Source organism: Camponotus vicinus, unplaced genomic scaffold (assembly GCF_025532165.1).
Source record: "Camponotus vicinus isolate PSW18456_S1 unplaced genomic scaffold, iyCamVici1.0 SCAF_6, whole genome shotgun sequence".
NCBI classification, from domain to species: Eukaryota; Metazoa; Arthropoda; class Insecta; order Hymenoptera; family Formicidae; genus Camponotus; species Camponotus vicinus.
Genome location: NW_028141978.1, coordinates 17,069,426 through 17,213,604, shown reverse-complemented (window position 1 = coordinate 17,213,604; position 144,179 = coordinate 17,069,426). Strand labels below are relative to the sequence as shown.

At 35.1% G+C, this 144,179-nt stretch overlaps 5 protein-coding genes and 3 pseudogenes across 5 annotated transcripts; 3 read left to right on the top strand and 5 right to left on the bottom strand.

Annotated features, from left to right (window-relative positions):
• Positions 1–9,824: 9,824 nt before the first annotated feature.
• Positions 9,825–10,262, bottom strand: LOC145973749 (uncharacterized). Its single transcript, XM_083103324.1, has one exon. It carries the CDS (start codon positions 10,260–10,262, stop codon positions 9,825–9,827), a length of 438 nt encoding a protein of 145 aa, XP_082959450.1.
• A 15,573-nt stretch (positions 10,263–25,835) lies between these two features.
• On the top strand, positions 25,836–26,765 carry LOC145973748 (uncharacterized). Its single transcript, XM_083103323.1, has one exon. The coding sequence runs from the start codon at positions 25,836–25,838 to the stop codon at positions 26,763–26,765; it is 930 nt and encodes a 309-aa protein (XP_082959449.1).
• Positions 26,766–53,318: 26,553 nt separating this feature from the next.
• On the bottom strand, positions 53,319–56,170 carry LOC145973747 (uncharacterized). Its single transcript, XM_083103322.1, has 4 exons — positions 55,914–56,170; positions 55,571–55,862; positions 55,150–55,459; positions 53,319–53,566 (listed from the first exon to the last, which is right to left on the bottom strand). Exons 1-4 carry the CDS (start codon positions 56,168–56,170, stop codon positions 53,319–53,321), a joined length of 1,107 nt encoding a protein of 368 aa, XP_082959448.1.
• Positions 56,171–70,229: 14,059 nt separating this feature from the next.
• On the top strand, positions 70,230–75,519 carry LOC145973745 (uncharacterized). Its single transcript, XM_083103321.1, has 6 exons — positions 70,230–70,437; positions 70,558–70,749; positions 73,304–73,363; positions 73,441–73,485; positions 73,614–73,743; positions 75,495–75,519. Exons 1-6 carry the CDS (start codon positions 70,230–70,232, stop codon positions 75,517–75,519), a joined length of 660 nt encoding a protein of 219 aa, XP_082959447.1.
• Positions 75,520–75,586: 67 nt separating this feature from the next.
• LOC145973744 (histone-lysine N-methyltransferase SETMAR-like) lies at positions 75,587–96,932 on the top strand (annotated as a pseudogene).
• A 1,493-nt stretch (positions 96,933–98,425) lies between these two features.
• Positions 98,426–99,975, bottom strand: LOC145973743 (uncharacterized; annotated as a pseudogene).
• Positions 99,976–105,241: 5,266 nt separating this feature from the next.
• Positions 105,242–105,933, bottom strand: LOC145973742 (uncharacterized; annotated as a pseudogene).
• A 1,560-nt stretch (positions 105,934–107,493) lies between these two features.
• Positions 107,494–108,030, bottom strand: LOC145973740 (uncharacterized). The gene has a single exon (XM_083103319.1). It carries the CDS (start codon positions 108,028–108,030, stop codon positions 107,494–107,496), a length of 537 nt encoding a protein of 178 aa, XP_082959445.1.
• Positions 108,031–144,179: the final 36,149 nt, after the last annotated feature.

The following is a 144,179-nucleotide window of genomic DNA, read 5'->3' as shown; positions in this document are numbered from 1 at the left end:
ATTAAGACGGACTTATGTTCCGCGGTCCACTCTGCTTGGTGATTCTCCCGGGAAAAAGCCTGGAACGCTCTCTGCGCTCGCTCTTATAGTCTCCCCACTCTTCGGTGGGCGTGTCAATGCCAGCGCCATCTCTTAGCGGCGCTTTGCACTCGCTACCTAAATGCGTGGTGCACTTCTTGCGCTTTGTGCACCTTTTCTAAAATATTAATAAAATCAAACTAAAAACGCTTGGAATACATATAAAACGCTTCCTTACATATTTTAAACATAAAATAATTTTTTCGGGTATTTATTTTTATACCCGGTCTGTGCACTTTGTACACTTCGTGCACTTTCCTCTCTAATTCTCGCGGAATCGGTTCAAAACTAAAAAAGAACATAAATTTCCGTATTCCGGACGCAAAATAAACGATTTTGTCATTTGCACTTTTAAGTGCAATTTTGTGCACTTTACATCAGAACTTTTCGCAATTGATGCGGAATCGCTCGAGGAATGCATATCGGATATATTTGCATGCATTTCGACGAAAATATAATAATTTTTGTCATTTGCACTTTTGTGCACTTTTTACTTAAACTTTCTGCGATTGATGCGAAATCGCTCGCAATATACATATTGAATGTATTTACATATTTTTTAACGAAATATAATATTTGCACTTTAGAGTGCAGTTTAGTGCACTTTCTGTAATTTCGAGTGCTGAAGTTATTTTTACCGCAAGTAATTATCCAATGACTCGCACGCATATCATACATTTTAAAATATGCTTTTGTTTCATGTTTTACATAAAATATATATTTACATGCACGTTTACATTGGTTTACGCGTATTCGCAAAAAACTTATATTATAAAAGTCTTTTTCTTTTATTTTGAGACAATCCTGTCTATAATTCTTTCGGATTATCGTTGGCTTGGGCTGCCCTCCAGTCGCATCATCGGGTCCGTAGTGTCCTTCAACGGCAGAGACCGGGCGGTGCTTCCTCTCGGGCGTCTGGTCAGGCTGGTATAGCCTTCCGATTGCAAGGAACAACTAGAACAATCTATAGCGATAAAAAAAATGTTAGATTTTTGAAAAATGGGGGGCCAGCTAAAAAAAAATTTTTTCGTTTTCCGGGCTTTGAGTTCGATTTATGGAATTGTCCTTTTGGAACAATGTTAGGAACAACTAGAACAATCTATAGCGATAAGAAAATGATTAATTTTTGAAAAATGGGGGGCCAGCTAAAAAAAATTTTTTTCGTTTTCCGGGCTTTGAGTTCGATTTACGGAATTATCCTTTTGGAACAATGTTAGGAACAACTAGAACAATCTATAGCGATAAGAAAATGTTTAATTTTTGAAAAATGGGGGGCCAGGTAAAAAAATTATTTTTTTCGTTTTATTAGAGAACTGGTTTGAATAAAATAACAATACTCTGGAACAATGTGGTACAAGTCTAGAACAATCTAGAACAACTTTCAAAATTATAATTTTCAAAAAAAGGGGGGCCAACTTCACGCACTCCGGTCCACCGCCTGCCCGAAACATGTGACTGCTCGCGACGATGAATATCAGGTGGCAGAAAAAAACGAAGTAAAAATAATTCTTATAAACTTCTAAACACCATATCTAAAAATCTAAAAGTTCTTTTTTCGAATTCTTAACATTCTTTTAAATAGTTTTAGAGTTCTATGTAAACATTTAAAATAATTTTAATGATTAAGTACAAAAAAAATTCGAAAATATGGTACGTTAAAGTTCGCGCATCGCACCAAATCATGTAAAATCAATTATTCTTCGGAATTGTAGTTTATTTTACAATAGTTCTGCAGTTCTGGATCAAATATACCAATGGTTTTAGCAAATTAAAAGCAAAAAATTGATTTTTGATAACTCGAACTATAATTCGTATTAGAAAAGTGAGATCGGATCGTATTTTTGCGATATTTCTATGCGATTTTGTAAGAAATTTTAATCACTTCCTAGTCAAATAATTATTTTTCAAATAAAAACTATTTTCAACATTTAAAAATCAATATTTATTTAAAATATTATAATTATCTTACAGGGAAAAAGTTATAAGATTTGTAAAATTCAAGGAATATTGCGCAGAATTCTTATCACATCGACTAGAGTACGTAAAAAAAAAATTTTTTAAATAAATGATTGATTTAAATGGTTGATTTTATATGTTAAAAATGGTTTTCATTTAAAAAATAATTATTTGATTAAAAAGTAATTAAAATTTTTTACAATATCGCGTGGAAACATCGCAAAAATACGATCCCGGTCCATTACTTTTCTTATACGTTTGAGTTTCCAAAAATCGGTTTTTTGCTTTTAATTTGCTAAAATTATTGGTATATTTAGCACAAAACTGCAGAACTATTGTAAAATGAATTACAATTTCGACAATCATTGTATTTGTTACTGATTATCAATTATTTCTGTCTCTTTGTCCACGTTATGCATGTCTCACGTGCATGATTTAATATAGAATGAAGTTATCCAGTTAAACCATGGTCCAATTTACCGCAAGTGAATATGCTGATATGATTATCACGTATGGAATAGCGGGCGAAAACGCAAGAGCCGCGGAACGTTTATACGCAGAAAGATTCCCCAGACGCCGACGTCCGTCGTGGTCGACAATTTTGCAATGCATACAAAGATTGCGAGAAACAGGATCTGTCCTCCCAAATTATTTACGACCCGGCAGAGGTCTGCACCGACGCGTCCGGGATTCTGTCGCTCGTTGATCAAATGGGCGTAAAGACACGTCCGACCTCCTCCCACATACATCCCTATCTTTCTCTGGAAGAAGTTTTGACAGAATTTGAAAGAAACCCCGGAAATATTCGTCGTGTAGCTGATGTACTCGGAGTCTCACGATCCACAATACATCGTATATTAAAACAAAATGGATTGCATCCGTATCATTATCAACGGGTGCAGCAGCTTCTGCCCGGAGATACACAACAGCGCGTCTTCTTTTGTGAAGGTATTTCTATTGTTTTGAATATTTTCAGTATTTTTACATGTATTTATATTAATTATCTGTGAAATACATATAGGTTTTCTCGCGCAATGTCGACGGAATATTTCTTTCCCCGACCGCATCCTGTGGACGGACGAGGCCACCTTTACGCCGAACGGCGTGTTTAATTCACACAATTTCGTGCAATGGCACGAAGAAAACCCGCACGTCGTTCGGCAAGGCGCATTTCAATATCGTTGGGCGATTAATGTTTGGGCCGGAGTAATTGGGAACCGAGTAGTGAGACTCCTTTTATTTAAGCAATTTTTTTCTCCCGCAGTTATCTACTAACGTTTCTGATAATGATTTCAGATCGGTCCCTATTTTCTCCCGCCGCGAATAACCGGGCAAATATATAGAGCCTTCATTGAGGATCAACTTACGTTACTTCTTGAAGATGTTCCTCTTAATGAACGGGCGGAATTGATCTTCCAGCACGATGGAGCTCCTACGCATTTCCAGCGGCAAGTGCGAAATATTTTAGACGCGCATTTCCCCGAAAGGTGGATAGGTCGAGGTGGCCCAATCATCTGGCCGCCACGGTCGCCTGATCTAAATGTATTAGATTTTTTTGTATGGGGTCATATAAAAAATCTAATAGAGCACTGGCGTGATGGTACAGAACAAGAAGTCCATGAAGCTATTGTTGCGGCCTTCGATGCTATCACGCCGGACATGGCGCACCGTGCGACGCGCAATATCATTCGAAGAGCCGAAATTTGTGCACGAGAGGAAGGACGGCACATTGAACAATTTTTATAATAAATAATGAAAGTGGATTAGGCCTATTGGGGAAACCACTTAAAAAAAAACGCGCCTTGCTATCTACCGCTAGGTGGTGCGGAAAAGATAGCACCAAACATTCTTAAAGAATTTTTAGCAAGAGAAAAAAATGCACGATTTAGTTCAGCGATGCGTGCATTACGCGCCTGTGAAACGTCGAGAAATCGTTATCTGCGCGTCGCTCGCATTTTTAACATTCTTATGTATTTGCCACACCATATCTAAAAATCTAAAAGTTTTTCTAAAAGTCTGACATTTTTTTCAATAGTTTTAGATTTCTATGTAAACATTTTAAACAATTCTGATGATTAAATACAAAAAAAAATCAAATCCAAAAATATGGTACGTTAAAGTTTACGCACCGCACCATATCATGAAAATCAATTTTTTCTTCGAAATTGTAATTCATTTTACAATAGTTCTGCAGTTTTGTGCTAAATATACCAATAATTTTAGCAAATTAAAAACAAAAAACCGATTTTTGGAAACTCAAACGTATAAGAAAAGTAATGGACCGGGATCGTATTTTTGCGATGTTTCCACGCGATATTGTAAAAAATTTTAATTACTTTTTAATCAAATAATTATTTTTTAAATGAAAACCATTTTTAACATATAAAATCAACCATTTAAATCAATCATTTATTTAAAAAATTTTTTTTTTTACGGACTCTAGTCGATGTGATAAGAATTCTGCGCAATATTCCTTGAATTTTACAAATCATATAACTTTTTCCCTGTAAGATAATTATAATATTTTAAATAAATATTGATTTTTAAATGTTGAAAATAGTTTTTATTTGAAAAATAATTATTTGACTAGGAAGTGATTAAAATTTCTTACAAAATCGCATAGAAATATCGCAAAAATACGATCCGATCTCACTTTTCTAATACGAATTATAGTTCGAGTTATCAAAAATCAATTTTTTGCTTTTAATTTGCTAAAACCATTGGTATATTTGATCCAGAACTGCAGAACTATTGTAAAATAAACTACAATTCCGAAGAATAGTTGATTTTACATGATTTGGTGCGATGCGTGAACTTTAACGCACCATATTTTCGAATTTTTTTTTGTATTTAATCATTAAAATTATTTTAAATGTTTACATAGAACTCTAAAACTATTTAAAAGAATGTTAAGAATTCGAAAAAAACCTTTTAGATTTTTAGATGTGGTGTTTACAAGTTCATAAGAATCATTTTTACTTCGTTTTTTTCTGCCACCTGATATTCATCGTCGCGAGCAGTCGCATGTTTCGGGCAGGCGGTGGGCCGTCCTCGCTGGAATGGCCGACTGCCTAGCCACACGGATCGCGCAATTATTGGCGATCTTCTTTAATTAATACCTCGAAATTTTACGTGGTTTTGTGCAAAATGGTGCATGATTTTAATTCAGTTTAGCGAGCTTTACTTATAATTTTTTTTGGACAAAAGATACCTGGGACACCCTGTATATATATATATATATATATATATATATATATATATATATGTATATATATATTGTGACGTGACACTTGGCGGTCCGTCACAAGGATCGCGAGATCCGACCGAGAATGAATTTGGGCCCTCGTTCTCCCCTAATTTAGGGAGAGAGCGGCTATTGGAGGCGAGATTATACTCGCCTCCCGTGCATAGAAATTTATTTGTTAGCGTTAAGATTAGGCTTAAGAGCGGTCACGATGGGAGACGCTGACGGGATCTCATCCGGTGGCTCAAACTTGAGGAAGAAGTACAGGACACAAGGAAACGGGCGGGCGGAGGCGCCGAGTAAAAGGAACACGCCAAGCTAAGTATTATTATTATCTAATTTCGTCAATGGTAAAGTCCAGTAAGACTGTCGCTGCCGCCCCTGTGAACATTCATATGCCCAGCAGGTACGGAGAACAATTGCGGGGAAGGCCAACCAGCGGATAAATTAACACTGGGACCCCGAGTCGGAGCCACCTCGGCCGGAACAGCGCTAAAGAAGAACATTATAAATAACGGCGAGTGGCTGCCGAAAATATCCCTCCTGACGGGCCTCAACGAAAGGAATTATGAAAAATCTAAGAGAAAACGGGGTGCGACAGGCACATGTACGACCCTGAAGGCCGCAGGATTAAATGGGCCACACGACGATCCTGAGGGTTGCGGAAGCGCCACAGGTGGCCTAGTTACGCATTAATTCGCCGGCGTGATTCCGACGGGCCTTCCGCTCGCCACTGTTCGGCGGACCGGCGAAGAGAGCGACGGCCCAAAAGTATCGATCCGTAAAGTGGATGCCGAGAGCACGGAGAACCACAAGGAGTCGCCGGTGAGACAAGCGTCGACCCCATCTGGCCGTCTTTGTTAAATAATTCAGGTAGAATTAGCTCGAACAATGTCGATGCCGTATAGCTGCCGTCATTAAATTCATTGTGAAATTCTTTTCTGCGTTCTCGATATTTGCGTCTTAGAGTACGACGGCCGGCCGAAAGACTTTGTTCGAGCTTTCGTAAGATTAAGTGCCCTCTCTCCCAGTGCGCGCCGACAGTCACTGTAAATGTTTATTTGTACAATTATTATTGTTGGCCGTAAATTTTTGTCCGTTAAAAGTACGATAACCGAACTCATACACACAAGGCGATCTCGATATTCGATAGCTGGCAACTGCGTTGCGGCGTCGACTCGTATACGTCCGAGTCTCGCATTCCGTGTATTATATTCTAGTGAGTAATTGTTCGCGTTTGATTTAGCGTGTCTTTTATTAATTAATCGAGTCGTATCTAAATTCTTTTCGTTAACGTGTAACATACTGGTAATTGTTAATCGAAATCAATGTGTAAAGAATTCACTCATTCTGTATCCGGCTATTTATTCTGATCTTATAATCCGCTCTTTCCTTCCACGCAGGGTAAATAAAATTAACAGGGCGAGTAGCGCGGTAATCATTATTACAAATTTGTTTAAATTCCTAGCTGTCAAGACTCCGACAAGCCTCGCATAGCGCGGAATTCCAAAGACTCTTTCAGCGTTTTTTGTCAACGCTTGGCACGTGATACCACGGTGCTTGTGCCCGCACACCGGCCCGTTGCTGCCGGTGATAAAATAACTAAAATCGATTGTATAATTTTTCTTCTTCAACCGCCCGCGTCGATCTGCTATCAAATATTAATGCTTTTAACTATCCATGTGAAATATACTACTAATTTTGTCATCTTAATAACTTGTGTTATTTTCAGCGACCTTGCATTCTCGATCCTCCCTAATTAAATAAGAAATTAAACGGACCGCCCCTCTACCATTCTCGATACGGGGCTAGCCGAGTGTCCGTCGCGATAACTTCCGAATTCTTTTGTCTTCTTTCGAGTGCCGTGAATTATATAATTTATCGAAAGACTTTATTAGAGCGGTGCGTATTCCCGCACCTGGCGCCCATGCAAATTTAGAGTTGAAGTTTTGAAGAGAAATCGCGCCGAAGGTGTGCCATGGGCCAATATCACCGGCCACAATTATCATCAGCCCAACATAAAAAATAAACGGTCACAATATATATACACGTAGCGCTATCCTTCTCACACCACCGTCTTCTTTCCGCGGATCCCTCTCCTTCTCGCGGACCCCCTCGTCCATCACTCGCGCCGCGGATCCCCCTTTCCCGCGCGGACCCCTCGTCCATCGCTCGCACCGCGGATCCCCCTTCCCCGCGCGTGACGTCACTCTCCCGCGCCGCGGTTTCCCTCGCGCCTCATCCCCCCTGAGAGGACATGAGTTAGAACTCTCCTTGTATACCTACTCACACCTCTTATTAATATGAAAATGGTGCTTTTTTCACCTCATTTTATGTTATTTATATACAGGGTGACCCATTTTAACTTAGGCAGCCAAATAACTCGAAAAATAAGCAAGATAGAGAAAAATGTTTTAGACAAAAGTTGTATGGTTTCGAGGGGGCCATAAGATGGTATCATTGGTTTGACCTTGAAGAGTCATTTGAAGGTCACGTGAAGGTCACTTCAATTTTTTTAAATGGAATACCTTATATATTTTTGTACATTCTTGTAGCTTATTTCGAGAGCTTTCCAAAACACTATAATTAAGTACCTTTCCGTTAAGTACTTTTTGAGTTATGATGCTTGAAATAATTTCTTAATTTTACATAAACCGTAAAATATCTTGTAAAATATTCATTTTTCGATTATCTTACCTTAATACTTTTATGTACAAAATAATGAGAGGAATCAATTGGTGTAAAGAAAACACATAGTTGTTTTTAAGAAAAAATATGGAATTGTTAATTGCAAATTACATATTTTTTCTTCGAAACAACTATGTGTTTTCTTTACACCAATTGATTCCTCTCATTATTTTGTACATAAAACTATTAAGGTAAGGTAATCGAAAAATGAATATTTTACAAGATATTTTACGGTTTATGTAAAATTAAGAAATTATTTCAAGCCTCATAACTCAAAAAGTACTTAACGAAAATGTACTTAATTATAGTGTTTTGGAAAGCTCTCGAGATGAGCTACAAGAATGTACAAAAATATATAGGATGTTCCATTTAAAAAAGTTGAAGTGACCTTCACGTGACCTTCAAATGACTCTTCAAGGTCAAACCAATGATACCATCTTATGGCCCCCTCGAAACCATACAACTTTTGTCTAAAATATTTTTCTCTATCTTGCTTATTTTTCGAGTTATTTGGCTGCCTAAGTTAAAATGGGTCACCCTGTATATATACAGGGTGGCCCATTTTAATCCATCCAGTCGAATATCTCGAAAACCAAGCCCGGGAGAGAAAAATGTTTCAGACAAAAGTTGTTTGGTTTCGAGGCTGCCATAAGATGGTACCATTGGTTTGACTTTAAAGAGTCATTTGAAAGTCACGTGAAGGTCACTTCAATTTTTTAAAATGGAACACCCTATATATTTTTACACATTCTTGTAGCTTATCTCGAGAGCTTTCCAAAACACTATAATTAAGTACCATTTCATTAAGTACTTTTTGAGTTTATGAGGCTTGAAATAATTTCTTAATTTTACATAAACCGTAAAATATCTTGTAAAATATTCATTTTTCAATTATCTTACCTTAATACTTTTATGTACAAAATAATGAGAGGAATCAATTGGTGTAAAGAAAACACATAGTTGTTTTTAAGAAAAAATATGGAATTGTTAATTGCAAATTACATATTTTTTCTTAAAAACAACTATGTGTTTTCTTTACACCAATTGATTCCTCTCATTATTTTGTACGTAAAAGTATTAAGATAAGATAATCGAAAAATGAATATTATACAAGATATTTTACGGTTTATGTAAAATTAAGAAATTATTTCAAGCCTCATAACTCGAAAAGTACTTAACGAAAAGGTACTTAATTATAGTGTTTTGGAAAGCTCTCGAGATAAGCTACAATAATGTGTAAAAATATATAGGGTGTTCCAATTAAAAAAATTGAAGTGATCTTCACGTGACCTTCAAATGACTCTTCAAGGTCAAACTAATGGTACCATCTTATGGCACCCTCGAAACCATATAACTTTTGTCTGAAACATTTTTCTCTCCCGGGCTTGGTTTTCGAGATATTCGACTGGATGGATTAAAATGGGCCACCCTGTATATACAGGGTGATTCATATAAAGTGACCGATGTGAATATTAGCTAAAGTTGAAGAGCTATGAAAAAATTTTTATACCAAAATATGTTTAACACAGAGGGGGACATCGTATGGTACAAACGATATTTTTATGATGAAGGCATTAAGGAGATTTCAAGATCAACTTAATTTTTTTAAATGGATCGCCATATTTTTGATCTATTAGACTGATAGTCGATTTTAAGACGAATTCAACGCTATATGATTATAAGGTCATTTAAGGTCATTTAAGGTCATTTAAGGTCATTTAAGGTCATTAACATAAGAAGAAAAGTTCATAATTATAAATGTCATGTATTTTTATTTATAACAATAAATGCTCAAAATTTTGACCTTGAATTTGTTAACAAACATGAATTCTATGTGTTAAATGATTTACTGCTGCTCTTAGGACGTCCGTTGGAATATTTGAAGAGCTTCGGTAATTCGGACAATCATGTCGTCACGGGTTGTTGGTGATTGTTCATATACGATAGCTTTGACATGTCCCCATAAAAAATAATCCATCGGAGTTAAATCAGGTGAACGAGGTGACCATTTTATAGGTCCATTACGTCTGATCCATCGATTTGAATATTTCTGATTTAATAAAGTTGTCGATTCTCTTGTAGAATGAGGCGGTGCGCCATCTTGCTGGAACCACATTTGTCTTCGAGTGTATAAATCTATATCTTCTAATAACATTGGTAGATGATTCATGAGAAAATTTTGATACATTCTACCATTTAATGTTCCTTCGAAAAAGTAAGGTCCGATTATGTGGCCATTTAGAATGCCGCACCAAACATTTACACTCCAAATACGTTGATCATCAATTTGCCGCATCCAAAATTCTCTTGCGACCAGTAATGCATATTATGCCGATTTACACTACCATTACTTTTAAAAGTTGCTTCATCGGAAAAACATATGAAATGAAAGAATTGTGGATTTTGTTCTAGCATTTGGCAAGCCCAGTTACAAAAATTTATCCTATTTTCAAAATCTGTTCCATGAAATTCCTAAATAAGATTTATATGATATGCGTGATAGCGCCTGAAGCGTAAGATTCTTTGTATTAAGGAATATGGCAAATAATGTTTGGCTTGATATTCTGCGGATGCTGGTATGCGGATTCAAATTAATTGCTGTCAAAACGGCAACTACATTTGCTTCATTGTCTCGTTCATAATTTGGTCATCGATTTCTTCGTACTTGTAATGTACCAAATTGTCTTGCTCGTGATATAATGCGTAATATTGTACGGGCATTATGTGGATGTCTGTCTGGATATCGCTCATTTAATAATCTTGCAGTTGCAGCTGCATTTCTCTCACATTCACCGAAAGCTAACAAAATATCTACAACTTGCGAACTATTATAAGCAGCCATTGTATTCAGTAATACGAATTATCGCACACTACAGCAGTTTTACTAAAGCAATAAATACAAAACATTTAAATTGTAAACATAGCGACGCGCACCATGTCCGAGTGTGGAATGTAAACACATTTGCCATATTCTTTAATACAAAGAATCTTACGCTTTAAACGCTACCACGCATATCATAAATCTTACTCAAGAACTTTATGGAACAGATTTTGAAAATAAGATAAATTTTTGTAACTGTGTCAAAATTTTGAGCATTTATTGTTATAAATAAAAATACATGACATTTACAATTATGAACTTTTCTTCTTGTATTAATGACCTTAAATGACCTTATAATCATATATCGTTGAATTAAAATCGACTATCAGTCTAATAGATCAAAAATATGGCGATCCGTTTAAAAAAATTAAGTTGATCTTGAAATCTCCTTAATGCCTTCATCTATAAAAATATCGTTTGTACCATACGATGTCCCCCTCTGTGTCAAACATCTTTTGGTATAAAAATTTTTTCATAGCTCTTCAACTTTAGCTAATATTCACATCGGTCACTTTATATGAATCACCCTGTATATATATATATATATATATATATATATATATATATATACATATATATATACAGGGTGATTCATATAAAGTGACCGATGTGAATATTAGCTAAAGTTGAAGAGTATATATATATATATATACAGGGTGTCCCTGAGCACTATCTTCAACATCTTTTGGTATAAAAATTTTTTCATAGCTCTTCAACTTTAGCTAATATTCACATCGGTCACTTTATATGAATCACCGGACTATCTCACGCACTTGTGAGGAGGTAGAGCGTAGTAAATTAAATAAAGAAGTCTTACTCCATGTAACGATTTTTGCAATAATAATAGAAATATTAATTATTAAAATCGGACGAATGAGAGAAACGCTCGACCGCTCGAGCTATAGCGCGGCCCACCGTATCAGACATTGCCTGCCGGCGCGTGGCGAAACGTGAAAATGGCGATGGCGGTAACCACGGGTAGCGGCGCGCTGTCCCTCCCCTCACCGCACGCCGGTAGGCAATGTCTGACACGGTGGGCCGTGCTATAGCTCGAGCGGTCGAGCGCTTCTCTCATTCGTCCGATTTCAATAATTAATATTATTATTGCAAAAATCGTTACATGGAATAGGACTTCTTTATTTAATTTACTGCGCTCTACGTCCTCACAAGTGAGTGAGGTAGTGCTCAGGGACACTCTGTATATCCTTTAAATCAATTTATTTATTGAATTTATATAAATAATTTTATTTTATTAACATGAGCAGGAGCTCAAATTATTGAATACCCTTATATTATTATTAGACAATTATTATCTATTATATATTTTATTTATTTTTTACTTTCAATCTTATTATTAAAAATTTGGGATTTAATTTTATTTACTTAATTTTATATACAGGGTGTAACTGAAAAAGGGCCCACGGAGCAAATAGCGTTATTCCTGATTAAAAATCGAGTCGAAAAGTCCTGAACCATTTTTTTCTATAATACTTAATAAAGCGGTAATTATTGAGTAAAGTTGCAATAAGCACCGACCTTTAGCCTCCTTGTCGAAATTTTCTTCAAGGAAACGCTTTTGACGGACGAAATATGATTTTTAATGCAAAATAAAGTTCTTCGCATTATTACAACGCATAAGAATATTGCACGATAGCGGCATGACATAGCGTCGTAGCGACGGAGCGCTCACGCACACTACCAGGTGCGCGGCTCACTGACGTGCGCCCGTCTAAAGATCGGTGCTTATTGGCGCAACTTTACTCAATAATTACCGCTTTATTAAGCATTTTAGAAAAAAATGGTTTAGGACTTTTCGACTCGATTTTTAATCAGGAATAACGCTATTTGCTTCGTGGGCGCTTTTTCTGTTACACCCTGTATATACAGGGTGTCCCATTTTAAATAATACGCTCAAATATCTCCGAAACAATACGTTAAATAAAAAAATGTTTCAAACAAAAGTTGTATGGCTTGAAGGGGGCCATCAGATGGTGGCAATGATTTGACCTTGGAGAGTCATTTGAAGGTCACGTGAAGGTCACCGTCAATTTCTTAATTGGAACCCCCTATTTTTTATTGCATATTCTTGTAGCTTATCTCGAGGCCTTTCCAAAACACTATAATTAAGTTAGTTTCCATTAAGTACTTTCTTAGTTATGAGGCTTGAAATCATTTATTAATTTTACATAAACCGTAAAATATCTTGTAAAATATTCATTTCTCGATTATCTTACCTTAATACTTTTATGTACAAAATAATGAGAGGAATCAATTGGTGTAAAGAAAACACATAGTTATTTTTAAGGAAAAATATGTAATTGTTAACCCCTTCACAGTCCAGCGAAAAGAAACTTTCCGTGCCAAAAGTGTGTTGAAGAAAAAAGTTTTTAAAATTGCATGAATACATCAGTATAAATATTATTGAGGTCGCCGAATCCGAATCTGAAGCCAGAATTACAAATTCAAAATGGTGAATCCAATATGGCGGATCAAAATTCAAAATAATTTTGGATTTCAATAAAAATGTGTATCATTTTTGGGGTTGCAAGATCCAAACCTAATATTAGATTTTCCAAATTGAAAATGGCAAATCCAATATGGCGGGACAGAGTTCGAACAAATAGTTGACATACATAAAGGTTGTATATTTCTCTCTTCAATTATTGTTAAATCCTGCTCTCTGCCGAACTCAGAGTCACGAATCGAGGACGTGGCGGTTATTGACTCCGTTAAATTTGCAATTTTTAATTTGGAAAATCAGATATTAGATTCGAATTCGGCGACTCCAAAAACGATAAGAAACCTATTTTTATTCAAACCCAAAATTATTTTGAATTTTGATCCGCCATTTTGAAGTTCGAAATTCTGATTTCAGATTCGAATTCAGCGACCTCAGAAACCTTAAAATACTCAAGGACAATCAAATCGTAACAGTAATAACATGTTTTTTTCAAGATGCCCCTATAGGGGCCATGAAGCAAAAGTGGCATGAATTTTTTTGGCCCCTATAGGGGTCCCTGACAGTGAAGGGGTTAATTGGTTGAGCCCTTTGGCTCGAGACTTAACTCTATCCAGTAGAGAGTGGGAGTGAGCTGATTATCTTATCGTTTGATGATTTAACGATTCTGAAAACGCTTGAGGATGGCCTGTCGAACGAGCGCACGTGCACTATCAATTTTAAGAGTTTTGCCGTATGTTTAGATTTTGACAATTTTCCCAAAGACCAGCAGCTTTGTTTTAAAAATTCTTTAGATAGAGCGGCTTCGAGCATAAAGCCGTACCAATAGATGCAGGGTAGTTGAAATTTCTTATAACAACTTTTCGTCTCATAATTCACGAATTTATTTAGAGTTTCGTTAACGCTATCTCGACTGGCCATTCTCAGACATTTGTTCGGTTCAAATGTCGGTTATGTGCGCGAGTTAGGTTGCGTTCTTTATACGCTATCATTATTTTTAAGAAGGATCGCTTTGCGTTTCAAATGCAAGCCGATCCTTGGTTTCTTTCTTTCACGATATCGTTTCGAAGAAAGGAAAGAATCGTGGAGTCCACCGGACGTAACACTTGAATAACATAATACTTAAATTCTAATATTAAACTATATAATCTTATAGACTATTCAGATAAAATAAAAATAAACTCATGAAATCTCTCAAATATATAATTACAAAAACGTCACTAAACCAATTGGAAGTTTTGAAAGAGGAGAAATACCTGTATGGTGATCTTCATCAACAAATAATTGAAAATCTAAATCTGTTCTTCTTGAAGCTGAGACACTTTTATAGATAATTCTATTTTGAACATATTCTCCAGTTTCTACACATTTTTCACAAGATGAATAACTGCCATGTGATTTTATACATTTTATGTAGGCTTTAGCTGGTGCATCACAAATCAAACTATGAACTTTTACAGTATATCTTATTTTCAAATAAAAATCCTTCGTGTAATAATTGAAATAATTCATTTACAAAGTTTTCTAAGAAAATATCAATTGGTGAAGGTACAGAATCATCACAGTACATAGCAATGATAAAAGGATTTTCTTTAGGACAATTTTTTATCAAGCCTAAAATTGGCCATAATTGAATATTTTAACTTTTAAAAAGGGGAAGTCCATTTATATTGAAACTAATTTCTATTTCGTTGTTTAATAACTGTAATGACGTACATCGAGAAATAAATTGTTTCAGTGGCTGAGATAAGCCCATATAACATAATTTTCCTTTCTCTAACTGCCGACTTGGCATAGATAAATTTGTTTTCAATAAAGTATGACTATGTTACGTCCAGGCCCGGAGAAGGATGGGTCGAAGGAAGGACGTGACACAGATAGTTTTTTCCGAAGTCGCAGCAGGAGGTAAGCGACTCGGGTCGAGCGAATTTTGAGATTTGAAAACAGGTAAACGACTCTTGTTAGGTCGCTATTACTCCGCTTCGAGCGTTCGCTGAGTGGTCCCTTTTTCGGTAAGGGAATCTAATCCCTTTTACACGGGGCGGGACCAATGCGCGATCTTTAGTGATTAGGAATGAGAGCAGAGTAATCAATTAATTGAGAAATTTAGTTACAAAGTTAGATTTAACATTTATTTATATAAAAAAAATAATTGATAAATTTAGATATAAGAGAAGAATGATAAAGAAAAAATTATAATTAAATGCGCTATATTTTGTGTGTGTGAGTGTGTGAGTGGGTATGTGTGTGTTTTCTCGCGGGTGTTACATGAGTACGGAGGTCGTCAGTCGAGCAGATTAAGGGGGAATACTATTTTTTATCTCTATGCTCCACTGGAGATTACAATGATTTTGAGTTTTCTTTGCAAGTGATAATTAATTCTGTGTGAGTGTATATGTGTATTAACGAGACAAGGAAGGTTAATTAGATGTGGAAGAAATTAGATTGTGGAGGATATCTTTCCCATAAGAATTCTATGGGTATGGCTAAAGGATAATCGGTAACTGGAGTAAAGCGGGGGATAATGATATTAGGAGGAGCGACGTTCAAGAAGCTGCGCAATATGGGGAGGTATATGGGACCAGGTCCTAGGGTAAAACAACCTGGAAGGATTGGACCAGTGTATTCTGGGAAAAGGAGAGTAAGGAATCTCGCGATGCGGTGATCGCTAGGATCGATAAAGGAATAAATCGGAGGAGGAAGAGTAGGGAAAGAGGAGGTAAGTGAATTTGGTGGTGGTTCGTTACGGGGGGAAGGAGGAGGTGATTTGGTGATGGTTCGTTAAGGGGAGAAGGAGGAGGCTAATACAATTGAGGGTCAGGGGTCATATATAGGGGAGTAACTGGGAGGAAGGGTTCCTGGAGATAGGTAGGGAGTGTCTCGTGGATCTTCTTGAATACTATTCAAGAAGATTCTTGCAACGGGTAGGTTGGTGTTAATTTGGCTTAAGTCTAATATGAATGAGGGATCGTTCACAGCTCAAGCCAATAGATTCCGCGTTCTACGGTTCCGACGGTATCTATTCCGTTTGGCGCGACGCCTCTCAGAAATAGTGCGAGTGGAACGGGATTCCACTGAGAGCAAGATAATAACAAAATAAATAAAAATTAAAAAAAACAATGAGGTATAGGAAAATCGAGAAATTATACATCGCGATGAAGAATCAAATGGACTTACTATTTTATTGAGCTGGTTGCTGTTCGTCGAAGAGCTTGTGATCAAAGAACTGGTCGGTTGGTTGCTGATGCGAAAAGTTTTCCAGTAGATCGTGATGTTCCCGTGGATGAGGGAGTCGCTGAACACTTCGACGAAGTTGGACGATAATTACTCGAAACTTGTACAAAAATCTTTACTTGCACCGGGTATAGATTGGTCACGACTGAGAGGACTTGCACCGGGTATAGACTGGTCACAACTGAATAATGGTCTTCCTCGAGAGCTTCCTTTTTATACCCTGTCTTCGGTTACCTTTCGCATATCTTGTCCTTCGACAAGATTTGCTCAGGTGTTCGTTAGATTTCCCGGTTCCTTCGTAGGTACATATCTTGTCCTTCGATTAAGTTTTGGATTTACAAAATTTGTTCAAATGTCTAAAGTTTCGATTTTTGAGTTTATTAGATTGTCGATCCTTGATAATTTAGGTTTCGTTATTGATATTTATTCAGGTGTTTGTGATAAAATTTTATATCCTCGATTTCCTATCCCTCGAAATAGATTATAGGGTTTGGTCAGAGATATTTTCTAAATTTTCTCATGACGGATATTTGCGGATTATTAGGCCCGAGATAAAAATATATCGGTATTGACAAACCCTCGCGGAAGGAAGGAAACGTGGAGTCGGCTGGACGTAACAACTAATGGCAATTTTTTATGAAAAAGAATTAGAATTTTTAAAAGCTTATTAAGGGCAGTTTGAGAAATTTTGTACAGCCCAATTTCTTAATTGAAAAAACAAATTTTCTTCGACATTATCTTGAAATAAAACAAGTGTATCTTCAATTAAAGATTTGGGTAGCAAATTATTAAATGGTGTGATTTCATTAATAAAATCTTGACTTATACAGTCATAAGTTTCACTAATATTAATTAAATCATTTAAGTTGTGATTAAAATTAATAGCGGAACTAGCTTGGATTTTTGTTTTTTTAATTCCTATGTTATTTGTACTTAAATCATGAATTCTATCAATATTATCATCAATGTCACGTTCATCTCTTTTCTTATTTGTATCTTTTGACTGACTTTTTGTTCTGTTGTATCTCCTTCCAAGTATTTCGTATATCTACTGCACTTCGTCGATATAATTGGCGAGTACTTACAATATTCTTTTCTTTATATTCAATTTTTCCAGCCATTTTTTAATTTTTTTCCTTATCAGAATAAAAATTGTCTATTCTATTATTATTATTTTGGTCATCCTGCTTCTTTCTTTTCATTTGATTTTTCTGTCTGTCAGGAGCGTGCTTTAGCCAAATCTTAATACCATCCTCTATCTCCTTGTTAATCACTCCAGATGTACGATGGATTCTAGAAAAATCGTGTATGTGTGTGGATTAAATGTATTTATTAAATGTCTGTGATGTGGTGTACAGAAAAGTGTAAGCGTGCGTGCGTGCGTGCGTGTACGCGCGTATGCGAATCGATATATTCGCCGCGGGCCGAGGATCTACAGGATCCCGGCGCGAAGTATTCGTCGCGGTTATTAATCGGCGGAAGTTACGCTTATAAGTGCGTCCGTGTTACACAATTCGGTCGTGGACGTGTCACGGATCCTGCGCGAATTTTGATTCGCACAATTAGCAGCGCGGTTGAACGCAATCTTACAATGTGTGCAATATTCGATTGCACGGTTCTTCAATACGGCGCGCTCGTGTTTTTGCGGGTCGTCGGGCGCGTTTTTGCCCGCGTTTCTTGCCCGGTGTTGATGTCTCGTCCGTCAACTGTTCGGGCTTTAAATCCGGTTGTTCGTGCGGTTATTTAAATGCTATCGTTTTATTTCCCGATGGATGTAGGGTTTACGGAAGGCGTCGCGACGCTAGCAAGCGTCGGAGGCGGCTCAAGTTTCGCCTCGTGATAGGTGCGGCGTCTGATATTCGGATGTTGGTTCGGAGGCGATTTCTAAGGCGCCGATATCGATCGGTAGAGGCAGCGTTCTCACTACCTTCTGGCCTCTTAATTTCGCAAGGAGTTTTCTTTAATTCGCTTTGCTTGCCTTCTGACTAGCTCGGCGTTTCAAGAAGGATCGGAAGGATCTGTCTTTCTGTGCCGCCGAGAGCCCATTTTATATTCGGTTAATTACTCGCGCCGGCGTATTCGGTAATTACTCCCACCGAGCGGCGGTAAAAATATCGTGGGTTCTCAACTGCCGGTGTCGGCTCCCGACGGCAGTGTCGCGATAATCGATCTCTCGATTCCTACCCGTATTAAAAATGGGCGCATCGCGCCTCGGCCTGACCGGTGATCGTCGGGCGGCAGTTTCCGGCCAGTGTTCACCGGGAAACGATGCATTTGGGGGTGCATCGTTACACGTGTCATTAAAAAGCATTTCGTAGAAGAGTATTAGCATTTCAAATAGAAAAATATATTGATATGATATATAAATAAGTATCATATGAAATATACTCATCTACAATTACAGTCTTTAAGCATAAATCTGAAAAGGGTCGTTTATTTAATCTTTTCCCATAGAAACTGAATTCTGATGCTAATGCATCTGTAAAAAGGTATCTCAGAATTCTTGATACTTTTGTAGAGACATCTCGTCCATCACTTGTAGATAGAAAAGCAGTCTGAAAACATCGCAAAATTAAAATTTTATAACATGCACTTTTTAACATTGTAAGAAACAAATATAGTATAAGAATACATATACATATATATCCTTTATGTTATATTTGTTTCGTACAATGTTAAAAAGCAAAGTGTGAAAATTATATATTGTGACGTTGCCGTCCCGACGCGCGTCCATCCACCCCAAAAATCTTAAGGGGGCGCGAGCCAAGCGGGCGCGCCAGATACGATTGCGAGAGCCATATCGAGATCTCCGGAGAAACGAGCGATTATTATTTCGCGTTCTTAATTGTTATTTTTTTAAATATTCATTTTATACATTGGGCAACCTGTCGGAGCAAATCAGGAAAGGGACGAAGAGGAACCTTTCACGACAATCGAAACGGGGCTTCTATTCCAGTCACAGATTTGAATGTGGAGATAGCGCCCAAGGATCTTCGAGTCAGGACAGCGCAGAATCATGGGTGGCGTTCGCCGCAGCAAAAGAATGAAGAACATCCCTAAAAACGGCTGTCTAGGCCCGAGATTACAGGGCCCGTGTCGACGTTACCCTCCGAGGACGGAAACAAAAGATCAGCGGGAGAAAACCGTCGGTAACGGATCGACACAAAATTTGGAAGATTTAAATTATCGGGGCCGTTACGATCCCCGATACGGCATTGTCGCGAGACGCCGCGAAATCGTGTTCGCTTCGTGTAACGGCGCGATTGGCCGTGCATCCGCGCACCCCTGCGCGCAGGATTGACGCCGTTATCGGCCCTGGATCGCGAGATCTAAAGAGAATTAGATAGAGAGGAAGGTAAGCGTATACAACGATCAGTGCCATCTACCGAGTCTGATGCCCAATTACGTAGCCATATTTTTATTTAGAAATGGAGACGTGATATAACCCAATTTTTTGGTAAAGATCTTTCTTTTACCCAGATATCATATCTTCGTTTCTTTTTGAGAACTTGAAAAACGCAGACATTCTACCTGTCAGGTAAAATTTACCAAGAAATTGGAACAATCGGTCCTCAGTTACATGCACATATCTTTTGGCATTGCTTCTTTTTAAATTCTCTAATCTGCATATTAAATATATTTTCAGATACTGATTTTTATCTATCACAGCATATAAAAGCGATAATATTTTAAAATAAAATATAAATATATATCTCTTCTGTACACTATATTAACTTCAAAATGGTCGTAAGATGTTGTGTCAAGGAATGTAAAAGAAATAATAAGGATGATAAGAAATATTCTTTTTTTAGTTTTCCAAATGACCTTAAAATGTAAGTATAAATAAATAAAATATTTGACATTACTAATTATATGTAATATATCCTATAATATATGCTTAAAATTAATTTTTATATATTTAATATATTTGTTTTTCTTTATAATTACTTAGGCTAAGTTGCACTAACATTATTTTAGATTTATGCGATACTTAAATATGTGTCTGTCTTTACTTATTTAAAGAGAAAGATAAAGATTGATATATTTTTAAGTATTGCTTATATCCAAAGTAATGTTGGTGCCTGGCCTTATACATACATTATAAATAATAAAATAATAGAAAATATGTGTCCATTTAGAACTGAAAAATGGTTCGAGTTTCTTAATACAAAGAATGTTTGTAAGTATCAAAGAATATGTTCGGGCCATTTTGAAGAAAAATGTTTAAAAAAAAATATCCACGACGTCTTTTATGGAATGATGCTGTATCAACAATTAGAAATTTGTCGCCCCTTGACAATAAATTAGAAGAGGATATGATATGTAAAATTTGTAAGAAAAAAAATAAAATTTATAAAATATACATATATAATTATAATTATTTTTATTTTTTTATTAATTATAATTATTTATGATTCAAATTACAAGTAAGAATGTAATATCAGTTGCTATATAACATTGATATAAAATCTTTTATTTTATAAACTAAGTTATGTTGCTATTAATCGGATTTAATATCTTATTTTAATTACTAATATAAAATACCGTTTACACGGCATACGAAAATAAGATCGGATTTAATAATATCCTATTTTAATCACTAATATAAAATCCGATTGATAGAAACATAACCTATTTTATAAAATGAGAAATAGATTTAAATATTATAGGATATATTAACATATTTTATTTACAATACATGCATAGCTGGGCTGTATCCATCTGTAAAATTCGTGTATATATTCTTGATATATTTTAGAGATGAAAAAAAGATTATTTTTCTATATTTTAAATAAGTTATTTTCAAAAATAACTTATTTAAACTATATAAAAATAATCTTTCTTTCATCTCTAATATATACAGGATGTCTGACAAATAACTGACCAACCAAAAAGTGGAGATAGATTAGGTCTGAAAACTGAAAAGAAAAGTTCTGTACCATTTTACTAAATTCGCAATAATTATAGCGTTATTGCTAATTTAAAACTATCTTATATACCGATACTAGCCTACCGATTCCGGCCTATCGCTTTGCACGCGCTCATTAGCTCAGATATTTTAATTAATAATTATTGCGAATTTGACAAAATGATGCAGGACTTTTCTTTTCAATTTGACCTAATCTATTTCTACCCTTCGATCAATTATTTGTCAGACATCCTGTATAATCAATTGATATTACACTTGACCAATCAATCTTTATATATTATAAGATGAAACCCAGGAAAAAGTTAACACTTCGACAAGTACATCAACAAGCTACAATGTATCTGAATTTCCAAAGGTTTCTACAGCGACATTTTCAAGAAAAGATGATACACCAAACTGTTTTAAAGATTTAGACTCATGTCATACAAATAATAATATATGGATCATAAATATAATTCCCAATTAACATTAACTCTTAAAACATTAAGATTAAGGAAACAAAAAAGAATTATAGCAGCATTGAGAAGTAAAGTTAACAGATAATAGATTAAAGAAAATAAAGAGTAATAAAATTCAATGTAAAAAGAATAAAATAAAAATTGAAAAATTAATAAAAGAGAGTGCGGAATTTCTTCCTAAAGAAGCATATATTTCATTAAAATCGCAGCTATATTTATTGATACGTAATAAATATGGAAGGAGATATGATGATAATTTCAAAGATATTGCATTATCTATTTTATATCATTCTCCAAAAACAAATCGGTTTTTAAAAACAATTATGAGCTTACCATCAGAACGAACACTTCGAGAGTATCAAAAACGATTTCCTATCCGTATTGGCTTAAATGAAATAATATTATCAGAATTAAAATGTAAGTTTGAAAACGTTCCACTAAAAAACAAAGTTGTCTCACTCTTATTTGATGAAAGAATTTGATGGCAAGATTTGATGGCAGAAGTACATTATGATCCATATACTGATGAATTTATTGGCTTAGCTGACGATGGTATCGTGCGAACCAATAGAAGCAAAAAGTGCTTTAGTATGTATGGTTACATGGATTCATTTAAATATGAAACAAGTATTAGGATATTGCTTTTAGGTTCTAAAAATAATTCAAATAAAACACACAATATTATATTAACAACTGTAGAAACCATTATGAAAATAGGGTTAATAGTAAAATGTATTATCTCAGATCAAGGACCAAGAAATCAAGGTTTATTAAAAAAATTGTTAATTACTCCCGTGAAACCATATTTTGAAAGAAATGGGCATAAAATATATATTATTTGTGATCCACCTCATTTAATTACATCATTGAGAAATAATGTTAAAACGAAAAAGTTATTATACAAAAATGGTATAGTTGATTGGCAAGAAATTGTAAAAGTATATAAACTTAGTCAAGAAAATCCTTTAAATTTAATACCGAAAATTTCTGATAAACATTTTAATTTAACACATTTTTCGAAAATGAAAGTTAGTTTAGCAACACAATTTTTTTCAGAGTCTATGTATACTGCATATTTAGTATATAAAACTATGTTCTCTGATTATTTCCGCAAGGATAATGACACAAGTTTACAATTTATTATACAGGGTGAGCCATTTTAATTAACGCACGCAATTATTTCGGAAACAAAGCATTTTAGAGAAAAATATTTCAGACAAAAGTTTTATGGTTTCGAGGGGGCCATAAGATGGTATCATTGGTTTGACACTGAAGAGTCATTTGAAGGTCACGTGAAGGTCACTTCAATTTTTTTAAATGGAACACCCTATATATTTTTGCACACTCTTGTAGCTTATCTCGAGAGCTTTCCAAAACACTATAATTAAGTACCTTTTCGTTAAGTACTTTTTGAGTTATGAGGCTTGAAATAATTTCTTAATTTTACATAAACCGTAAAATATCTTGTAAAATATTCATTTTTCGATTATCTTACCTTAATACTTTTACGTACAAAATAATGAGAGGAATCAATTGGTGTAAATAAAACACATAGTTGTTTTTAAGAAAAAATATGGAATTGTTAATTGCAAATTACATATTTTTTCTTCAAAACAACTATGTGTTTTCTTTAGACCAATTGATTCCTCTCATTATTTTGTACGTAAAAGTATTAAGGTAAGATAATCGAAAAATGAATATTTTACAAGATATTTTACGGTTTATGTAAAATTAAGAAATTATTTCAAGCCTCATAACTCAAAAAGTACTTAACGAAAAGGTACTTAATTATAGTGTTTTGGAAAGCTCTCGAGATAAGCTACAAGAGTGTGTAAAAATATATAGGGTGTTCCATTTAAAAAAATTGAAGTGACCTTCACGTGACCTTCAAATGACTCTTCAGTGTCAAACCAATGATACCATCTTATGGCCCCCTCGAAACCATAAAACTTTTGTCTGAAACATTTTTCTCTAAAATGCTTTGTTTCCGAAATAATTGCGTGCGTTAATTAAAATGGCTCACCCTGTATATCCCAAAATTTACGTCCATGATATGTCCGAAATAAGACCGTTTTCGACCTATTTTGGATTTATTTTGGATCTCGTAATAAGTCCTAATATAATCCAAGATAAGTCCAAAATAAGTTCGACAACAGTCTTATTTCGGATGTTCTACGGATGTCCAAAGTTGTGTCAAACGTATGTGCTTTGGATGTCCATCAGACGTCCGACGGATTCTTTTTGGACCGAAAATGGATGTCCGATGTCCAAAAGTAGACGTTCAATGGACATTCACCGAATGTCTATGTGCTATCTGGGATCCGATGGGGCCAAGTCTGGAGAATAGGCTGGTGCAGAAGAACTTCGCATTCGAGCTCCAATAGTGTTTCTTTTACAATTCTTGCTGCATGAGGTCGCGCGTTGTCATGCAAAAGAATCACTTTACGTCGATTACTGGCCTTTTTCGAAATTAATTTATCATTCAATCGGTACCAACAACAATCGGTGTAATTGTTGTTGGTAGCGGTCAGCCGTGATTGTTTCAGAAATCAATCGATGAGCTTCAGCTGCAGTTTTATTTAAATCAAAGTAGTGAAGAAGTACATGTCGAAAAAGTAACTTATCACGTTTCATTTTAAATCGATTCAAAAAATATCTTTTTCATAAAAAATGAATCTTTGCGCACTCAATTTTATTGACAAATGCCTAACTTTACTACATTTGCAGCTAAAGCCATCTAATTATGAGCGGCGGGAACTTAGTTATACTCCTAATAATATGTAATTAAAATGATATATTTAAATTATAATGTGAATATTGAAAATAAAAATCTACAGAGATGTAAATACATGGTTATTTGAAAATTAGAGGTTACATATTACATTTTAACAATATTTACGTGAACCATTAAAACAAAGTTAAATACACGAATAAGATTATTAATTTATCAAATGACATACTTATAAGTCCCTTGTTTTATATAAAATGTTATATACTTACCTTATATATAATGATATTTCTAATCAGTTCTGATCATACACTTACTTTATGTTACGATTTTCTCTGCGTGTTGACTGAAGTTTAAGTTCATGTACAGAGTTAAGTTTACGATCAATACTTAACATAACGTAATGCATTACGGAACACCTTGTGTCCTAAGGCAGCCATATTAAAACGTAAAAAACGTAAGGCAGCGCACAAACATTGCCATAGCGCCTTACGCCACCTCAGAGAACCTTACGTTACGTGACACGTAAACCAATCCTACGACAACGCACAAGAAATCCTTACGTTACGTTAAGGGTCGGCTGGAGACCTCCCGCGGAGAGTCGGGAACTATCATTCGCAAAAGCGTTATTTTAGCCAAAATACAAAGAGAATTGTATTAAAATTATGATATTTGTAATCAGTAGGACCTCAAGCAGGTTGCTACAGAGCGATTTTTTGGATAAAAAGTCAAAATAAAATTGGTAATAAATGACAGATGCGCTCCTAGTAGCGGGTCAGGTGCAGCTAGGTACGAGAGTTCGCGTATTTTATTTATTATAAATTTTTAAGAGCCAAAATGCAAAATCTGGCTCTGTAGCGCCCGACTTCATTCTATAAGTAATTGTGGCGCTCTAGTCGCGCCGCAACGACGCAAGACAATTTTCCCCTAGTCAGTGTGCCTTCTTATATAAATTTAGTGTATGGCAGATAAAGAATAAAGACTTATTCAGTAAAAAACCGTTACGAAAGTATTCTTTGTAAAAAGCATAAAAAGTCCTTAGTAACCCGCTCAAGCGTTTATCCATCCTGCCTAAGTTCGATCTGGAAAAGGGAGGCGAGAAAGATAACCGCCACATAGCTGTTTTTGGTGATTAGCGAACGGAGAGGAGGTTAGGATAAAAACGTGGTCGAAGGTCGCAATGGCTGTGTCACGCACACCATCCAAGGGACCTGGCGGTCCTGGCAAGGAGACGGGCGACAGCAAGGAAAAAGAGGACGGAGTTTCAGATGGTGAACAGGACCGAAGCGCGGCCAGGGCTGGTTTATTCCAGAGGGAAATCCACGGAAACGAATTCCGCAATGTAAAACTGCCAATGTTTTGGCGTAATCGGCCTAAGCTATGGTTGGCACAATTGGAGTGTGAGTTCATCGCGTACCGCATACGTTCGGACGAGGTCCGATACAGCGCGATAGTACGACACCTGGATGAAGCGACAATGCTCGCTGTAGCCGATATCCTGGAACGACCACCAGATGCAGGCAAGTACGAAAATCTGAAAAATACGCTAATCACGCGATTTTCAGACTCGCTGGAGAAACAACTACGCACATTATTGAGCGAAATGGAATTGGGCGACAAGACCCCTTCGGCGTTATTGAGGGAGATGCGCGCACTGGCAGGAGCGAATGTGACGGATGACCTGTTAAAGACGCTATGGATACAGCGATTGCCGCAGCGAATACAGGAATTGCTAACGGTGCTAGAGGACGTTGACTTGAATAAACTCGCAGCTTGTGCCGATAAGGCATGGGAACGTACAGCAGGACTCGGGGTCGCAGCCATTGCCAGCACAGCTCAGGACGACCAGGTCAAGAAGCTGACAGAGCTAGTGGAGAAACTCGCTTTACAGGTCGCCGCAGTGCAAACACGAGCAAGCAGACCACGACAAAGATCGCGTTCTAGATCTAAGGGCCGAGGGCGATCGCGCACAAAAGAACCGTCCGATCATTGTTATTATCATCGCAAGTTCGGCGATAGGGCGTGGAAATGCGTAAAACCGTGCGGGGCAACGTATTCGTTGGCGAAGCAGCTTGATCTGCCGGAAAACTCCAAGGACCGTCAGACATAGGGGCCGTGGCTGACAGGTCGAGAGTACATCGTAGGCTCTATGTTACTGATAAAAATAACAAAATCCAGTTTCTTATTAATACGGGAGCGGATATCTCGCTGTTACCGAAAAAGTATGCGGGAAGGCGAGCCCAACCTACAACAATGCAGCTGTATGCAGCAAATAACATGAAAATCAAGACCTATGGAGAAAAGCTGCTAGTACTGGATTTGGGCCTACGGAGACAATTAAAGTGGACATTTTGTGTGGCAGACGTTACGACACCCATAATAGGCGCGGATTTCCTATACGACTTTGATTTAGCAGTCGACGTACGGCGAAGACGGCTACACGATAACCTAACGAAATTGGAAACGAAAGGACGCCTGACTTCTAAGTATCATGTGTCCATACTCACCGTGAAACAGGAATCGGTGTACCACGAGGCACTCAAAGAATTCCCTGGGTTGACTAAACGGGGTTGACTAAATCAGTTCCAGCCCGTGATAAACCTCATAGAGTTTTTCATCATATCGAGACACGCAGATATCCGGTGGCTCAGCCGTGCCGCCGATTAACGAAGGAAAAGTTAAAAATCGCAAAAGCAGAGTTTGCATACATGCTGGAAGCCGGAATCTGCAGACCATCGAGTAGCCCGTGGGCCACACCGTTGCATATGGTGCCGAAAAAGGAAGCCGGAGTTTGGAGACCATGCGGTGACTTTCGAAAACTGAACTCCGTCACCGTTCCAGATAAATATCCATCCCCACACATCTACGATTTTACAGCTGAACTTTACGGTAAAACTATCTTCTCTACACTGGACTTACTCAAAGCATACCATCAAATCCCGGTCGCTCCTGAGGATGTTCCAAAGATCGTTGTAATAACCCCGTTCGGGTTGTTCGAATTTCTGGCGATGCCATTCGGACTGAAGAACGCAGCACAAACATTTCAAAGACTGATGAACGACATTCTTTGAGACCTGGATTTTGCATTTTGCTACGTAGACGATATTCTGGTCGCCTCAAAATTACCGGAGGAACATCTAAAACACCTTCGGATAGTGTTCACCAGATTACAAGAAGCAGGAATCACCATCAATGCCTCAAAGTGTACCTTTGGCGCACCCCAGGTCGAATTTCTAGGTTGTCTGGTTACGTCGAAGGGGATCAAACCTTTACCAGAGAAGGTAAGAGCCATACTCGAATACACTAAACCTAAAACAATAGTCGAATTGCGTAGGTTCCTAGGGATGGCCAATTATTACCGGAGGTGCATGAGACAGGCAGCGAAGGACTAGGCCATTTCAAATGAATTCCTGAAACACAGCAAGAAAAACGATAAGAGACCAATCCCGTGGACACCGGAAGCAGACGAGGCATTCATGAAATGCAAACAATCACTCTCAAATGCGACGCTGTTAGCACACCCACTAGAGGCAGCCCCACTGATCCTAACAACGGACGCGTCTGCGTCAGCTATCGGAGCTTCATTGGAGCAAGTGGTAGAAGGTGAAACACAGCCGCTGGCATTCTTTTCTAAGAAGCTGAGTGCAGCTCAAAGAAATTACAGTACGTATGATCGCGAATTACTCGCCATCTATGTTGCTATCAAGAATATGAAAGACGTGCTGGAAGGAAGGCCCTTGATAATTCGAACGGACCATAAGCCATTAGTATATGCTTTCCAGCAAAAAGCAGATGAAGCATCACCACGTCAAGCCAGACATTTAGACTACATAGGGCAGTTCAGCACAAGCATAGTTCACATCGATGGAACATCAAACGTAGTAACAGACGCACTGTCGCGAATCAACGCAATAAATTGCCCTATCATCGTCACAACGGAAGAGCTAGCTCAAGAGCAACAGAAGGATGAAGAGTTAGCACAAACTTTAAACGGGACGAATGTAAAATTACGAGCCTTTACCCTAATTGGATCACAACACCCATTATACTGCGAAGGAACTGAAGACGCAATTAAGCCATACATTCCCAAAACGCTACGGAAGAGAGTATTTGACGCCGTACATGGACTCGCCCATCCGAGCGGGAGAGCAATCCGCCAGCAAATTCAACAAAAATTTGTCTGGCCGGGAATGAACAAGGACATCGCCGGCTGGGCCTGAACATGCCTTCCGTGCCAGAGGGCGAAGATTCACCGCCATGTGAGGTTAAAACCGGACAAGATAGCCATCCCAGATGAGCGGTTTCGACAAATCCACTTAGACCTAATCGGTCCGTTACCTATATGCAATGGTTTCAGGTATTGTCTTACCATGCTGAACCGATATACCCGGTGGCCCGAAGCAGTTCCGCTCAAGGACATATCAGCAGAGTCAATCGCCAAGGCGGTCTATGAAGGCTGGGTAGCGAGATTTGGCGCACCAAACATAATAACAACTGAACAGGGAACTCAGTTCGAGGCAGAATTATTCAAAATGCTGACAAACTTCCTAGGCTGCTCAAAAACGCGGACGTCACCATACCACACAGCGTCGAATGGGATAATAGAACGTTGGGATAATAGATCAAATCCTGAAGACCGCCCTTACTTGCCACCGCCAAGAAGATACAAACTGGGTCGCATTACTACCAACAGTAATGCTTGGCTTACGAACGGTATATAAAGAGGACATTAAGTGCTCGACAGCCGAACTGCTATACGGTACGACCCTCAAGGTGCCTGGAGAATTCTTCGAAGACGTTGATCATCCGGTGAAGCCTGAAATTTTCGTGCAAGAGTTGCGAGAACGAGTTAGGAGGATACGTGCCAAACCGACAACACATCATACCAAACAAGTACCCTTTGTTTTCAAGGACCTAGAACGAGCAACACACGTATTTATGAGGGACGATACAGCACGACGACCTCTACAACCCCCATACCTCGGGCCGTTCGAGTTATTAGCCAGGCCAAACGAAAGGCTGTACACAGTCCTAGTAAAAGACAAATCGTGCAATATTTCAACGGAAAGGTTAAAACCGGCATACATCCCAGCTGCGACAGTGGAAGAAGCTGCACAACAACCCGAACCTCCGCGACCGACGCCGCTGCGCACATATCCTGGAGCAGCGAAGAAACAAAATACGAAAAAGGTCACATTTCAGAAAAATCTGGAGAGGGAGTGATGTGGCGCTCTAGTCGCGCCGCAACGACGCAAGACAATTTTTCCCTAGTCAGTGTGCCTTCTTATATAAATTTAGTGTATGGCAGATAGAGAATAAAGACTTATTCAGTAAAAAACCGTTACGAAAGTATTCTTTGTAAAAAGCATAAAAAGTCCTTAGTAACCCGCTCAAGCGTTTATCCATCCTGCCTAAGTTCGATCTGGAAAAGGGAGGCGAGAAAGATAACCGCCACAGAATATATTGAAAAAAAAATTCAAGGAAAAATATAACTTTTTCAAGGAGAAATAACGCTTTAGCGGATATTACTAGATTTATATCTAACGCACATATGGGGAAATTTCCGTGGTAACATACTGGCGGCTTGACAAGGAGAGATTATTGCTCTGTCTTTGTCTCTCTTGCATTTCATATATATGTAATGTCTGTGTTGGTACAAATACCAATATATTGTATACACAGATGACTATTGAAAGATAATGGCAGATAAGAATTGACAAGAATCGGCTATTGTCCTTGTTCCTACTAGTAACCATAATCATAGTTTTATAAACCAATAATAATATTTTTTCAATTATATCGATATATAAACATATAAATATATATATACTGGTACATAAATATTAGTAATATAAAATATAAATATTAGTAAATGAGTAACATGTAATGGCGTAAAGTGAAGTGTTCAGTCTATCACCCTGTAAACTCAAGTTCGAGTCCGTGCACGTTAGCAATTTTTAATTATATATTTTATTTAAAAAAATATATTTTTTTTTATAAATTTAAGAATAATTTTGAAAAACATTGAAAATATTTTTACTTATTTATAATTGCATATATGTATAAGATATGAATAATAGTTATATAATTATAAAAACAGTTTAATCAGCATATAATTATTTTTCATAATAATACATTTGAATATATGAAATATATAAAAAAATATATAAAATATATTAAAAGGTATTCTCTCTGGAAAAACCATAAATTTAAAAAGAATATTTATAATATTAATATCTTTTTCGTTTTACAGTTGCTGTTAATTTATTACCTTAAAAAGATACATTAATAAAATTCAAAAAATAAAAAGTTTTATATACAGGGTGTCCTAGACCACCCGTACACCCCTTTTCTTTTAAAAACTAAGCATTTTAGAGAAAAACGTTTTCGACAAAAATTGTATGGTTTTGAGGGGAACATAAGATGGTGTCATTGGTTTGACCTTGGATGGCATCGTTAAGGTGAGGTCAAGGACACCTTTAATTTCTTAAATGGAACCACCTATTTTTTATTGCATATTCTTATAGCTTATGTCGAGAGCTTTCCAAAACACTATAATAAAGTATTTTTTCATCAAATACTTTTCGAGTTATAAGGCTTGAAATAATTTCTTAATTTTACATAAACCATAAAATATCTAGTAAAATATTCATTTTTCGATTATCTTACCTTAATACTTTTATGTACAAAATAATGAGAGGAATCGATTGGTGTAAAGAAAACACATAATTGTTTCGAAAAAAAAAATGTAATAGTTAATTGCAAATTACATATTTTTTTTTAAAAACAACTATGTTTATTCTTTACACCAATGGATTGCTCTCATTGTTTTGTATATAAAAGTATTAAGGTAAGATAATCGAAAAATGAATATTTTACTAGATATTTTATGGTTTATGTAAAATTAAGAAATTATTTCAAGCCTCATAACTCGAAAAGTACTCAATGAAGAAATACTTTATTATAGTGTTTTGGAAAGCTCTCGAGATAAGCTATAAGAATACATAATAAAAAATAGGGGGTTCCATTTAAAAAATAAAGGTAACCTTCATTTTTGCTTATTACTTAATAATTATTGCGAATTTTGCAAAAAGGTAGAGGACTTTTCTTCTTAGTTTGACCCAATCTATCATCACTTTTCGTTTGGTCCCTCACGAATCGGACACCCTGTATATATATACAGGGTGACCCATTTTAACTTAGGCAGCCAAATAACTCGAAAAATAAGCAAGATAGAGAAAAATGTTTTAGACAAAAGTTGTATGGTTTCGAGGGGGCCATAAGATGGTATCATTGGTTTGACCTTGAAGAGTCATTTGAAGGTCACGTGAAGGTCACTTCAATTTTTTTAAATGGAATACCCTATATATTTTTGTACATTCTTGTAGCTTATTTCGAGAGCTTTCCAAAACACTATAATTAAGTACCTTTCCGTTAAGTACTTTTTGAGTTATGATGCTTGAAATAATATCTTAATTTTACATAAACCGTAAAATATCTTGTAAAATATTCATTTTTCGATTATCTTACCTTAATACTTTTATGTACAAAATAATGAGAGGAATCAATTGGTGTAAAGAAAACACATAGTTGTTTTTAAGAAAAAATATGGAATTGTTAATTGCAAATTACATATTTTTTCTTCGAAACAACTATGTGTTTTCTTTACACCAATTGATTCCTCTCATTATTTTGTACATAAAACTATTAAGGTAAGGTAATCGAAAAATGAATATTTTACAAGATATTTTACGGTTTATGTAAAATTAAGAAATTATTTCAAGCCTCATAACTCAAAAAGTACTTAACGAAAATGTACTTAATTATAGTGTTTTGGAAAGCTCTCGAGATGAGCTACAAGAATGTACAAAAATATATAGGATGTTCTATTTAAAAAAATTGAAATGACCTTCACGTGACCTTCAAATGACTCTTCAAGGTCAAACCAATGATACCATCTTATGGCCCCCTCGAAACCATACAACTTTTGTCTAAAACATTTTTCTCTATCTTGCTTATTTTTCGAGTTATTTGGCTGCCTAAGTTAAAATGGGTCACCCTGTATATATATATATAAGTAAAAATACTTTCGATGTTTTAAAAATTATTCTTAAATTTACAAAAAATGTAATATTTTTTAAATGAAATATTACACAAAAAAACTGCTAACGTGCATGGACTCGAACTTGAGTCTACAGGATGATAGACTGAACATCTTGCACCTCGCCATTGTACGTGTTACTCACTTGCAATTTTATATTACTAATATTTTTATGTACCAGTATACATATATTAAATATTCTGTTAATACAACACAGTCACTATTAATCGATTAATTATATTTTTTTACACTCTTTTTCAATGGTTTTTCACAGTCTTCTTGTGACATTAACACCGTTCATTATACACTTTACATATTTGTTGATTTTTTATTTTGTGATCGATTAATTTTCTATGTGAGAAAAACTTGTAATAATTTTATAATTTATCATTATATATCATTTGATAATTTAATAATTTAGATATACATATCTCAAAATCATTAATATATACCACATAATGCATACATAATATACAATATAATACATAATAACTAATGAATATGTCATGCCGTTTTACTTTTTAATAACATAAAAAATATTCTATTCAATATAAAAGTTTCAAAAAATAATTATTTTAAGAAAATTGCGATTCTTATTAATAAATTAAAATTATGTCAGTACATAAAAATTCGGAATTATATTTATGTCCAGACATAATTTTAATTCATGGAATTATTATTATGTCACAACATAATTTTAATTCCTCGAATTAAAAATATGTCGTGACATAATTTTAATTTATCGTATTACTATGTGTTCCGACAATTTTAATTTATAGAATTATTATTATGTTGAAACATAATTTTAATTCATGAATTGTTTATATCGTGAAATAATAAAAATTCGATGAATTAAAATTGTCAGAACATAATAATAATACGATGAATTAAAATTATGTCATGGCAGAATAAAAATTCGAGGAATTAAAATTATGTCACGACATAATTTTAATTCGAGCTAGTAATTTTTAATTCTATAATATTGGCAGCAATGGATAGCGACAACGCGTAGAATCAATTAGTATATATATATATATATATATATATATATATATATATCTAACACCCGAGGAGGATTGTAAAAAAAATAATTAACGTCGCAATATATATATATATATATATATATATATATATATATATATATATATATGTATATATATATATATTGCGACGTTAATTATTTTTTTTACAATCCTCCTCGGGTGTTAGAGAGGAGGATATTAAGGGGGAGCGAAAACATCGTCAAAAACACAAGGATAGAGATACTCGCGCTTGGAGGAACTAAGATGGAGGGTGTTGTCGCGCGAGCCGCGGCAAAGCGAAGGCCGTCTCGAGATCTCGAAGTTGGGCGCCAGATACGGTCTTTCACGTATCAGTTTCGCTAAACACCAGAATAACGCGAAAAACGTTAGTCTAATTCGCCACGGGCCGACTAGCTCACCTAACGGTAGAGGGGCAGGGTCTGTTGAAAAGAATATTGAATTATTTTATGCGAGGCTTTCGGGAATTACGAAAATCGACAGGCACAACGGACTTTAACAATCATGGAACGCGAACACTCAAATAAATTACGCGAGGTTAATATAAAAGAAAATATACCAAATTTATTCAAGAAAGAAATATAAAAAAAGTATAAAGTAAAAGAAATAACGAATTCAAGAAAGAAATAATAATAACATAAATTAGCAAATTTGAAATAACTAAATATAACCGATGCTAACGTAACTTCGAAAATTTGAAATAACGGGACGTATAATTCCTCGATAGCGATGATAACAATAACAATACGAAATCGAGACCATAAGAAAGCTGTGATATTTATAGTTCTCCGGGCCCGTTTTTATGGTCGGACTTTGCAAGGCCGAACGGCGTTTCGAAAACGTAACGGAAATTTCGACAATCTCATCAACGACTCAATTTTACAGATCTTTTTACATTATTCTTTCACTCGCTCATTTAGTCGACAGCAATAGGTTCGAAAAGAGGCTTAACCATTGAGCGAGAGTAATTCAGCAATTTGCGAAGACGGAAAATCTCGTTTGCGACGAGCAAGGTCGATGCGATCGATATTCGATAGCCGTCGGACGCCGCTTACTTTTCTTTCTGCGTACCGCCCTTTACACACGCGCAGTTCTCGAATTTCGGCAATTTCTCAATTTATCGTAATCGATTATGCACCACGACACATTCACACGCACGACAAATATCTCGCAATAAACGCAAATCATACACGTAACGAGCGCGACAAAGACAGCACGACATTCGCAACGTCACGATACGCATACGGTCACACACTCACACACACGCTAATTAATAATGAAAATCGCCCGAAGATCGATTGCGGGGATGTCTTACACGGCTTCGACAACTCTTTTCGACAGCACGGATAGCGAACGCATTCCCCGCGATTTACCGCGCACGTGGTCGATATATAAGAGCCGGTCGCTACGCGTTTTACGCCCCGAATCCCGGAGAAAGACGAACGGTTCCTTATCGACTACGGCCCACGTTACGATCGTCCTTGATGCCTCGGTCGCTTGTTTCCGGTCGCCCGAAATGCACGAAAATCGCGAGCTCGGTACAAAGCCCGAGCGACAACGAGACACGAAAATGGCGACAGAGCGGCCGGTCCGCGGACGGAATCGCGTACGTGGCTTACAATTATGCGATGGGCAACCTCACCGATACTTTCTCCCGCAGCCAGGGGGATGTTCCTCGGCTTCGTCCTCTCGATCTCGACAGCGGCTCACACGAAGATAACGACAACGACAATTGACGAACAAACCGACTGCTTTTGACGAGTGTCCGCACCAGAATGATTCCCTGGATCTCGCGATCCAGGGTCGATAGCGGCGTCAATCCTGCGCGCAGGAGTGCACGGATTCGCGGCCAATAGTGCCGCGACAACGCCGTATCAAGGGCCGTAACGGCCCCGATTATTTGAAAATCTTAATGTCGGCGACCCTGCTATCGGCGGTCTTCCTGAGGTCGATCTTTCGTCCTCCGTCCTCGGAGGGTAGCGCCGATCCGGCCCGGTGATCCCGGTCCCAGACAGCTGTTTCTAGGAGACTTTTCCTCCTTTAATTGAAGGGGGCGAATTCCACCCGCGATTCTGCGCTGTCCTGATCCTTGGGCGCTATCTCCGCTCCCTACTCGAAGGCTGGGAGCGCCGTGTCGGTGGTCGCAAAAAGATTCCTCTTCGATTTCTTCCGGTTGTTTTCCGGCGGGTTGCCCGACGTACAAAATAATAAGAAAAAAAAAATACAGTTAGAAAGATGCGAAATTACAATAATAGCTCGTCTCTCCGGAGATCACGATACGGCTCTCGCTATCTTTTTTTGGCGCGGCCGCTCGGCTCGCACCCCGTCAAGATATTCGGGGCGGATGGACGCGCGTCGGGACGGCAACGTCACAATATATAAACAGTTCTTTTTTTACATGTGCGTATGTAACTCACCCGCGTGTTTTTCCACATAACCTCGGAAATATTGTTTGAAAAATAAAAGAAACTGGTAAGTGAGTTCTTTGTTTATATTATTACATATAATAGTAAAGAATAGTTATATTTGCATTTATTACAAATTAGTAATAAAAAATTTATATTTTATCTAGCTACTAATATGGAAGAGAGAAATCAAGTAGAAGTCCATGTAGCAAGGACTCTTAGGCGAATTCGACAAATAATTGCTGACGCTATAAGATCTTAACAAAGTTCGAAAAATATAGAATATAGTCCACTGTACATGGCTAAGACAAATTTGAGGAGAATATCTACCAAAATATCAGTAAACACTTATAATAAACTTTTGGAAGCAATAGAGGCTTTATTTCTAATACGACGTAAAGAACATCAGCAAGAAAGCTATATTGCTCCTAGAATAAGATTGAACAGTTAGTATTTTATTATTATACAATTTTAATAAAATTAAGATAATAAGATTATAAATTAAGATTTAGGATAATAAGATTATAAATTATGTTCATTTAATTATAATAATATTATTTAATTATTTATTAAATTTAATTAAATATTAATTATATTAATTATATTTATTTAATTATTGTTATAAACAAGAAAAGGTCGTCCTGCTGTTCAGTTAAATGAAGAGCAATTGACTTTATTATACAATGAAGGGTATACTGTTATTAGTATGGCAAACCTCTTAGGTTGTTCAAGAAATACCATTTATAAAAAGTTATATGAATTAAATATGTCTATGCATGCACGGTATTCACAAATATCAGATAATGAATTGAGAATAAAAATTGCACAAATTCATGAAGAACATCCAAGAGCTGGACATACAGTACTTATTTTCTCTCTCTCTCTCTCTCTCCCTCCCTCCCTCTGTTAAAAATTTTTAAATTATTCTTGTTAATAAAATTTTTTATTTTAATTTCGAAATTGACAATCAAGTTTGATTACAACATGCATTGACATGAGTAGGTGCTTTCCAAAGTCGGTCTACCAAACATTTTATAATGTGATTAAATAACAACCGTCAATATCTGAACTCACGTAAAAGAAATTAAAAGCACTTGATAAGGACCAAAACCGATGGTCGAAACGTCGTGCATGTTGTAATCAAACTTGATTGTCAGTTTGGTCGGAATTAAAATATAAAGTTTTATTAATTTTTACACTGACGACTTACTTTTATATCATATTCTTGTTAATATATCTGGGAATAATTATAATAATGAGAATAAATTACAGATGATGCAGTCATATTTAAAGGCAGCAGGAATTTGTGTACAAAGAAATCGAATAAGAGAAATTTTGAATGCAATGGATCCAATTGGAACTGCGAGCAGATGGAGCCAGGCGATTAAGAAAAGAACTTACAAAGTAGCCACACCAAATTCTTTATGGCACATGGATGCACATTTAAAACTTTCAAGGTATAATTTCTTTCTGTTATTTCTACTAATGCTAATTATCTATTCTTTCTTATTCTTTTACACATTTATTATTTATAATTATTTATAGATATAATTATATTATAATTTATAGATGGGGTTTTGTGATTCATGGTTGCATTGATGGATATCCTAGATTAATAATATATTTAAATTGTGAAACATCTATTCAAGCAGAACCTGTCATCAATTTCTTTGCGCATGCAGTAAATAGTTATAGTCTACCTTCACAAGTACGGTCAGATCATGGATATGAAAACCTTCTCGTGGCTATTTTAATGAACACAATTCGCGGCATGCATAGAGGAAGCCATATAACTGGCAAATCTGTCCATAATCAAAGAGTTGAAAGATTATGGGTAGATGTCTATAAGGAAGTGTGTGATTCAATTTATACTGAATTATATTCTTTAGAAGATCAAGGTGTATTAGATATTGAAAACATCACGCACAGGTTTTGTATACAATATATTTATAAAAATGTTATTAATAAAAAGTTATCATCATTTCAATCTGCATGGAAACGTTCATAGTCTGAGAACAGAAAATAATAAGTCTCCACGAAAACTGTGGTTGGAAGGAATATTAGAAAATTACAATACGACTTACACAGCAGTACGTGATATTTTTGATACCAATATGACTTTACGTGAAAAGCTTTCTGAGGCCTTACAAAATTTAGGAGTCGATCTTTCCGCTTCTATTATAAATAATAACACGAGTCTCCCTTCTTCGTCTTTTAGTGCGATATTAGAAATAAGTGAAGAACAAAAATTACATCTAGAAAATATTATTAGTTTAGAAGAAAAATGTAATAGAGAAAAATATATACTATGTGTCAATTTATTAAATTCTTAATATATTATAATAAATATATTATATAATTTTATGTAAGTTAATGTACTTGAATATTATAATTTTTACTTTTAACGGAATTTTAGTTTTAGCTTTTGGTTATTATATTTAACATCGCATATTAATAATTGAACGCAACTACTATTTTTATTATATGAATTATTATATATGAATAAACTAATGTACGCAACTATTATATATAAATAAACCGATATATGAATAAACTTTGTTAACTTCATTAAATAGATATTGTTATTTAAAATTTTAGGGATTTTAGGGATTGTTGAACTTTCTTGTGGAACAAAATTATTCTCTATCTTATACATTTTATTATGATATATTAGCACAATAAATCACAACAAGAAATTAAATAAAAAATATTGTTTTATTTCAAAAATAAAATTATTTTTATTTATAAAATTATAAATAAATAATTAAGTAGCTTCATATTTTAACAAAAAAATACATATTCAGTCTCTAAGTTATTATAATAAGAACAATTAAAATTGTAATTGTAAACCTATTTACTTTTTAACATTGTAATAAAACAGAACTTATTAAACAAAAATCAAAACAAATTTTTTACATTTTACTTAGAATTGTCTGTATAATTTTTTACGCCATAGAATTATGCATATATTGCATATATACATTTATGTATAATGCATATATTGCATATATGCATTATATATGAAATTAATATTATAATGTTATTGTTCAATAACAAGTGTTAAAATTAATACTAAAACAATAAAATAAAATTAATTGCATAAGGAAAACAAAAATGTTGTTAATTCTAATTGCCATTTAACTTAACTTAATAAACGTTTTGTCAATATTAAATAAAACATAAATTGAAAAAAATAGTAAAGCAATTAATTAAAATAATGAGCATTATTTTATTTGTGTGTGTGTGTGTGTGTGTGTGTGCGTGCGCGCGCGTTTGTGTAATTTTGAATACTTAAATTTTTAAGTACACTGCTCGTCAATAATTCGTTCCATTTCCCTAGATAATTTATATAGAATATGTAACATATCCTATATAAATTCGCTAGGGAAATGGAACGAATTAATGACGGACAGTGTACATAATGACATTTGAATATTAGTACATTGTATATTCCATAGGCTTCCTCACTATTTAAGCACATATTTAAGTCATTCTTTAAATCATCATAATTTGCATATGTTTTTGGCAATGTTATAGTATTAGTACATGTATTAAACATGGGTCTTTGACTTAATCCCACTGTATCATTAAATTTTACGTCAATATGCAATGGCATAACAAAAGATCCAGTAATTAAAAATATCAAATTTGTTAATTTATCTTTGTCAAGACAGTGAATATTACATGGTAAAATAATGTAATATATCATTTTCTTCATTTGTTAAATGAGGGTCAGTTACTAAACAATTAACAATTTTTATAGCAGTAGAGGTCTGCATATCTAAAAAGACATCAAAATCGCAATTATTCCAAAAATTAGCATACTTTTCTGGTGATACACCTTGTCGAATTTTTGTAATCAATTTTTTAGGTTTCTCTATTAAAATTTCTGTAGCAATAATTTTTAATTGTTCTGACAATGTCTCGGAACTTGGTCTCGCAAAAAATCGATTTGTTTGAAACAAGTCTTGAATGGTCTCCTTTTCCTTTTTATTTAAAGATATAACATTTTTCAGAGCTATTTTCAAAATCTTTCGTAAGTACGGATTTACATAACGTAATAGTTCTTGTAATAAAATATCAGAATTAATATCACTTTCAGGCTTTGCAATTAACATTAATGTAATTCTTGACAATTTTGCAGGTATATTATTTGGTAAAAGTAACATATGCTGCAATATTCGTCCAATTATGACGAATTTGTCTAATTCATTTAATTTGCTCCAAGTATGGAACTATACAATCCTCACCTCGAAAAAACATACTTTCGCATTTAATAAAAAAAATATTAAATAACTCTTTAGTAAGACCGCCCCCATCAAGACCCCATCTCTCCAAGAAAAGTAACTTGCAAATTTTTGTTGATTATTTGCTCATCCATGTACATATTCATTAAATCATGAAAACAATGACTCCTTGATATTTGGATAGTGATTGTTTCTGCATTTTCTGGAAGGGATGGAAGTACTACAAAGCATTTCTCCACACTGTTAGTTTCCTCCTTGGTACCTTAAATTAATAATTTATTATTATTTTTTAAAATCAAATCGTCAAATATAACAAATAATGAAAATCTTTTTTTACGGTTGTACAGAATATCCCTACATTACTAAATTATCTACATTATTAAATAACATAATTATAATTACACACTTAATTGATCATCTTCCTCTTCCTCTTCTTTTCCCTCTTCATCTTCATTAAAATTATTTTCAATTGTTTGATATTGCATTGTTGTTGATCTTGACTGGCGAGTAATTGTTGTGCGTCGTGATACAGTTGAAATATTCAACGGAATTTGCTCTAATTCCAAATGATCAGAATCATTATCTTCCTGACACATATGAATTGAGGAGTTTATAGAAATATCATTTGTTTGAACGGAAAAAGAATTATCTTCAACAAGAGGCAAATCATTTGGAAAATCATTTAGAGGCAATATGACGATTTTGCTTTGAAGTAATTTCTTTTCCAAATCTGTTCCATCTTGAATGTCTTTTAAAAAAGTGATTTTCTTAGTTCTCTCTACTTTTCCCAATCAAAAGCCACACATTCTTAACAAATTTTGAATATGAGGATGAAAAAGTGAAACAATATCTACCTTTATTTTATCAAATGAAGAATGTCTTGCTATTTTGAGTGGCTGTTCAGCTAAACCTAGAAATACAATTTTTTAATAATACAATCATTATTTAATATAAATACAATTCGATAATTATATAAATTGAATAATTCGATAAATAATAAATAATAATTAAACTATACCTAATCCTCTCTGCTTTAAAAATTTTAATTCTGTGTTAGATGGAAAAAAATCAGCATGTGCTAGTTTCATCAAAATCACTTTTCTTTTAAATGTTGCTTTTTTCTTTCTGCCTTTACATGGACTAGATATAACATTATTCCTTCTAAAACTTCTTCGAGTAGCTGTCACCAAAGATGAAAAGTCTTGTTCTTCTTGTGTTTATTCACTGCATGCACTAGTTGCTATCGTCAACAAACGATTAGCAATTTCCCTTTCATCGGACATTTCAACTTGAATTTTCCAAAAAGCTTACTTTTAAGATTATTTTCCGAGTAATATTATTTTTGAGGTTATGTGAGCAAACGCGCGGGAAAGTTACACACGCCACATGTAAAAAAAGAACTTCATAGGCACTATTCGCGTCAGAGAGTTTGCGCGTTGTCGCTCCTCAGTACTGTCAATATTGTAGACTAAAGAATCACCAGCTTGAATTAAAATTATGTCGCGACATAATAAAAATTCGATGAATTAAAATTATGTCATGACATAATTTTAATTCGAGGAATTAAAATTATGTCGCGATATAATAATAATTCTATGAATTAAAATGATGTCTGGACATAAATATAATTGTGAATTTTTATTATGCTCCGACATAATTTTATTTTCATAAATTAATTTTCTACAATCCTTCATAAATCTTGAAAATCTTGAAAATATAAAATAAAATTGAAATCTATAAAAATGTATTAAATTATCTTTTTCAGCATAAAAATAATTTCACATAATAATTTAAAATACACACAATTTTAGATGATCTCAAAAAATAATTTATATATTACTTTTAAATGTTAATAAAAATGTGCACATTTTAAATGCAATACAATATAAATTACAAAATATAAAAGTAAGATTTACTTGCAATATTTTAACCATGTATAGTTTTAATGTGTGTATAAAAAAATTTGTTTTAATTTTTAATAATTTATTTACAAAATAAAAATATTTTGTTTCTATGTAATAAAATTAAATTATATTTATGTCAGCACATAATAATAATGCCCTAAAATTCCTATCTTTACCTATGCTATTAAGATAAAATTTACGTTTGACATCATTTTAAATAATTTTTTTTATGTGTCTACATAATAATAATGTTTCCAAATAGTTTCTTTATTAATTTAAAATAAAAAATTTATTTTTAATTTTGTACTTAAAATGTTTGCTATTAAAAAGTAAAACGGCGTGCCATAAATGAATGTACCGAACTATAGCGCCGTGCGCGCTGCGGTATATCGAAGTTGTTCCGCGAACGTAACGATATATTTTTTAATAATAACGACAACAAACGTATACTGACCACTTATACGTTTGCGTCGTGACAATAATATAAAAATAATATAAATAAGTGGTGATTTTCCTCACCACCCATCGGGTATCACCAAAGGCGCGTTAGGTTTTTTATTTTAGAGTGTGGACCTTCGCCCGGAGCCCTATTGTATCATACTTTAACTAATATTATAATATTGTACTATAATATATCTACATATAATTATCTATATTACATTTATACAGAAGTTATGTTTTTTAAAAAGATATTTTTTACACATTAATATTTTGTGAGTCTGTCAATTAGCGACAAGAAATTTTTTAATATTTATGAAGTATTTATTCTCTTTTATTATTATTGCGTTGTAAACGATTAACCGACATTTTCATCTGCTGCATATAAAGTTAAGCTGCATATAATTTATTAGATAGCATTCGAGATAAATGTTGTTTGTTTATTGTCATGCTTATAGCTGTTTCGCCTCTAGTTTTCAGTGCTGATTTTATTACACAAGTAGCATTAATAGTGGTCGAAGAAAGTTTGTTGCGTTTTTTTTATTTTAAATCAGTTAAAATTGAAAACATTCTCTCCGGATCTGCATTTGAATTAGAAAGTGCTCGAACAGCACTCAAAACATTTCTCAAAGTGGGATATTTATAAGTATTATTTGACAACTGGCACTGTAAGATTTTTTCCACATATCATCAAATTTTAATTTTGATAGATTTTCTTTCTCTTTGAGTTAAATCTGTTGGTAACGCAAGCCACTCTTTTCTTAAGGATTCTTCATCGAAACCACCAAGATTTTTAGCAATAAAAGAAACATGTTGAAACGATGTTTCTCTATTATTATCGAATAAAGATATAGATGGATCAAAAACTTGTAATTTTGTCAAAAAATTATGTGTAATAGGCAATCTTTTACGTATTTCCTGTGCAGCAGTATATAAAATTGTAAACAATTCTGTCGAATGGTTACAACTGCTTCTATATGATCCTCTATTACTAAATTATTAAGATATGCTTCACATTGTGATCCAACAAAAATTTCATTTATATTTTTCTGAATTTGTTTCTGCAAAAAATCCATATTTGTGGCTATGTTTTGTAGATATTTTTTTTAAACAAAATTTTGGCAGACTTGGGAGAGAAAATTAACTGATTTAAACTGCAATAAATGAATTCTCGTTTCTGTTGATTGGAAATATGCATTGAATATATTTAAAAAATTTAAAATATATTTCAGAAAAAGAAAATAAGCTTTCATTTCTATATTATCCATCATAGACAAAAGATATTCTCCAGATTTTGTTTTATCGCTCACAACCATTTCTTGTAGAAAATTTTTAATTGTATCCCACGATTCAAGAAGCCTTTCGACACATGTGTGGTGAGATAGCCAGCGCATTTCACTTAATTTTAAAATTTTGCAATTACTTTCTTGAAAGCAATCGCAAAATTTTTGAAAAATTGACAAATGTTTTGGACTGCTATTAATATAATTAGCTATTTTTTTTTAAATTCGTTACAAAATGATGGTATTTTCGCACATGCAGCTGACGTGAGCACGGAATATAGTATAAGCACGGAAATGTTAATACATGTTGGCACATCTCTTCTAATTTGGTTTTAAATGATAAATGTTTCCCTATCATTACAGGTGTATTGTCACATGACAGGACAACAATATTTAAAAAGGGAATTTGTAATTTCCACATTTCAGACTTAAATGCATGGAATAACTTTTCAGCACTACAATCTTTCGCATCAATATTAATTAATTTGACTAGTTGTGAGCGAATATCTAATGTTTCGGGATCAATGTATCGAACGAAAAATGTCATCCACTTTTCATTGCAAATATTTGATGTTTCATCAACAAAAACGGAGAATTTTGTATTTTGAAGCTTATTAGCGACATTTTCACTTTCAACAGGATACAAAACATTAGAAATTATATTTCTATATTTCGTTCGACCCATGCTCATTTTTTTTAACACATTAGGATCTTGTCCTACGTGTTGAAAAAAACTTAAAATTTCTTGTGCAGTTTGATGAGGTATGTTTTTTTCTGCAATTAAAGCGGAATATTGTATTCCGCTGCTTTTTTACGTTCATCAAACGGCAAAAGGGAATCGTCTATCATGTCTATATCTATATTCTTTGTTTCTGTTTTATATTTTTTAGACATGTTCATATGTGGTTTGGATTCTGCGTGACGATAAATATGTGATAAATCACCAACTATAGATTTATCACAAAAAGTGCAAAAAAATGAACTTTTATTATGTGGCACTTCACGTAACCACGGCTTAAATAATTCGATTTCCATCCATTGTGGTTGAAATGTAGATTTTTTGTATATATTTTTATGTGAATTTTCATTATTATCATTTAAAGACAAAGTATTTTCCTGAATATTTTTTTCGTGGGACGCAGAATCCGCATGCCTCAAAACATGTGTGTTACAAAAAATATTTTTATTACATATGGTGCAATGATACAAACTATCATTAGAAGATACTTTACGTATCCAAGATTTAACTACATCATTACTAAGTCAAGCTTCCTGAAAACTTCGTTTAGGTTTTTTTTTTAATTCATTAGACATTTTTATAGAATAAAAATTAGAAACAAAAATTCAAGAAGAATGAATAAAAGAAAATAAAAAGGACAAAAATTTAAACCAATTGAGCCTTACAATCAAAATTGTTTTAACTTTTCTCTCTCTCTCTCTCTTGAACATCAAGCACAAAGCACGTAAAATATATTAGCACAAGATATATTATAATACTAGCAAGTACAAAGCAATAAGATTATCACAAACGCGCCATGAAATAAGTAAAGAAATAGCGCATATACAAATGCGCGACGCATGAAACAAATGAATAAATGCTTATAGTGCTTCATTTTTCTGCGATACGTGACAACAGTTGGCATGTCGCGTAAGTAATAAATGAAATTATTATTATTTCCATTTCATTATCTCATTTCAATAAAAAAGTATTAATAACTGTTAATTTTAACATAACTTATAAGTATTTGTTTACTTTTACAGAAGAAGTCGACATGAACCAAGAGGCTCAACTGGCGAATGATGCTGTAAATATGCAACAAATATTGCAGCAGGTGGTGCAGGAGCAAAAGCTTCAGCACCAACAGTTGCAATATTTGCTGCAGCAGCAGCAGCATCAGCAACAGCAACGGCAACAGCCGCAGCCGCAGCCGCAGCCGTAGCCGGAGTCGCAGCCGCCGTCGACACCGCCACCGACACCGACGTCAACAAGTTCAAATAGTATGTATTATATATTATTTATTTTAAATGAATCATTTATTTTACATGGATATTATAATGAACATTATTACTTATTTGTGTAAATGTTTATTTTTCAGACATACGAAGAAGAGGACCAGGTGGCCGGTCGCGTGCCCGATGGTACGTCCGGCGTCAGATGCCGGGCTTCCGCGGTATAAGCGGCCAGAGGCGCGGAGGAAGAGGCGTCTTCTGAGACCTCATAAGAGGCCGCGGTGGCCCCCTTATTTACAATTTTTATTTTAATTAAATGTATTTTAATATAAAAACATGAAAATAATAAAACTAAAAAAACCTTACAAAGGTAAAAAAAGTACGCCAAGTACATAAAAAAATATTCCACCTTGCATGCAACAAAACGTTTAATAAAAAAATATCGCTAAAAATAATTTATAAAAATTTTCCCTCAAAAAATATATATAATTTTCCTAAAAAGAAAATCAAAACTAAATATGAAATCAATAATTGACTAGCCAAGTACATTGAAGCAATTGATAGGATTTGTAATTTCAAATAAATTTATCACAAATTCTATCTTGCATTTATGTATTATAGATTCTCGACAAAATGAAAATGATTTTCAAAATAAGTTCAATACTTTGTAGGATATATAAAAATACATTATTATGTGTGATCTAAATAAATATTTGTACAAAATATGAAATAGCACTAATATATTGCGGCTTTTACATTAGATTACAAATAGTAAGTCATGAAACTATTTAACACTTACTGCAATAACATGTATTAATCGCCAATTTTGAATTTAAAAGAGAAAAACTAATTGATTTGTTTTAAGAACATAAGTTTTACTAAGTAGACCTGGAATTAAAGGATTTAAGAAAAGTTACATACAAAAATTTTACCCGAGTTGTATTACAATTTACACATTGTTATTATTATGAAATATTTAATTTTGAAATTAATCATAAGCTTTGCCAAGTAAATTCGGAATTAAAAAAATTAAGATCAAAACGACTTACAAAAACTTGGCGTGCTCGAGTCAAATTATAATACACATAATTTTACAAATTTACAAATATACATAATTTTACAAAGTTTGCGAATTATATACATGTAATTAATTTCAATTATAGATTAATACGACCCAAGCGAAGTTTTTTCTTTCATCACTTTCGACACTTTTACAAATTTACTCGCGCACTTAATCACTCACGATTGATAAAAGGAGGAATTTACCAACGGTTACGGTACGAATTTAATAAACGGTTAACGCACTTAATTATTAATTACACACTCGATTAAAGAAACGCGTTAACAGAACGCGATACTCAATGCAAAGCGCGCGACGCGACGACCGACGACAAGCAGGTCAGGTTAGTACTAGCGCGTAAATGCTACACGTTTATGTTTGGCAGCGCTAGAGGCGCTAGTACTAACCTGACCTGCTTGTCGTCCGTCGTCGCGTCGCGCGCTTTGCATCGAGTATCGCGTTCTGTTAACGCGTTTCTTTAATCGAGTGTGTAATTAATAATTAAATGCGTTAACCGTTTATTAAATTCGTACCGTAACCGTTGGTAAATTCCTCCTTTTATCAATCGTGAGTGATTAAGTGCGCGAGTAAATTTGTAAAAGTGTCGAAAGTGATGAAAGAAAAAACTTCGTTTATTTGACGATGTGTCAGACTGCGTGTTGAAGAAACGACGTCTTGTCGACGACGATTATTATCGTGCAACACACTGGGCACTGCTATTTATCAGCAGTATGAAGAATCTCATTATTAAGGTAAGAATAAGTGAGTGAGTGAGTGAGTGAGAGAGTGAGAGAAAGAGGGAGAGAGAGAGAGAAAGAGAGAGAGTACGGTGCATGTGTGGATACGCGTGCATAAATACACCACACACACACACTGATTGTTACACTTATCGTGTGCAGCAATCAGCTGATCGCGTCGAGCGCCCCACATGATCGCCTGTATCGGACGGTGAGTTGTGCCGTCCCTGTCTACCTCTTGTACTCGTTCCGTAATTCGCAAACTATTTTATTTAATAATTTAAAAACTAAGCCTCGTAGACAATTTTGGTAAAGGGAAAATCGTCTTAGAATAGACTCGACAATTTATTTTTTTAAAGACAAACGTTTGTTCTGGATCACCCTGTATTATATAAAAAAATATATATTTATAAACATTATGAATATTTATCATAATATTATGTGCTGTCTGAGTATTTTATAAGATATAATTGAAAGATTATTATTGTTTTGTGTTTCGTATTGACTAATCGCATAATGAGTCTAATTAGATAGATATATCCATTTAATTTTTATTTGAAAATGTAACATCCACATGCAAGCAAAACATATTTTAAATTTCCTTATCAATATCTAATATTGAATGTTATATGAAAACCAATGTTAGCAAAATTCCACATTCTTTTTTAGATAAAATCTAAATTTAAACTTTATCAGCGTAACAAATAAAGTAGTTTTTTCTTAGAAGATGTTGAATTATTGTTTAAACGTTAGTCAGTCTATAATTATATTGATATTTAGTAGATTACAAATATTTACTTTTATTATTATTACATTTTTCTTATTAAACTAAAATTAATATAAGTAACATTTATATTTTTAAAGTTTTTGTTTTAAAAATTTTACATATTTGAATTAAAAAAAACTTTATTATTAGATTTATTTCAGTTTTTCAAACTCTGCAGTGATTAGTAAGATTTATTAATTAAAGCAAAAATATTTTTTTGCATAAGTTTTTGTATAAATATATTTTAGTGTTACATATTAATTATTTTTATAGTTTATATATTTTATATATTTTATATATTTTAGTAGTATTACATATTAATAATTATTTTGCTAGTTTATTGCATTGGATAATGTCTGGGACAATAAAAATCAGAATTTACCATAGTTTTTTCCACGCACTAAGACTTTCGGCCAACCCTAATAAAAATTAATTTTATGAATATTTTATAAAATTAATGTTAAATATAACTGAAACATTATTTTGCGTTTCGTGACTATGTTAGCTAATCTATATTGCATAATACGTTCTTTATTAATATTTAATTTTGAATGCTACAATATATAGGGTGTCCCTATATATTTTAATCAATCCACTGAAATATTTCAAAACCTGTAAGTTTAAGATAAAAATGTTTCAGACAAAAGTTATTTGGCTTGAAAGGGGACATAAGATCGTGTCATCGATTTGATCTTTTGTACTGTGTCAACGTCACATGGAGATCAACTTTGTTTTTGTAAATGGAACCACCCTAATTTTTTTATGTAAATCGATTCCTCACAATATTCTGCGTAAAAAGTTATAAGGATATGATGGTCAAAAATTAAATACGAGATATTTCCTACTATAATTTGATATAATTTTATATATAAACTATGAAATATCTCGTCAAATATTTATTTTCTATTATGTTACCTCAATACTTTTATACACATAATAATAAGAGAAATCAGTTGGTATAAAAGAAACATACAGTTGTTTTAAAGAAAAAAATATGAATTTGCAACGAGCAGTTACATATTTTTTCTTTAAGACAATTATGTGTTTTCTCTATACCAATTGATTTCTCTTATTATTCTATATATATAATAGTAAGTATTTTAAAATAAGATAATAAAAGAATGAATATTTGACAAAATATTTCAGAGTTTATGCAAAATTATGTCAAATTAAAGTTTGAAATATGTCGTAAACCATATGTCGTTTGCCATCATACCCTTATAACTTTTTACGCAGAATGTTGCAAGGAATCGATTTGTATAAAAAAAATTAGGGTGATTTCATTAAAAAAACAAAGTTGACCTTCATATGATCTTGGCATGTACACATAAGAATCAATGATACCATCTTATGTCCTCCTTCGAGCCAAACAACTTTTGTCTAAAATATTTTTATCTTAAACTTACAGGTCTTGAGAAATTTCAGTGGATTGATTAAAAGAAGACACCCTGTATATAAAAACTGATTTTATGAATTTTTTTTGTGAAACTGCAATTTTTGATAAAGGTAAGAATTGTGTGGTCTTTTGAGTTCTGAGTGCTTGCTTTAATTTTTCTGTTTCCTACAGTTCTTTATTATTTCAAATTTGAATGTATTTACATTAATACTTTTACATGAAATGCATATTTTTCCCTTCGTGCTATCTCATGTCTGATGTGGTACCAGAAGCGATATTCATGTTAAAATTACTCTGTATAGTAAATATTTGTATATAGTAAATATTTGTATATATGTTACAATTGTCTTGATATATATGTATATTTTCTTCATTTTGTTCATTATCATTTTAGTTATTAAATTGAATAAATACATGAAATCCTTATTTTAGTTTTTTATTATTTAGATTTTAATATTAAGATTTAAATTTTAAAAAATACAGTTGATTATTTTGAAAATAAAACATTTTTGGAAAAAATATTTTGTACAAAAGTTTTACTTGTGACTTTGAGGGGGACATAAGATTATGCTACTGGTTTGACCTTAGATAGTCATTTGAAGGTTACATGAAGGTTAATTGGAGTAAAGAAAATACATAGTTGTCTTAAAGAGAGAATACATAACTGTTCGTTGCAAATTCATATTTTTTCTTTAGACTAAAGAATGTGTTTTCTTTATATCAATTGATTCGTTTCATTATTCTGTGCATAAAAGTATTAAGGTAAAATTACCGAAATTGAATGTTTTACAAGATATTTTGTATTTTATGTCAAAATATTGGAACTTTCAAGCTTCATAACTTGAAAAATACTTAAATAAAAAATAATTTATTATAGTGATTTAGAAAGTCCTCGAGAAAAGGTATAAGAAAATACAATGAAAGTAGTTAGTACTAGGCCGGTTCTAACGCTGGTCTTCCGAGGGGGGCGCGGGGCGGGGGGGATTTCGGTGGCGCGGGGGAATGACGTCACGCGGGACGGAGGGGATTTCGGTGGCGCGGGGGCTGCGGGGCGGGTGTTGGATGTTTTATCGCAAGTATAAGTAATATTATATTACATACCCGGTTTATATATAAACAATATAAACAGCGGTATTTTATCAAGCAATAGCAATATTGTATTACATACTCTAATGCGTCGGGACATGTTTTCGCAAACAAAATAGCTCTCGCGGTACCCCCCCATCACCCCTCACCCCCCTCACCCCCAATATAAGTAACATCTCTCGCGGTACCCCCTCACCCCCTCACCCCTAATATAAGTAATTCTAGATTTTTTCCGTTCGACGTATCCTTATCTCTCTCTCATTGAATTACGCGTCGCGCGAATTTATAAACAATATAAACAGCGGTATTCCTTTGAAGAGGATTGGATTTTGAGGCTGACTAATGCGTCGGAACATGTTTCTTCGTGGATATTGCATTACGGTGAGCGCCGATGTCCGGCTGCTGGAATTTATAAACAATATAAAATAGATAGTGCCTGATTTTATTACTATGATATTACTTCATGGAAATTTTGAGAGGAATGGGGGCTGAAACTTATGGAGAGGGTCTGTCTCCACGTCAAAACGTCTTCAGCTTTCATGTAGTGAACGTAAGAGTAAAGTGCATAAAATGAATATAGAAGAAGAAGAAGAGGTTATTATCATCGAAGATAGTGATGAAGATGTGATTATACTTGAAGGCAATGATGAAAATATGGAAATAGATGTTGAAAATGTGGAGGTTGTGGATGTTGAAGACTCATCTGATGATGAAAATATGGAAATAGATGTTGAAAATGTGGAGGTTGTGGATGTTGAAGACTCATCTGATGATGAGATAGGACATTTGGAAGACTTTGGCTACGACAGCGAGTGCAGTGAGGAACTAAGTGAGGAACTATGTGAGATACAGGTGCGAGCGTTAAAACGAGTTGACATTCGCGATATCGACGTAATTCAAAAAATGTGCTGCATCTCCTTTTATTATGAAACACTTAACAGTGAAAAATTTTGCACAGCGTGTTTTCTACGAGTAGCAGACTTGTTTTCACGTGCTCGTGCTGTGCGTAAACATGAGACTCAGCGATACGTTTTCCTATTGGGAGAAAGATGCTGCGAATGCAAAGCCTCAGTGTCTCAAATAGTTTCATGCAGTCTGTGTTCTATTTGCGTTCAATAAACTTTCAAAGATTGTGCTGGCACAGTGGACATTTATAAATGTGAAAATTCAGCAAGTGTTGTAAAAATGGTAACTAAAAAAAAATCAATGAACATGTCTTCGGTGTTGCAATATTTAAGAAATCGCGAACTTGGTGTAGGAAATTCTCCAACCGCAACCTCCAATCTACAATCTTATATACGGATTACAGAGAGGAATAGACTAAAGGCAGCCATTTGCGAAGATTGCTGTTTGTCAGGCGGGAATCGACAAGCGTGTTCTAAAAGGATGCAAGGAATCCATCAACATATCCATTGGTTGCTATATCTAGAATATACCATCGGTTATGATTCTGATTCTGATTCTGATACGGATGCTGATCATTAATTGGAGGTAGGTCGCATGTGTAGGTATTCATTTTCAAATTATTAAAATAATTAATAAATTTTTTATGTGCAGAAGGAGTCACCGACCATCACCCCGCGCCGTCACCTCTCTTCCACCACCCAGCCGCCCCACCATCGCCTCTCATCGACACCACCACATCGCCGTTGTCGTTGCTCTCTTATTCATTTACATTTTTTTATTTTAAATTCTTTTAAATTTTTCTTACATTATCTTTTACACACACACACACACACACACACACACACACACACACACACACACACACACACACTTTGTATAATACACATTTTATTTTGATTAAAAAAGTATTAATATAAAAAAATCTTATTTATTTTCAAAATTCCTCTCTCTCTCTTTCCTTTGCTCCATTTATTACTAAACTATAAAAAACTATTAAACAAAAAAAATTATATTAAATTATCAAAAATATTTTCATTGCGCTATATCTCTCGCCGCGCTCTTGCCGCGTGCGCCTCTCTCTCGCCGCGCCGTATCTCTCGCCGCGTGCGCCTCTCTCTCGTCGCGCCGCGCTATCTCTTCTCTCGCATGTGCCGTATCACCCCTTCGCGCTATCTCTTTCTTTCCTAGTGTTTGCTCTCTCATGATAACTCTCTCGCAAAGAGTTATGCATGAAAGCTGGGACGGGAGAGCGCGCCAAACGCAAAGAAAGTACACCATGATATAGACTTATAACTATTTATTCTGCTTATATTTAGTATACAAATATAATTTTTGTCTTACATATTAAGAATTAAAAGCTAAAGCTGCCAGCTCGCAATCGACGAGTTGATGCTTGTTGAAGGTGTCGCTAGCGCGTATTACATTTGATACTTCTTTAGGATCCGTTACAGTGGACGCGATATTGGAGAATTGCGTAAATTTGACATCGACTGTGTCGGTCACTCTAACCAATCGATCAAAAGTTACATCTATGCAACCATCGAGATCGAACATACGATGTAACGTCGATTCGATCATCATCATGCGTACATCTGAAGATTCAAGACTTATGAATTTAGCATCGTTAATTGTATGAACCCGCACTGTTAGCGGTCCAACACTTATAAAACTGTAGATGTCTTGAGAGCCGTACCGAAGGAGATTTAGAATATTATGACGTTGCTCGTAGAGTTCCTTCCACGTTTCGAGAGATAATATCAGTTCCTTTCCCCGATGATCTCCTATGGCAATCACCACGTAACTCGGCGGACCCACGTTGATACCAATTTCGAGGAATTTGAATTCCGTAGCTGTCAATGCGTATCGTCTACTTAGTATACGAACCGCACGACGCTCCAATGAAATGCTATGGGAAAAATTAAAATTAAATAATAGTAATAATAATACAATTTGTAAAAATAGAAAAATAGAAAAAATGTTAAACGAAACTTACTCGTCACATTTGTTCTCAAATGATGGAGTTTTATCACGACTCGGCACGTAATTATTCACGCGTCTTCCGACGCCGCTGCTGCTGCTGCTGTTGCTGCTTTTTTCGACGTAGTACATTTCTCTGGGGGGTTATGAAAAGTGAACCACGAACGGTTAACGCGACACTGATCGTACAGGAATTAACCGAGTATACATGACGCTTATCTTCCAAAAGTATAATGTGGTGGGGGATCAATGCTTCTAACACTTTGAATTTTAGGAGAAGGGGGAGACGACGCTCAGACAAAAAAATTCTTAGAAACGCAAGGAAAGGTCTAGGGAGGGGAAATAAGAGATAAAACATATTAATGTTTACATATTTTATTTTCTTGCAATTCTTTCTGGCGTTGCGACCACCAGCTAAATATTTTAAATACATTTTGTAATGCGCAATTCTTAACATGTTTTCCACATCGCATACTATTGGTAATATCTAATTTATTTAGAGAACCAATATCTTCGTAATTTGCATCTAAGGTTTCAATAATATAGCCGTTTCCCGCATCGTCTAGTATATCGGTCAGCCATTTTCGCTTTTCAAGTCCTTTAACACGACAGACGATTCTTCTTCTTCTTCTTCTTCTTCGTGTATTGTACCAACGACAGCTGTTATAATTATACGCTGAGTCGAGCCATACGGAACGTTTCTGTCTTCCCATTGTAATCCATGATGATTTCTAATCACCCATGAGACTTGACATCGCTCAGATTTTGTAAGCACGCTCCACGGTACGGGACTTGCGAAAAAGTAATGCGAGAGAACATATCCCTTTCTCAGAACCGCAGCTTCCTTCACGACAAAATTTCTCCCGACAATAAATCCTTGCAGATCCACAAACGTTGATACGGACATGACGAGATCTCTCGTCGAGAGGAATGATGACACTCTAAAACCAACGCCTCGCAACACTTTGATTTATATCCTGCTCTTCTTCCCCTCTCTCTTGTGTCGCGAACACTTAGGTGATTTTGCGTACAACGTTGGTCAACGGATTGTACTGGATCACGCGATCGTGTATGATGAGACAGTACGCAGTGGTATTCGTCGGCACGTTCTCCTTACACTCGAATTCCAATCTCACATCCACGGTTGCGCTCTTGACCGATTCGTTTTGTCGAGAAAAATCGATAATCACAAACGGACCGTTACGTAGAAACATCGAGACGGTGAGACTCGGCTCGAGATACTCGTATCCGTAATAATTCTTGCAGAAGCGTGTGTACGTGTCGTACAGAATGGACCATCTGTTTTTATCGAAATCCAGGTTCATATCGTCGTACGGATAACATTCCGAGTTCAGATAGAGTTTCACGTTGATCAATTTGCAGTCGTCGAATCGATTCGTATCCTCAGACATAACATTCTTCCGGCCTGTTTGCAGAGCGAAGACAACGTAGCGTGGTTTCTCCAGCTGAGTCGCGGTCTTAATGGCCCACGAATGCTTGGTTGTACGCTGCAATAGCGGATACTCGTACAGATCCCACGAGCGAAAACCAATGCTGAGATATCGTCCGCTTTACAGAGCACGCAGCATCGACAGTTTTTCGATCTCGCTCAACAGTACGTGTGGCATTCGCCATTGTATCTTGAATATGTTGATCGCAGGCTCCAGCGTCGAATCTCCAAGCAGACAATTGTTGTCGTTGCGCGATCGTATTAAGATCAATTCGTGACGAGCGTTAATCACCACGCGTTTGTAATCTACGCAAAATCCCAATAACATGTAGAGCGGTACGCAAAAATTGAAGTGTCCATTCGCATTGGTCGACGCATCCCAGCCGGCGTTCCTCATAATCACGCTTCTATCGGATGATACCGTTGCATAGTTTTTGAGCGTAGTAGTTACTCCTACGTTTCTATTGCGATCAATCTCAACGCCATCGAGTTCGTATCGAATCTCATCGAACATGAATGCGACGCAATTATTTCCCAGTGCTACATCAGCTCCTCCATCAGCTGGTGGTCTGTTTTTCGTTAGTTTTTCCTCGATGTATAGGAAACTCTCATACGGCAACGTATACAGATCTTGTTGTTGTATGGGTATTCTTATCTCGTCACTGTATCCGAACGTTGTATTGGCGAACGGGTTGTACGTGTGAGTCTCGATCTTGACGATACAATCGTCGAAGATTGGCGCGTCACCGATGTTGAGGATGTCGGTCATCGTTCAGCTGTTTTGCACCGCGAATCCCAAAGATTGTAAAAACGCAACGTTCGATGCGCTGAGTTTCTTTTTCTTGGATGATTGGATATTAGCGAACGTCGACGTTGTTGTTGTGGTCGCTGGCCTCGTAAAGATTGCGTTATCTCTCACGTCTTTCGATCCGTTCAACACGAGCATCTCATACGTCGCATACGTATGTTATCGCCGTAGCCGTCGTACGTGTAATCTTACGGTGATCTCTTCTCCTCGAAAATCGAGCAATCGTCCGTTCTGGTCGACAACACATAACGTTAAATCCGTAATGCTCCGCGCGATGATCGGCAGGTAAATGATCTGCGCCGGCGTTTCCGATATCTTATATCCCGGTGGTACCCTCGGTGAAAATTCATGTATCGTATGAACGAGTTTGCCGTTGTTGTACGCGCCCGCGGTCACGTTATACTCTATACGGATAATATTCACGTTGATAATGTTAATCGGCATGTTCGATTCGTACCATCTTCGCGGCTCGAGAATACGATTCGAGAATCCTAGCAGCGATCCAATATTGTCGGGCTTGCTAAAGTTTATTCTGTATGCGCATTTGATCTTGCTCCTCATCGTATTGTAATTAGCGCGGAGCACTATCGGATATTCTCCATCTTCATAGTCACCGTCGTCAATGTGTTTCTTATCGCGATGTTTCCGTGAAATTGCATGTTTCAAAAGTGCATGTATATCTCGCAACTCGTAAGATCCCTCGGGAATCGTAATTTCCGTGTCGTCTTTGCCAAAGTAAAATTTATTATTCGAGGAATTAACATTCGGTATCGTGTGATAAGTCTCAAAATCCGTTAGACCGAGCTCGTATGCATCGTCGCCCAAATCTACTGCGGGAAAGAAGTTTGCCGCGAGAACGCTACTCTTCCCAGTTAACGTGAATGTCATAGACATGTCGGCAAAACTGTTTAACGAATACTGAGTTAAAAAGCGCAATATCCGTCTTTAAATTCGCACGCATCGACCGTTCGAAGAAACTGCAAGCACAATTGTCCGCAGATGCTCTGATCGTAAGTTTGAACAGGTGTGTGATTGTACTGTATCTTCGTTACGTTTCGTCCGAAATATCGCACCAATTCATTCGGTGGTCGAAGATTGCCGAAACTGTCGAAATATACGACACGATCTCCCCTCTTTGCGTATGCTACCTAATGAGTACCCGGTCCTTCGACGCTATCCAAATTTACGATGCCGCTCTCGTTTTGATATATACCACCGATCGGTAAAAAGTCGCGCATGAAAACACCTCTAAAATATGAAATGCGCACACGTTTTGCCAGTTGTAGCAATTGTACGTTGATAGTTGCGCCCTGCGGCATTTTTAGCGTCTCTTTAACGTTTTTTTTTTTCTTCTCATTGAGACTCCTCGTCCGTATTTGTAAGGAGCGAGATATAATCCGCGACCTTCCATGGCGTGATTGTGACGTATCTCTTGCAACTGACGTTGCGCGGCTTTTCCGTCGTTCACCGCCTTCGCTACACCCGCCGCTCCTCCGATCAGGGATCCGAGCGCACCCAACATTGGTAGAATCGGCAACACACCGCCGTGTTTCGCTACCGGAAGTATCTGTTTCTTCGCCAATTTTTTTTTCGTCTTCGTTTTCGTCCTCTTCAGGCCCATACTGAGCTTCGTCTTGGCTTTCATCGCTGCCCAGACAGCTGTGGCGGCGGCTCTCTCACCGAGAGTCGAATCTCCCGCACCGATGCGATTTCGCGCTTTCTCGGCGAGTATCCTATCCGCCGCGTGTCTCTCGGTGAGATCGTTGCTCCGAGAGTATGCTATATCGTGTTCACGACACGCCGCGTCCAATGGATTGATACCTCGATCGCCTCTGGCTAATCGCTTCTGCAACCGCGTGCCTGGACCGCAAAACTGATAGCCGGGAATATGGAATTTGATCGGAAGCGCGTTTATCGCACGATTTAAGAGACCGCTGCCTCTCACAATTCTCGCTGACATTCGTAGCAATCTTTTATTAACGGTGGCGGACCGTCGATGTGCGTTCGCTGCCACGGCTAATTGTAATGTCGCATGCACGAACGATATTGTTGAACCTCCGAATCAGCCTTTATATATTCTGGAAGCTTGTCCCGCAATCGTTCCACGTAATCACCAAAATTTTGCAGTAAAACAATCTTTGGGATATACTGCAGTTGTTCGGCGGTAAGCCGGAAAATGTCTCTTTTATCCGACAGAAGGAGAAACATTTTTGATACTGAGCGATTTCGAGTCGAGACACCTCTATAAATAAGTCTCCCCCCTCGCGATCATTCGCAAAATTGATTCGAAAGAGAAAACATGCGGTTCGTACGACAACCTTTGACGATACGCGTGACGAATTGCGATGACAGATTACGATCAATGGGGGACAACGCGGAGATGCGCAGACACGGTACGATGCTACCGACTACTATACGCGCGATCGTTTGCGGCCCCTCGAATTGTGGTAAAACCAACGTTCTGATAAGTCTACTGGAAAATCCGCACGGTGTACGTTTCGAGAACATGTACGTGTACTCGAAGTCGCTGCAACAGCCTAAATATCGATATCTGGAGAATTTGTTGACGCCGATCGACGAAATCGGCTACTTTACGTTCTCCAATAACAGTGACGTCATTCCACCGAGCGAGGCATGTCCAAACTCGATTTTCGTCTTCGATGACGTGGCGAGCGACAAGCAAGATACGATAAGAGAGTACTTCTCAATGGGTCGTCACTCGAACATCGACTGCTTCTATCTCTGTCAGACGTACGCGAGAATACTAAAACATCTTATACGCGACAACGCGAACCTGCTGATCTTGTTTAAACAGGACGGTACCAACTTGAAACACGTGTACAACGATCACGTGAATACCGACATGTCGTACGAGGATTTCAGTGAATTATGTCGTACTTGTTGGCAGCAAAAGTATGGATTCCTAGTGATAGATAAGGACAGCTCGCTTACGAACGGACGATACAGAAAAGGATTTAACGTATTCGCGATACCGCAAAACGATTAGTCGCTGCCGACATTCCGTCGAGAGGAGTGAAACGCTCGACACTTTGTCGACATGGCTGGAAGCGATAATATTCGCGAGCGTGAAAAGATTGCGAGGCAGATTGAGAAAACGAGCGAATCGATCCGCAAGAAACATCGCGCTTTGAAGACCGGTAAGATCGACGACGATATCACGCTCAAAACCCATTTTGGGCCTATTATCGAGCCACTGCAAAAGATCGCCGACAACTCTAGCTCAATCGCGGTGAAAAACGAGCCGGAGAGTAACGCTGACGCGAAGATTAAAACGTTACCCATCAAGCGGTACAAGGAGGAAGAGGAGGAGGAGGATGCGACACCGAAAAAGAGGAAACGATTGAAGGCAAATCGTTTATCGACACCGCGTACATCCGATCTATCGGATGCTTTACTGGATGAACCGCCGATAACCTCTACACCGTCAGCGACAACGAGAATCGTACAACCCACGATCAACCCTGAATCACTCGCAATCGAAAATGTTTTCGAAACCACAGGCAACCCGCTCGAAACATCTGTTCGAAACAGGTTACAAACGTCGGAAGGTCAAGAAGTGTTACGAGAGCACTGGGACCACTGGGACAAAAGTACATGAGCGCTCTCCTTAGTGGCGACGAAAAAAAACGAGATCGATCACGTGTATGGTGTCTATTTCGACGAGAATGAAATGCGTCTCGGTAACAAACGATTCGACATCGATAGAGATGACTCTATAATCATTGACAAAGTGAGATATATCGGTACACCTGGATTATACGAGTTGATCTTCAAGAGAAATCCCGATGACGTCATATACACTGAGGACGATATGCAAAAATATAAGAACATATTAATGGCGACGAGTGCGCATAAACGCAAATATGATGCGCAAGGTCGATTAAATAGCAACAAGGGATACAAGTATAAACAAATAATCGCACCGTTGATGTCGATCGAATCGAAAAAGAATAAATCCGGAACGGGAGTATTCATGTCTCGCGCGATGACGCTAACCTACAATAAGATCGATTACATGCACTGGGATGACCCCAACGAGCTAGTGGATCGGCTACGATTGCTCGACGCTTCGCACCGAGCTGGCCACAACGCTCACGACAACGAGATCCTGTCGTTCCTAGAGGAACTTCGCGAAGCCGGCCTTATTATAAATTAAACGGTGTCTCGACAAAACTAATCAGTCGATCGAAAAAAAATGTCACTCGCATCGAAAAAAAATGCCTATCAACAAATTTGGATTATTCGAATGGAGAAATGATGCGATCGACGCAAGCGATCATTGGGGTAAATTGGTGACGAGTTACTTGCGTCAAAACGCTCTGTGTCGCGTCGCTACGGACTATGACGCGAGGTCGCGCAAGATTCGCCGTGTAGCGCAACCTGAGGTCGATACCGATGCAGTCAACAAACTGTACGTGGAACAATGCGTTAAAACGTTGAAGAATCAACAGAAAGAATCAGACGAGAAGTTGACTGCGTTCGAGAAGGAGGTGCGAGCTTTGCAGACTGCGATAAACGAGCTTCGACGTGCGATTAACACTAATTCAGAAACGGCTATCAACCTGTAATGAGCTGTAGTGAACGGCTTAGGAGCGGCTATTGTACAATTATTGAACATCTACAAAGGCTTATCGAACATCTACGAAGGATTATCGAACGGCTACAAACAATTATCGAACGACTATGAACGGTTATCGAACGGCTATCAAACTACAATGAGTGGCAGTGATCGAAGAGGAAACGGCTGCGAACGAGGCTACGAACAATTCAAGAACAGCTGCGAACGCGGTTATGAACACCTCAGGAACGGCTGCGAATAAGGCTATGAACACGTCAGGAACGGCTACATACGAGGCGGCATACAACTCCGGAACGGCTACGAACGGGTCAGAAACGATTGCCAACGAGGCTACGAACGGGTCAGAAACGACTGTGAACGAGGCTACGGACTACTTAGAAGCGACTACCAACAGGGTCAAGGACGGCAACAAACGGGTGAAGAACGGCAGTGAACGGCTCAGAAATGTGTAAGGAACGACTATCGAACGTCTATCGAACGCCAACGAACGGGCCAGGAACGTCTATCGAACGACTACCGAACGTCAACGATGGATCGGCGATCGGGAATAACCGAGGAAGTGAAGAAACAACATAGTTTAGAGAAACGGCAGTTTGTGAACGAACTGCACGCACCGGCGAGAAAAAATTTTTCCCGAAGACACGTCATAGTGCGGGGATACGATGACCTGTGGCAAGCTGACATCGTCGAGATGCGTCCGTACTCTCGTTTCAACAGAGGTTACCACTATATACTCACTGTCATCGATGTGTTGAGCAAGCACGCGTGGGCCGTACCACTCAAGAGTAAAGGCGGAAGCGAGACAGCTGACGCTATCGCTGAGATAATTCGAGATAGCAAGAGGTGTCCGAAAAACATACAGACCGATAAGGGGAAGGAATTTTATAACGCCGACGTGCAACGGTTCATGCGAAAACATAACATCAATCACTATTCTACATATTCGGTATTGAAGGCATCGATCGTTGAGCGATTCAATCGCACGCTGAAAAACGACATGTGGAAGATGTTTACGCTGAACGGATCTTACAAGTGGATCAACGCGTTGCCGCGACTCGTATCGGATTACAACGCGCGCAAGCATCGAACGATCGGTATGCGACCCGTCGACGTTACCCCCGCGATCGCTGAAAGACTCTTAACTACGGTGTACAACCGCGTAAATATTGCGGGTCCGGCAAAGTTCAAAGTAGATGACTCGGTACACGTTAGCAAGTACAAGACAATTTTCGAGAAGGGTTACACGCCAAATTGGACAACCGAGGTGTTTAAGATCGTTAAAGTGCAACATACTAATCCCGTAAGCTATTTACTCGAGGACTATCACAAAACATCTGTCGCTGGAGCGTTCTACGAACACGAGTTGCATCGCGCGAATTATCCGGACGTGTATCTTGTGGAGAAAGTACTGCGCAGGAGGGGTGACGAAGTTTACGTGAAATGGCTGGGATTTGACAATTCGCACAATTCTTGGATACATAAGGACAATGTGATTTAATTCATACAAATTGTATTTATGTTTAATTTTAAGAAAAATATGTACAACATATAAAAATATACATGAAATATATAAAATACAAAAATCTTTATTAATACATCCTTTCCAATAATCGTATATAATACAATATATGAAATATGAAATACATATACATATGAGATACATATGAAATACATATGAGATACATATACAAAAATAATATTTCTTTATAGTAGGGCTGTTACTTTTGACAACTTCGAAGATTCGAAGATTCGAAAGAATTCGAAGCTTCGAAGTTTGAGGTGTTTTCGAAGCTTCGAAGCTTCGAATTTCGAAGTTAACTTCGAAGCTTCGAAATTACATTTATGCAAATGCGAATTTATATAAAAAATGATGAAAATATTCTGAATAAATGTGAGTTAATTAATATATGCTCACACACACAAAATTATTCTTGAATTATAATTTTGAAGTATTAAGAAATAAATGCTCTTTGAGACTTTTTACCCACTCTATATGTATTTATTAATGTTTTTTTTTGCCTCTTTAACAATTTCTTAACTTAAAATTTTATAAATTTTTCATATATTCTTATTGTTCGAAAATCATAAAATTCATCCCGAATTAAATTTCTTAGAATATTTCAAAATGTTCTACAACTCGAGAATTCAAAATTAACGGGCGTCGAGAAACTTCTCGAGATCTCTATTCACCAGAAAAACTCGATCGTTCGAGTTATCTCTAACTTTTTTTGGTCATAAGAAACGCGTGTCATAAACATTGACAATAATAATATCAACCGTCGACAAAATCAGCGTAACGTACGGGCATGCGCGCCCATACGTCACGATCAGCTGATTGCCAATCAGCTGTTCTAAAAAGACTGCGCGCATGGCAACCGCGAAAAAGCCGACGTCAGACCTCATCGGCGGCCAATTACGCGCGGCGCCATGAGGTCACCGCTAAACAATTAAATTTATTGGGCCACGTCGCAACGGGCCCAAAATTCCGCTCGCCTTATAACGGGCACCGCACGCGAGCAAGCCGAAGTCTCGCACTTTTCGTCAAACCGCTTTGTCAAACCGCTTAGTTAAACCGCATAGTAAACTGCTTATAACGATCGCTTACTCTCTTGGACTTTCCGCAATCTCTTAGATAAAACCGCTGATTAACCGCATTATACGACCGCTTACGAATTCGGAAAACGCATTTAGCTCGCTCTTGTTTCGCTACACCGCTCGCGATACCGCTCGCGAAAACCGCGCTCACTTTGTTATACCGCTGTTTCGCTAATCGAAATCACTGCACTAAACTCTTGTCTTTTAATTTTGACTCCAATAAACGTCAGTCTTTTGTGTGAACGAGGCGCACTTTTTTTTCTGAAAGACCTTCCGCTCTTACTGTCCACTGTCGGATTCGCTCGCGAACACTTATTTTTATAAAATTTTTAATATAAAATTTTATATATTTTTTATACACTATATATATATATATACAGGGTGTCCTATTTTAAAAATTCCACCCTCATAACTTTTCAGGATCAACGTTTGAAGGAAAACGACTCCGATAAAAGTTGTAGGGAACAAAGGGGGCTATCTAATAGTGACCTTGGATTCGACATTAAAGGTCATTTTCAAGGTCATTTGAAGGTCAACTTCCGTATTTTAAATGGGATCCCCTATTTTTTATTACTTATTCTTGTAGCTTATCTCGAGAGTTTTCCAAAACACTATAACAAAGTATTTTTTCATTCGGTACTTTTCGAGTTATGAGGCTTGAAATAATTTCTTAATTTTATATAAACCATAAAATATCTAGTAAAATATTCATTTTTCGATTTTCTTACCTTAATACTTTTATGTACAAAATAATGAGAGGAATCAATTGGTGTAAAGAAAACATACAGTTGTTTTTAAGAAAAAATATGGAATTGTTAATTGCAAATTACATATTTTTTCTTAAAAACAACTATGTTTATTCTTTAAACCAATTGATTCCTCTCATTATTTTGTACATAAAAGTATTAAGGTAAGATAATCGAAAAATGAATATTTTACTAGATATTTTATGGTTTATATCAAATTAAGAAATTATTTCAAGCCTCATAACTCGAAAAGTACTGAATGAAGAAATACTTTATTATAGTGTTTTGGAAAGCTCTCGAGATAAGCTACAAGAATAAGTAATAAAAAATAGGCGATCCTATTTAAAGAACGGAAGTTGACCTTCAAATGACCTTGAAAATGACCTTTAATGTCAAATCCAAGGTCACTATTAGATAGCCCCCTTTGTTCCCTACAACTTTTATCCGAGTCGTTTTCCTTCAAACGTTGATCCTGAAAAGTTATGAGGGTAGAACTTTTAAAATGGGATACCCTGTATATTCTATTATATGTTTTACTATTTTTATTTTTATTTTACAATAATATCAATTATTTTATATTATTTAAGCCTTATAAATATATATATATATATATATATATATATATATTTCTTGAATGGCACACATATCACACCTCGTATATCACTCGGTATTTATTACGGTATTATTACACGCGTTATCATGCGATTGTCTTTCTTCTCCTTTATAAGAGGGACTTGACAGGACATTTTGAGAGCAGTCTCAGTCGCTTGTGATTATTGTATGCACATCTCTGTACAGCATCTTTGAAGTAGATTCGTGTAAATCTTCAAATGAAATAAAGTTGCAATCGAGATTTATAGTGTGAATATCAGCAAACTGAGAAAATGAAGAGCTGAGTATGGCAGTATTGTTTGAAAGCTACTGACGGCCAGTCAGCAACTTGAAAATATGTGATACCGTCTTCGAACACATAATTCTACAAGCACTTTAATAGATCATTTAAAAAAAGTTCATTCTTTAACACCAAACGAAAATGCGAGGCAACAACGCGTTTACAAAAGAAAGTAAGTATTATTTAATAAGTACTATTTAATTTTCAATTTGATTATCATTTAAATAATACAATAAATAATACATAATTTACATGTTTTTAATAATACAATAAATAATACTATAAATAGTATAAATGATACATAATTTACATGTATTTAATAATACTATAATACATAATTTACATGTTTGCTTCATTTATAGCGTACAAGATAGCACGAATATGGATGATCCAATGGAAGGGTCTTCTTCTAACACAAGTAATCTTTCTTCCATTGATCCCGCCACTGTACCACAAAAACGCGCACGCATGGTTACATCTCTTAGCAAAGAACGCAGCGAGAAGATCACACAAGCGCTAGTTAAATTAATTGCATTTAACCGATTGCCTTTTAATTTTTCTTCAAATTCTACTTTTAAAACGTTCATGAAAGAAATTGAACCTAGATACAAATGCCCGTGCAGTCAAACAATACTTCGCCGTTTACGTATTCTTGAAGACGAACTAAAATTGAAGATCCAGCACACATTAGATATGTGTGAATTTATTGCTCTGGATATGGATTGTTGGACTTCTCGATCTCAAGAAGGTTACATGAATATAAATGCTCACATTTTAAATAACTTATGGGAACCAAAAATCTTCACATTAAACATGCAAGAACTTAGCGAAAAGCATACCGCGGAAAATTTAGCTGACAGCTTACAAAATATTGCTGCTGAATGGCAAATTGACACCAAAATTGTATGTATTATCCATGGTAATGCAAATAATATTGTTGCTGCAGTGAACATGATGAATGTTGAATTCAATTGTAGTTGTGCAGCACACACGATAAACTTAGCCGTGAGGGATGTGCTGAAGGAAGATAATATTTCCATCGTGCTTGCTAAAGGAAGCAAAATTGTATCTCATTTTCATCATTCTGTTATTGCTTCACAAGTTCTTGCAAAAAATAAGAACAATTAGGCTTAACTTTACGAAAGCTGATCCAAAGCGTTCGTACTCGATGGAATTCAGATTTGCATATGATTGAAAGACTTATAGAGAATCGTGGCGCTATTACAGCTGTTCTTGCGGATCGAACGCTGATAACTTTTTTGCAAGTCAAAAATTTAGAGATAAATGAAAATGAATGGAGTATGCTCGAAAATTTAATACCAGTTCTTAAACCACTTAAAATTTCAACTACGGTATTATCCGGAGCCCCATTATCAATGGTGCGTCCAGTAATTCGAACTGTGATTGCCAATCACCTTTCTTGTCAAACTGAAAATATATCAAAAGCGTTGGCAGAAGCACTATCTACTCGTTTTCAAATGGAGTCGCAAGGAGATATATCAATATATCAAAAAGCATCGTTTTTAGATCCTCGTCATAAAAATCTCCAAGCTGAGCCAATTTTACAACGAACCGTGATTAGAGAAATGATCGAATTAGGAGCAAGATCTTTTACTCCAATAGACTCAGAATCAAGTACGCAAACATTGTCAAATAGTGCATTAGACTTTCTTTTTAAAAAGACTGTAAATACATATTTAACATCCGCAGCTCAGCAGATTCAATTATATCTTTGTGAGCCACAAATTGATATTAATATGGATCCTTTCAATTGTGGAAATCACATGAAAAAAAATTTCCACACTTAGCTCGATTGGCGAAAAAATATTTATGTATTCCCGCGACATCCGTTGCATCGGAGAGAATTTTTTCAGCTGCGGGCAATATTGTTTCGTCACAACGGAGTTGCCTTGCCTCTGAAAATGTTTCAACGAATGTTTTTGTATTTCAAAATAAATTCTTATTAGAATAAGTAGTCATGTATTTTTATTTTTAAGAAGAAAATAAAATATATAATTTTGTAATTTTCCAAAAAATTAATTGTTGATTATATTATATATTATTGAAAAGGATCCATATTATTATATATAAGAAGAATATATAATATAATTAGATTTAAGAAAATACAATTTTTGGAGAGAAATATGGAACAAATAATCACTATATGTCTACAAATAATTCAATAATTTATATGCGTCACTTTCTACGCAACAGTGTTGATAAAATAAATATTCCCAAAAAGAAATAAAAAAATTTACGTGGCTCGTTATTAAATTAGATGTGTGTGTTCTACGCTCAACACTCACACACTGACTCCAAAATTCCTATTTCGCACTTTATATTTCACCTCTAAGAATTCGGAATCACGAGTTTCGAAAAGCAGCATAACCTCACATGACCTACAAATATTTGCTTTTACTCATAATCTTATTATAAGTACTTTATCGGGAAAAAAAGAAAATATTTATTTCTAGAATTCTAAACATAAAAAATTAAAAATAAAAACAGATATAACACAATTAGCCAAGTACAATAAATTATATGCTATTTATTTATAATCTGCATTAAATTAGAATTCCTTTAATTCCTAAAGCGCATTTTTTTATAATTGATATTATTGTAAAATAAAAATAAAAATAATAAAACATAATAGAATATATTTTATTCAGATTTTGTCATATAATTTTATAAATGTATCGCGATATTATAATTATTATTATTTTAAATTAATAAATTGTATAATTTTAATTATTCGAAGCTTCGAAGGTTGAATTATCGAAGTATCAAAGGTTCGAAGCTTCGAAACTTCGAAATTTCGGTCTTCGAAGATTTTAATATCGAAGCTTCGAATCTTCGAAGCTTCGAAGTTCGAATGTCGAAGGCTTCGAAGTATATCACTAGCCCTACTTTATAGTATAATATCTTACATTATATCACACACTATATTACATTATATTACATTACATTATATACAGGGTGTCCCATTTTAATGTCTCACCCCAAATAACTTTCTTATTTTTAATTTTAAAAAAAGATGTTTCAGACAAAAGTTGTATGGTTTCAAGGGGGACATAAGGTGGTGTCATTAGTTTGACCTTGAATAGTTACTTGAAGATCACGTGAAGGCCACTTTCAATTTTTTAAATGGAATCGCCTACTTTTTATTACATATTCTTGCAGCTCATCTCGAGAGCTTTCCAAAACACTATAATTAAGTTAGTTTTCATTAAGTACTTTCCAAGTTATGAGGCTTGAAATCATTTCTTAATTTTACATAAACCGTAAAATATCTTGTAAAATATTCTTTTTTCGATTATCTTACCATAATACTTTTATGTACAAAATAATGAGAGAAATCAATTGCTGTAAAGAAAACACATAATTGTTTCGAAAAAAAAAATGTAATTGTTAATTGCAAAGTATCACATGTAGCTATCACCGCATTATTATCAGTTTTAAGAAAACATGGCTTTGATAGCGATTTGCCGAAAAACTCTAAAGCATTAATGAAAACACCAAGACATACAAATATACGGAAAATTGCACCAGGCGAATACTTTCATAATGGCTTAAGATCAGGAATTATGGCATTTCTACAAAAAAGTCAAGATGACGTAGATTTAATTGAAGTGCAAATCAGCATAGATGGCTTACCAATTTCAAATTCTTCCACTAATCAATTGTGGCCTATTTTAGGGTCGGTGGTACCCAGTCTTAGTGACATTTTTACGATTGGCTATTATTTTGGTTCCAAGAAACCGTACGATTGTAACGAATTTTTGCGTGATTTTGTGGATGAAGCAAAAATTCTTATAACTGAAGGACTTGAATATAAAGGAAAACATATATCTGTAGCCATACATTCATTAATTGCTGATACGCCTGCAAAATCTTTTGTAACTGTCACAAAAGGACATACAGGCTATTTTAGTTGTGTTAAATGTACAACTAAAGGTGAATATATCGATGGAAGAATGTGTTTCCCGGATATAAATTGTTGTAAACGGACAAATGAAAACTTTCTTGAACAAAGACAAATAGAGCACCATACTGGAAAGAGTATTTTATTAGATATACCGAATTTCGGAATGATAACTCACATTCCGTTGGATTATATGCACTCAGTTTGCATTGGTGTGGTAAGAAAAATGTTGAATTTTTGGTTATCCGGACCGTTAAATGTCCGATTGCCGACACGATTAATAAAGAATATTTCGAAATTGTTAATTGAAATGCGGACATCGATATCTGTAGAATTTGTTCGTAAACCACGAGAATTACATTTCTTAAGCTTATGGAAAGCCACAGAGACAATTTCTTTTATATACTGGTCCCATCGTTTTGAGAAATTACATAAATAAAGATATTTACAATAATTTTTTAACACTGCACGTAGCCATTCGGCTATTATGTTCTCCAGATCTTTCACATATTACTTATGCGGAATCCTTGCTGAAGCACTTTGTGCAGTCATTCGCAATCTTATATGGGCCACAGCATATATCTCACAATGTACATGCACTAACTCATTTAGCAGATGATGTTAGAAAATTTGGCGCACTGGATACATTCAGCGCTTTTCGATATGAAAATTATTTAAGAAAAATGAAACGATTACTTAAAAAAGCTGAACGTCCGTTACAACAAATCCACAATCGTTTAACAGAATTGGAATATTGTTTTTCGGTTCAAAAAGAACATCGAAAAATAGAAGTACATGGAATACACAAAGCAGGCCCAATGATACCTGGAATAAATGGTCTTCAATATTCAACATATTCTAGAGCAGATTTCACTCTGTCTATTCATAATCCAAATAACTGTTGTGGTTTAAACGATGGTTCGATTGTTAAGATAGAGAATATTGTCACTACTATTGCTAATGATTTTTTCATTATTGGTCGAAAATTCTCCGGTTTAAATGATCTATATTCTGAACCATGTAATTCCTCCTTGTTGGGAATATATAAATCGAAAGGATATGAAAATTTATCGGCTTGGCTTCTAACATCTGTTAAGATAAAATATGTGAAACTTGACTTGTGCAGTTCTAATACATTTGTACTTCTACCATTATTGCATAATGTATGTACATCTGTTGTGTGTGTATGTATTTGCATATCCTGTTGTTATGTACATTGTGTATATGTGTTTTATTTTTCAGATATAATATATTACATTCGTGAAATGGCTCTTTCAAAAAATACATTTCATTTGGTAGAATTTGAAGATGGGGTGCAAGTTGTACCTGATAATTGGATACAAAGAGATAAAAATGAATGTTGGTATCCAAATTTTAAAACTGATAAAGACATAAATAAAGCGATAAAGAAACGGCAATCGCCTCAAGATGATTGGTTATCCTACTCAATTAAACGAGTATTTGGTATTTATGGTAAGTGAACGTATCACAATGGTTCTGTTTGTTGTCTATATGTAGTTTGCAAATTATTGTAACAAACATTTTGTCAAGTTATTGTTTACAAATATTTTTGGACATCTCATATTTTGATAGAATCCTACAGTGAAGCACGCAATAAATTAAAAAAGGCCGAGATGATATCGGATATTAACACGGATACTGACGACAGAGCACAAAGAAAGTTTACAGCTAAAAAACAAATTAACACTACTGATAATGATGAAAGTGACTCTAGTAGCAATTATCAATCGTATTTACCACCAAAAGCGCCTATGGTTTATTCGAGTAAGTAATAGTATATTATTTTTTTATATATTTAAATTATATTTTATCAAATTATATATATACAGGGTGGCCCATTTTAATACATCCAGTCGAATATCTCAAAAAGCAAGCCCGGGAGAGAAAAATGTTTCAGACAAAAGTTGTTTGATTTCGAGGGGGCCATAAGATGGTACCATTGGTTTGACCTTGAAGAGTCACGTGAAGGTCACCTCAATTTTTTTAAACGGCACCCCCTATTTTTTATTACATATTCTTGTAGCTGATCTCGAGAGCTTTCCAAAACACTATAATCAAATGTTTTTTCGTGAAGTACTTTTCGAGTTATAAAGCTCCAAATTTACAAAATTTTGATAAAAATACAAAATATTTCGTAAAACATTCACTTTCCGATAGTCTTATCTTACATGATCCAGCCAGTCAAGGCAAGATCCGAGAATGATTCAGCCAGTCAAGGCGAGATCCTGTATTGCCTGATAATCAATGAACTGTAACAATTGTGAAAGTGCAATTGTCAATTCATTAATGAAACAAATATCAAGAGACTTGTTTCAAATTTCTTACTTGGGCAACTTTCGGTATTTTGGCGAAGTCTCAGACAGACGCATATTATTATCCATTGACTTTTTTTTTGATAAGACAGGAATTTTTGGTATTTTGGCGCTTTTTTTCTTTATAATTATGGCTGCTTATCCACCAAATGAAATTGTGGACATGATTCGCATTTTGGGTGAGGCCAGGAATAATTACTCGGCAGCAGAAAGGCTTTATGCTGAAACATTTCCAGACAGACGCCATCCTGATAGGAAAGTAATAAAAAGACTCTGCGACAGAGCTGAACAGGGTTTTCTTAGAAGAAACCGGCGAAAATCGGGCCCTGATGAAGTCACATTATTGACTGTTATAGGTGCCGTTGCTTTGAATCCTCAAATCTCTACGAGACAAATTGAGAGGCAACACGGTATATCTAAATCAACAGCCAATCGTGTGCTCAAGCTCAACAAGTTTCACCCATATCACATTCATCTAACTCAGCAATTGGAAGAAAGGGACTACCAACGCCGTGTATGTTTTTGTAACTGGGCTTGAGATCAAATCCAACAAAATCCCCGGTTCATTGCTGATACGCTTTTTTCTGATGTAGCCACGTTTTGTAATAGAGGAGGCGTTAATAGACATAACTGCCATTATTATTCAGATGCTAATCCACATTGGCAGAGAAGCCAAGAGTTCCAACGGCAGTGGTCCATTAATGTTTGGGCAGGCATCCTGGGAGATGTTATTGTTGGTCCATATTTTTTTGAAGAAAATCTCAATGCGGCAATCTATCTAAGATTTCTTCAAGATGACCTGCCCAACCTCTTGAGACATGTCGACAATGATTTACTCAGACGAATGTGGTTCCAACAAGATGGAGCACCGGCTCATAAATCTCGAGCCGTTACACAATATTTAAATAATAGATTCCCGAATAGGTGGATTGGTATGGGCAGCCGAGTTCAAGAATGGCCCCCAAGATCACCCGACTTGACGCCCCTAGATTTTTATTTCTGGGGCTACATTAGAGATATAGTTTATTCGCAAAAGCCTACAACCATTGAAAATATGAAAAACCGGATCAGACAGGCTTGCAGAAATATTAATGTAGGTGTTCTTGAAAAAGTTAGGGACGACTTTCACCATAGACTAGAGCTATGCATACAAGTAAATGGCCAAGTTTTTGAACACTTAAAGTAATTGTACACAAAAGAAGATCTTGCCTTGACTGGCTGGATCATGCTCGGATCTTGCCTTGACTGGCTGGATCATGCTCGGATCTTGCCTTGACTGGCTGGATCATGCTCGGATCTTGCCTTGACTGGCTGGATCATGCTCGGATCTTGCCTTGCCTGGCTGGATCATGCTCGGATCTTGCCTTGACTGGCTGGATCATGCTCGGATCTTGCTTTGACTGGCTGGATCATGTAAGATAAGACTATCGGAAAGTGAATGTTTTACGAAATATTTTGTATTTTTATCAAAATTTTGTAAATTTGGAGCTTTATAACTCAAAAAGTACTTCACGAAAAAACATTTGATTATAGTGTTTTGGAAAGCTCTCGAAGTCAGCTACAAGAATATGTAATAAAAAATAGGGGGTGCCATTTAAAAAAATTGAGGTAACTTTCACGTGACCTTCAAATGACTCTTCAAGGTCAAATCAATGGTACCATCTTATGGCCCCCTCGAAACCATACAAAACATGTCTGAACCATTTTTCTCTAAAATCAAAAATGAGAGAGATATTTGGGGTGGACACTTAAAATTTAATATTTGGGACACCCTGTATATTTGAGGCCATTGAATATTCATTGGAAAATGCTGAAAGGAAAATATTTTAATCTGGCTTTATAGTGGAGCAGTGACATATTTAAAAAGTAGTTTGGATTCTTATAAACCATAAATAATATTATAATATTAATATCTCGGCTTTTAAATTTTAAATAATCGTCTGTGTTGTTGGATAAAATAAATATATGTATATACATTTATAATATAATTTTATATATTATTTTAGATACTAAACATGTACAAAGAAAAGAGAAAGAAACAAATGAAGAATACATTATGAATAGAAGTAAGTAGAATATAATTCGATATTGTACATTTATACAGCATATATTTATATTTATACAATTTTATATACTCTTTCAGGTACGACATATGTACAAAAAGAAGATGATAATATTACAATTAAAAGTAAGTAGAACAATTTGATATCATACATTTTCAGACAAGATGTCAAGTAGCAATTCTTATAAGGAATCTGCTTGTGGTTTTTTAGCTGTGGTTCATTAAACTATATACATATTTGTATCATTATTTAGATTATCTTCAACATATTCAAAAAACGTTAGCAGATATAAAATTTGATGTCAGTAATCTAATTGAGCAAAATCAACTTATATTGTCTAAATTAAATGTGTCCAATCGAAGACGAGATTATCGTAGTCCTACGCCATATATATATATATATATATATATATATATATATATATATATGTTGCGACGATTATTACTTCTGACGGGGACGAATCGTCGTCAAAAAAAAGAAACGGAGAAGAATAGAAAATACTCGCGCTCGGCGGGACGAGGGTGGAGGAGGTCCGCGCGGCGAAGCGGAGGCCGTACCGGAAGTCCGAAACTGGGCGCCAGACACGGTCTTGCACGTGTCAATTCGCGACACGACGACAGAACGACAAACGCAGGCCTTTTTCGCCACGGGCCGACTAGCTCTCCTAACGGTAGAGGGGCAGGGTTAATGGAGAGGATGTTAAACTTATCATTACGAGGTTTCGCGAAATCCACTAGCCGAGACAGACACGACAAAGGTTTTCATTTACGGAAATCAGGCGTTGAAATAATCGACACGAAAAGATTTCATAAAACAAAAATAACAGATTTATTACATAAAAATAATAAATAAATGACAAAAATATAGACGGAAGAGAATAATATGACACCGAGTAAAGACGCGAGATAATACAGAATAGAGTAAATCGGACGTACGTAACGGTTAACGAATCAATCGGACCATTTTTACAAAACGGGCGATAAACAACGCGACAACGACATTCGTATTCGCTCAAAAAGCGAGCGATAAAAGTCACACAGCGCGGTAACCGAAAACGGGAAAATATCGACTATAAGCGACGGTATATCTGAGTGCGAGGGATTTGAGGGCTCGCAATTTAGCCCGTAACTAAATTCGACAGCCGTTTCGGCGGCCGTCGCCTCGCATGTAATACGTAGTTCTTAGAATCAGGCAAAACAATGTACAATTTGCGAAGATCAGAGAGCTCGCGTTCGCAGCGAGTACGGCCGGGTGATCGATAATCGATAGCCGTCGGACGCCGGTTTCACGGCTCTCAGCACGCTTTTCGCTATGAATCGTCCAATATTCCGCGGATAATACTCTATGAGCCCGAGTCGCGACGATTTCTTATTTTGCCGCTGTCAAGCACGCACCGCGACACATTCATACCTCAACATAATAAATTCGACACGAATCACACAACACAGCGAGCGCTCCGGCGAAGTGCCCAAGATACGTTTACAATAAAAAAATAAAAGAAATTATAAACATAAAATATCGCTAAATAATAATCGTTCGTCTCTCCGGAGATTTCGGCACGGCCCTCGTAATTTCTATCTGGCGCGGCCGCTCGGCTCGCACCCGATTGAGGACTTCCGGGGCGAGTGGACGCGCGTCGGGACGGCAACGTCACAATGTATACGTTTCAAATAATAATAACAAATTATTTCAGTTAAACATATTGGTAGCTATTGGTGGAAGTACCCACGAAGAAATGTCAAAACGAATGTTTATTCATATTTTTACAAATGAAGTAGCCAGCTTATACAGTTGGGTGGGAGGAAAAGGGAAACGAAAACTTCATAATTTTGAAATAATGAAAATAATGTTCAGTGAGTAAAAATATTTTTATCATATATTATTTTTTAGATATTAAGTTCAATGAATGTTAAAATTTTCACATAAGCAGATCAGTTATTATTTAATGTCTTGATAATTCTAATAATTACATTTTTTGAAAACAATATTTTGTCGTTATTCTACCATAACATAAATTTCATGATATCACAAAGACATTATAAGAAGTTTTAGAAATAGTATGAAAGTAATAAAATGAAAATAAGAAAATGAAAATAAGAAAATGAAACATTAATGAAAACTATTTGTGTTGCAGAAGTTGTAAGGAAGACATTCCCTAATGTAACAGAGAGAGAGAGAGAGAGAAAGAATTTGAAACCACACACAAATGCAAAGATTGGTTTAGACATGCGAAACATAGATTTGATAATGAGAAACGACGGCAAAACAATGCAACAAAGGTTAGTGTTTATATTTCTATGTTTTGAGTTTATAACTACTGTACTCTAAATATTTTTCAATTCTAGGCCAATGATGATGACTGTTCTCAACAAATGTCTGTCGTACGAGATGATGGACGCGAAGCGTCATCGTGTAGACGTAGTGAAGTGGGCGCGTGCTCCGAAATCGAATAAGTCAATATACAGGGCGATCCTGAAAAACGTTATGTCTTTAAAATAACGTATTCCTGACACCATTCTAAGACAATTTTTCCTTTACCAAAATTTGATTTGAAGCGTAGTTTTTGAATTATGAGCAAAAATAGTTAGTAAATCACGCGTCGGGTACAGAAGGCAGGCAGGAGCGGCGCGGCGTGCCGCGAGCGCGGGCGCAGCTGACCGCCCGACGGGTGATTATCACCGCATGAGTCGCTAACTATTTTATCTTATAACATAAAATTATGCTTTAAATAAAATTTTGGTAAAGAAGAAAATGTCTTAGAATTACGTCAGAAATACGTGTTCCTTAAAATAACGTTATTTTAATAATGAAAAGTTGTTCCGGATCGCCGGCCGTCCGACGTTGCAATCAGCTGATTGCTACACGCGATGTGTGTATGGCGGAGTGTGAGCGTAAGAGAGAGAGAGAAAGAGAGAGAGAGGGAGGGTAGGAGGGACAGACATTCATACACACGCACGCACTTTTTTTCTCGCTCTCTTTCTCTCTTTTACGCAACACTCATACACTCTCTCATTCAGTCTCTCACTCACACTCTCTCGGTCACTCACTCACTCACTCACTTGCTTACTCACTTGCTCACTCACCTTGTAGCAGCGTAGCGAATCTTCATGCTATGTATTGTTGTTATCTGCTGCACGGTTATGATTGCTAGAGATGCGCGACACATCGAAATTTTTTCGATTATTAGTCTCACACTCGATTGACACAATACAGATTACACGATAACGAGTTTACTGTTTATTCACTCACTATTGATTTATCGATACCAAAAATTACTTTCAAAGAAACGCGAATGCAAACAGCACATGACTCGACGCGAAGCGACGGACCGCGGAGACTGCGCGACCACAAGAGTTATGTTGCCAGAAACGCGACACGCGACATCTAACAAACGACTTGCGCGTGGCGCGTGATTGACGCGAGATAAGACGAACGATCGGCTAAAACCTTCGCATTGCGAATGCGGTAGAAAACATGAAACGTATAATGACATACTTAAAAAATTAATTATTTATTATAAATAATAACTATTTCTAATTATAATAAATAATTATTATTTTAAAAAGCATGTGTTGTACGTTATTACGTTTTCGAAATTATTGCATTCACGATGCGAAGATTTAAGTCAATCGCAAGAATAATGTAATTAAAATTACATTTGGAAAAATTTATTTTTATTCTGCTCACAATGAAATGTTCCAACGTGAAAATGTATTGGTCGCTCTGAAAAGAGCGGATTGACTAAAAAAAATTTTAAAGCAGATGCTCAAAATGCCCGCCATCCATCCTAATGCAAGCTCTCATGCGTTTTAATAAGTTTCTTTCGACGTTTTCCATTATTTCTTCGTCAATATTCCAAATAGCGAATCGTAATCTTGTCTCCAGATCTTCAATATCTTCGGGAAGCGTTTTATAAATTACTTCCTTGCAGTATCCCCATAAGAAAAAATCTAGAGGATTGAGATCCGGAGATCTTGCGGGCCAACGTATCGGGCCGTACCGACCCATCCAGCGTCCGGGAAAATTCTCGTTTAAATAATTCGTAACGATCCTGGCGTTGTGTGGCCCAGCACCGTTTTGTTGGAAGATAATATCGTTTCTTTCAAATAATGGCACATCTTCTAAGAAATGTGGTAGATTTTCTGTTAATAAATCGTTTTGCGAAAATTTTCTGCGAAACGTCGATCGAGATCCCAGATATTCCTCTCGTGTGATATTCAGCGATAAATCGCTATTCACACAAGAAGGAATTTTTAATGTGCATAATATGCACTTTTGGAGCGAAGAAAATCCCAGAGTCACGCGATTTCGAAATTTTCAACCTCGTTGGAAGATTAATGTATGGGCTGGAATAATGGGCACTGAAATACTTGGTCCAGTTATTCTTCCAGATATTTTAACTGGAAGAACCTACGTCGATATATTAACAGAAAATCTACCACATTTCTTAGAAGATGTGCCATTATTTGAAAGAAACGATATTATCTTCCAACAAGACGGTGCTGGGCCACACAACGCCAGGATCGTTACGAATTACTTAAACGAGAATTTTCCCGGACGCTGGATGGGTCGGTACGGCCCGATACGTTGGCCCGCAAGATCTCCGGATCTCAATCCTCTAGATTTTTTCTTATGGGGATACTGCAAGGAAGTAATTTATAAAACGCTTCCCGAAGATATTGAAGATCTGGAGACAAGATTACGATTCGCTATTTGGAATATTGACGAAGAAATAATGGAAAACGTCGAAAGAAACTTATTAAAACGCATGAGAGCTTGCATTAGGATGGATGGCGGGCATTTTGAGCATCTGCTTTAAAATTTTTTTTAGTCAATCCGCTCTTTTCAGAGCGACCAATACATTTTCACGTTGGAACATTTCATTGTGAGCAGAATAAAAATAAATTTTTCCAAATGTAATTTTAATTACATTATTCTTGCGATTGACTTAAATCTTCGCATCGTGAATGCAATAATTTCGAAAACGTAATAACGTACAACACATGCTTTTTAAAATAATAATTATTTATTATAATTAGAAATAGTTATTATTTATAATAAATAATTAATTTTTTAAGTATGTCATTATACGTTTCATGTTTTCTACCGCATTCGCAATGCGAAGGTTTTAGCCGATCGTTCGTCTTATCTCGCGTCAATCACGCGCCACGCGCAAGTCGTTTGTTAGATGTCGCGTGTCGCGTTTCTGGCAACATAACTCTTGTGGTCGCGCAGTCTCCGCGGTCCGTCGCTTCGCGTCGAGTCATGTGCTGTTTGCATTCGCGTTTCTTTGAAAGTAATTTTTGGTATCGATAAATCAATAGTGAGTGAATAAACAGTAAACTCGTTATCGTGTAATCTGTATTGTGTCAATCGAGTGTGAGACTAATAATCGAAAAAATTTCGATGTGTCGCGCATCTCTAGCAATCATAACCGTGCAGCAGTAACAACAATACATAGCATGAAGATTCGCTACGCTGCTACAAGGTGAGTGAGCAAGTGAGTAAGCAGGTGAGTGAGTGAGTGAGTGACCGAGAGAGTGTGAGTGAGAGACTGAATGAGAGAGTGTATGAGTGTTGCGTAAAAGAGAGAAAGAGAGCGAGAAAAAAAGTGCGTGCGTGTGTATGAATGTCTGTCCCTCCTACCCTCCCTCTCTCTCTCTTTCTCTCTCTCTCTTACGCTCACACTCCGCCATACACACATCGCGTGTAGCAATCAGCTGATTGCAACGTCGGACGGCCGGCGATCCGGAACAACTTTTCATTATTAAAATAACGTTATTTTAAGGAACACGTATTTCTGACGTAATTCTAAGACATTTTCTTCTTTACCAAAATTTTATTTAAAGCATAATTTTATGTTATAAGATAAAATAGTTAGCGACTCATGCGGTGATAAGCACCCGTCGGGCGGTCAGCTGCGCCCGCGCTCGCGGCACGCCGCGCCGCTCCTGCCTGCCTTCTGTACCCGACGCGTGATTTACTAACTATTTTTGCTCATAATTCAAAAACTACGCTTCAAATCAAATTTTGGTAAAGGAAAAATTGTCTTAGAATGGTGTCAGGAATACGTCATTTTAAAGACATAACGTTTTTCAGGATCGCCCTGTATATGTTTTATGCTCGATAGATATTTTTTTGTTAGTTTCGTTGATGTTTATATATTAGTTTATATATATATTATTTACCCAATTAGCCAAGTCTGCTCGAACAGATTTCGCCAAGTGCTTGCTAAAAATTGTTGTCAGCAAAAAGGCTACAATTTTGCTACAAGAGTTGTTATTACCTGATTAAGCTGGCAGATTGGCGGCAAAAACCGAGCAAAGCTTACTGACAAAATCCGACAACAAATTGGCGGCAAAAAGCAAGCGAAGCTTGCTGCATTACTTGACGTCAAATTGGCGGCAAAAACCAAGCAAAATCTGTGCAGGAAAGTCTGATGACAAATTGTCAGCAAAAAGCAAGCAAAGCTTGCTGCATGACTTGACGTCAAATTGGCAGCAAAAACCGAGCAAGATCTGCGCGCATAATTTGATGGCAGATTGGTGGCAGAAACCGAGCAGAACCTGCATAATCGGTATTTAAGTGCCTTGATTCAATAGTTCCTTCGCTTTCCGCTACGCGATGCACGCTTTCTCGCAATCAAATTTCTGTTAGAAGTAGATATAAAGCCTGCTAGTGGCTATTAATAAAAGATCATAAGTTTATTTCTATTGGTTTAATTTTTGATATCTCATACAAGCCTAATATGAGAATATTAAACTGATTAGAATCAACAGGATAAATGGAAAATTATTCTATTTGAAGCATAAAGCAAGAGTTTAATTATCATATAAATTATGTCTCAATTTTATAAATTAAATTTAATTATTTTCACAATTTACTTTATTATTAATTTAATTAAGTTGAAAGAGAATTTGCTACGTGAGATATAACTACGATATAACATTACATTTCATAGTTATTTATGAAAAGAAAATTATAATTTACCAATAAAACTTATTCTGTAATATTAAATTTTATTGCACTTTGGTCAAAAGCAGATCATGCTCGGTTACTACCGTCAATATGCTGTTAGATTGCGCGCGCCCAGATCTTGCTCGGTTTTTGCCGACAATTTGACGTCAACATGTCAGCAAGCTTTGCTCGGGTTTTGTCACCAATTTGCTGTCAGGTTATGTCAGCAAGGTTTGCTAGCAAAACACGAGCTTAATGCGGACACAGATGGCTATGAATTTGGTGTGGAATTTTGATTAAATTTGCTGCCAATTTGCACGCAATTTGTTAACATTTTGCTTACTGGGTAGTTTATACAGATATATATATTAGTCTGGTTTATATTAATAGTGAGATTTACCGCACTTATTATTTTTAAAATTCTAAAAAAAATAAATGTTCGTATAAATAGTACTAAATAAACTGATTTATTTAATTATTAATACCTGATGTTCTTTTAAGGTATAAACCTAACAGCATATACATATTCAAAAGACGTCCATAAGAGATCTATAGGTTAAAACATCCTACAGATGCCCCATGAACATCTTTTGAACACGTGTACTGTTATTAGAACAATCTATATATATATATATATATATATATATATATATATATATATATCGATATGTATCTATCGATATATATATATATATATATATATATATATATATTTGTTTATATATATATATATATATATATATATTTATATAGAATATTGAATGGATTACCTCCACGAGGAAATCCACTGAATATTAACATATATCCATAGGATATCTATATAAATATCCATAATATCTATAAAATATCCATAGAATAGCTATAAAATATCCGCAAAATATCTATAATATATCCATAGTATATTTACAGAAATATCCACAGAATATCTACAACATATCCATAGGATATCTACAGAAATATCCACAGAATATCTACAACATATCCATAGGATATCTACATATGTATCCACAGAATATCTATAAAATATCCATAGAATATCTATAACATATCCATAGGATATCTACAGAAATATCTACAGAATATCTATAAAATATCCATAGGATATCTATATATATATATATATATATCCATGGGATATGATATAGATATTCAATGGATATTGGTCTACATATCCTATGGATATCTATGAGACCTCGTATTGCGGACATTTGGACATTTATAGTATATCTAATGGCTATCTCCTGGATATTCATGGATATCCTTAATATCCACCGTGGATAACGTGAAACCGTCACGTATGCCACCGTGTAGTTGGCCTCGAAATGCTAAAAATGCATATCCACACAGAACATGATTTGTATTAGATATCTATTAGATGCATTTTTAGCATTTCGAGGCCAACTACACTTTTGTATTACTAAATCATTTATTAATTGCCATTTGGTACTTTTAGTACGTACAATGTTTGTGTAATGTCCATCGATTATATTCTTACCTTCATGAAAAATTCCACTAATAACTTTATACGTATTCGCACCAATACGTATTTTTTCCGTAGGTATTAAATTATTTTGTCCCTTTTAGTTCCTGTATACTATATTATTATATATTACAAGTCAAAATTATTATTGATTTAATTAAGTTTTTATCATTACATATTTACTATTATAGATTTCATTATTATTGCATTATTCTTTATTATATAATAAAATTTTGTTTCACGTATGAAGAATCAAAGAAAGTTTTAGAAGTTTAGATTTAGAAGTTTAGAAGTTTAGATTTAATTGAACGATAAGACATGTTGCAATTCTGTCATTGTATTAGATCTTAAATAAAATTGAAATTTAGCCATTACTAGGTCTATAAGAGAAAAAAAAGAAGTTAAAAATTCGAAATAACTTAAACAGATGTATGTAATAAGTAAATCATAATAATATAATTACCATAAAAGTTTGATATAAGTTTGTTGCGTATCGTAATAAATATTATTTTATAAAGCAGCATCAACATATATAATTCATCCTCCCACAACTTAAAATATAGTATATAATATATATATATATATATATAAAATATAATTAAATACATATATATACATATGTGTGTGTGTGTGTGTGTAGAAATTTACATATTTGACTGCGCAATCATAATTATAGTTACATAGACATTTATTACATTTGCCTGCGTAGACACAAATATAGTTACGCAGAAATATATATATATATATATATATATATATATATATATATATAAAATTGTACATGTAGGGAATATTTCTGCGTAACTATATTTGTGTCTACGCAGGCAAATGTAATAAATGTCTATGTAACTATAATTATGATTGCGCAGTCAAATATGTAAATTTCTATACACACCACACACATATGTATATATATATATATATATATATATATATATAATTATATTATCATTATACATGTAGGAAATATTTCTGCGTACCATATTTGTGGTACTGGTGTAAAGAAAACACATAGTTGTTTTTAAGAAAAAATATGTAATTTGCTATTAACAATTCCATATTTTTTCTTAAAAACAACTATGTGTTTTCTTTATATCAATTGATTCCTCTCATTATTTTGTACATAAAAGTATTAAGGTAAGATAATCGAAAAATGAATATTTTACAAGATATTTTACGGTTTATGTAAAATTAAGAAATTATTTCAAGCCTCATAACTCAAAAAGTACTTAACGAAAAGGTACTTAATTATAGTGTTTTGGAAAGCTCTCGAGATAAGCTACAAGAATATGCAATGACAAATAGTAGGTTCCATTTAAGAAATTGAAGGTGACCTTCATGTGACCTTCAAATAACTCTTCAAGGTCAAACCAATGATACCATCTTATGGCCCCCTCGAAACCATAAAACTTTTGTCTGAAACATTATTCTCTAAAATGCTTTGTTTCCGAAATAATTGCGTGCGTTAATTAAAATGGCTCACCCTGTATATAGGGAATATTTCTGCGTAACTATATTTGTGTCTACGCAGGCAAATGTAATAAATGTCTATGTAACTATGATTATAGTTGTACAGTCAAATATGTAAATTTCTACACACACACACACACACACATATATATATATATAATTATAAATTACATAATAATTATATTCCACAAAATGATAACTGTCTATTCTCTTTATTAAGATTAATATATAATGTGTCAAAATATATTATATCTAAACAGAAATGAGAAAAATTTCACAATATTTACCTTTTGATTGATGAATATTACAAAATTCACAGTCCACTTGGTTGTCGTTAAGTGTTACAAATCTGTGTTTTTATATAATACTAATAAATGTACTTGGCGTCGCGACGCTGCTGCGTCGCTTGACAATAACTTTTAATATGTTCTCTTTTTTGATACATTATTACACACTACTTCTCTTCCTTGTTTTACACTATTCCGCACTATAGTTCAATAAATTAATCTCTCACACGTACGTACACACATACATATACACATCACACGTATGCACGCATATGATTTTCTCTCTTAAAGCATTGTACATATCGAAGCAATAATCGTATACGCACGCTGTGAACGCCGCTTGAGGGACAAACTCGCTTTGCGTGTGTGCGTGCGAACATATGTACGTGAGTCTGAACCTGGAGAAAAACGAAAAATGTCACAATTCTGATATTCGATCATCATTTCTCAGGATTGACTGCACTGATTTTATTCAAACTGGTCGCAATCGAAAGCTTATATTCACATTATATAATAAAAGTGTCGTTAGATTTTTTATTACGACTTTAGTTTATTAAATATATCTTAATCGAAAGTTTACTTGACGTGAAATTCCGGATAAGCTATTTGGTAGCGCCGCGTCGAGAACAGTGATTCTCAACTCAATGCTCGGACCTGTTTTTTATGTACTTGGCGTCGCGACGCTACCGCGTCGCTTGATATAGTCATTTTTAAATAATATAAAATAATTATTTATATCTATCTTTTCCTCCTTCATCCTTTTTCTCTCTTTCAGTTATAATATAATATTATTTAAAGCAGTGCTGGGATTTACTTGCAACATTCGGCCAGATTTCTTAGCTTACGCCTATTGTTCCTCTCTTACCGCTCGCGCCTTAGCGACCACACCGCCGCCACCGCCGGACGCTCGTAACTAAGGAACGTGCGCATCACAAATGTAATGTGGCAACCTATCTAAGTTCTCTTTATCGTTTATTAATAATAAAAATAATTATTCTATTATTAATTACGTATACGTTTTGTAACAATTTAAAATATTTGTGTTTTGAAATGTAATTACAATAAGGAGATTGTGTGTGTGTATGTGTATGTGTGTGTATATATATATATATACAGGGTGGCCGACGTAAAGTGTTACAAATTTATATCGGAAACGAAGCAATTTAGAGAAAAATGTTTCAGACAAAAGTTGTATGGTTTCAAGGGGGACATAAGATGGTGCCATTAGTTTGACCTTGAAGAGTCACCTGAAGGTCACGTGCAGGTCACATCCAACTTTTTAAACGGGACACCCTATATGCTTTTGCATACTCTTGTAGCTCATCCCGAGAGCTTTCCAAAACACTATAATTAAGTTAGTTTTCATTAAGTACTTTCCGAGTTATGAAGCTTGAAATCATTTCTTAATTTTACATAAACCGTAAAATATCTTGTAAAATATTCATTTTTCGATTATCTTACCTTAATGCTTTTATGTACAAAATAATGAGAGGAATCAATTGGTGTAAAGAAAATACATAATTGTTTCGAAAAAAAAATGTAATTGTTAATTGCAAATTACATATATATATATATATATATATATATATATGTATATATATATGTATGCATGCGTATGTACAACACACATAAAAGAATATAAAAGCGATTAATTTTTGAAAAGATAATATAATCTAAAGAATGCCACTACTTTATTAATATTAATTATAATTACGTAAAATCTGTAAAATCTGCAAAAGGAAAGAAATAGTTTTATAAAATTATTTTAATAATGCCAATAGTTAAATCAAGGTAGATCGTGGAAAATTTAAATTCCAAATTTTCAATGAAATTTCTTAAGAGAGCAATTGATTTATAATTGTTACCTGCAAACTTTGTAGAATAAGTAATTCGAGTTCCACTTGAAACAAGAGAAGATTCAGAAAAAAATGTTGCCCAAGATCCAGTAGCATTTTTCTTAACTTGATATTTAATATTCTTTATTTTATCGGGAAGTTTTCCTGATGCGTTTCTATGTTTGCCTGCTGGCGGGCAATAATACGACTCCTGCATTTTAGACAAAAAGGAAAATAACCATTGACAATCGAAAAATAAAAAAAATTGAATAAATATAATTTTGTAAAGAATATTTTTTGCTCATCAACTTCACCTTAGTTTCACACATAAACAACTCACACAGCTTAGTTGCTGCAATATTATATTCTAAAGCTGTTGGCCTATTTAAAAAAACTAAAAAAAGAAGATAAAATTCAGTTTGCTTTCACTTCATGAAAGAACTGAGAAAACTAATATTTACATGTGATTCAATTGAAGGATGGCATTAGCTACTGCTTCAGTTATGGCAGATCTATTCAAATCGGTAAGCATTCCTCTTTTCTTAAAATTTAGAAGAGCGGCATTACTTTTTAAAGAATGATTCTTCAGTAGTTCCTAAAAGTACAGAAAATACAAGAAATAAAAAGTAATTATCATTGAATATAAATGGCAGATCTATTTAAATGAATATCTGAGAAGTTTCAAATTAAGCAGAGAATAATAAAATGAAAATTACGAACCAAAATTGTTAAACCTGTATGAAGTTAGCACCCCATTTTTCAAATTTTAAAATTCTAAAAGTTGTTCCAGGTTGTTCTAAACTTGTTCTAAATTGTTCCAGAAGATTAAATTTTTATAATAAAAATTTTCGCGGAAAATCGAAAAAAACGATTTTTTGACGTGGCCCCCCATTTTTCAAAAATCAAACTTTTAAAGGTTGTTCCAGATTGTTCTAGTTGTTCCAAACATTGTTCCAAAGTATTAATTCTCCAAACAAAGAATTTAAAAAGATATACCAAAAAAATAGTATCGAACGCTCAAACAGTATTTTTACGCCTACAGCTATCATTATCATCTTATGAACATCAAATTACATATTTAACCTAATAATTAATGTAATAACCCAGAACAACTCTCATTTTTGCCAGAACAAATTTTTAAAGGGCACTTTACTCTTGGAGAAAAACACTTTTTTTGCATTTTTTTGTATTTTTCGACCGATAACGGCACGTCAACGACACCAAAATGTAGAACAATAATAACTAGACATAGAACAATCTGGAACAACTCCCATTTTTGCCAGAACAAATTTTTAAAGGGTACTTTACTCTAGGAGGTAAAAACTTTTTTTGCATTTTTTTGCCATTTTCGATCGGAAACGGCGGGTTAGCGACACCAAAATGTAGAACAATAACAACTAGACATAAAACAATCCGGAACAGCTCTCATTTTTGCCAGAACAAATTTTTAAAGGGCACTTTACTCTTGGAGGAAGACACTTTTTTTGCATTTTTTTGTATTTTTCGACCGATAACGGCACGTCAGCAATACTAAAATCACTAATTTTCATGTAAATTTCAGAGCTGGAAAGAACGGGTTTACCGTCAGGATTTACAATATCACGTAAATCTAGGGATGAAATAATATCCAAGATATTTTCTACATGCGCAGCCATATCAAACAATTTTGTAAGAAATAGCAAACGACGTCAATATCGCATACAAAATGCCAAAAAATATTTTCTTACTTTTTTTAAGTATAATTTTCTTTCGGAGCAGTGATGCCAGAATGCCCACGCTAGCAACAGCATATGCGCGCGCAACTGTCCTAATCATAATGGAGAGGGAAACATACGCAAGCGCCGTACCGCGTACATGTGGCACACGCTGCGTCTACGTTGAGCGCCTCCGTACCAGCGTTATCGCATTTGTTTTCTGTGCGTTCATGAGCAGATCGTAGTCGATCGTTTTTCGCTAGCTTACTGAACATTTGTACTTGTGATTAGGATTTTATATCGCGTACACTATCTTAAGAGTGGCCGATCTTAAGATCATTTCGAAAATTATACTTAAAAAAAGTAAGAAAATATTTTTCGGCATTTTGTATGCGATATTGACGTCGTTTGCTATTTCTTACAAAATTGTTTGATATGGCTGCGCATGTAGAAAATATCTTGGATATTATTTCATCCCTAGATTTACGTGATATTGTAAATCCTGACGGTAAACCCGTTATTCCCAGCTCTGAAATTTACATGAAAATTAGTGATATTACGAAGCAAAATTCCGATAAATACAAACACTTAAAACCAAAGTATATTTATGTAATTTTACAGAAAAATTGATACGGCATTTGGGATAAAATTTTAAAATTGTTCAATATTGAGATTGGATTATCATCAATTATCGACTCTGAGCATGATATTTCTTTAAATAAAAGTAACAATGATCTTATCACTTTCAACCTAAATTTATCTTATGTACTTTGGTTAAAGATAGCTCCCGAAGAAGTATTTTATGCGGATAAAGTTTTAAAGGAACGAAAATGTAATGTTTTATTACGCAAGGTATGGACCGACGAATTATATGCTGAAATATATGCCGCAACGAAACTACCATGTCCTTTAATTTTTAAACATTGTAAGATATCTGAAACTGGTATTTTTTTAACCGTATCAGGCCGATGTCCAGAATGCGATGCTATTTTCAAAGGTTGTGTCATTAATAAACCTTTAACACAATCTGATGTAACGATGGAATGTGTAATTGAAAATTTCGACGATTCAATTACACATAAAAGAAAACGACAATTAAAAGGTGAAAGAAGATATTCGGTATAAGGTGTTGGATATAAGGTTTCCAAAGAAATGGTTGATGCAAATATTTTACCGTGTATATGGCGCAGAAAGGAAACCGACAAACTTATGAGTTTTGGTGATAACGAACCAGTTCATTTACCAAATATTAATGTTTTACGCAAAGCAAAAGAAGAAAGACGCAATATTGATTTAGGAATATCTATTAGTGATCCAGTAGAAAGTATAAAGCGTATAAAATATGAAATTCACGCAGGACATATTCGTTCAATTGGATTGGATCCATTTTTCGTCCACTACTGGACACAGGAACAAATGGCAATTTATCTTCGATATCCTAATTTTATTTGTGTCGATGCTACAGGATCATTGGTAAAAAAATTAAAGTTACCAAATAATGAATTATCTGCGCACATATATTTATATCAGATAGTGGCAGAAACTCCAACAACATCAAAAATGCCCGTATTTCAAATGTTGAGCGCGATTCAAAATACTAATGCAATTATGTACTGGTTTAATGAGATAATTAGAATAGGTTGTACGCATAAACAAAATTTACATATCCCAATCAGATAGTTTGCGACTTTGATAAAGCATTGATGGACGCTGTAGCAAAATTATTTGGAAGATGCAAAAATTTGAAGGATTATTTACAACAATGTTTTTGTTATCTTACTAACATGCCCCATAGTTTACCATCATGCCTCATTCGCTTAGACATCTCGCACTATGTACATTTAATTTCTCGATGGAATGAATTTAAAAACGTACATCCACGAGTAAAAACATTTTATATGTTAATCATGGGATATTTGACAAAAATAACTAATTTTCAAGAATTAGAAAACGTCATTAAATCCGTAATAATACTATGTAATAGCGAAGGCTGTGGCTTAAACCAAAATAAATCAGAAAGTTTAGCTGAGCAAGCTTTAAAATACTTGCACGATATAATTAAAGGCAATACAGACATAAATAACATAATAGAAAATGAAAACATTAAAAAAGATATTTCAGCAGCGGAAGCGTTACTCTTAAATGACAAAGATACTCAAAAAAGATTTGAAAATAATACTATTGATAACTGGGTAAACGTTTTATTTGAAGATGCTATAAACGTAGTTTCTTCTGCCCCTCAGGCTGAAGCAATTAATTCGTATTATGCTCCTTCTATAACTTCTAAGATTAAAAATCTCTTGCACTATTTTCCACTCTATACAAGTATTATGGTAAATGCATTTAAACTAGAAAAAATACATGACAGCTCATCCGCCGTAGAGTCGGAATTTAATGATCTCAAGCATCGCATTTTAAGAAATGAATGTCGACCGATGCGCATCGATAAATTTTTAAACGTCCATTTAAAATCATTTTCGGGAAAAGCAAAATTAGCTGTAGCTAAAAAGGAACAAGATTTGAATTTAAATAAAAAACAAATAAGTGAAGTAAAAGAAGAAGAAAAAAATGTGTATGAAACAAATATTGATGGCAAAGAATCGTCAAACATCTTATTCGAAGTCGAAAATTTTGATGTAAATAAAAATGAATCTGACGATATTATAGAAAATAAAGAAAATGTGTACGATGTAAAAAGTATTTCTAATTTAGAAACATCGACGTCTTTTTTTAATGAGTCTCAAGATTTATTGTTGGAACAAAACTGGCGGAATAAAAATATTTCTAAAAAAGTTAAACGTACATATCTGAGTGTTCGACCCGATTGGAATATCACGAAACTTAATAAAAAAAATGTAGTCGGTATTGCTATGCTCGAAAATGGAAATTTATGTCTTTCAATTTCAGAAAAAAATGTTAAATATGTCGTACAAAATACATGCGGATTCGATAGTATTTTTCATATTTTAGCTTCTGCAACTATACACAATTTATTTCGTCAGGTAATCGAATCGAGTTCGACAAAAGTTTATGAATTTTTAAAATTGTTTTTAAAAACTGGTTCGAGTAAGTCAACTTATAGAAAAAGAGCAGAATTGTTGCGCGACATAGAACATTTTGTAAGCGAAAATGTATCTGGCGTCATCGTTATTAATACAGTTTCGAATATTTCCTATCTTTGCGAACAATTATTTAAAGAAAATTTCAGCTACAATTTAAATAAAACTTGTATGAAATGTGAAAATGTTGTCGAGCGTAAAGGAACTATTTTACCGATTAATATTGCTGTATTAAACCAATTTGGATATGGGAAATTACAAAATGCAATAGACGAATATATCCACACCTTACATAAAAATTGTAAAAAATGTAGCAGTGATCTTAACATTAACATAAAATATGGAAATGTAATATTTATAGAAACTACGGATGGAACGAATCAGAAAATTAAGTTACACAATTTCCAAAATAGTTATATTCAATATTATTGAATCAAGAACAGTATGAATTAGTGGGAATAATTAATTATGAAGGAGGTGCAACAATTACATCCGTAGGACATTACACTGCATTCGTAAAAACTAATGAGTGGATGCAATTCGATGACTTATATAAAAAACCAGTACATGTTACGAGTGAGACAGAAATAAACCCACAAATGTGCATATATGTAAAAATTTAAAATGTAATACATATTTGTTACTTATATATAATTATTATATATAATACGTATATTACTTATTATATACAAGAAGTTAGAAAACAAAAAAAAAGAAAAAAATATTAAAAACAAAAAGTTAAAAAAATATTAAAAATATAAAAAAAGTTATAAAAAAATTTCTTTATATAAAAGTTTAAAAATTTAATTAATTTTAATTAACATTAGAATTTAATTATATAAGACATAAGCAATATACAGGGTATCCCATTTTAAAAGTTCCACCCTCATAACTTTTCAGAATCAACGTTTGAAGGAAAACGACTCGAATAAAAGTTGTAGGGAACAAAGGGGGCTATCCAATAGTGACCTTGGATTCGACATTAAAGGTCATTTTCAAGGTCATTTGAAGGTCAACATCCGTTTTTTAAATGGAAACCCCTATTTTTTTATTACTTATTCTTGTAGCTTATCTCGAGAGCTTTCCAAAACACTATAATAAAGTATTTCTTCATTCAGTACTTTTCGAGTTATGAGGCTTGAAATAATTTTTTAATTTTATATAAACCATAAAATATCTAGTAAAATATTCATTTTTCGATTATCTTACCTTAGACTTTTATGTACAAAATAATGAGAGGAATCAATTGGTGTAAAGAAAAAACAGTTGTTTTGAAGAAAAAATATGTAATTTACAATTAACAATTCCATATTTTTTCTTAGTAATAAAAAATTATTTAAAAAAATTATTTGGTAATAAAAAATAGGGGTTCCCATTTAAAAAACGGAAGTTGACCTTCAAATGACCTTGAAAATGACCTTTAATGTCGCATCCAAGATCACTATTAGATAGCCCCCTTTGTTCCCTACAACTTTTATCCAAGTCGTTTTCCTTCAAACGTTGATCCTGAAAAGTTATGAGGGTGGAACTTTTAAAATGGAACACCCTGTATAGACATAATAACATACATTTAATATATAGGCATAAGATATTTAATATACATATATAGGCATAAGATTTAATATATATAAGACATAAGTATCGTGAGAGGCAAGGGGACTCACAATAATCAAGCACCCCAAAAAAGATTAAAGCACTGAATTCACAATTGTGCAATCGCCAGTTTCTCGAAACTTTTCCAGCTAAATCCACCCAGGGAGAGGAAGGTATTAGTCTTCATCTGGCACCAAGAATAAAGTCCCCTTTGTATAATTGTTCCGAAAAAACTGAGAGTTGTTCCAAATTGTTCTATGCTTAGATGTTATTGTTCTACAGTTTCGGACGGCTGACGCGACTTTATCGGTCAAAAAATATAAAAAAATGCAAAAAAAATGTCTCTCTCCAAGAGTAAAGTGCCCTTTAAAAATTTGTTCTGCCAAAAATGAGAGTTGTTCCAGGTTGTTCTATGTCTAGTTGTTATTGTTCTACATATTGGTGTCGCTAACAGGCCGTTTTCGATCGAAAATGGCAAAAAAATGCAAAAAAAGTTTTTACCTCCTAGAGTAAAGTACCCTTTAAAATTTGTTCTGGTGAAAATGAGAGTTGTTCCAAGTTGTTCTATATCTAGTTATTATTGTTCTACATTTTGGTGTCGCTGACGTGCCGTTATCGGTCGAAAAATACAAAAAAATGCAAAAAAAGTGTCTCTCTCCAAGAGTAAAGTGCCCTTTAAAAATTTGTTCTGGCAAAAATGAGAGCTGTTCCGGGTTGTTCTATGTCTAGTTGTTATAGTTCTACATTTTGGTGTCGCTAACCCGCCGTTTTCGATTGAAAATGGCAAAAAAATGCAAAAAAAGTTTTTACCTCCTAGAGTAAAGTGCCCTTTAAAAATTTGTTCTGGCAAAAATGAGTTGTTCCAAGTTGTTCTATGTCTAGTTATTATTGTTCTACATTTTGGTGTCGCTGATGTGCCGTTATCGGTCGAAAAATACAAAAAAATGCAAAAAAAGTGTCTTTCTCCAAGAGTAAAGTGCCCTTTAAAAATTTGTTCTGGCAAAAATGAGAGTTGTTCCAGGTTGTTCTATGTCCAGTTATTATTGTTCTACATTTTGGTGTCGCTAACGTGCCACTGTCGGTCGAAAATGGCAAAAAAATGCAAAAAAAGTGTCTTTCTCCAAGAGTAAAGTGCCCTTTGAAAATTTGTTCTGGCAAAAATGAGAGTTGTTCCAGGTTGTTCTATGTCTAGTTATTATTGTTCTACATTTTGGTGTCGCTGACGTGCCGTTATCGGTCGAAAAATACAAAAAAATGCAAAGAAAGTGTCTTTCTCCAAGAGTAAAGTGCCCTTTAATAATTTGTTCTGGCAAAAATGAGAGTTGTTCTGGGTTGTTACATTAATTATTAGGTTAAATATGTAATTTGATGTTCATAAGATGATAATGATAGCTGTAGGCGTAAAAATACTGTTTGAGCGCTCGATACTATTTTTTTGGTATATCTTTTTAAATTCTTTGTTTGGAGAATTAATACTTTGGAACAATGTTTGGAACAACTAGAACAATCTGGAACAACCTTTAAAAGTTTGATTTTTAAAAAATGGGGGGTCACGTCAAAAATCGTTTTTTCGATTTTCCGCGAAAATTTTTATTATAAAAATTTAATCTTCTGGAACAATTTAGAACAAGTCTAGAACAACCTGGAACAACTTTTGGAATTTTAAAATTTGAAAAATGGGGTGCTAACTTCATACAGGTAATTATTAATTCCTGAAACGATTTAAAGGATAAGATATGTTGGCTCTGGTGTTTGGAATTTTTTTCAAATAATTAAGATATTTTCGACTTTTCTGCAATGGATGAGACACTTTCTTTTATTTTCTTAAATCATCTTTTTTTCTTGAATTAAATCAAGATTCGAAGAAACAGATAGTGACGATAGCTCTTCAAAATCTAATTTTGGGTGTTTAACAGAATGATTCTGGAAAAAATAAAAATAATTTTCTGTTATGGAAGAATTTTTCACTTGAGTAGAAAAATGTACATATTTTTATGTAAGAATTTTAAGTAAACAATTTCAAATATAGGAAAAGATTTCTCTTGAAGAGGTTACTTCATAGTTGGTACTATGTAGAGTTAATTTACTAATTAATTTTCTGAAAAAATAGCAATACTTTTAGAACACTATTTATATCATTCACTCTTTGGAAACTGCATGAAATAATTATGTATTTATTTATATTGATGCATTTCTAAAAGCAAGAATTTTAAAGAATTTTCTGGAATCCAATTAATGAAAATCTATTTATTATTAGAAATTTTTTTTAAATTTCAGACTAGATATCACCTTATCAAAGTAAGCTTTTTGGGTTCTTCAGATACTTCAGAAACATCAGATCTTTTAGAAATAAGTACAGATTCAATTAATATTGGTGTGTCGTTTGTAATTAATATTGAAGAAAGAATCTCCTTAGAATTCTGTAAAAAATGAACATTAATTTAATATAAAGTTAAAATAAATTTTAATTTAATATAAATATAAATATATAGTGTGTCTGAAAAAGAATTAATTCCAGATAGGATTGCGAGCAAGTTTTCTTTATAGTTGGAACTTCTAACAAGTGTTTCTGTTAGGAGAGGTATTATTTATCCACAGCATGGTGTCTGAAAACTTTTCGCGCTCCCGAAGTGTGAAGGTAGATTGGCTCAAATTAAGAAGGAAGGTCCTCTACTGTTTGGCGATATTTGCAATAATTAACGAAAAATTAATTAAAGAAGATCGGCCAAAGCGCGCGGCGGCGAAAGCGGTCTCACTGTAACATAATGGCGGCGCGCGGTGATTGGGGAGGGGAGGAACGATGAATGTGTAGGCGCCCGGCGTAAGCTTCCTTCTTAATTTGAAACAATCTACCTTCACACTTCGGGACCGCGAAAAGTTTTCGAAAGACACCATGCTGTGGATAAATAATACCTCTCCTTGAATAACAGAAACACTTGTTAGACGCTTCCAACTATAAAGAAAACTTGCTCGCAATCCTATCTGGAATTAATTCTTTTATTAATTCTTCATTTAGAGCGAGAAGTCTCTTTATGCTATTTATTTTTTGACCTAAGAATAATAAAAAATAAAAATAACCACTTGCATTAAAACATGCAACTTTCTTGACATTTGCATTGAATAAAAAAAAGATAATATTTTGCAACACACCCAATGAAATTAAAATACAAATGCATTCCATTTTAAACATGCACTAACAAAAATAATTAATCTGATTAAGTATGTATAATTCATAATCACTTTTTCTTTAATTGAAGTATTTATATATTTAAGACAAATATAAGATCGTAATATTAATTAATATCAATTAATTAATTTATAAATTTATATATAATAATATGGTTTTGTTGATTATTTAATTATAAGTAATAAATTTTACTGTATACTAACTTATATATAATTAAATGAAAGTATCGAAAAAAATAAATATTATAATTAATATTAATATACAGGGTGGGCCATTTTAATCTATGCACCCAAATTTCTTTGTACCTAAGACAGATACGGAAAAATGATTCAGACAAAAGTTGTTCAAGATAATGGGGGTCACCTATCTGTGTAACTAGCTTTGACCTTGACACTACTTTTCAAGGTTATTTGAAGGTCAGAGTGGTTTTTTAAAATGGGAACCCCTATTTCTGACACCGGATTCGAAAAGAGCGGAAAATTTTACGTCCGAAATGATATTTTGAAGTTTTTTTCGTGACCTTGAGAAGGACAATTTAAGGTCAAATGCTAAATAACTGCCTGGTAGCTGTTTATTTAAATTTTCTGGCGGAATAAACGTTGTGAAGGTACCTTTATAAGAAAGATCGAACTGGAATGTGACAACAACCTCAACAATGTTGACCTTAACGTTATTTTTCAAGGTCATTTAAAGAACAGAGTGGTTTTATTAACAAGAAACTTTATTTTTGATACCGAATCAAGAAAAAATGAAAAATTTAACGTTTTAAGGTTTTTCATAACATAAAAAGGCCATTTAGTGTTTCTTATTCCACAACTTTCGCTGATCCAAAACTAGTATCGAAATTTCGCTGCGCTACCGAATTATTCGCTGGAATACCGAACTTTTTCTATCAGTGTACATTCAAAATACGTGTCGGTAATTATTCGATATTTCTCATTTTTTGTAAGTCTGTTTAATTTCGATTAACATTTCATTATCCCAGTCGTATGGAAATTTAGTAAAGTCCTAAAAATGACTGACTATACTCCCAATCAAATTGTTGATATGATAATGGTTTTAGGAGAATGTAATAACAATTCTGGAAGAGCTCGTGATGGACATCTTACTCGCCAACGTAGGCGCCACGAGTACAACGAAAATGATCCTCGTGTTGTAACTATTCTTGCAGCTGTTTATCTTGACCCTCATATCAGTAGTCGCCAAGTTGAAAAAGAAATTGGTATACCAAGAAAAACATTTTTAAAAATCGTAAAAGTCCTTAGATATCATGCTTATCACATAACGTTAGTGCAAGAATTAAAGCAACGTCATATTCAACTGCGTATTGAATTTTGCCAATGGGCTTTGCAGATGATAGAAAATAATCCAGATTTTTTCAGGTTTGTGCTTTTTTCAGATGAGGCTACATTTTATAGTGACGGACAACTGAATAGGCACAATTGCCATTATTGGTTAGACGAGAATCCTCACTGGCATCGATCTGTAGACCATCAGAATCGTTGGAGCCTTATGGTATGGTGTGGGATTGTAAATGGATATTTAATTGGTCCTTACTTTTTTGAGCGAAATGTTGATAGAGAAAGCTACTTGGAGTTGATAAGAGATCGGTTGCCAGAATTATTGGAAAATGTTGATTTAGAAACAAGACGAAGAATGTGGTTTCAGCACGATGGTGCAGCACCACATTTCGCACGAATCGTACAGGACTTTTTAAAATGAAAATTATAATGAGAGATGGATCGGACGAGGAGGTCCAGTTAATTGGCCTCCTTGCTCACCTGATCTCACATCTCCAGATTTTTATTTATGGGGCTATTTAAAGAATGTTATTTTTCAACAACGACCCACAACTAGAGCTGACATGCAAAACCGCATTCGTCAAGCATGCGCAGCAATTCCAAGGCTGACTTTGAAAAACACCGTACGCCATTTTCAAAGGCGTTTAACTTTGTGCCTTGAAGCAAATGGAGGCAACTTCGAACATTTGCTTCGTGGTTAAAGTTATAATCGTAACGATAGTGAGAGGCAAGGGGACTCACTTTAATCAAGCACCCCGAATAGTGAGAGGCAAGGGGACTCACTTTAATCAAGCACCCCAAAGGAAACAGAACTTGCTACGTCCACGTCGTTGTTTCCGGGTAACGCTAAAAGTAAAGTTAATTCATGTAAAGCAACAGCTACTAAGAGCTTGTGGAATAAGAAACACTAAATGGCCTTTTTATGTTATGAAAAACCTTAAAACGTTAAATTTTTCATTTTTTCTTGATTCGGTATCAAAAATAAAGTTTCTTGTTAATAAAACCACTCTGTTCTTTAAATGACCTTGAAAAATAACGTCAAGGTCAACATTGTTGAGGTTGTTGTCACATTCCAGTTCGATCTTTCTTATAAAGGTACCTTCACAACGTTTATTCCGCCAGAAAATTTAAATAAACAGCTACCAGGCAGTTATTTAGCATTTGACCTTAAATTGACCTTCTCAAGGTCACGAAAAAAACTTCAAAATATCATTTCGGACGTAAAATTTTCCACTCTTTTCGAATCCGGTGTCAGAAATAGGGGTTCCCATTTTAAAAAACCACTCTGACCTTCAAATAACCTTGAAAAGTAGTGTCAAGGTCAAAGCTAGTTACACAGATAGGTGACCCCCATTATCTTGAACAACTTTTGTCTGAATCATTTTTCCGTATCTGTCTTAGGTACAAAGAAATTTGGGTGCATAGATTAAAATGGCCCACCCTGTATAATTAATATTTTTATTCAAAATTAATTAAAAATATTTATTTTTTATTTAAATTATGTTTTATTTAAGTGAAATAAACATCACTATAAACTAATAAAATATCTAATCGTTCTAAGAAACATCCAAGCAATAATATTAAATCGTACATCTATTAGCATCTTCGGCTATTGGTTCTTATGTTATGTGTGTATTTTTCTCATACATCTTTGGATAAACCTATTGTATCCCAACATTAACAAAAAAAACTGATCAAAAGAAAACGAAGAAAGTGTTTAAAACGGCATATGTTATCAATAATTAGATTATGTAAATAAGATATTATAGGCAGTATATAGAATAGTAAATTAATTAATTAAAGGAACCTTAGCAAGGCATGGAAAGAATAAAAGAAGTTTTGGAATTTCTCGAAAACGGTTAGTTTAATCAGAAAGATTAACATTATATTATATTAGTATTTAAAATATTTCTAATACTTACTTATAATTATATTAGTATTTAAAATACTTCTAATACTTACTTATATTTCCGTCAGGTCACTTAAATCTTCTTCTTCTAGCCACTTAATTAATTCATCCTTTCTTTCCAAGTATTTATTATTGTCTATCTTTAATATGAAGCACTAAGCACGGATACTGAACATGTAACATAACTATGCATTGCACAGCACCAGCACGCATATCGTGCACGCGGAAATCAAGCGTAGAAGTCACGAATTAAGAATATATTCTTATTCATTAAGAATATCTAGTAAGAGGACTTAGAAAAGTATGCATTTTAAGAATACAATTTTTTCGATGTAATAGTATATGTGATTGCGTTTTATTTCTTCATCTTTTTCATTTTTATATAACGATTGTAGATTTGAGACATTTGTTGCAATCGCATCTTCTGGTGTTAAGAATCGTGCTGCAAAAGGACATTTTATCTCCACAATTCCATCATCTCCTATTAAACCATCTGGCGAAGCGCCTAAAAATGGTATTTCTGAATCTATAAATAATCCGCAACGCTTAATATTAATATTCAATGCACTTTCTATGCTTTCGCGTGCAACATCTTCGTATTCTGTTCCGTGTTTCATTGATTCCATATTTAATTGTTGTGGATATATTATTACTTTAACTCTTGATGCGCAAGAAGTACTTTTTCTCATTTTATATATGTGTCCAAAATGAGAAGCGGTGATCATTTTCGTGCGATAATATCTCCAAATACCGCTTGCTACTTGTTCCTTAGTTTCTTTTTCTATCGCTACTCGGTTCATTTACCAATCTCGTAGCATATGCATATGTTGCATTCTTCTTAATTCTAATTCGGCTGATGTTGCATCAGGTTTATCAGCCTGCGGACCATAATCTCTGTCTGCATGTCTTATTTTCCGTTATGTCGATCGTTTTTTCGTGTTTCGTGCACTTATTTTCTTCTCATTTTCCAATTGTGATGGTATTTCCCCTGGTTTTGTTTCCAAAATATAGCTTAGATGACTTATAGACTTGCCAGTATTAAATGCAACTACTGCAGCATTACAACGCGTTTCATATAAAGTTTCTACTCTGTTACTGTCTTTATTCTGCAATAAACTTTTGGCATTCCAATTAATATATTTTAATGCATTTTGCAGCTTTTCATATAGTCCACACTTTTTCAATTGTGGAATATAATTTTCTTTGTTTTCTTTTTGAGATCCATCACAGAAATATCCTATCTTTGCGCATTCATTATATAATATTCACCAAAAACATGACTTATTACATTATCTAGATCCATTTTTAGAGATTTAATCTTTTGCTGCATTGTGCTCTGTTCCTCCAAACGGTTCACTCCACAGCTTTTGTCACAGCTGTTCTAATTCGAAGTACACGATTCCCAATAACATTTTTTATTTTACCAAAACATCCTCTTGTTTTCGCTATTTCTTTTATTTTTGATGCCAAATTGCGCAATAAATGATTCCGACATTCAATTTTTTCTATAAAAACATTGGAGTATGAATTTGCTTGTATTATTTTTTTATATACGCTGCTATCTCCGTCTACTATATACATATATAGAATAAATTAGTCCGCGTTTTTCAATGCTTGTTTTAAATCCTTCCATGATCTGCTTCCATGCTTGTTGAACTGCAATCTCTGCCCCAATTTTTATAACATTTATGACTTGTAGGTTCTTTTCCAAACTTCTCTGCTTTTACACAAACTGCACAATATTTCTTACAGACATGTGCAGCACTTTGCTTGTTCGCACATCACATATTGTGCGTACACCTGATAAAGAATCATATCTTCCTGTTTTATATGATCTTTTCATCCAGCTTCCATCACCTATTACTGCTATATGTGGTATTCCATTTATTACCTCATTGCGTTGTAATGCTAATTCACGCTCTTCATTTGCAGCAGCATTCATGCTTTCTTCAACAGCTTTTGCGAATGCTTCAGCAGTAATTTCATGTATTATTTCATACGTTTTTTTTGCCATATACTCTATGTTCATAGCAGCACAACTTTCTTGTAATTGTGTATATCTTGTACCAGTTCCAGCCACTGCCCCTGTGTTCACATCTAGAGTTTCCTCAGGAGGTGGTTCACTCCAGACAAAGCTTTCAAAATTAGTCCATGCGCACGAGCACTAATAAATGTTAAGTCGCGAAAACTGCATTCTATTCCATGACAATGATCATCAAATTTTTCATGTAGTTGTTCAAAAAGATAAACAAAATCTACAATACATTTTCCTGGCTACCATTCTTATACTACCATTCTTTACACGGCATGCATCTATATTGCTATCTGTTATTAAAGTGTCATTTTCTTCAGTCTCACTGTCATCTTCTAACATTCTTTCCAATTCATTATCATTTAATGTATGTGTCATTTGTTCCTCATTAAACTCTATTTCAGTACCCATTGCAGCTAATTCGCCATAAAACATCTTGCAAAGCTCGCTCATCTTGATCTACTTGTATTGTGTCTTAATTAGTATTAATCTGCATTATCTCATTATTGATATTCTCTTCTGCAATTCTTTTTTTATTTAAATTATATATTTCTTTTAATTTCTGTCTTCTATAAATATGTAAATAAATGAATAAATAAATATAAAAACGCAAAACAATCTTTAATATATCGTGTGTATGCGTGTGTATATAAATTACAATAAAGTAAAGTAAAATTATATTTTTCCTTTATTCAATTTATAAATACACTCAACCCAATCTACTTATAATCATTATAATTAAATGATTGAAATTATTGCTTAGTTGGAGAATAGAAAAGAGGCAAAACGGGACGAATTCTCTAATAATAAAAATAATTCGCGTTAATAATAAGTGACTAAACTGTGGAATATGCGCGACTCTAGATCTTTTATCTACTAAATCTTTGAAATTGGCGCAGTGTTAGTGAACGTGTGACCATATACATTTTTACTCCCGACTGCTGCCAACCTACGGTTAGTTATAAGTAAATATTTTCTTCATGTGACTTTCAAATGACTATCCAAGGTCAAATAATTGCCACTATCTTAAGTAGTATAGCTAGGCCGGTTCTAACCCAGGTCCTCTCAGGGGGGATAAGGCGCGAGGGAACCGCGGGCGAGTGACGTCACGCGCTGGGAAGGGGGATCCGCGGCGCGACCGATGGATGAGGGGTCCGCGAGGAGAAGGGGGATCCGCGGAAAGAAGACGATGCGAAGGTGTGAGAAGGATAGCGCTACGTGTGGGAAAAGGATAGCGCTAAGTGTATGAAGAGGACAGTGCGACAAGGATGGCATCAACATACGACAAGGATGGCGTCAACGTGGGACAAGGACGACGCATTGTAAGATGACGCATAGGTGGGAGAAGGACAATGCAAAGGTAAGTGAGTGAATGAGTGACGAGCATATGAAAGAGAGAGACTTACAATTAGCGCGCGAGAGAGAACAATATTGCGAGAACAACGCGTGCGAGAGAGAACGATAGCGCGTATGAAAGAGAGAACGATAATATCGCGAAAATAATGACGAGTGTGATAGAGACAACGATAAAGACTTATAACTAGCGCGAGAGAGATAGCGCAAGGGAAGGGTGTGTAAATAAATACATTTTTTCAATTATAAATATAAAATATACATTTATTAAAGTGTAAATATATTTTTGTGTCATAGCGCGTGCGAGAGAGATTACTATACTTATTCTATCTAAGCGTGAGAGAAAGAGATAGCGCGAAAGAACAATGACGCGTGCCGAAGATAACGAGACTTATGATTAACGCGCGAGAGAGAGCGCAACGAAGATATCGCGAGACTTACAACTAGCGCGAGAGAGAGATGGCCAAATGATGGGAGCGCAAGGAAAGGTGTATAAATAATTGCAATTTTTTTCTTTTTTTTTTAAATTAAAATATATAAAATTTATTAAAATGTGTCTGTGTAATACATTTGTGTGTGTGTGTGTGTGTGCTTAATATAAAAATAAAAAATATATAATAATATATAATATATAATGATAAAAAAATAATAATATAATAATAAGATATAATAATATATAATAAAGAAATAATAAAATAAAATATATATATGGGGGGGGGGTGCGCCGGGCTCAGGGGGAGACCGCTCCTGGAAGGTTAAAAAGGCGATGCTCCGGGCTGAGGGGGGCCTCTCCTGGAACAGAAAAAGACATACATTTGAATAGTTTTTAATAATTTATTTTAGGATTTTTGATGTATTATAAATTGAAAGTTACTTACAATATTTTCCATAGTTCATCTTAATACAATACGCTCAATTTATATTTTGATACAGGTTTGTATTCATATTTCTTTTTATCATCGCGTAAACTCTAAAATCAAACATAATAGTTTTAAGTGTTTTAAATTTATTACACATCGACAAAAATATTTTCCTTCAACGTTTCCAAGTTCCGCCGTAGTATATTCTCATGCTCATCTTCTCCCAGTTTTTCAAAATCTTCTATTAATTCGAGATTTTCACGCGCAGTTTGTTTCCAATACATTTTACTTTAGAATGATTAAGTTCTATATTGAAACATTTACATTCATGATATTTTACAAATTCTCGCGAACATATTTCTCCAGCTAGGAGAAATATCCTCAACGAATTTGTGCGAGGTTTTTTCAAGCCAAGCACTTGATGTCTTATAAATTGAACGATTGAAGTTTTCAGATTCTTCTTTGAAAGTTGTTCCCGCTCTATTCGAAGTAATTCTTCATCTTGACTAATCCGAAAATGGAAATCAGGTTCCTCCTCCATTTCTCTCCTCTTTTTCTCCATCTCATCCATTTCTCTCTCCTCTCTCTCTCTCCATTTCTCTCTCCTCTCTCTCTTTCTCTCCATCCAATAATCATCATCATCCGTATCGTCATCAATGATAATAACGTCTTCTTCAGCCATTATACGTGACCAACGAAACACAGAATAATAACGAAAGAAATAATATTCTAATGTCGCAGACTTCTCTTCATTATATATCTTTTAATATCTTTTGTCTCATTCTAACTAGAGCATTACGTCTCATCTACCTCAGCATTTCTTTACATCTTTGGTGGAGCGTGTTGAGAAAATTATCAACTATTCTTATTCGTATGGAAGGAAAGAATTTAAATCACAGATGAAATAAAAATAATTATTTATTACACGCATCGTAAAGAATATCATTTACAGCACATGTTAGTAATTCGCAATCAATTAATGATTCGCTGTTAAAGACATCACTCTCGCGTATCGTTTTTACAACATCGCATACAGTAGTAATATTGTTACGTTGTAATACAGTTTCAAATTGTTTAAATTTTTCATTTACGAGATAGGTATTCTCGCATAACCAATTGTGCATATGATCGATACAATTTTCATAATTAAATAAATGTAATAATGTTTGTGGTTTCATATACAAAGAATTGTCGCATAATGTGATTTTTACAATTTTTGATTGATGCAAAATATGCATTTCGATCGTTAGATCTCCAATCCTTAATGGGGGAGCAGAAATTCGATTGTAGAAAACAGTCAATGTCTGCTTGCTTCTGCATCAACAAATTCCACGTTGAAAAAAGCAACACTATTTGATTGCCTCGATTATCACCGAGAATCAGCTCCACGTACGATACAGCTCCAACGCTTATTCCAATGTCCAAATACTTATACAACGTCAGGGTTAGAGCGTATCTTCTACCAAGTATACGAGTCGCACAACGAGGCTGAATGTTATAAAAATATAAATAATTAGATCACAATATTAAAAAATTAATAAAAAAGAAATTTTTTTAAATAATCGAATCTTACGTGACGTATTTTTGTTTTATACACGGTGGAGTTTTACCGTTTCGAATCGGAACGTAAAAATTCATGTTGATTTCTTCAGCAGTGAACCTTTCACATGCGCGATTGATGCAATACTGATCGTATTAGAATTATTATTAATTCAAATAGTATCACAAATTGCGATGTAGAGGGGATTATTGCTGACGCAACATTTTAATTTCCTCTAAAATTTTGTCGCGCCGATGTACGGCTGCGGTGACATCATCATCCCCAGAACAAAGATTTAGCTGAATGCGCTAAAATCGAGCACCGATGTACGGTTGCTCCTGATGCAATCACGTTAGATTTTTCTTCAAATATACGTGACAAAATGCGAAAAAAAAATAACGGCCAAGGTTAAAATGCGCATCTGAACAAAGATTTAGCTGAATGCGCTAGAATCAGATTAAAAAATTTGAACTTGTTAACGACGTTTCGATCAATGTGTACAGCATTGAAAACGAAGGCATTGTTCCGATACGTCTTACGGAGCAAAAGCGGGATAAGCATGTGAATCTGCTATACGTGGAAGACGGCAACAACGTCGGACATTAGTAGAGGGTATAGGCCGGTTCTAACTCAGGTCCTCTCAGGGAGGTGCGAGGGGATCTCAGTGGAGCGGGGGGGATGACGTCACGCGGGATTTCGGTGGCGCGGGGGCTGCGGAGCGGGGGGACGCACGTGTTGGATGTTTTATGACAAGAATAAACAAAAAACAGCGGTATTCCTTTGAAGAGGATTTTGGGCCTAACCCAAAATCATTTTCCCTTTTTTTATTTTATTTTATTTTATTTTATTTTATTTTATTTTATTTTTTAAGGAAAAATTTTAACAGCGCCGATGTTCGGTTGCTTTGTGCTCTCGCGGTACACACCTAATATAAATAATTCTAGATTTTTTCAAATTACGCGTCGCACAAATTTATAAACAATATAAAAAAATGGCGACCCAGAATAATTTCTCTCTATCCCTTTCTCTCTCTATTCCTCTATCTTTATCCCTCTCTCTTTCTCTCTCTATCCCTTTATCTCTCTCTGTCATCTCTGTATTATCGCAAGTATAAACAATATTACCGATGTCCATTTAATAAACAATATAAATAGAGGTATTCTTTTGAAGGATTGGGCGGATGGAAATACGTGCGAAGAAATTACATCATGATTTAGACTTATTAAAACTCTTTATTCTTGTTTTATATATTTTTCTTACGTACTATGGACTAAAAACTAAAGCTGCCAGCTCGCAATCGACGAGCTGATGCTTGTTGAAAGCGTCACTCACGCGTATTACATTTAATATTTCTTTCGGATTTATTACAGTGGACGCGATATTGGAGAATTGCGTAAACTTGACATCAACTGTTTGGATAATTTTATCCAATCGATCAAAAGTTACATCTATGCATTGATCGAGATCAAACATACGATGTAACGTCGATTCGATCATCATCATGCATACGCTTGAAGATTCGAGACTTATGAGTTTGACGTCGTTAATCGTACGAACTCTCACTGTTAGCGGTCCAACGCTTATGAAATTGTAGTCATTTTTAGAGTCGTTTCAAAGGAAATTTTGAATATTGCGACGTTGCTCGTAGAGTCCCTTCCACGTTTCGAGAGATAATATCAATTCCTTTCCTCGATGATCTCCTATGGCAATCTCCACGTAACTCGGTGGACCCACGTTGATACCAATTTCGAGGAATTTGAATTCCGTAGCTGTCAATGCATATCGTCTACCTAGTGTACGAATCGCACGACGCTCGAACGAAATGCTACAGAAAAAATTAAAATTAAATAATAGTAATAATACAATTTGTAAAAATAGAAAAAATAAAAAAAAGTTAAACGAAACTTACTCGTCACATTTGTTCTCAAACGATGGAATTTTATCACGACTCGGTACGTAATTATTCACGCATCTTCCGATGCCGCTGCTGCTGCCTCTTCTTTCGACGTAGTACATTTATCTGAGGTTATGAAAAGTGAACCACGAGCGGTTAACGTGACACTGATCGTACAAGAATTAACCGAGTATACATGACGCTCATTTTCCAAAAGTATAATGTGGTGGGGGATCAATGCTTCTAACACTTTGAATTTTAGGAGAAGGGGGAGACGACGCTCAGACAAAAAAATTCTTAGAAACGCAAGGAAAGGTCTAGGGAGGGGAAATAAGAGATAAAACATATTAATGTTTACATATTTTATTTTCTTGCAATTCTTTCTGGCGTTGCGACCACCAGTTAAATATTTTAAATACATTTTGTAATACGCAATTCTTAACATGCTTGCCATATCGCATACTATTGGTAATATCTAATTTATTTAGAGAATCAATATCTTCATAGTCTGCATCCAAGGTTTCAATAATATAGCCGTTTCCCACATCGCCTAGTATATCGGTCAGCCATTTTCGCTTTTCAAGTCCTTTAACGTACACGACAGATGATTCTTCTTTTTCTTCTTCTTCTTCTTCGTGTATCGTACCAACGACAGCTGTTGTAATTACACGCTGAGCCAAGTCATATGGGACGTTTCCATCTTCCCATTGTAATCCATGATGATTTCTAATCACCCATGAAACTTGACGTTGGTCAGATTTTGTAAGCACGCTCCACGGTACAGGACTTGCGAAAAAATAATGTGAGAGAACATACAACATTGCGAATGGATTCTGTCGCTCGTTGATCAAATGGGCGTAAAGACGCGTCCGACCTCCTCCCACATACATCCCTATCTTTCTCTGGAGGCCTGCCCCGGCCCTATCTTAGGGTCCATCCGCCACTGCTATTTGGTACAGTGGGGATTTTAGTATATACTAAAGGGATCTTGGGGGATGTGGTCACTCTACGGCGTTGTGCTCGTCGGTGCCGTTTTATACGGAAGGCTAGTCGGAAGCCAGCATGTACGCGAATACCTCCACCGGCACTTATTTGGTCAGCGAGCGACCTTTTCAAGGATCCTCCATGGCAATCGGCATTGCATCCATCGAGCAAGATACCAACATCGCTCTGGAGTCGCATATCACTGTGTTAAAAAGCAGCATTAGGTGTGAGATCTGGATAGCTCAGTGGTCTAGAGCAGTTGCCCGGAAAGCGAAAACTCGGGTTCGATTCCCGATCCAGCCACTTGCGCCTCACATATTTTTCTAGTCTGCGAATATTGTTTTCTAGCAATTATTCGTTAGGCTGAAAAATGTGTGAATGCTCTCTCCACAGGATATGCGTCAATGCCGTTGCCACGGATGGATTCTGTCGCTCGTTGATCAAATGGGCGTAAAGACACGTCCGACCTCCTCCCACATACATCCCTATCTTTCTCAGGATTGCAGCTTCCTTCACGAAGAATAGTGTGTCGATGATAAATCCTTGCAGATCCACAAACGTTGGTATAGACATGACGAGATCTCTCTCTTTCTCTCCGATGCATCAGTCGAAAGGAATGACAAACTCTAAAATCATCTCGCAACACTTTAATTTATATCCTGCTCCTCCTCCCCTCTCTCTTGTGTCGATGTTATCGCTTAGGTGATTTTGCGTACAACGTTGGTCAACGGATTGTACTGGATCACGCGATCGTGTATGATGAAACAGTACGCAGTGGTATTCATCGGCACGTTCTCCTTACATTCGAATTCCAATCTCACATTCACGGTTGTGGTCTTGACCGATTCGTTTTGTCGAGAACAATCGATAATCACGAACGGACCGTTAAGTAGAAACGTCGAGACGGTGAGACTTGGTTCGAGATACTCATATCCGTAGTTCTTGCAGAAGCACGTGTACGTGTCGTAGAGAATGGACCATCTGTTTTTATCGAAATCCAGATTCATATCGTCGTATGGATAACATTCCGAGTTCAGATAGAGTTTCACGTTGATCAATTTGCAGTCGTCGAATCGACTCGTATCCTTAGACATGATATTTCTCCAGCTTGTCTGCAGAGCGAAGACAACGTATCGTGGTTTCTCCAACTGAGTCGCGATCTTAATGGCCCACGAATGCTTGGTTGTACGCTGCAATAGCGGAAACTCGTACAGATCCCACGAGCGAAAACCCATGCTGAGATATCGTCCGCTTTCCAGAGCACGCAGCATCGACAGCTTTTCGATCTCGCTCAACAGCACGTGTGGCATTCGCCATTGTATCTTGAATATGTTGATCACAGGCTCCAATGTCGAATCTTCAAACAGACAATTGTTGTCGTTGCGCGATCGTATTAAGATCAATTCGTGACGGGCGTTAATCACCACGCGTCTGTAATCCTCGCAAAATCCCAATAACATGTAGAGCGGTACGCAAAAATTGAAGTGTCCATTCGCATGGATCGGCGAATCCCAGCCGGCGTTCCTCATAATCACGTTTCTATTGGATGATACTGTTACATAGTGTTTGAGCGTAGTAGTTATTCCTATGTTTCTATTGCGATCAATCTCAACGCCATCGAGTTCGTATCGAATCTCATCGAACATGAATGCGACGCAATTATTTCCCAGTATCACATCACTTCCTTCAGCTGGTTTGGTTTTCGTTAGTTCTCCCTCGATGTATAGGAAACTCTCATACGGCAATGTATACAGATCCTGTTGTTGTATGGGTATTCTTATCTCGTCACTGTGTCCGAACGTTGTATTGGCGAACGGGTTGTACGCGTGACTCTAGAGCTTGACGATACGATCGTCAAAGATCGGTTCGTCACCGATGTTGAGAATGTCGGTCATCGTTCAGCTGTTTCGCATCGCGAATCCCAAAGATTGTAAAAACGCAACGTTCGATGCACTGAGTTTCTTTTTCTTGGATGATTGGATATTAGCGAACGTCGACGTTGTTGTTGTTGTCGTCGCTGGCCTCGTAAAGATTGTGTTATCTCTCACGTCCTTCGATCCGTTCAACACGAGCATCTCATACGTCGCATACGTACGTTATCGTCGTAGCCGTCGTACGTGCTATCTTATGGTGATCTCTTCTCCTCGAAAATCAAGCAATTGTCCGGTCTGATCGACAACGCGTAACGTTAAATCCGTAATGCTCCGCGCAATGATCGGTAGGTAAATGATCTGCGCAGGCGTTTCAGATATCTTATATCCCGGTGGTACCCTCGGTGAAAATTCATGTATCGTATGAACGAGTTTACCGTTGTTGTACGTACCCGCGGTCACGTTATACTCTATACGGATAATATTCACGTTGATAATGTTAATCGGCATGTTCGATTCGTACCATCTTCGCGGCTCGAGAATACGATTCGAGAATCCTAGCAGCGATCCAATGTTGTTGGGCTTGCTAAAGTTTATTCTGTAGGCGCATTTGATCTCGCTCCTCATCGTATTGTAGTTAGCGCGGAGCACTATCGGATATTCTCCATCTTCATGTTCAATGTGTTTCTTATCACGTCTCCGTAAAATTGCATGTTTCAAAAATTCATGTATATTTTGCAACTCATACGATCCCTCGGAAATCATAATTTGCGCGTCGTCTTTACCAAAGTAAAATTTATTATTCGAGGAATTCACATTCGGTCGTGTGATAAGTCTCAAAATCCGTTAGGCCGAGCTCGTATTCATCGTCGCTCAAATCTACGGTGGGAAAGAAATTTGCCGTGAGAACGCTACTCTTCCCAGTCAACGTGAATGTCATAGACATGTCGACAAAACTGTTTAACGAATACTGAGTTAAATAGCGCAATATCTGTCTTTAAATTCGCATGCATCGACCGTTCGAAGAAACTGCAAGCACAATTGTCCGCAGATGCTCTGATCGTAAGTTTGAACAGGTGTGTAATTGTACTGTATCTTCGTTACGTTTCGTCCGAGGTATCGCACCAATTCATTCGGTGGTCGAAGATTGCCGAAACTGTCGAAATATATAGCGCGATTCCCCCTCTTTGCATATGCTACCCAATGAGTACCTGGTCCTTCGACGCTATCCAAATACAATGCCGCTCTCGTTTTGATATATACCACTGATCGGTAATGAGTTGCGCATGAAAACATCTCTAAAATATGGAATGCGTATACGTTTTGCCAGTTGCAGCAATTGTACGTTGGTAGTTGCGCCCTGCGACATTTTTAGCGTCTCTTTGACGTTTTTTTTTTTCTCGTTGAGGCTCCTCGTCCGTATTTGTAAGGAGCGAGATATAATCCGCGACCTTCCATGGCGCGATTGTGACGTATATAATACAACGTTACACATCATCCAGCCAGTAGAGCGACTTTTTAGTTGCGGGCAACAGATATTCCTACCTCAAGGAAACTGTTTATCTGACAATACATTTGAAAAATTACTGTTTTAAAAAACAAAAATATTTATAAAATATTTTATAATTTAATTATATTTAATTAAACCCCTATAAAACTATAGAAGTTGAACACATATAATTTTGTTTTTAAATATATTTAACATATATTTAATATAAGTTTTTTAAATTAAGAAATGTATAGATACCTTAATCTATACACACCGTGTACATAATGTAATAGACTAATCCGTCATACAACAATTTATGATAAATATTGCTCGATAAATATTTCCTCTATTATTTTATTAATGAAATTAACATATTACATAGACAGGAACATATTACATAGACAGGAAACTTAAACATTTTCTAACTTCTTTCTGCAAAAAAAATTTTTTATTTATTTATCTAATAGAAATCCTCAGAAAATTTGCATTTGTATTAACCAAATTTGTAATAATTATCATTTCGTAACAAATAACTTTATAAACAAATGTTAAATAATCGTTACTCTTCAGCAATTTCATATGCCTATGTATTGCCATTTCTATTATATTGTACAAATAATAAATAGTAAAATATCAAGAATTCGTAATTGCTATTGATAAAGATTTATTTAATACTGCTTTTAAATGACAGAAGAAAATCATAGATCTTTGACATGCGATTTTAATTAATAATTAATTAATAATTAAATTTTAATCAGGTACTATTCTGTGTTTTAATAAAAACTTATTGTAAAAAAACGTAAATAAAGAGATACAAAAATATATATTGTGACGTGACGTTTTTCTGAACCGTCCGTCACAGGGGCGAAAATCGACCATGGCAGTCTTTTTCGGGGTCTGCGTCCCTTCCATAGCGGAGAAGTAACGGTCCTGCGTTTGCGCTACGCGCGTTTACGAATTTTCACGTGATCTCGATATAGCGGCGAGAATCGGTGTCTTAAACTATGGAAAATTCTATCTCATTGTCTGAAGGAAGATTGGAGCGAATCAGCGCAGGAAATTAGAAGACAGAGAGTGGAGCCCTGGCTAGAAGCCGCGGGAGCACGTCAAGTCAGGTTATCATTTCAATATTATAATTATCTCGCTACTGTCGAACAAAACATCGGCCGTTAATTCTATTAATTATTCCTAGCAGCCAAGAGGGTTCCCGACAAGAGGACGAAATACTGAATTTGTAAAGTCGATGAGGGGAAGTCCACTCTGTACAAAAAGACACGTGAGAGACATGGAGCATTGCTACATCAACTCCGGCCCGGACTTTGAAACATGGGCCAGGATTACGTGAACGACCGGCGGACGGAAACCCTGAGTCCGAGAAGGATCCCAGCGGAGCGAGAGCGAACGCTGCCATAAATGTCGTTCATAAGCTGAAAGGGCCTAATTACAGCCGTGACAATTGATAACGGCGCGACACGACCCTGCGCCAATTAGAATTTGCCAAGCGAGGATCAGAATAATGCGCTACCGGCGTGTCTCCCGTGAGCCTTTTTCTCCTCATTGTCCGCCCAGCTTTCAATAAAAGAGGACGTAGCCTCCAAACCTCCACACCCGCTGTCACTATCGTAAAATTGTCCGAGACTCTTTTGAGACGACCAAGTTGTGAGGCCACCGATTTCATGCCGTGCTTGGATGGATCGTAATTAACGCTCATAATAATCGCATCGCTCTAATTGGTTTTGGTTTCGTTCGCGTAGTCCGTTCGATACATTCTTTAATTTCGCGTTTGCTGACGATCGATGAGCAGATCGATCCATCCATGCCTAGGACATTTTACCGCGACTTCTCCAGGAACCGCCGCCGCCAGTCACTCTGTAAATCTTGTGTTTGCGTCTTTATGTAATTGAGTTGTAAGCTATCGTGTTCTTTGTGTTCTCGTGCGATAACTTACGTATCGATATCGATCAGTTCGCGCTTCTACGCATTTCGTACACAACTCGATGAAATTCATTATTGCGTCTTTATCATTTTGCGTATACCGAGTGAATGAGTATCGACATTATCGTTTATATTTGCGGCAATCTTTAGCGGCCTGCTGTGAACGCTGCGCGGGCTCGCGAACTCGATTGTTGTCGCGCGGATCGAGACCGAGATATTTTACGGAAAATTAGACCGAAAATGCCGCGATTGTATTAATTCGATGGTATCTTATCGTTGTTTAGTTTTTTTCATCCGGGTCGTTCGTTTGTATTTTGATCCATCTCGCTCGCGCTCGATAACCACCGCACACATCGATGCGCGTGGGCATAGGTCCTACCTCGTAACTTCATCGACTGCGAGCCTATTAATCGATTTCGCTGCGTTAATTGCGTCGATCACGCACTGTATTTTTATCTTTATCTCCCTATTTGTTTTAATACATTATTTTACTATATTACAAATATGTTCTGGCTATTTTCGGCTTTGTTCTCGATCTCCTGTCCTTCATTCTGATTGACCCAACCTTCTCTCCGTTACATTACTGAGCTATCGAGCTGATTAACATCCTAAAATCCATCGTATTCCTCTCCGTCTCCATTTTCGTTTAATGTCGATATTTTTTGTGTAATTTTGTATGGTACGGTCTCCCATACCTGGCGCTCAATCATTTAGAGAATTTTCGCGAGTATTCTAGAGTTGAGACGTGAGATCGCGGATCGCGCCAAAGGTGTGTTGTGGAGCCGATCGTGCGGCCCCGTACGGTCCAAGAAAAGCACGATTACAAATTGGCGCCCAATGTGGGATTCTGACAAAATTAAAACGAGGCAATAAAATCAAATCAGCAAGATAGATGGAGCTAGGAGAACGAGAACCCTTTCTCTTCACGTGATTACTAATTTTTGAATAAAAATTGAGCTTGACTACTGTTGAACATTGATATTGAATATATTTGTGATATTCTCGTGATGATTTTGTGCTAATAAAATTTTCTTCCAGGGAAATTCTATAACTTTTATGTAATTTGTGTTACATGGATTATCTGTGGGAAACATGGAATTTCGTGTGCCAAGTAAAATTAAAATTGAGGAACAAAATAATATTTGCGTTGCCGGTTATATTATATGATCGCTAATATTTCGTTTGTTTCGTGTCGTGTTTGAATTGTGCTTGCTCAGGTTACGAAAAAAAGTCGTCGCGTCATTGTTCAATTTCGTTGTCGAGTTTAGTTAGTTTTTGCGTTCCATTGTTCTCGCAGAATATTCTCGCGTGTGTTTACATTTACGATTCGTGTGACTTTGGGGAATTAGATTGCACGATTTTAAAATTGATACAGTCCGTCCGCGTAAACTTCGGAAGCCCGCAGCAAGTATAGAAATATCGATCTTTGTTTAATTGTTTTAAATGATCTTTAGCGATTTAATTCGGGAATTTGATAAATCTTAACCATGTCGCAAGAACGAATCCGGTTTAGTCGGATTTATTCATTGTCAGCGGAAGAGCTTAAAGGGAATCCTTCAATCTATCTGTTTTATCGACAAGGCACTGTAATTTTTTGGCATGTGGCATTTTTTATTGCCTGCATAGAATTAAAAATCCTTTTCTACGGTTGAAGTATAGATGTAAACAGACATGGCGAAGTCTATTATATACTGAGAAAGAAGAAAAAGTAAAAAATTATATATTTATTTATCGACTTCTTAGAACAACATGACGTCTAAAGCTATCACGTCATAAAGACATTAGCCTTGCATAAGTGTTTTGTAACTTTATGCATATCCAATAGCGAACTGCACAGTAAAAACGTGTGAAACTGTGAAAATTGAGTTTAGTAGTCTAAGTAATAAATGACACATATTTAAAAATTTTGGTCCGTATGTACCTGAGATGTCGGTAAATTAGAGTGGAAAAAGCCGTCGAATGAGTATAATTTTATCAACTTTTGAGAATGAGTAATGATTCTGAACAATTACCAAAGTTTTATTTTAATAATTTTGGTTTTTTATATACTCTTACCTTAATGCCTTATCAAATTTAGGATCATAATTCAGCTTGGATATCATGGGTATAGCATCAGAGGTCTGCGGATAATCAATATCCTTTACATGAAGTCTATTTAGAAGCATATAAGTCATTTCTCCTGGCAATGGTTGATTGCTCATTTTTTTAAATTTTTGTGCCGAATTTATCAGTTTCCACAATGTAATGAAACAACCGATTCCCTGCAGGCACTCAACAGTCATATAAACATTTGGTAATTTATATAAGGGGTTATGGATAAAGTCATCGTAAGAGGATAAACTCAAAAATTCGGTTATGGCTTAATGCTTATGGCTTAAGTTTTTTCATGTGTACCCGGCCTTACATCATTTTAGGCATAAATCATAAAGTATGCGTAATCAGCACTACATTAAAAATATAAAGTGTTCTTCCCATCGCAAATGCACACAGTTGATAAAGTAGGAAATTTTTTCACATATGAAAAATGTAATTATTTATTACTTTGTAATTATTAAGCCGAGTCTACAATAGGTGTAGTAAGCTTTAAGCCTTGAGAAATTAACCAATTGAATTTACTGGTCATTACAAATGTGTGGCCGTTACGAACGTGGCCGTTACGAACGTGTGGCCGTTACGAACGTGTGGCCGTTACGAACGTGTGGCCGTTACGAACGTGTGGCCGTTACGGATGTGTGGCCATTACGAACGTGACCGTTACGAACGTGGTCAAATCGAACTTTATTCAATATTTCCCGTGGCCATTCCGAACGTGGCCGTTCCGATCGTGGTCAAATGGAACTTTATTCAATATTTCCCGTGGCTATTCCGAGCGTGGCCGTTTCGAACGTGGCCATTACAAACGTGTGGCGGTTTCGAACGTGGCCGTTACGAACGTGGTCAAATCGAACTTTATTCAATATTTCCCGTGGCCATTCCGAACGTGGCCGTTTCGAACGTGGCCGTTTCGAACGTGGCCGTTTCGAACGTGGCCGTTCCGAACGTGGCCGTTCCGAACGAGTGGCCATTACGAACGTGGCCGTTTCGAACGAGTGGCCATTACGAACGTGGCCATTTCGAACGTGGCCATTTCGAACGTGGTCAAATTTATCCGTGGCCATTTCGAACGTGGCCATTTCGGACGCTCCCGTTTCTGCCTATCTCTCGTACTCGTTCCGTAATTAGTTAACTATTTTCACTTATAGTTTAAAAACTAAGCTCCGGGCAAAATTTTACAAAAGGAAAAATCGTCTTAGAATTCACTCAAAAATTCGATATTTTAAAGACAAATGTTTGTTTAGAATCAACCTGTATATGTACACTCAGTCCAAAGAAAAAAAGCGGTACACTTAAAATTTGGGAAAAAATCACCAAATTTCAAATGACGATAACTTCGTAAATAATAATGATAGAAAGGTCTGTAAAAAATGAAACTGAAGCTTGGAATCTCTACTTTAAAAACCGATTTATTTCAATGTTGCGAGATAAATTTATTTAAAATGGCGGATGACAAAGCAAGAGCATGCGAAATTGAAAAATAATGGTTCGGGTTTGCCACGGCACATGGCGTGAGTCAAATGTCGCAACTCAATGGGATAAAAAGCATATGATAGTACAGAGTTTCTTCTTTAAAATGCTCTTTTATTCATCTCGATACGATGATTTTTCGCCGAGACATTCGCATTTGAATAAGAAGGCAGCTTTTTACTGTAAATGCGAATAACTCTCCAAAAAATCATTGTATCGAGACGAACAAAAAAGCATTTTAAAAAGGAGACTGTACTCACATGCGTTTTATCTCATTGAGCTGCGACATCAAACTCTCACCATGTGCCGTTGCGAACTCGGGCCATTTTTTTTCAATTTTGCATGCTCTCGTTTTGTCATCCATTTTCAGAAAAATCGTACAAAATTGCAATCATATAAAATTTCAAAAACTAGAAATACGAACCTTTAAAACGCTTTTTGTAAAATCCTTCTAGCTGTATTAGGTGCTGAGATATTCAATTTTGAATTTTTAGCGACGCCGAATTGCAAGAATAAAAATTCCGTGGTTCGCTAGTACCGCAGTATCTTAAGACTCCAAACCGTACTCGTGGTTGTGTGCGTATTAGTGATTGTGGGTCCGCGCGCAGGCGCACGTGTGCGTGTGTATGTGTTAGTGAGTGTGCGTGCGTGTATATGTATATGCGTCTATATGTATGTACGTGTGTGCGTGCGCGCGCGCGTGTGTGTTGTGTGCGTTCACCTCAAAGATAAGGACCCCGTGGCTCGTCAGCTTCACGGTATTTCACGACTCCAAACCCTTTTTGTACGTACATTTGTGCGCGAGTATGTGTATGTGTGTGTGTAATAAAGAGAGAGAAAGAGAGGACACTGTATTAGTAGTGTGTGTGACCACCTCTTGCACGAATTACACACACATACACGCACGCACGCATACTCACTAACAACATACGCACACAACCACGAGTACGGCTTGGATTCTTAAGATACCACGGTACTAGCGAACTACGGAATTTTTATTCTTACAATTCGGCGTTGCCAAAAATTCAAAATTGAATATCTCAGCACCTAATACAGCTAGAAGGATTTTACAAAAAGCATTTTAAAGGTTCGTATTTCTAGTTTTCGAAATTTTATATGATTGCAATTTTGTACGACAATTTTTCTGAAAATGGCGGATGACAAAACGAGCGCATGCAAAATTGAAAAAAAATGGCCCGAGTTCGCAACGGCACATGGCGATAGTTTGATGTCGCAGCTTCATGAGATAAAACGCATATGAGTACAGAGTCTCCTTTTTAAAATGTTTTTTTGTTCGTTTCGATACAATGATGTTTTTGAAGAGTTATTCGCATTTAAAGTAAAAAGCTGTCTTCTTATTCAAATGCGAATGTCTCGGCGAAAAATCATCGTATCGAGATGAATAAAAAAGCATTTTAAAGAAGAAACTCTGTACTATCATATGCTTTTTATCCCATTGAGTTGCGACATTTGACTCACGCCATGTGCCGTGGCAAACCCGAACCATTATTTTTCAATTTCGCATGCTCTTGCTTTGTCATCCGCCATTTTAAATAAATTTATCTCGCAACATTGAAATAAATCGGTTTTTAAAGTAGAGATTCCAAGCTTCAGTTTCATTTTTTACAGACCTTTCTATCATTATTATTTACGAAGTTATCGTCATTTGAAATTTGGTGATTTTTTCCCAAATTTTAAGTGTACCGCTTTTTTTTGAACTGAGTGTATATATATGGTTACGCGGTGGGATATATATATATATATATATATGTATATATATATGTTTATGTATACGCTTATCCTAATTGTTTTTAACAAATTGACGTAATTATTTCTAACTCTACTTATTTTATTGAAAGAATGCAAGTAACGTCACGTTGAATCGTCACTGGTTGTACATAGAATATCGATTGGTGAATCCTCAAGATGTCTTAATGTTTTTGCGTGCAATAATTTCATTTATGTCGCGGTGGGATAGAGTTAAAAGAGTAAATTAATTTCATTTTATAATATATTAGATCCATTTGATAGTAATTTATTGCAGCTAATTTATATCGCGGTGGGATACATGCGAATATAATTTTGTGCAACAATCTTTATTCTTCGGAGTTAATATTTATAACAGTTAAGTTCTTGAGCTGATTTAATAAGAATTATTGCATGTACTTAATTCTAATATATACGCATTAATGGTAAATTCGTTTGAGAATATAAAGTGTCTCTTAATAATATTCATATGAAATAATATTAAAGCGGAATATTCCTTAGCTTTGAAGTTTGGAATGCATCGAGGCTCGAGCACTTCTGAGAAATGCAATCGCTTGGGCGCTTCCAGGAAGCGATAAGGAAAATAGCGCGTTGTATTTAGCCTTGAGTTCATACGATCAATACGTCGGTAATGTCGGTAACATCATTATCTCATGTTGGTATTACCTTATGTCGGTAATGTAGGTAATGTCATTATCATATGTCGGTAATGTTATTATCTTATGCCGGTAATGTAGGTAACATCATTATCCTATGTCGACAGTTAAAGTTAATTTTAATTATATGTAGGTAACTTTAAGCTTATACTAGTTTAACACAAGAAGGATTATATGTATATTCTCAAGAATATTAAAAGTAATATGCTACTAAGCATTGAAAGAAGTATTTTATATGTTAACTTGTGGAATATTATAATGATATAGAATATAAGTCTTGCATATTTAAGTGAATAAAGAAATTTTTGTTGCGGGACCTAACACATGAAATATTAAAGCGTAAGAGAAGCGTAACGGAATACTTCGTATACACTTTATGGAGCGTTCGAGAAATATACACGAAGATTTAAAATCGCGAAGAGTTAATGGGAAGTCAATGAAGCTTCTAAGAAGCGTTTATTCTGTTCGTTTACGCTTCTTTGACACTTCGAGAAGCGTTTAATTTTCACCAGGGATAAAATTTTCAAATTAATAATTATCCTATACGCGCTTATTAGAGTAGATTTTATGTTAATCAAAATATTAATTAATCTACAATACGTATATATATTTTACTGCTTACCATAATTTATTCCTTGGGAATAAAACGGTTATTTAATTCGCTAAGTTAAACATTATATAAAACGCGTTTGATTATATGTATATTCATATAGCCATACTATATATTAAATATCAGTAAATATCAAAAAACAGTGTTTAATGCTGTAATATATGGCAATTCATTCAAAACTAATGATATTCTTAATAAAAATTAATTTTGAAATTACAGAAATCTGAATTACCGTCTGCAGTGTCGGTAATCTCTAATTTACGTTTCTAATTTATCAACATATTGAAAATTTAACTTTAGAATCAAAGAAACTTGAATTTAAAGTGAAAATATGAAATCAAGCAATGAAATAAGAAGAAAAATGACTTTTGTATATATAATGGATAATTTTGTAACGATGCATCCCGATGCATCGTTACGAATTCCCGGCAGAACACCAGCCGGAAGCTGCCGCCCGGCAGAACACCCGCCGGGCAGAGGCAGGGGCGCGGTGCGCCCACCTTTTTAATCGTTTCATTACGGCCCAGAGCTGTTAAGGGCTCAGAACGGCCGAACACCGCCGATCAGAGCCGAGGTGGCCCGAACCGCCGACTGGCGAAAACCCGCGTTCGGCGCTCAACCCGAACCCCTCCGAACGGGCCCGACCGTACCGTTTCCGAAAAACCGTTCGGAAGGGGTTATACCGCCGCGCGCCGACGCGGGCAATTAGCCGGTATAAAAAGGGCACATTTCGGCGTCTAATCACCATTTTCTTGATCCGCTCTAAGCAGTACGCTTCAGCAGCAATCCAGAAAATCCTACCGAGCACGAATTACCGAGGACGAAAGGTGGAGCGAGCTCCGTCTTGGCCGAGTGATCTCGATTCCAACGTACGAGTGCATCCGCCAAATCCGCAGCTGGACCATCACGGAAGGTGGAGCTCTGAGCCGCCCCGAGTCGAGTGTTCTCGATCCAGCTGCACCGCGTATTCCATCCTTCGCGACGCGATCCTATTTCGCGCATAAATTAACACCGAGCGCATCGCGCAGTAAATTATCACGGCCTCCGCCGCCGTCGTCAAAGCGCAACGCGCATACGATTATCGCGGCCTCCGCCGCCGCGTACGTCAACCGCACCGAGCGCATCAGCGCATCCGAATATCGCGGCCTCCGCCGCTGCATATATCAATCGCACCGAGCGCATAAGCGCATCCGAATATCGCGGCCTCCGCCGCCGCGTATATCAATCGTACCGAGCGCATAAGCGCATCCGAATATCGCGGCCTCCGCCGCCGCGTATATGGACCGCACCGAACGCATAAGCGCATCCAATTATCACGGCCTCCACCGCCGCGTATTTTGTTAAGAAGCGTATTTCCATATCACGGCATCCGTCGCCGCTATTAAAGCGCACCGATTATAATAGACCGAACGCGGACTTTAAGGGGGGAAGACCCTCCAGACAACAGGTTTTTCAATAATTTTTTACAAAAAACTGAGAGTATTTATTACATTGAATGAAATTACATATTGACATTGATGTTCAAATGTATACACACAAATTTTTTTATAAGAAAAAAAAACAAAATGGCGGCGCTACAGCTGCTCAAACTTGGCTCCTTCAATTTGCGCTGTGGAATGCCCAGCCCCTTGTAGTCAACTGAAATCAACCAATCAAAAGTTTTTCATTAAAATAAGTTATTTCGCTTTGTATGTACCTATTTTTAACGAAAAAAAAAAATGAAAATTTGAACACAAAAAGAAAAAAATTACACTTTTTTTTTTATAAACAAATTGTTAAAAACAATATTTTTAGTAATAATTATTACTAAAAATTTGTTAAAAACAATATTTTTAGTAATAATTATTACTAAAAAATTGTTAAAAACAATATTTTTAGTAATAATTATTACTAAAAATATTGTTTTTAACAATTTGTTTATAAAAAAAAAAGTGTAATTTTTTTCTTTTTGTGTTCAAATTTTCATTTTTTTTTTTCGTTAAAAATAGGTACATACAAAGCGAAATAACTTATTTTAATGAAAAACTTTTGATTGGTTGATTTCAGTTGACTACAAGGGGCTGGGCATTCCACAGCGCAAATTGAAGGAGCCAAGTTTGAGCAGCTGTAGCGCCGCCATTTTGTTTTTTTTTCTTATAAAAAAATTTGTGTGTATACATTTGAACATCAATGTCAATATGTAATTTCATTCAATGTAATAAATACTCTCAGTTTTTTGTAAAAAATTATTGAAAAACCTGTTGTCTGGAGGGTCTTCCCCCCTTAAATCGTGGCAGCAAGAAAGAAATAATTCCGCGAAAGCGACCGTCGATTCCGAGAACCCGAGGATTCTAAGAACCTCGGGATTCCTCGCGGAAAAAGCACCGCAAAAACACGCGCTGTCTCACGCATCGTAAACACACACAGGTGTTCGAAATCGAGACCGGAATTAAAGTCGAAACCGCATTTATCACATTAATAATTACCAGCACAATTAAAAGCCACGCGCGCGCACACACACACACTCGCATACGCACACTCTGTACATTTATACCATTTGAATAAATACGTTCAGTTCACCACATCGCGTATTTTCTTTACACGAACCTTGCACCGGCGATCTATCCGCGCTGCGAAAAACGCCCGAAAATACGACCGTTACAATTTAATGGTCGAAATATTTCTGCAACATCGAAAAAATACAATATTGAGAACACGAAGAAGATTACGAGATGCTTCAGGTCCATTTAGTATACCAGAAAGTGAATTTCGTAGTCTTTAAAAGTAAATGTATATAAACAGGGTGATTCAAAACAACCTCATGTCTTTGAAATATGATATTCTTGAACGAATTCTAAGACTATTTTTCCTCTTGAAAAATTTTGTCCAAAGCTTAATTTTTGAGTTATAATGGAAAATAATTGGCTACTCACGAGTCCGATACAACGGGCAGGCAGGGACGGCGCAACGTGTCACGAGACAAATGCTCTCCCGTTTCCCCAGACAGTCAATTTTATTGCACAATATTTGATCTTTTAAAGTGTATTAAATAAAAAAAAATGATGCAAAGCAAATCCGCCTCTTTCAGGGCGACAAAATTATTTTTCGTTGAACATTCTTAAACGCAAAATAATAAATAAAGAATAAAATAATTGAGAGAGAGAGAGAGAAAGAGAGAAATGGGGACTTCTAATCGCTATTTATCGTGTAATTTTATGTCTTAATTTGTACGGAAGTAAATATTTGCAAGTAATAATAAAGATTATTAAAATAGTAATATTTTTATTGTGTAAAGTCAAGTGAAATTTAGAAGCTGTTATTTATAAGATAAACGATCTCCAGAAAGAAATAAAATTCGTCAGTTTTCTTAAAGATAAGAATATTTAATCAAATTGCGATTACTATTTCGTTTTTCATTCGTCCACTTCCAGTTTATTTGTTACTTTCTGCAATTTCGCGTTTGAATATTTTATTCTTAAGCGTTACGTTATAACCCTCCTAGACGGTAATAATATTGTTAAATATTGTGTAGAAACAGCAATAATAATTTAATACACTTTAAAGGATCAAATATTGTGCAATAAAATTGACTGTCTGGGGAAACGGGAGAGTATTGTCTCGTGACGCGTTGCGCCGTCCCTGCCTGCCCGTTGTATCGGACTCGTGAATAGCCAACTATTTTCTATTATAACTCAAAAATTAAGCTTTGGACAAAATTTTTCAAGAGGAAAAATAGTCTTAGAATTCGTTCAAGAATATATTTCAAAAACATCAGGTTGTTTTGAATCACTCTGTATATACAGGGTAGACCATTTTAATCAATACACGCGAATAACTCAGAAACTGCATTAAATCGAAAAATGTTTCAGATATAAGTTGTACGGGGACATAAGAGGGTACCATTGGTTTGACCTTGGGTGGCGTTGTCAAGGTCAGGGCAAGGTCACTTTGGATTTTTTAAATGGCTCCCTATTTTTTATTACATATTCTTATAACTCATCTCGAAAGCTTTCCAAAACACTATAATTAAGTTAGTTTTCATTAAGTACTTTCCGAGTTATGAGGCTTGAAATCATTTCTTAATTTTACATAAACCGTAAAATATCTTGTAAAATATTCTTTTTTCGATTATCTTACCTAAATACTTTTATGTACAAAATAATGAAAGGAATCAATTGGTGTAAAGAAAACACATAGTTATTTTTAAGAAAAAAATGTAATTGTTAATTGCAAATTACATTTTTTTTTCGAAACAATTATGTGTTTTCTTTATACCAATTGATTCCTCTCATTATTTTGTACACAAAAGTATTAAGGTAAGATAATCGAAAAAAAAATATTTTACAAGATATTTTACGGTTTATGTAAAATTAAGAAATGATTTCTAGCTTCATAACTCGGAAAGTACTTAATGAAAATGAACTTAATTATAGTGTCTTGGGAAGCTCTCGAGATGAGATACAAGAGTATGTAATAAAAAATAGGGAGTTCCATTTAAAAAATCCAAAGTGACCTTGCCCTGACCTTGACAACGCCATCCAAGGTCAAACCAATGATACCATCTTATGTACCTCTTCAAGCCATACAACTTATATCTGAAATATTTTTCGATTTAATGCAGTGTTTCTGAGATGTTCGCGTGTATTGATTAAAATGGTCTACCCTGTATATACAGGGTGTTCGGAAATTCAATCGACAAATTTTCAGAGATTGTCGGGGGCACCATAAGAATCATTTTTTGCAAATGAACCTGGGGTCGGAAACGTGTCATTACATCGCTACGACATACGGAGTGTTCGAAAGAGTCGGGATCTCGAAATATCACAAAAAATAGAAGTTTTACAAAAAATTGTTTCAAACAAAAGTTGTAGGGTGTAAAAAGGTTTATTTACTGGCGCCATGTGTTTAACCTTGGATGGCGTCGCCAAGGTCACGACAAGGCCACCTTGAATTTTTGAAATGGAACCCTCCACTTTTTATTGCATATTCTTGTAGCCCTTCTCGAGACCTTTTCGAAGCACTAATTTTACCAACTTTAAATAAGCCGTTTCGACTCCTGCGGAACTACATTTTCCACGAGATTTAAGGTTACCATTGGATTTATTGCGAGGAAGCCCTCTGGAGAGTGGGGAGGAAAATTCTTCCGAAGATTATGTTCAAAAATTAAAGAAGAAGTTAAATGACGTTCATAATGATGCTAGGCGGCGTTTAAATCTTCAATCTCTTCGTTCTAAAATTCGATACGATCAGAGAGCTAGAAAAATTAATTTTGATATTGGTCAGAATGTTTGGTTTTATAATCCTCGTAGAGAAAGAGGTAAATTTCTTAAATTACAAAATAATTGGGAGGGACCCTATAAGATAATTAAAAAACTTAGTGACGTTGTTTATGGAATTAGGAAATCGAATAAACATAAATGTAAGGTAGTTCATTCTGACAGATTGGCCCCTTTTCATGAACGGCAAAGATTGGATAGAGAGAGTTTTTCGGAGCCCGCTATTCATTTAGAATTATTTCAAAAATGTCTAGATTTTTGCTACGTAATTCTTTTCAGAAAAGTTTCATTTAAATTTGACAACGAGGAAGAAAGAAGGATAAAGGAAGGAGAGAGAAGGACGACGATTACCAGAAGGTTGCCTCACCCGGTTTTTGACCCGTGGTTTCCCGTGGGTCTTCGGGCGAATGCCGAGGCAGGGACCTGAGGAATTCTCTAGAGAGAACGGAAGGTCCACGGGAAGATACCTCCTCCTCTTGCCTGAAGATTTTAGTCTTTGGAAAAAATTTCTGGAATCAATGGAGCCGTTTGGTCCCAAGAAGATGTGCAGTTCGGTAACCTGGAACGGGGACGGTGCACTTGGACACAGTACAATTGGACACGTTGCAAATGGACATGTTACAATTAGACACAAAACTTTGCACACGGTTCAATTGGGCACCGTTCAGTTGCGCACCGTTTAAGTTCACACCGTTCATTTGGTCACAGAAATATACACACTGTTTATTTGCACACCGTTCAGTTGCACACCGTTCGTTTGGACACAGAAATATACGCACTATTTATTTGCACACCGTTCAGTTGCATACCGTTCGTTTGCACACCGTTCAGTTGCGCACCGTTCGTTTGCACACCGTTCATTTGTACACAGAAAAATGCGCACCGTTTATTTACACATCGTTCGTTTGCACACCGTTCATTTGTACACAGAAAGATGCGCACCATTTATTTGCACACAGTTCATTTGCGCACTGTTCGTTTGCGCACCGATCAATTGCGCACCGTTCGTTTGTACACCATTCATTTGTACACAGAAAGATGAGCACCGTTCGTTTGCACACCGTTCAGATGCGCAACGTTCGTTTGCACACCATTCATTTGTACACAGAAAGATGCGCACCGTTTATTTGCACACCGTTCATTTGTACACAGAAAGATGCGCACCGTTCGTTTGCACACCGTTCAGTTGCGTACCGTTCGTTTGCACACCGTTCAGTTGCACACCGTTTGCTTTGATATGTTAGAGGCCTTCCGTCCCCCTCCCGCAATCACCCCGCCGGTAGGGGACGCATTGCGAAGAGTTCAATCACAATGAATATATGCTGTAAGTTATAAAGCGAGGTCCACCTTGCCTACCGGCGGGGTGGTTGCGGGAAGGGGGCCGAAGGCTCCCCCTTGCACTCCCCGCGCGCGCGTGTGTGTATGTACACATACATTTGTGATATTTTTTAATTGTATTAAATTGTATTAAATTCTATATAAATTTAAATTATTAAAACGGTGTGCAACTTAGCGGTTTGCAACTGAACTGTGTGCAACTGAGCGGTGTGCAACTGAGCGGTATGCAACTGAGCGGTGTGCAACTGAGCGGTGTGCAAACGAACGGTGCGCAACTGAACGGTGTGCAAATAAACGGTGCGCATTTTTCTGTGTACAAATGAACGGTGTGCAAACAAACAGTGCGCAACTGAACGGTGTGCAAACGAACGGTGTGCAACTGAACGGTGTGCAAATAAACAGTGTGTATATTTCTGTGACCAAATGAACGGTGTGAACTTAAACGGTGCGCAACTGAACGGTGTCCAATTGAACCGTGTGCAAAGTTTTGTGTCTAATTGTAACGTGTCCATTTGCAACGTGTCCAATTGTACTGTGTCCAAGTGAAGGCCACTCACCTGGAACAGCAGTTCAGGGAGAACAAGGAGACACATCGGGAACTATAATTCGACCAGATTCCTGAAGAAACTTGCCATTTTGTGATTGTCGGGACGACAATCTTTCGAAGAGGAGGGCAAGTGTTACGTTCCTGGTTTAAGTCGCGGTCGAGTCTGTTTTGAAAAAGGAAGAAGTTGTCTCGTTGTCAAGGAATTGTTGATGGCAGCAGCCGTCATTTGGAGTCTGGAGCCAGCTGTTAAGCTGAGCGGACGCGTTTACGAATCGTTATCGTGTTTCTTGTTATTCGCTGTTGTGTGTGTTCTGTGTTTTTCATTAAAGTTTCACATTGTTCTTAAGGGGATCCTAAAGTCGACTTTTTTACCGACAAGATGCGAAGAATCAATTCGATCATAAATCTTTTTATTGGCTACACAGATCGATAAATCCTTTTCCACAATTAAAATACTAAGAATAACGAAGTGAGGGCCCTATAATTTCATGCAAAAAACTAAGAAAAGTTACTTATAATTGTGTTAATTACAGTCGTGTTACCGACTTCTTGCATCACGTCGTAACAATATTGCTTTAATATATAAGTTTTGCAGTTTGTCTGTGTAAAAGACACAGCGCTCTCACTTGGGATAACATGAAGGAATAATACAGAAGTAATAGAAATGAGTTTAGAAGCCTGTATAAAAAGATTTGTTGAACTATCGAACTATTTAGTGTACATGCGTACAGAATCGATGTCAAAAGAGTAAAACAGAGCAAAATTAGTTGACGGATAGTATGATAGATGGAACTGCAATCTGTTATCGACAAGGACAGACAAAATATCGTATTGTCTCTTTCCCTCTTTCATGCGTGTGACAATAATTTATATATACGCATTATTATTATTACATTCCCTCTCGTATTTTTTCTTTCGTTTTCTCGATCATATGCTCATTCTGTCTCTTTCTAATTTCTCGCTCATTATATATCGTTCAGCTTCATGCTTTACACATACACGGATAGACATGTTGCGTCTCTCTCTCTCTCTCTCTTTCTCTGTCTCTGTTTATTTGCTCGGTATGATATTCTTTCATTCGCTCATGTCACTTTTACTTTTTTGGTTCTCGTTTCTATATGAAAATAAGTTTTTTTATATGTATGCATTTTTATTCTATAATAAATATAAAATATTTGTCTCTCTTTCTCTCTGTTTTGTTATAATAAATACACCTATACAATACAATTTATATATATTTTTTACATTTACAATAAGACTAATCTTTACGATAATTGGTCACAATTTACAACTATTTACCAAGAATAAGGTTTAGTAAGATCAATTTACATCAAATATGTATATTAATAAAATCACTACTAAGAATTACCTCGACATATGATATAATGATGAAATTTACAAATTTTATTGTAGGAAAATTTTGTTTTTTTAACAAATATAGACTAGTCCCTTTCTAAAAAGTGCATGTTAAGTCGATTCTCGAAAGTCTCGAAGTATTGTTGCCTCTTTTCCGCGATGCCGATTGGTTTCTTCGTTGTGCTAACTTCGTGCGTAGCTGTCATCGCAATTTTGACAGTTAAAATTGTGACAGTTTGTATATCGAGGAGTTAATAATAATGACAATATTATATTTTAATATTATTTATATGGCATTAATTTATAAAAATAAAGAACAAAGAAAAAGGTTTGTATATTTTACTATTATATATGAATGATACGTTAATATCTTAATTGTATAAACTATTTTTAAATAAATTTATTAATAAATAAATTTATAAATTTAATTTAATTTAATTTTAATTTAATTTAGTTTTTAATTTAATTTTTTATTAATAAGAGGACAAAAGAGAAGAAGAGAAGAGAGAGAGAGAGAGAAAGAAAGAAAGAAAAAAAGAGAAACAGAGAAAGAGAAAGAGTCAGAAAAAGAAGAACAGAAGTTTAAGAACGGATAAAATATTAGGTATTAATATTGTTAGGTATTAATATTATATTATATAATAATATTATTATATATTATATTGTTGTATTTATATTGTAAAAAAATGAAATAAAAATAATTTATTATTTATTTATTATTTTTTCTTATAATTATTATTATAATTATTATTATTTATTATTTTCTTATTATTAATTAATTAATTTATTATTTATTAATTTTGTATCTGAAATTAAAATATTACATTAAATTGTAAAATAGTTTATGAATAAGAAAAGACATCAATTCTTGGACCATAGATAATTTTTTTAAAGTGTTAAATTATTTAATTATTACATATGTAGTTTTGTATAATTAAATATTTCAATTACTTCTACAGTTTCATCAATTTTTCTTTTTCTTGGAACTTAGACTCCTTTAAGTAAATTAGTTAAGGATAAGTGGCCCTCTATTTTGTGTAAATCTTTAATATTATTTACAAGAAAAATTGGTGGTTCATCTGCAATAATTATATTACTAATTATTATATTTATGAATGTAATTATTAACAAGAATTAGGAAATATTAAGGCTTTCTATATTGAAACAATAATATATGAAGAGTACAGGCGTATAGAGCCAGGCGCGGTTGTCAGTGCGTTGAATGCAACGGAAAGAATTCCTTACATTAAAGTTTTAATAATTGTGTACGAAGCACGAATTATGCTTTGTTACTGTCAAGTCTTAAAAATAATCTCAAAGGAGGGGTGTCAATAATGTCAGAATCACTCCAAACTGTGGCATTTTCTTCTTGCCGATGTATCTCACAACCTCCTAGAACCGTTTGCTGTCCGAGCAATTAGAGGCTGAGAACGGGCAACTTGAAATCTTAAAAATCAATGGGGTTTTTCACATGGTGGTAGTGCCGGTTTCATTTCAGCATGTCATTGTTGAGCTTCCATCACTATATTTTCTCAATAACTACTAGAGTATGTACTGCTTTAAATACAAAAAGGAGCTCATCTGACCTTCATGCATTCAAGATAGTATCAAGCCTGGTATTTTGAACGGATTGCCATATTACTGAACAATCATGAAATAGCATCCCTTGCGATGAATCGGACGATACTACTATAAGCCCAAACTTGATTTTAAGGGATTAGATCATTTTGCGAATGCAATGTATATTCGAAATCACATATTGTGAAAAAATATTTGAATTCTAAACCTCAGTGAGGAGATGTGAAGAATATTTTCTGGAACGGACCTCTTTTTCATGGAATGCAATGCTCAGCTTCGCGGAGCATTGGTATCTTCATCCAGGTTATTGTGTTCTGCTGCATAGTATGTACGACAAATAATCAATCGTTCCATTTTCATTAACAATTCATGCATTCCCAAAGCGAGAACAGTACTGTGCACTATCTACGCTTCCAGTAGCTTTGTCCTTTTGTTTTTCTCCCCGTCATTCGTTTGTCTTCACGAAATCAGTACCCAACGCATTAATTCTTCACCTTATTCAATCAATGGTTTCTCATCAACGATAAAAGCAATCCTAGAGCTCAAACAGTATTGTACACTTTTCATCTGACCAGTAGCTTAGTTGTTCTGTCTCCTTCCCGGCATTTGTTCCTCTCAACAGATTCAACAATCGACTTGGATACACAGTTGTCTTTTTAGTGCGTTTTTGAACTGGAAGCATTGTAAGTGAACTGTCACCGCATTATTTTCATCGCGCTTATGCTTAAATGAATCGTCTTTATCAACGATCAGCGCATTTTCAGAGCATAAACAGTATGCGCTAATCTTCTTCGGTAGCTTAGCTTCTCGTTTTCACTATTTTTCATCGCTCATTACCATTTTCTTGTTACTATTACGTTAATATCCATTATCCGATTTTGCATTATGAGCAATCGTACAAGCAACACTTCAAGTACTATCAGTACTGAATCTGTTGCTACAAATGATACTCCTCAGTGCTCCAACATCTCAGAATCAAGCAACATCCCTTCTTCGGTGAAGATAAGAGTCAGCATCCAGGGCTGCACAGCATCCGGAACGAGATGCATCGTATGTAAGAAGGCTAAGAAACTGACTCGTATCTCTCCTATGGCGAGAACACAAATATTCATAGACAGAGGTATACTTATTCCGCCAAATGCTCGATGTTGTATGAGACACTTGGAAAATGATTTTCTCAGTGAAACAGCAACAAATGATATCGAAGTAAATTCAAACTATTCGATTCTAGACGATAAAACTCTTTGTGGGTTGTTAGAAAACTTGCGTTCAGTTGCTTCTCGGAAAGGACTTAATTTTGATTATCCACCTGCACTTACTGATGACGATTATTATAATCTGACCGGGTTGAAGAAAGATCAATTCGACTCTGTTCTTGCTTCAATCTCTGGTCACATTAGATCTACATCTGGACGTTCTCCTCGGACTTGTCTTGCCTTTTGACGAAACTACGTACTGGTCTTTCCCTTTCAGTTTTGTCTACCTTATTCGCTCTCCAAAAAAGAAGAGTAGGTAGGGCGATAGCTGCAGCTCGTACTGCTCTCCTTTCAATGTTTGTCCCGAACTTTTTGGGAACAAATTATATCTCGAGAAGATTTCATCACGAAGCATATGAGAACCATGGCTAAAACGCTCTTCGCGAGTGGAGAGGATGTCTGTATCCTTGTAGCCGACGGTACGTATATGTATATAAAGAAAAGTTCTAATTACAAGTTCCAGAGACGAACTTTCTCACTCCACAAAGGATGTTCGCTAGTAAAACCCATGATTCTCGTAAGTTCAACAGGATACATCTTAGAAGTTTTCGGACCTTACTTCGCGGATGGTAAAAATAATGATGCAAGCATTTTGACCAGCATAATGCGATCTAATAATAGACGAGTGGGCTCCGATCTTGGTTGCAACCTAACGATGTTTTCGTGGTGGACCGTGGTTTCAGAGATTGCCTCGAGATGCTGGAAGATCTAGGGCTCATAACTAAAATGCCCTATTTCCTCCGAGAAGGTTCACAACATACTACATCTGAAGCCAATGAATCACGCCTCGTGACTATAGTACGCTGGGTGATAGAGGCGGTTAACGGTCTCCTTAAGAAGTAGAAAGCATTAGATCATGTATTCCCAAATTCTCAGATACCGTATCTGGGAGATTACGTGCACATTGTATCCGCTCTTTGCAATGCTTTCAGACCACCGAGAACTAGTGACGATCCAAATGATACAATCATTGCTGAGCGTATGTTGCGTCTATCGCAAATGCCGAACCTCCTCCAGGAAAGAGAAGGTTGGTCCGGGAAAAGAGTGATGTGGCAATCCATAGTTGCGGATTCACTCCCGAATTTCCCTCAATTGACCTTACACGAGTTGACTCATCTGACCACTGGCTCATATCAATTGAAGCAAGCGCAATTATCTTATGCAGAGGAGCACACAGCTGGAGATGGGATGTATCAACTGTTCGTCCATAGGCAAGGGAGAAATATCTTACGTCTCCAGATACAGTCGCGCCACACATCATCGAAGGTGTATAACTTGTGGATTGAATATAGTCAAGGAATCAATCCCATCATATCCTGGTACTGCCAATGCAAGGTCGGTGCTAGAACCGTTGGTTGTTGTGCACATGTCGCATCCGTCCTTTGGTATTTGGGGTATTCAAGACACTCTGAAAGACTTCAAGAACGATCATCCCAATCTTACGCACAATACATCCGAGATGCAGCTGAGAACATTTCAGACTGGTCTGACAATGAGTCAGGTGGAGATGGCAACCAATCTAATGGCGAATAATCTTCTAATTGAAGATTCTCCGGCGCCTACTCCCAATTCCTCAATCACTGACTGTTCACTTTCTCATTGTGAATTCGGAGAATATTGTAACGGTATTATCCGCGAGGCTGGAGAGAAGGTCAGATGAGCTCCTTTTCGTATTTAAAGTAGCACATACTCTAGTAGTTTTTGAGAAAATATAGTGATGGAAGCTCAACAATGACATGCTGAAATGAGACCGGCACTACCACCATGTGAAAAACCTCATTGATTTTTGAGATTTCAAGTTGCCCGTTCTCAGCCTCTAATTGCTCGGACAGCAAACGGTTCTAGGAGGTTGTGAGATACATCGGCAGGAAGAAAATGCCACAGTTTGGAGTGATTCTGACGTGGGCCAAAAAACGGCCTTATTGACACCCCTCCTTTAGATTTTTAATTTAAACCCCTCTGACCCCCCTGAAGAGATATGTATAGGCAAGAAAATTCAACACACTGACAACCGCGCCTGGCTCTATATGCCCGTATTCTTCATGTAATTATTAACAATTATAATAATTATATGATTAATAATTACATTACTTATAAAAAATAATAAAAAAAGATATATTAAAAATAATTTAAAAATATATAATAAAGATTAAAAAAAAAATAATAAAGAAAAAATAAATAAAATAAAAATTGATTAATATTATATATCAAAAGAAAGAATATTTATTAAATAAAGAATATTTATTAGCAAAAAAATTTGTTTGATAACTGACGCAAGGATATCCGCGTATGGCTCGTATTGCTGAATTTATTTTAATAAGTTTAATTATAAAATAAGATTGATTTTTATGAATAATTAGAAATGTTTACATGATTTGGTATTAAATATTGTATTACGTTGTCAATAACATCATTCTAAACAATAATTTGTATTTTCTTTCCTATGCCGTTATTTAAATAGAATTTTAATAACTTTATATTACTGCTTATTGCCAACAATTCGTGGAGATTCAATACCATCAATGGTCTAGTTTCCACCGAAGCGTTAATTCGCATCTAGTGCGACGTAGAATCAAATTTAAGTCGATGGAAACGCGACTAACCGTACTCATTTCACTCCCGCTTCGCTCTACAAGTTTTATCGGAGTGGTAGCGAACTAATACCAAATTTAGTCCGTGGAAACTCTTGAGAATAAATAGTGCCAACCTTTTACAATTCAGTTGTTACAAAAAGTTCAGTTTTATATTACAATGGAAAAGAAACGTGATATTTGGACATATAATGAAACACTTTAATTAATATTTTAAAAGAAAAAAAAATTTTGAATATTATGGACAGCAAAAGATTTCGTATCGCGGAAATCTTTAAATCTTTAGAAGAAAATTTTAAAAAGAAAGGTTATTGCCGAAGTGCGGCACAAATACAGATAAAATTTAAAGCATTAAAACGTAAGTACAATTATAAATTTGATAAAATATATAAAAATAGGCCACAAAATCCGCAGCTAGGTGTCAATATCTTGTTGTAGGAAGCTACAATAATTGTAGGACTGCTCTTTCAAAAAGTGGTGCAGGAATGAAAAAATGTACATTCTATGATGAACTTCAAGAATTATTTAGATGTCGACCTATAAATATTCAAGAAGGAATGGATTCCCTAAATGCTACTTCATCAAACTTCATTGATGTAAATATGTTCGATAATATTCCTGATCCGGATGGTGCGAGTCCAGGATGTTCAAAATTCTCTGATGAAGATTTACACATTAATAAAAATAAATATTACTTTCAAAATATTGATACAAGTAGCAACAGTATTAGTGGAAATGACAATTTTGATAGTATTGAGGAAAGTTCAAACTTAACTAGTGATAAAGAAGTTAACAGTATTAGTGGAAATGACAATTTTGATAGTATTGAGGAAAGTTCAGACTTAACTAGTGATAAAGAAGTTAAACAATTGGAGACGTCAATAAATAACGAAATAATTGATAATGATGATAATGATTTAACAAATAATGAAATAATTGATAATGCAATGTTAGAAACTAACAAAAATAAAGGTTTTAAAAGAAAGTCTGTAAGATCAACAAATTGTCAAACATTTGCTCAAGTATTTGATAATTGTATTCAAAAATTAATAAAATCAAATGAAGATATTACTAAAAATGCAATAGAAACTCAAAATAAGATGATTAATAATATTTTACAACAACAAGAAAAAATGTTGCAACAACAAACTCAATTACTAATACAAAATTTGCATTCAAATACTTTAGAACCTCAGGCTACAAATTATTCCTTTAATCCTGAACAATTCAGATCTCCACTACAATCGTTTAATAACCCTCGTCTCGTAAAAGTACCACTTAATGTTGTTAAATCTTCAGAAAAATGTTTGCCAATTATTGTGACACCATCATCTACATCAATATTACCATCAGCGATTGTACCTTTTTCAGTTCCTTCATATACATCAACAATTTCTCCAATAACGTTCTCAGCTTCTGATTTTAATTCAAGTTCATCTACTTCAAGTCAAGCTACAAAATAAGATATATGGCTGTTTAAAAGTATATCTCTTGTTTTTATTTCAAAGTTTATTGAAAGTTTAATGAATATTATATGTGAATTTTATATTTATCCAATTTATATTTGATTTTTAAAGATAAATAATAGTCATTTTATTACTTGATCTCATAAAAATAAAATATTAAATTGTTACAAAAGAATAAAAATGAATTTTAGTTTTTAAAATAGAAATTACTATTATTAAATATAAAGATTTAATATAATAATTTTTAGTTGAAGAGACTGTTCTATTAACTTTTAGTTGAATGTTCCTATTGCAAAATATACCCGCAAACAAAATATTAAATAACTTTAGTTTAATAATAAAGTAATAAAGAGACAAAGAAAGTCTTCCATTTTAAATATTGTGATTAAATATAGGATAAGATAAAGTTTATATAAGTTTATATTGTTTTAAAAAAGTACAAATTTTGTAATAAGAAATATTCACTAATATTTGTAACAAAATATGTGTATGGAATAAAATAAATAAAAATTACTTTTTGACAAAAAATAATTATTTTATTCAAAATCAAGATTCATACTTTTATATTATTTATGCAATTTGATATGATTTTCTTAAAGGAAAGCGTGTCATGTAATCACATAGAGCATCTCGTGTGTTAGAAGCATCATAAGAATCATAAGTTCTATTCATTTCTTATTAGTTGAGGAAATAAATTTTCAGATGATTTAATCAATTTTATCCAATGAGGTAAAATTCGTTCATTTTTTAGTTCCAAAATATTGTGTAATACACAACATGCAATTATTACTTTAGGCACACTTAGGCACACAGTATAATGTAAATCTACACGTTTTGATAAACAACACCATCGTGATTTAAGACGTCCAAATGCCATTTCAATATCTACTCTGTTACTATTTAAATACACATTAAATGATTCTTCTTGTGGTGTTAAATGTGCAATTTTTGTGTATCCTTTTATTAACCACGGTAGTAACGGATATGCTGGATCTCCAACTAAAAAATATGGTATCTCAATACCATTGATTAACTTCGTTTTCTGAAAGAGAGATATTCTGATTATATATTTTACTTCTCAAAAACATTGCAGAATAATTTTTTGTTTTAAAAAATATAAAATACTTTAGGAATAATCCGTTCTGCTTCTTTATACAACATAGATTTTTTGAATACAGCTGCATCATGACAAGATCCAGGGGCTTGGCAGTTGACATTTCTAAACCTTATTAAAATGAAATAATTAATTAAAATTAATTTATTGCTACAACTAAACTAATTAAATGTTACTTTACCTTAAATTATTATCTACTACTGCTTGAAATATAATAGATGGCCATCCTTTACGATTGACATAATCTTTATAACCATCTGCAGGCGGTAGAATAGGGATGTGGGTGGCATCAATTGCACCTATTATTTGTGGAACATTTGTACGAACTTCATATGCTGCAGATATAATTGCACATTCATTAATATCAGGCATTTTTATAAATTTTGGCAAAAGTATTTTGTTAATAGCATCAACTGTATTATGAACGCATCTCCATACGGATGTTTTATGAACCCCAAAAATATTCGTAACTACACGATACTCGCAACAACTTGCTAAATAATATAATGCAGTGCTGTCAATTATTTGCAACTTTCGGCCGGATTTCTTAGTTCACGCCTACCACTCTCCTCTCACCGCGCGCGCCTTAGCAATCGCGCCAACGAACGCTCGTAACTAAGGAGCGCGGCGGTAACTTCAGGCACGTGCGCGTCACAAATGTAATGTGGCGATCTAATAACAGAAAATTATATAAAAAATAATATATAAAAAATTATATAAATAATAATAATAAAATTATATAAAAAATAATATATAAAAAGTTATATAAATAAATTATATAAATAATAATAATAAAATTATATAAAAAATTACATAAATAAATTATATAAATAATAATAATAATAAAATTACATAAAATATAATATATAAAAAATTATATAAATAATATAACAAGGAGAATAGGTTTCCACATCACCCATGAGGTACTATTGTTGATGCGTTTTTTTATAAGTGGTTTTCCCAATAGGCCTATTCAATAGGCCTATTCTCCTTATTATATTATTTATGTAATTTTTTATATATTATTTTTTATATAATTTTATTATTATTATTTATATAATTTATTTATATAATTTTTTATATATTATTTTTTATATAATTTTTTATTAGATCGCCACATTACATTTGTGACGCGCACGTGCCTGAGGTTACCGCCGTGCTTCTTAGTTACGAGCGTTCGTTGGTGCGGTTGCTAAGGCACGCGCGGTGAGAGGAGAGCGGTAGGCGTGAACTAAGAAATCCGGCCGAAAGTTGCAAATAATTGACAGCACTGATATAATGTTACAGCCACTTTTTGTTCAACACTCAATGGTTCTCTAGAAACTAAAAATGGAGTGGCAGGATGAAGTTCTGATCGCAATTCATCACAAATAAATTGGAAAGTTGTATGTTTCATTCTGAAACATTCAAGCCAATCTTCGTTTAAAAAATAGTTAGGTACTATTATTTTCCACCAATGTTTACTGTGAGTTTTCATCCAAAATCTTCTTTTTGACCGATTAATTTTCTTTAGATCTTTAAACATCATAAGTAACACTTTTATATTATTTTCTTGAATTTTAAATATATTTTGCCAGAATGTTATATATGTTTGCATAATTGCTAAAGTGCAATGATTGATTATATGTGATACATTTAACTCATAATTAAGTATAATTGTTTTAACATTCATTTTCTTTTTATCCAGAATCGGATTGAAGACTTTCGGAAACTAGACCTGTGTGCACTATACATATTTAGAGGTTTAAATCACATACTGTATTACATTCAACAAAAGTTAAGTTGGCTGCACTGAAATTTAATCTTCCTCACTTCTATTCTACTTTCGATGGAAACAGTACGTTAAATCCGATGCGCACCGAAGCAGAATCGGATTGAAGACTTCGGTGGAAACTAGACCAATGTAATCAATAACTTCACTATAAGAATAATAAAAAGTACATTGATATAATTTTATTATTTATATAATTATATAATTATTTTATATTTCTTAGTTCTTCTAATTTATTAAATGTTTCTAAATATTTTAATAACTATAAGTTAAAAAATTATTTTTCTTATAACAAGATAATTTAAATAATTGAACAAATTGTGCAGAAAGTATTCAGAAAAAGATTTAAATTTTCAATAGAGAAAACATTGCATATTTTATATATCTGTATACATAGATCTTAAGAGGATGCCGGAGTCGCAGCCGAACTGTGATGGGAAAACGCCCTCACTTGAACATAACTAAAAGTGTCGGTACATTACCAACACTTATAGTTATGTTACCGACAATATTATCTAATATAAAAAGACATGTATATTTTAGAAAGAGCAATGTGAAAACTTTTTTTTATATTGTGTTAATTGATTTGTTTATTAAAACAAAAAATATGTTACATTTTCACTGCTCTATCGTCTCGCACAAGCAACGATTTTAGAGCATAGATCTGTCTTTATTGCGTACATATTTAAATATAATTCTAATATCATTGCTCTCATTTAGCTATGTCTCTTTATATATATATATATATATAATAAAAATATATTGTGAAAATATTTATAAATATTATATACTTATAAATTTTACGAATACGATATTACATCAAACAATTTGCATAAAACATTTTATATTGTTAGCTTTTGATTATATCGATTTAACAAACGTCGTGCATAAATTGTAATTTGTAGAAAGTTATATGCAAATATCCTTTTTATTGTATATACACAGTGTCGCAGAGTACTATACATATATAAGCGCTTGTGAGGAGCGCAGTAAATTGAAGAAAAAAGTCCCATAGCATTTTACGATTTTCGCAATAATAGAAATTATAAAATAAATAAATTATATAATAATATTAAGTAAAATCGAACGAATGTGTATCTATGTGTGTGTTTGTGTGTGTGTGTGTGTGTGTGTGTGCGTGCATGTGCGTGTGTGAGAGAGAGAGAGAGAGAGAGAGAAAGAGAGAGGAACGCTCGGCCGTTCGAGCTATTGCATGGTCCAGCGTGTTAGGCATTTCGTCGGTATGCGGCAAGGGGAAGAACAGCGGGACATGCCGTTGTCATTCGTTACAACGTCATCGCCGCGCCGCGCTGTCCCTCCCCTTGCCGCGCGCCGACAAAATGCCTAACACACTGGATCATGCGATAGCTCGAACGGCCGAGCGCTTCTCTCTCTCTCTCTCTCTCGCTCTCTCTCTCTCTCTCTCTCACACACACACACACACACACACACACACACACACACATACAAACACACACGTAGATACACATTCCTTCGATTTTATTTAATATTATTATATAATTTATTTATTTTATAATTTCTATTATTGCGAAAATCGTAAAATGCTATGGGACTTTTTTCTTCAATTTACTGCGCTCCTCACAAGCGCTTATATATGTATAGTATTCTGCGACACTGTATATACAATAAAACAATTAAATATATAATTAAAATTTAATAATTAATTTAATTAAAAATGATCCGATTTATGTTATGTTTGGTGTCATTTTAATCGCAAAAATTTCATTAATCTATTGCAATTATTTTCAAATCGAAAAAAATGCGAAATATAAAAATTCTATTTTCCACAATAAGTTGACATGTATACCTATGAAGATAAGAAAAAGTGAGCCTGGCGAGCGAGACTTCGGAACTCTTTCATGTCTCGTCATCTCGCTTGCTCCTTACTCCTCGCTCTCGCTTCGAATCGGAGACCTTTCCTTATCTATAACAATTGTTAGGGATTTAAATATCGTAAAAATTAAAATTTTTATTTCGCACTTTTTCGATTTGAAAATAATTGCAATGATACATGCTTACATCACAATTATATATCAGCTTTAAGCAAGCTTCCAAACATTTAAAGTTTGCCTCGACTGTTTACGTTTCGTCAGTACTTTGTGAGTCGTTTATCAGTTCAGTCGAAGTTTATAATGTTCAACTGTTTTCATCATGTTAATTACATCTATAATTTATTTGATTTTATATTATTGATATCTATTTATCTACATTGCACATCAACCTACTGTGAGTTTTCATTTCCTTTCTTATTCTATTTAATATCACAGATTGGAGTGTTCGGGTTGATCACCTTTTAATCATTGACTTTTAGTTTTAATTTTTGGACTCTAACATGGACCAACTCATACCTCTTCCAATCATGGAGGGGATCGACCTATGACACGAAAAATGTGACAAGATAGGGGCATCTTGAAAAAAACATGTTATTACTGTTACGATTTGATTGTCCTTGAGTATTTTAAGGTTTCTGAGGTCGCTGAATTCGAATCTGAAATCAGAATTTCGTACTTCAAAATGACGGATCAAAATTCAAAATTTTTTTGGGTTTGAATAAAAATAGATTTCTTATCGTTTCTGGGGTCGCCGAATTCGAATCTAATATCAGATTTTCCAAATTAAAAATTGCAAATTTAATATGGCGGACCAGAACAAATAGTTGCCATACATAAAAGATGTACACTTTTTTCTTCAATTACTTATAAATCCCGCTATCTACCGAATCCAGAGTCACGAATTATCAAATCAAGCTATTTGGGCTTGATAGCCCAAAAGTCTCTTAATTCATTGCAATTATTTTTAAATCGAAAAAGTGCGAAATATAAAAATTTTATTTTCTATAATACCGCGGAATCAGGCTGCGCGGCGGCTGTAATATATATATTTACTGAGCGACAGTACTCGTTGCTGTGCCGTACGCGTAAGAACAAGTAAAGCGGCAAAAGTCGATCGTAACGAATTACGTTTTTAATCAAAAATAACGAACATTATATATATATTTACTCAGTATTTTTTTAGTACTTATTTTATTGTGTACAATAGTAGTGAAATATAGTGCAAAACGTTTACCTCTGTATGCTCGCCGACTTTCTACAAAAAGAGTATGGTTTAAAAGGTTAGTACTTTTATGTCATAATTATGTACAATACGCACAGATTATATATCTATTTATTACACACATGTATGTAACAAATAGATCTATAGACAAAGATGATCAAAGAGAATGAAGAGAGAGAGAGGGAGAGAGAGAGAGAGAGAGTGTGTGTGTGTGTGTGTGTGTGTTTGTGCGCGCGTGCGTGAATGCTATAAAAACACAAAGAAATATGTTAATTAATTTTTCGCATTTAGCGTTACTGAACGCTGACAATATAATATAACAAGATAAGAATATTGCTTTCATTTTTCTTTTGTGACACCCAATACGAATGATAAAATATACCCTATAAGACACAATATTTCTAGAATATTGTATAAATATTATTATTATTAGTTAACAATATTTATACTATATTCTATGAATATTGTGTGTTTATAGGGTACAGATACTCGCACATTTTCTTTCTCTCTTCATTTTTCTCTTTTTATTCTGCTGTCTATCCATCTATTAATTATATACGTTGTATATACGTCATACATAATCTGTGTATATGTTTATTCGTGTAGCAATAATTCCAAATTTATGTAAATATATTATTTTTGTTTTTTTAAATATAATGTAAATATATACAGGGTGTCGCAGACCACCCGTATCAGCCGAATATCTCAAAAACTGAGCGCGGGAGACAAAAATATTTCAGACAAAAGTTGTAAGGTTTCAAGTATCGCATTACATGGCGATATCAGTATGACCTTGAAGAGTGTTGTCAAGGTCACGTAAAGGTCACCTTGAATTCTGTAAATGGAAATCCAAATTTTTTATTGCATATTCTTGTAGCTTACCTCGAGAGCTTTCCAAAACACTATAACAAAATATTTTTCTCTTAAGTACTTTTCGAGTTATGAGGCTTGAAATCATTTCTTAATTTTACATAAACCATAAAATATCTAGCAAGATATTTATTTTTCGATTATCTTACCTTAATACTTTTATGAACAAAATAATGAGAGGAATCAATTGGTGTAAAGAAAAAACAGTTGTTTTTAAGAAAAAATATGTAATTTGCAATTAATAATTCCATATTTTTTCTTAAAAACAACTGTATGTTTTCTTTACACCAATTGATTCCTCTCATTATTTTGTACATAAAAATATTAAGGTAAGATAATCGAAAAATGAATATTTTACTAGATAGTTTATGGTTTATATAAAATTAAGAAATTATTTCAAGCCTCATAACTCGAAAAGTACTGAATGAAGAAATACATTATTATAGCGTTTTGGAAAGCTCTCGAGATAAGCTACAAGAATAAGTAATAAAAAATAGGGATTCCCATTTAAAAAACGGAAGGTGACCTTCAAATTACCTTGAAAATGACCTTTAATGTCGAATCCAAGGTCACTATTGGATAGCCCCCTACAACTTTTATCCGACTCGTTTTCCTTCAAACGTTGATCCTGAAAAGTTATGAGGGTGGAACTTTTAAAATGGGACACCCTGTATATATATACAGGGTGATTCAAAATAACCCCTGTGTCCCTGAAATGACATATTCTTGAATCAATTCTAAGACGATTTTTCCTTCGGCAAAATTTCGTCCGAAGCTTAGTTTTTGAATTATTAAAGGAAGTAGTTAACGTATGACGGGTCGAATACAAGAGGCAGGCAAGGGTGGCGCGATTCACCGTCAGACGCGGGAGCTTACGCGGGGCGCCTGCTGCGATCAGCTGATCGCTATACACATACAGACACACATGCGAACACATACATTCTCTCTCTGTCTGTCTGTCTGTCTGTCTCTCTCTCTGTCTCTCTCTCTCTCTCTCTCTCTCTCTCTCTCTCTCTCTCTCTCTCTCTCTCTCATTCGCTCACTCACCTGTAAATTTTTTTTTTTTTTTTTTTACGAGAGGGGAAAATGCATTTTATGCATACCCACCGGTCGATCCAGTGAGTTATGTGGGACTCGAGTACCAAGTCGAATTACCAACTCGGTACTCCCTACCCACTAAAAACCCCTCTCTTTTCACGAATTTCCTTTGACACACTGTCCCTCTGACTTCCCGAGATCTGTTTTCACATAACGTCAAAAAATAGTTATTATTACCTTGTTCGATGACTTTTGATGTATTGCTGTAATTGCTTGAAGGAGAAATGAATTTTCCGATAGATCGTACGTTCTCAAATTTAACGTAGATATCACGTTGCAAAAGACAAGAAATCCACACTAAATTATTAACTGAAAGTTTTTCTTCTTTCATGAACTGTATTCTTTTATAAACTTTAACGTAATCACATTTATTTACTCACTCGATGAGACGAGAAATTTACTAATGACTCTATCACTGATCACTATTAATCACTGTCGAGTAATAACTGTTGGCGATTAAAAATCACTCGATGAAAGAAACACGCGCGGACACGTTACTACACGACGCGACGACGCGACAATGCGACGATAATTATTTGGCGATTGCAAGCAGTTTTTTGTCATGGTAGGTTGCGGTAGGTTAAGGTACTACTGGCGCTATCGAACGCGATCATGTGTTCGATTGAAGAATGCGGTAAACATAATAAACATTTAACATATTAATATTATTATTATCATGAATGTGTGTGATATCCATACATCGTATGATATCTATTTAAAAATTAATTAGATTAAATAAGTGTTTTTAAAATATTTATTACTTTTACTATTATCTTAAATAAATATTTAATATTAATATTAATATTTTATTTTCTTGTCTTTTGCAACGTGATATCTACGTTAAATTTGAGAACGTACGATCTATCGGAAAATTCATTTCTCCTTCAAGCAATTACAGCAATACATCAAAAGTCATCGAACAAGGTAATAATAACTATTTTTTGACGTTATGTGAAAACAGATCTCGGGAAGTCAGAGGGACAGTGTGTGAATGGAAATTCGTGAAAAGAGAGGGGTTTTTAGTGGGTAGGGAGTACCGAGTTGGTAATTCGACTTGGTACTCGAGTCCCACATAACTCACTGGATCGACCGGTGGGTATGCATAAAATGCATTTTCCCCTCTCTCGTAAAAAAAAAAAAAAAAAAATTTACAGGTGAGTGAGCGAATGAGAGAGAGAGAGAGAGAGAGAGAGAGAGAGAGAGAGACAGACAGACAGACAGACAGACAGACAGACAGACAGACAGACAGAGAGAGAATGTATGTGTTCGCATGTGTGTCTGTATGTGTATAGCGATCAGCTGATCGCAGCAGGCGCCCCGCGTAAGCTCCCGCGTCTGACGGTGAATCGCGCCACCCTTGCCTGCCTCTTGTATTCGACCCGTCATACGTTAACTACTTCCTTTAATAATTCAAAAACTAAGCTTCGGACGAAATTTTGCCGAAGGAAAAATCGTCTTAGAATTGATTCAAGAATATGTCATTTCAGGGACACAGGGGTTATTTTGAATCACCCTGTATATATATATATATATATATATATATATATATATATATATATACAGGGTACTTCAGACCATCCATACCACCCATTTAAAAACTAGAGAAGTGGTTATTTCAAAAAAGTAAAAACATTTTCTTTATAAACCGGGTGCGTTCTATCGAATGGTGATATTTTCAACTTCTGGTTCCGGCCGGAAATAGGCGATTCAGACCGGAAGTGCATTTTTTTTAATGTAACCCCCTACTTTTTCTTACATATTCTTGTAGCCTATCTCGAGAGCTTTCCAAAACACTATAATTAAGTTAGTTTTCATTAAGTACTTTCCGAGTTATGTGGCTTGAAATCATTTCTTAATTTTACATAAACCGTAAAATATCTTGTAAAATATTAATTTTTCGATTATCTTACCTAATACTTTTACGTACAAAATAATGAGAGGAATCAATTGGTGTAAAGTATATATATATAGTATATACAGGGTGATTCAAAATAACCTAATTGTCCTTAACCCCTTCACAGTCCAGCGAAAAGAAACTCCGTGCCAAAAGTGTGTTGAAGAAAAAAGTTTTTAAAATTGCATGAATATATCAGTATAAATATTATGGAGGTCGCCGAATCCGAATCTGAAGCCAGAATTACAAAATTCAAAATGGTGAATCCAATATGGCGGATCAA

Excerpts from the sequence above, each read along its gene's own strand:
- LOC145973749 (XM_083103324.1), bottom strand. The coding sequence starts at position 10,262 with ATGCGGCAAATTGATGATCAACGTATTTGGAGTGTAAATGTTTGGTGC.
- LOC145973748 (XM_083103323.1), top strand. The coding sequence starts at position 25,836 with ATGGCTGTGTCACGCACACCATCCAAGGGACCTGGCGGTCCTGGCAAG.
- LOC145973747 (XM_083103322.1), bottom strand. The coding sequence starts at position 56,170 with ATGACCGACATCCTCAACATCGGTGACGCGCCAATCTTCGACGATTGT. Across the intron at positions 55,460-55,570 it reads TACAATGGCGAATGCCACAC|CGTACAACCAAGCATTCGTG; the intron begins GTACTGTTGAGC and ends CCGCTATTGCAG. Across the intron at positions 53,567-55,149 it reads CTCGATGTTTCTACGTAACG|ATGTACGCATGATGATGATC; the intron begins GTCCGTTTGTGA and ends TTGAATCTTCAG.
- LOC145973745 (XM_083103321.1), top strand. The coding sequence starts at position 70,230 with ATGGCTCTTTCAAAAAATACATTTCATTTGGTAGAATTTGAAGATGGG. Across the intron at positions 70,750-73,303 it reads AGCGCCTATGGTTTATTCGA|ATACTAAACATGTACAAAGA; the intron begins GTAAGTAATAGT and ends ATATTATTTTAG. Across the intron at positions 73,364-73,440 it reads AGAATACATTATGAATAGAA|GTACGACATATGTACAAAAA; the intron begins GTAAGTAGAATA and ends ATACTCTTTCAG.
- LOC145973740 (XM_083103319.1), bottom strand. The coding sequence starts at position 108,030 with ATGGGTTTTCGCTCGTGGGATCTGTACGAGTTTCCGCTATTGCAGCGT.